Source organism: Urocitellus parryii, chromosome 3 (genome assembly GCF_045843805.1).
Source record: "Urocitellus parryii isolate mUroPar1 chromosome 3, mUroPar1.hap1, whole genome shotgun sequence".
In the NCBI taxonomy this organism is placed as follows: domain Eukaryota; kingdom Metazoa; phylum Chordata; class Mammalia; order Rodentia; family Sciuridae; genus Urocitellus; species Urocitellus parryii.
Window position 1 is genome coordinate 15,965,435 of NC_135533.1, and position 121,896 is coordinate 16,087,330.

General features: G+C 44.6%; 1 protein-coding gene across 4 annotated transcripts; it reads left to right on the plus strand.

The window, feature by feature from the left end:
- Positions 1-10,140: 10,140 nt before the first annotated feature.
- On the plus strand, positions 10,141-121,029 carry Creb3l2 (cAMP responsive element binding protein 3 like 2). Of its 4 annotated transcripts, none has more exons than XR_003301675.2 (13): positions 10,141-10,601; positions 73,066-73,291; positions 87,284-87,459; positions 89,031-89,118; positions 92,518-92,702; positions 94,493-94,639; positions 95,419-95,477; positions 96,782-96,850; positions 110,963-111,062; positions 111,356-111,482; positions 113,535-113,748; positions 115,676-119,173; positions 120,341-121,029. XR_003301675.2 is itself a non-coding variant. In XM_026398563.2 (12 exons), exons 1-12 carry the CDS (start codon positions 10,500-10,502, stop codon positions 115,749-115,751), a joined length of 1,569 nt encoding a protein of 522 aa, XP_026254348.2. In that variant the 5' UTR covers positions 10,141-10,499; the 3' UTR covers positions 115,752-121,029. The 4 variants fall into 4 exon arrangements, 2 of the variants coding, with proteins under 2 accessions (XP_026254348.2, XP_077652061.1); XR_003301674.2 differs by having other exon boundaries at positions 115,676-117,703; positions 118,480-121,029; XM_026398563.2 differs by having other exon boundaries at positions 115,676-121,029.
- Positions 121,030-121,896: the final 867 nt, after the last annotated feature.

Here is a 121,896-nt window from a genome sequence, read left to right on the forward strand (position 1 = left end):
CTTGAGGTTAAAGGTCAGATCCAATTCCAGGAAAGCCATCTTCATGCAGTGGGGTTCCATATTCCACACTTGAACTGAACATGGTCTTTTTTCTCCCTAAAGCACCAGTCTAGAAAAAGGTGAATGAAAGAGCCCCATTTATTTTTTAAGAGTCTTTTTACAGAAAAAATGTGACTAAAATGATGTCTGGAATTTCCCAGGTACTTAACAAACTTTGTGGATAAAATGAAAACTGGTCTATTAAAAGGGAAATATCAATGGTTTGATAGCTGTTGACTGGTCAAATGCAAAGCCTGCTGATGAATGGGGCCACATCAGTTTGGAAAGTGGTTTCTATTTTCATGACTGAGAGATTGGCCAAGGGCCCAATTCTGAACACAATTTATCTTTATAATTGAGATGAAGGTATATAAAGCAAGAAGAACAAATTTGTTAAAAAAAAAAAAAGTTGGTGCATGAAAAGAAAGGAAATGATACCAGGAGACAAAATAAGAAATATATCTTGTCAGTTCATATATCCGATTTTGATTTGGGAAAGTATGATGTCTAATCATGCAGATGCCATTCATTAATAATAGAGAAGGGAACAAATGCAGTTACTCCCTTCCTCCCTCCCTTTCTCCCTCCCTCCCTTCCCTGTACTGGGGCTTGAACCCAGGGGTGCTTTACCGCTGAGCTATATCCCTAGCCCTTTTGACTTTTTATTTTGAAACAAAGTCATGCTAAGTTGCTCAGTTGGCTTTGGACTTGCCATCCTCCTGCCTTTGCCTCACAAGCCATGGTGCCCAGCTGTCAGTATCCCTTAAAGGTTGCCAGACAGAATGGAGAAAGAGTCCACTAAATTGCTAAGTCCTACTAAAAATAGGGGAGGGGGAAATCAGGAAAATGGGCTGGCTAGAAGTCTTGAGCACATTTAGCAGGTGAAGGATACACAAGACAAAGGAGGCTGAAAATACTGTTAGAGATCATGATGTTATTAGAGGACAGATGTACTTAACCATGTCACTTAGAGTGACAGTGATTATGTCACCTACTGTACAAAGGAAGACCTCAGTGGCATAAGACACCATACATGGATTATTTCAGTGCCTGCAGGGGAAGAATCTGTGCGTGGCTTAGCTTGGTGCTCTGGTTTCACAAGGCTACAGGCATCTCAAGACTCACCCTGGCTCTACTTCTACGTCCACTTGTGTGGTTATTAGCTAAGTTTGGTTGCTCAGCGTTTGCTGGACCAAGGGTTTCAGTTCCTTGCTGACTCATGGTAGAACCCTTCCTCAGTTCTTTGCTACAGTGGCCTCTGTATAGGGAGCTTACAACATGGTGGCTGGCTTTCTCCAGAGCAAGCAAGAAAGAGAGGAAGAGAGAACAAGCATGTCAGGAGTCAGAATCTTTGAGATGTCTCCTCAGTTTTGCCATTTTCTGTTAGAAGGAAGTCTGCCGCAGTCTGGCTGGGCACAATTCAGGAGCCACTTGTCAAAAGAAACAAACTTTATTTTTAGAACCACACACGCCAAACAAAACAGCTCCTCAGGAAAAACCCTCAGAGCCCAACTGCCACCACCGGCTTCCCACAAGCCTCTCTCACCACCACAAGCCTCTCCACCTCCCACAATCCTCCTGCTCTTGAGGCCGATTGGCTGGGTCATGTGGGTGGAGCCAAAAAAGTCCCCCAATGAGCAGTTCCGTGGTCTGAAAGGGCAGGGAAACAGCCTAATGAGCATTACCACAGAGGAGCCAATCAGCTAGATGTTGCTGGGGCCGCTGTGAGCCAATCATCAGCTGGCAGTCTGAAAGGGTGGGGAAACAGCCCAATGAGCATCACTGCAGAGGAGCCAATCAGCTAGATGTTGCTGGGGCTGCTGTGAGCCAATCATCAGCTGGCAGTCTGAAAGTTTGCTGGGGCCCCTTTGGCTGTGGCTCTCAACATCTCCCCCTCTCTGTTTAAACAAAAAGCATGTGGCTTAGGGACCGTGCCTGCCTTAGGTTGTCCAATACTACATATGGTCCTTACCCGTTATTGGATGAGCTGACTTTAAGGTGTCAGCCTCCTGTCTTAGGTTGGTACCATTGCAATTGGATCTTACCCATCACTGACTACCGGTCCAGTATACAGCCACACCTGTGGAGAGGTCTTTGTACCAGCAGGGGGTGGGGGGTGAGGTTCTTTGCCTCACCTCTGTTGGCCCCCAAATTTTAGCTGAATGATCATGACAAGCAGAAGGGAGGAAGATACACCAAGCCAGTTGATGGCTCCTTTTGGAAAAATTGTACCACTGATGACACCATCAGCAAAAATACCCCAACACTACCACAAGTTGCTGCACCAACAGATAGTTCACAATGCATATAGGTGAGTTCACAATGCATACAAGTGATACATAGTCCAGGCAAGTTCTGCAAGCAGTTCAGTGATGGCTATTGCAGAAGCTGTAGATTGGTTTTATCTTTGTCTTCACCGGTACTGGGATGAAGATAGGAATTCTGGCAATAATGGCTAAAGAAAAAATTATGTAACATTCCAGAAGGCACTAAAAGAAAACAATTTTCTCAACAATTTACATTATCTTGAAAAGAATTATTAAATATAATAAAAAGGAAAAGTGAAAGTAAACAAACAGATCTGTTACCCGCCTTTTTTGTTCACATATTAAAACAATCCTCAATAGCTGTTTACCCAATTTAAATTAAACCATTTAAATCATGTGAATAAAAAAATATTTGGATCCATTTTTTCATGAGTGCTCATCATATATGATATAAGGACATATGTACATACAAACATACAACATAAAACACAAGTGTGCACACATAATATAATACATACAACACATAACATAATAGTAAAGGCCTTATAACTTTTTACAGGTGAAATCTCCATTGCAATGTTTAAAAACTCTATAGTCAAAAAATAGAACTGATCAGCAAAACATTAACCTAGGTCTGTATGAGCTCAAAAAACAAAATAGAACTTCATGATGTGGGAAAGGGCAATAATAAAATAGATATTGAAAAAAGCATCCTGGTTCTGTCACAGATGTAAGGGTAGCCAAACTGGAGTTCTGGATATCAGCTGTTATGGATTTGAGCCAAATCATCTTCTTTTTGGTCTGTAGAAATCGCTTTAGTTAATCTTTCTGGAATCCAAATCGGCTGCTGTTCTCCCTGTGGAAACACACAAACAGACCCCCGACTCCAGACAATCACTGGGTCAGGGCTTTAGTTAATCTCTCTGGAATCCAAATCGGCTGCTGTTCTTCCTGTGGAAACACACAAACAGACCCCCGACTCCAGACAATCACTGGGTCAGGACCTTTCCATTGTCCTGTTAGAATATCTTTCCAAAGTACCTTGTGCTTATGTACATTTTTTGGACACATATGCCTTTCCGCAGCACTAAGTCCTGATGAATCCAAATTTAAAAAGTTTAGAGTAAAAAGGGTTATTTTAAGTTTATCTTTGGGGAATATATACCCCTTCCCAATTCCGTCTTTTTGCTTTAATAAGTACATTTTAATAGTTTGATGAGCTCTTTCGACTATTCCTTGTCCCTGTGGATTGTATGGGATTCCTGTTATATGAGTAATGCCAAATGATGAGCAAAATTGTTTAAAAGAGGTAGAAGTATAACCAGGGGCATTATCTGTTTTTAACTATTTTGGAATGCCCACGGTGGCAAAATTTTGTAAGCAATGAGCTATAACATCTTTAGTTTTTTCTCCGGCATGAAGGGAGCCCATCAAAAACCCAGAAGAAGTATCAACTGTATCATGCAAATATTTTAATTTTCCAAATTCTGGCAAGTGTGTGACGTCCATCTGCCAAATATGGTTAGGTATCAATCCTCTAGGATTGACTCCAAGATTAACTTGTGGTAAAAAGGTCACACAATTTTGACATTGTTTTATTATTTGTCTAGCTTGTTCCTTAGTTATTTTAAAATGCTTTTGTAAAGTATTAGCATTGACAAGGGACTTTTTATGAAAATTTATAGCTTCTTCTAGTGTAGAGAAAATATGTATGTCATGTGTAGTTTTATCTGCTAAATCATTGCCCAAACTAAGGGCTCCAGGCAATCCTGTATGTGCCCTGATATGTCCTATAAAGAATGGATCTTTTCTGTCCCAGATTAGACTTTGTATAGTGGAAAGCAAAGAGAAAACAGTAGAGGAAGGGGAAATCCTACCAGCATCTTCAAGGGATACTATAGCATTAACTATATACTGACTATCGGAAAATAAATTAAATACAGAATTTTTAAACATCACAAAAGCTTGTAATACTGCATTAAGCTCTACCTTTTGAGCTGATTGTTTGGGTACTAAAAATGTAAAAGTTTGATCAGGTGTAACTATTGCTGCTGTACCATTATTTGACCCATCAGTGAATATATTTGGAGCATTCATGATAGGTGTTTTTCTTGTCATTTTTGGAAAAAATTACAGGATGCGATGACCAAAAAGACAATAAAGGATTAGATGGTAAGTGGTTATCAAATGAAACATTAGATTTGCACATGATTATTGCCCAAGTATTTAACTCGTTAGCTAATTCATCAATTTGATTCATAGTATATGGAGTAATAATTTTATTGGGAGAAATTCCAAACACTCCCTTTGCTGCATTTATTCCTTTGAGTATTAATTGTCCTACAGCCTCAGGATACCTAGTAAGAATAGTGTTAGAAGAATAAGATAAATGTATCCATAATAATGGACCTTCTTGCCAAAATACTCCTGCAGGAATATTTTTTGTTGGTAGTACAATAAATAATAAAGGCAAACTTATATCAATTCTATCCAAATGCATATTTTCCATATATGTTTCAATGATTTTTAATGCCTTTCTTGCTTTAGGCATTAACATTCGGGGTGAATTTGGATCTGATGGACCTTTTAGGATATCAAATAAAGGTCCCAACTCTCCTGTTGGTATACCTAGATAAGGCCTTATCCAATTTATGTCTCCTAATTACTTTTGAAAGTCATTAAGTGATTTGAGTTGATCTACTCGTATTTGAATTTTTGGTGGATAGACCATGGTTGAGGATAATAGAACTCCTAAATAATTAATTGGAAAATTTAATTGTACTTTATCTATTGCTATCTCTAGATTATAATTTTTTAATAAGTTTGTAAGTGTGGCATAACATTCTAGCAATGTGTTTTTAGCTTTGTGTGCTAATAATACATCATCCATATAGTGAAATATTTGTAGTTCAGGATTTTGATTTCTAAGTGGCTGGATTACTTTGTTAACATAAATTTGACACGTAGTTGGGCTGTTAGCCATCCCTTGAGGGAGTACTTTCCATTCATATCTCTGATCAGGACCTTCATGATTCAGTGCAGGGATAGTAAATGCAAAACGTGGACTATCCTCAGGATGAATTGGAATTGAATAAAAACAATCTTTAATATCTATAACTAAAACATACCAAGTTTTTGGCAAAGCAGACAATTGAGGAATCCCCGATTGAGCAGGTCCCATAATAACCATCTCATTATTAATGGTTCTTAAATCTTGCAATAATCTCCATTTACCAGATTTCTTTTTGATGACAAAAATGGGAGTATTATGGGGAGATACAGAAGGTTGTATATGTCCTTCCGCTAATTGTTGTTTGACCAGGTCATGGGCTGCTTGTATCTTTGCTTTAGTCAGGGGCCACTGAGGAACCCATACTGGTCTTTCTGATTTCCAAGTAATTTTTATTGTCTCAGTGGCCCTTTCTGAAAATCCAACCCATGTCTGTCTGTTCCTTGATCTATTTGTATTGATGCTGCTATACCTTGTTCTTGTTTTTCTAATCTTTTTCCTTTCCTAAAACCTTGTCTAGCCATAATAGTGGGTGCATTTTGATTGATGTTATTTGTTAATGTCAAACCTAATTGATCTACGACATCTCGTCCCCATAAATTTATGGGAAGATGATCCAATACATATGGCTGTATAGTTCCCTCACATCCTTCAGGATCCTTCCAATCTAATACCATTGCACTTCTATGGGGATTAGTAGCCACTCCTAGGCCTGGAAGCATTTGAGTGGATTGTTGTAATGGCCAATGTTTTGGCCATTCTTGACGAGAGATGATGCTAAGGTCTGCACCTGTATCCAGTAGCCCATTAAATTCATGTCCCTGAATATTTAGTTTTAGCATGGAGTGAGAATCTAAATTTAAAGAAAGCGTAGCCCAATCTACACCTGTGGAGCCTAATCCCCTGGAACCTCTTTCTACAGTACGACTGGAAAATTTATCATATAGGCTGGGTATTATTAGTAACTGTGCTATTCTATCTCCTGGTGAAATTACTGCTATACCCCTTGGAGAACTGGCTATAATTTTTATTTCACCTTCATAATCGGGATCAATTACCCCAGGACTTATCATAAGTCCTTTTAGAGTAGAAGAACCTCTTCCCAAAAATAAGCCTACTGTTCCTTGGGGAAGAGGCCCCTTTACCCCTGTGGGAATGATTTGAACTCCCATCTCTGGAGTTAGTACTGCTCTGGCAGAGGCACAGATGTCCAATCCTGCGCTTCCTCTGGTTTGTCTAGTGAGGGATCTAATGGATAATGTGTCCTGGGCACTACCCTGATGGTGTTGCTGGGTTCCTCCAGTGCCACGTATAATTGTGGTCATGGGCCCCCCTGTCCGTTTTTTGGCAATGGAACCCGATGCCTTTCTCCATGATATCGTGGGTACAGTGCATGCTAATCTTTGAGGTCCTGTCTCAGGATCCCATCTCTCAACTATGGGGGTTGGGGGCCTCCTAGCATATGGAGGTGGAGCTGTTGGTTGGACACTTATGCCCTCTGGTGATAGAAAGGTGTTAGTAGAAATCTCCTGTTGTAACTTTTCCCCTGATGGCTTTTTCTGCTCTAAATTTTCTTCCTCTGTCTGACTAGCTGGAGAGACCTTCTCTTTTACTTGATTTTTTTTCCTCTGTCTGACTAGCTAGAGAGACTTTCTTTTTTAGTTGAATTTTTTCCTCTGTCTGACTAGCTCGAGAGAACTTCTCTTTTACTTGAATTTTTTCCTCTGTCTGACTAGCTCGAGAGACCTTCTTTTTTACTTGAATTTTTTCCTCTGTCTGACTAGCTCGAGAGACTTTCTTTTTTAGTTGAATTTTTTCCTCTGTCTGACTAGCTCGAGAGAACTTCTCTTTTACTTGAATTTTTTCCTCTGTCTGACTAGCTTGAGAGACCTTCTCTTTTACTTGAATCTTTTCCTCTGTCTGACTAAGTTGAGAGACCTTCTCTTTTACTTGAATCAATATGTCTTCTCCTTCCTCTACCTTTGTCTGAACTGAAGGCTTTGGACTAAGCAAACAAGATACCAACGTCCACAATGGCAATGTACCAACTGGCAGAGTCCCTGGGCTTTTCTTTTCTATTCTTTTTAAATCTTCACCATGATGGTTCCATTGTGATATATTTAACAACTCCTCCTTAAAAAGCCATGGGCTACATTTTTGTATTGTATCAACGTATGCCCTGACTGTTCTTGATTTTACTGGGATGCCTCCTTCCTCTAACAATTTACTTAACACTCTTTCGGTTTGTTTTTTACTAATTTCTGATCCCGTATTTCTACTATAATACAACCCAGCAAGATAACACCAAACAAAACCGAGACAGAATGAAATAAAAAGGGAACAATAAAAAATCATTATAGCCTTTCTATCCTCCTGATATGTGCATCCGTCCTTTCTCCCTATCTGTTCCTCAGACGTAAATAGTTTTTCCTCAGATGTGAGTGGTTTTCCTTCCGTCTCACTCATCTCCAGGGACAGGCAACTTAAAACAAAAGTGAAGCAAAACAAAAGAGGAATCTTAAAATGGCTACCCATCCTCTCGCCCTGCCCTCAGGGGCGAGCAGTTTACCTTATCACTTACCCTCAGTCGCTCCCCGTGTGAGCCACCAAATGCCGCAGTCTGGCTGGGCACAATTCAGGAGCCACTTGTCAAGCAGAAACAAACTTTATTTCTAGAACCACACGCGCCAAACAAAATAGCTCCTCAGGAAAAACCCTCAGAGCCCAACTGCCACCACCGGCTTCCCACAGGCCTCTCTCACCACCACAAGCCTCTCCACCTCCCACAATCCTCCTGCTCTTGAGGCCGATTGGCTGGGTCATGTGGGTGGAGCCAAAAAAGTCCCCCAATGAGCAGTTCCGTGGTCTGAAAGGACAGGGAAACAGCCTAATGAGCATTACCACAGAGGAGCCAATCAGCTAGATGTTGCTGGGGCCGCTGTGAGCCAATCATCAGCTGGCAGTCTGAAAGGGTGGGGAAACAGCCCAATGAGCATCACTGCAGAGGAGCCAATCAGCTAGATATTTCTGGGGCTGCTGTGAGTCAATCATCAGCTGGCAGTCTGAAAGTTTGCTGGGGCCCCTTTGGCTGTGGCTCTCAACAGAAGTCTCTAGGTCTAGCTCACACTCAAGTGGGGTGCTTATGCACCGCTGCTGATTCCAGGACTTGGGATCACTGGAAGCCTTCTGAGAAGCTGCCTGCCACAAGGGGCATAACCAGGATCAGAGTTTGTCAAAAAAGAAATGTCTGGCAGATAAAACACCTGCATAAAGAGAATGTATGTTTCTAATTTCACTTGTTCATGTTGAACACTACGTTAAAAACGCAGGTCTTTAAAAGTTGAAAAGGTGATCTATGAAAAAGACATGGTGAAGGAGGCTAATAGGTTGGAAAAGAAAAAACGAGGACCCAAGAGAAAACAATTATATAAGGAAGGTCTGTGCCCATAAACTACACCTTTTATTTAAACATTTGAATGATTTCAAAAGACTCCAAGAGATAGTTCCAGAAAAATAGAGTAGATAAACTGTTGCTTAAAGACAACATAAAGTTCTAAGACATTTGACTGTCTCCACCCACCAATAAATATTTGTAAAGGGGACAAAGCAATACCTGATGTCTGAATGTACTATTGCAAGAAACACCTACCAAGAAACACTATTGCAAGGCTCCTTTATATTTAAGATGGGCAAATTATATTTTCAAGGACTGTTTCTTTAAAAGGAGGAATCAAAAGGAGGAAGAAAAATCACAATGCTGGGGGTAATTTCTTTAGGAAAAACCATCTCTAATCTAGACAGGTGGGGTGATCTGGCTCCTATCCATCTGTCAGGTCTTTCTTCCCCCACTGACGGCTAGGTGCACCTACTCCTCCCTAAATTAATTTCATTCAGATGCTACTCAAATGTCACTCCACCCAGAAAGACTTCCCTGACCAACATCTGAAATAACATCCACTTACCCCACCCTCTTACCCTGTTTTAATTTTTCTTTATAGCAAGTATCACATTCCAAAATTATAATATGCCTTCATTTCTTTAGCTTTTTATTAATCTGACTCCACGGGGAGTAAGCTTGAAGAACTTTAGCTCACAGCTGTGGGACCTGGAAAAACAGTCACTGACTCCTATCAATGTCTGTTGAGTGAAAGCAAAAACAGTGAAGCTCATAAAAAAGAAAAAAAAAATCTGATAAACAGTAACAGAGAATGGGAGAAAATGTGAAGAACAATGACAGTTTGGTAGAAATGTACCAATACAATCTTTGCTTAAGGGAATATTTATATTTGTGCGTAATGAATTTAAAAAAAAATCCCTACTCAAATGTATTTGCAACATTTTGGACAGCACTTAAGTGTGGCCCATTTTTCTAATTCTGTCGCGCAGCAACTCTCATTTCTCAGTGAGATGGCTAATTTCTGGGGATCCTCAGGAAGGGGACAGGGTTCGGCCCCCCTTTTTTATAAAAATGTATTCTTGTCGCTATTTGACTGGCTGTGCCTCCCTGATTCCTCTCTGTTATTGGTCCGTCTCCCTGTCCATCACTTCCGGATCCAAGCACTCTATTGGTCCGCTATTGCAGACCGCCGGCAGCTGGCTCCGCTCAGGCAGGAGGAGTTCCCCGGTGACGTCAAGGGCGCTCCCCGCCCACATTCCAAGGCATGGGCGGAGACTTCTCATGGCTCTGCCTTTGTGGGCGGTACAAGGCGGAGAGAAAGACTTCTGATTGGGCCCAGCGGTGAGCCGAACATCCTATTGGTCCCTGGCCTGGAAGGAGGTGGGGTCGCAGCTGGATCCTGAAGCTAAGCTGAGAACCCCAGGGGACTCTGAAAGTTTGTGTCTGGAGCGGTAGTGGGAAGTGGGCTTACTGCGAAGGGATTTTCTTGGGAAGTGAGCTGACTTCATTTTGAATGCACATCCCACATTAACCCCTGCAGCCTCCGGTCCGAGCCGTGGACGGCTGACGTCCTCTGGGGATTCTCGGATCTCCGAGAACACTGGACGGGAGCCCGGGGCGGTTCTCTCTCAGGCAGGGAAGCAGACGTTTTCCTGTCTAAGAACACAAACGACTCGTAGACGCGCACACGCACCACACGCGAGAAAGGAATCTCGCTGCTTCCAGGCGGCTCCTCCCGGTCCCCTCCTGCCCTCAGCTTCCTCGGCCCAGCGCGGATCCGACCACCATGGAGGTGCTGGAGAGCGGGGAGCAGAGCGTCCTGCAGTGGGACCGCAAGCTGAGCGAGCTGTCAGAGCCCGGGGAGACCGAGGCCCTCATGTACCACACGGTGAGGACTCGGGCGGGGGCAGGGTGGCTTTTCAAGGGGGAGGTGATGTTATCCGAGGAACAGCTGGAGACCTGCGAAGTGGGAAAACAATGTCTGGGAAAGGGCATGGCCAGAATAAAGAAGTCTGGAGAGAGGAGTAGTTTATCTGTTCTTACAGCTAAAGGGTGCACACAGGGCCCTTTAAAACTCTCCTAAGAATAATGACACTTTGTATTCCGTTAGCTATCTGTACTTTTCTCCTGCGGCCTTTTCATATCCGTAATACTATTTCCTATTGCTAACGATACTGTGGGAGGAGGGGGATGTGTTTTGAGAATATCATGCCACCACCTAGTTTGCTATTGATTTTTGTGGGAAGGTTTTTTTTTTTTTTTTTTTAAACGGGACAAGCTAAAGTAGCATTTTCTTTCCATCTGTCTCATATTCTCCCTCCCTCCCTCCCTCCCTCTCATCCTTTATTTGCATTTTAAAAAGTACACGTGTGCACATGGATGTGTTGGAAAGCCTCCTCTCCATTAGGAGGAAGGCTGCTTGCTTTATTTGGCTTTTTAGACTGTACTGCCAAGAAATCTGCTTCCTCCCTCTTTAGAGGAAAGATCAGTATGGAAAATCTGAGGCAGTTACATATTTCAGAAGGACTTTGAGGAAGGTGGGATAGCTCACCTTCCCTGTATGCCTCAGAGACTAAGCTGTCACAGAGCAAGCACATTTCTTTTAATGTTTCAATTTCAACTTTTTTGATATTAAATTTGCAAATTGGAATTTTGTTTCTGATAGCCAGCACTGATCATATGCCTTTGTTGGAGATATCTTTATCTCTTTGTTTCTTTTGTAGACATGTAGAAGTTTGTAATGAGAGAGGGAAAGCAAACACTAATGAGAAAAGGAGAGACTTGGCTGCTTTCCCTCTACGGTTCTTTTAATGGGGTCAGTGCTACGATATTTGAAACTTTTGTAAAATGGCCTGCAGGCTCCACCTCTTTGGCCTTTGCCTCTGACTGACGTTATTTTGGGAAAAGGGTTGAGGGCCTCCCTGCTGATTCCCACCAAAGTGGTTGAGGTAGCTGAGAAGGGCTTGTTTTAAAAACCCAGAATGTAGGGCTGAGAGGGAGTGGTAGTTCATGCTGGGGCAAAAGCCAGATGTTCAGTGTGATCTGGGCTTTGCTCATTGAGCCTGTCCCAAGGAGACCATGTGGGCTGTATTTGGAATGGAGCTCAGATGTGTTTCCTGACCTCCATAAAGAACTTGGATTTTGGCCCTCAACTATCTTCTGAGTCTTGGGTGCTCCAGATGTTCATACTGACATGAGCTACATTTTAACCATGTATGGAATGGAAGCTATTCTCTTTTGTTCTCCTACATACTGTTCTATTACCAGGAAAATGTCTCATCTAGCTGCTATAATGCACAGATTTGGGGTTGTTTTTTAGCTGGTGGGACCCTGTGGCTTGCATTGTGAGATCACAGGTCAGGGTTTGAGATGGTGCCTGTGACTGTGGCGTTAACTTCAGGACCAGACTAACAGCTTGGACTGACTCTAATGTCTTTCTGCACAGTTTTGGGGGTAGAGAGCTTACATTCCTTTTGATATGAATAGCTCAGGTTTTCTCTGTCATGGTGGTAAAGCAGTAATGTGGGATGATTTTTCTACTAATCCTTTTTAAAATGACTCTTTACGTTCTCTACTTAGATAAGCGTCTCCCTTCTGAACAGCTCACACATGAAATGCTGCTCATTGCTGCAAGTGATTGCAACTAGCTGTGTATACATGAGTCAGTGTTGAAAGAGGCATTGGATTTATTAGCATAGACCATTGGATTACAGTCCTTTGAACTAAGAGATATTTGGTAGAGATTTGAAAGTATATAACGTTCCCATTTGTTTCTTGAACTCTTTTTGGGTATCCAGTTATTATTGCCATTTATCTGTAACATGGGGTGACCTGACCTCCAGCTGAATCTACATGTGGAAAAAAGATGGCCTGATGTGATTACATGTGTATTCACAGGTATATTTATTCTTTAAATTAATATTTATTGAATATCTTATATGTGCCAGACACTATTCTAAGCACCTGGGATACATCAGTGAACAAAAGCAGACAAAAATCCTGACCTTGAGTAGCTTACATTCTAGTATGTGTGTGTGTGCATGTGCGTATGTGCATATATGGGTGTGCACACATGTGTTCATGCTCATATGTGCAAACTTAGGAAAGAATAAATAATAAATGATAAACAGAGAAGCAAAAAGTATGTTAAACAATATAAGTGCTATGGAAAAAGTAAAAGTAGAACAGGATAATGGAGATAGAGAGTTCAAGAGAGAGGAATGGCAAAACATGGTATGGAAATAAGTCAGCACAATGAGCCTTTTGCACAAAGATTTGAGACAGGTAAGAGTGTTGTCTTGACAGGATGAAAAACCAGGCAAAGGCCCGAAGGTGAAAGCACATCTGGTATGAGCTGATAGCAACATCCTCTAATGTTTTAGATTTCCCCATTTTGGTGAGTTCTGTTCCTTGAAAATACAGGTTACTTCTAAGACACCAGTGCCTGTTTTGGCAATGACCCAGCAAAACTTTCCAAATTCAGTGGATTGGGCCTGGTACAGGGAGAGGAGAGCCTGCAGTGAGCAGACAGGTGTAAGCTGGGAAAGTGTTCAGAGGTGGTGATGGCCACCATCTGTGGAGTGCCACTCTCCCTAGGGGGAGGGATGCCTGCACACACCTGCTCATTCTCCAGCCCCCCAGGTCTCCACTCTTGGTTGGATGCTCTGATTTATTTTGCCATCTTGAAATTCTGACTCAGTTTTGAACAGGGGATTCACGTTTTCATTTTGCGCTGGTTCCCTAAATTATGTTGCTGGTCCTGCTAAAAGACATTATGTTTAGTGCTTTATGTCATTTATCCCTCTCCATGACTCAGCGAGAGAGCCATCTTTATTCTCATTTTACATATAAGAAAACCAAGGTTTAATGAGTTTAAGCAACTTGGCTCAGGCCCCACAGCTAATCAGTGACACAACCAGGATTCAAAACCAGGTTTCCCTGCCTCCAAAGCCCAAGTTCTTGCCCATCATGCTGTAGGAATGAGGAATCCTGACCTAAAGATAAGTATCTGAATAAGAGATTGGGAGAGAATGACTGGGATACACAAACTGCTGAGCTCGAAAGCAGCTAATGTTTAACCAGGGCTGACGATGGCAGCCACCAAACCTTAGTATGATCCCTCTCACTGTTCTAAAGAGGGGTTTGGTTACCACATACATGATTGCTAAAGCTCTGTTTTAGCAAACCTGTCACATACCTGATCTCAAAAATGTTCAAGTCGCCCAAGGCTGGGATTATAACGTTTCTCAGGTGCCTTCTGTGAGCCATCAAGAGCAATGTTTTTTTCATTTGGTTAGTTATGAAGTCTTTTGGTTCACAAGGACAAAGGCTTAGAGGAAACAGATTGAAAGTCTACAAAATAACAAAGCACACGAATGGGGTAAAAACGGACTTGCTCACCAGACCCTGAATTTCTAAAGCTGGGCTACTTCTTAAAGCTTAAAGAAGTTCTCAGGGCTGGAGTAGCTTGGTGATAGGGCATGTGCTTAGCAACCTGGAGGCCCGGGTTCAGTCTCTAGCAAAACACACACACACACACACACACACACACACACACACACACAGCAGGTTCAGAAAAGAGATTTGAAAACGAGGAGCATCTTAAAATTTGATATCATTGTGAGATACCTTGCCTCTTTTTCCAAGGGTGTTGGGAATTTTTAACATTCATGTTGTGTTCCTGTAAGATCTGTGCAAATTTCATTTCTGGGAATTCTCTGTGGACCTTTGCAGTTTAAAAAGCAATATAATCTGTACATTTTATCTGTGTGTATATAATTTTTATATTTATTTTTTGGTTGTAGTTGGACACAATAACTTTATTTAATTTATTTATTTATATGTGGTGCTGAGGATCGAACCCAGGGCCTCTCATGCGCTAGGCGAGTGCTCCACCGCTGAGCCACAACCCCAGCCCCATTATCTGTATATATTATATATGCACAGACTATGTCTGGAAGGATGCTCAAGAAGTGGATAACTGATTGTTTCTGGGAAGGTGATTTGGGGAACTGGAGGTCAGGAGAGGGAGGGAGGGAGGAGGCTCAGCTATACATTATGCCCTTTGATACTGTTCAATCTTGATCTCCCAGATGTGTTTAGAAAGTGAAGAAATTATAATTTACAGGCTGAAACTGGACTGGAGAAAATTTTAATCTGACTCTCCTTGGGAGAAAAGGGACTTTAGTGCTGTATTAAAACTCAACGCTACTCAAGTTTCTGGAGCCCTTGGATAGAGAGCAGGGGAAGTGGGAATGCTTGGTAGAAAGAGGCCCTCTGGGTGGTAGTTGACAGGGGGCTTGTGTTGGATAAATCTCATTAACTTGATGTTTTAGCCAGCTTTTTGCTGCTGTGACCAAAAGACCTGACAAGAATGATAAGAGGAGGAGCACTTTATTTTGAGGCTCACCGTTTCAGAGGTCTGAGTCCATAGAAGGCTGGCTCCATTCCTTGGGGCTCAAGGTGAGGCAGAGCATCCTGATGGGTGGGTATGGCAGAGGAAAGCAAGTCAGGACATGGACACCAAGAAGCAGAGAGAGCAAGAAAGACTTCACTTGCCAGATACAAAATATATACCCTAAAGGCGCGTCCCCAATGACCCACCTCCTCCAGCCACACCCCACCTGCCTACAGTTAACACTATACACTAATCCCTATCAGAGGATTAAATCAGTGACTGGGTTAAGGCTCTCATAACCCACTCATTTCTCTACATTTTCTTGCATTATTGCACACATGAGCATTTAGAGGATACCTCATATCTAAACCATCACACTTGGCAACTTTCTTTTTTTATATTCCTATTTAAGCATCAGGAAAATAAAGATTTTGTCATTTTTTGTAATGATTATATCACATACTTCTTGAAAAGTATGTAATAGAAAATACTGAGTCTTTGCAAAGATAACAACAGAAGTTCTGCTTGTTTTAAATGCAAAACATATTAAAGCCAGTTATTTGTGAAATTATTTGGTGGTTAGGCTACTCACGTTTTATAGCTGGCCAGTTTGTAAAGTGAAAGGTCTGAACCCAGACAGTAATAGGTAGTGAATGTTCAACCTGCTGCTGGTGTCCATGTGGAAAGCATCCAGCTCCCTCATTGTGCACTGGTTGCTGAGAAGAAGTTGGCTGATCTCACAGGCTGGGTGGTTTCCTCTTCCTGCCACTGGGCACAGGGACTGATATGGTTCCAATGGGATATTGAAGTTTTGGGTTTCTGATCCAGCTTGAGCTCATCTCCTACTATTGACTCCTGGCCAAATTCTTAAGGGGACCCAAAATCTTAAGGGGATCTGAGTACTGCTTGGCTCAGAATGCTATCACTTCTGGTCACCTGTCCTCTACCAGCTGAATAGGCATAGAATTCTAGCAGGATACAAAATTCTAAAGTGAGTATAATCTGTCTTCAAGGCCCTCTTTGAGCCTTTCTATACCTTTGCCTCTTTCCTTCTCTTCTTAGGTCATAAGGGATTATTGGAAAGTGTTCTCTTTTTAGTCCTCTCTTTTCTAATTTCATGTACAGGAACAATTTGATAGAATTAAGCTAAAATTTTAAATGTTAGTAAGGCTAAATGTATTACCCCTAAATGGACATTTACATTCAACTAGAATTATTTTGGGTCAAGAGGGTGAATCTCTAAGTGGAGAACTTAGGACAGTAGGCAGATGGTAGGGGAGGAATACTTGGGAAATAGGAGGTGAACTTCCCCATTGTTCCATACATGAACCCTGTAAGGCAGCCTTTGGTTCATGTGTTGCTAATTTACCTACGTTTTAAAGGATTTCCATTGGCTCAGCAAAAAAATCTTTAACCCACTATTTTAGTATCTCTGAAATTGTTCTTGTGGTATTACTATTGGTTGAGGGAAGGTAGATATGGGCAAGACCCTAAAAGTTGAGTGGGAAGTATAGTTTTTGCATTTGCCCTCCTTCTCAAAAGGTCTCTGAGTTATAATGTTCTGTGGAAACAGCTCTGCTGTGCTGTTGTTCTTGAAGGAGAAATGAAGCACTGCAACTTGATTAATAGTTGAATTAATCATAATGCTTGCTGCTGCAAGTATCCAAAAGACATTTCAATTTGGCTTCTACAAGCAAATTATTATCTCTTAGTGCAAGAGGCCTGGGAACATAGCTTCCTTTTTTGATGATTCAGTAGCTCCTCTGTGTTCCCATGGACCTTGGCTCCATCCATCATGTTGGAGACATGATGGACATAGGAGCTGCAGATGTTGCATTCAGACGGTATGGAGAGGAAGAAATGTCATCACTTCCTTATGTCCCTTTTTTAGAATGGAAGAGATTTTTCTTAGTAGTCCACCACCTGATTTTTTTTAGAGCTTTCTTGGTAAGGATTGGGCCACAAGATCATTTCTAAACCAATGTACAGAAAGAAGCATGGGATTTATATGATGGATTTAGATTAATCATTTAGAGATGAAAGAGATATCGGGAGCTGGCTTGACCCTTAGTGCAATAATCTGAGTTGACAGTTCTTTCCTTAGCCAAAAGGTGTCTTTGTTTAAAAAAGGTGTACTTGTTTGCTCAGAAAGGTGGGCTGGCAACTATAAAATGCTTTAAAATTCACAGTAATTTGCCCTGAGAGCAAATGAGCAAAACCATGATACTTGCAAAGTTCTGAGAACATTATTTAGCTCTGCCCCTAATGCCCAATGAAGGAAAACTAAGAGGCAGATTGGGCCTCTCTGGAGTGCATGCAAAGGCTGTTCACGGTGGGGGTGGGGGGTGCTATGTCCTGGCTCACTTAACTAGGACACATAGAATCAACTATATTATCTGGACTCCCAGCAGCAGGGTCATGCCAGGGCTGGAGGTATCTAGCTGAGCCTGAAATCTTGCTTGACATGTAAGACAAGAATGACTTGCTCTGTTCAAGGTCCTCAGCGGGTGGAAAGCTGAATGCCGTCTTTCAAAGGAGCAACTTTTCCTGTTGCATATGGCTATTCAAATACTGATGCTGCTGCGTGTGAGTGTTTGCAGTTTGAACAGACTGCCACAGCTCGGTATGGCTCTAACCTGTCTTCTGACTCTCTTGGGACAAATGACCCTAGTTTTTTGCCAGGCATTCGATATGGTTGAGGCCTATAACTGCAGGTCATTTGAAATATCCACATGTGATCCCATAAGTGAAGGGGTAATGTTTATGTTCCCTGCTCCTGCAAGATCCAGAATTAAAAGGAAGTTATGATACTCCCCTTCTTTGAGCTTATTCCTTCTTCCTGCTCATCAGTTGCTTGCTGGCTCTACAAAATAAATTTCTATGTGACCTTGATTTTTCTCCCCTGCATTGAATTGTTTAGGACATATATAAGGAGCATAGAATGTTACAGGCCATTTTTCCTATGGAGAATCTGAAACTTGGAGCGGTAGAGATTTGCCCAGATGAAACAGAAGCTCCTTGAGGACAGGAGACATAGTTATGTCTTCTCTATGCCCCCAGGATGCTTAAGTCAAGAGCAGGGTGCGCAAAGTTACATAATAACTGCTTGTTCCTGACACAGTGGAGCAGGGCATCCTGGAGAATGAATAAGCCAAGTGGCCTGGGCCTCTTTTGTTAGTGTATTTTTTTTTTAAGAACTCTGAATTCTTCTGAATGTTTCTGCAAATGTAGACATTTATTATGTCAGTAACCTGGGTAATTCAGTGTCAGCATCTATTTTTGTTTTGTTTAGAGAAGGTAATAAGGGTAGAGTGACTAACAGTCCCAGTTTCCCTGGGAGTGGAGGTGAAGGCAGTGCTGTGGAAAAGGGAGGGGCTTGCATCCAGGCAGATTTGGTCTGGACAGCCATTGGTTCCCTGGTGACTTTAGGCAAATTATTTGGATCTGGATTTCTCTTCATACCATTTCCTGGCTTGTAGTAGATGCATTTTTCCACCTTGCTATCTAAGTCAAATGTCTTTTCTTTGAGGACGAAATGTCCCAACCTTAGGAGTCTGACATCATTCAAAAGCAGATGGGGTCTGTAATTATTCTTTTTTGTGCATCTGTATTTTCTCTCTTCCCATCTCCTACCTTCTGCTGTAAACACAGGTCTCTGCCTTGCACACATGCTTGCCAGATGCCCCTTCTTACTCATTCTTCCTGTCTTGTTTATGGCTAGATTTTCTCAAACAAGCGGTCAACAGCTGCGTCCTCCATTTCCTCACTTGCCAATCCTGTGCAGACCTTGGCTCTAGTTCTGATGATGATCACAGGTCCTTCGACCTTCCCGTAACTGCAGAGTCCAAGAATCTCTTCTCTGTCCTTATCTGCTGGGCTTCATGGAAATATCTGGCAGTATCGACCACAGGGCCCTCTTCTAACTCATTTTTGCTTGGGTTTCATGGCACTCTGGGGGGCTTAGTTTTTCCTCCTCTCCTTCCCACCTTTCAGATATGAGCACTTAGTGTTTAGCCTTCTTCTTCTCTCTTTCCCTTCCCTGTCTGTCCCCTCTGTCGTCTTCAGTGCAGATGGCTCTTAGATCTTTGTGTCTGTTGTTTGCTGATGGAAAGCAGGGGATCTTTGGAGTATGACCCAGGAGTCTTCTGGGTTCACTTTGGCTTCAGAACAACTCTGGCTGGTCAACCGTTGAATCTTCGTGATGTGTTACTCTGACTAAGAAGAGCTGGGGACACTTTGATCTCCCTTATCACAGCGCTCTGTTTATGTCAGGGAAGGTTTAGTGACCCAGCTCTCCTGCAGTGTAAGCCCAGGAGGAGCTCAGGAGTCATTCCGGAGTCACAGATGCTTCTAGAATCCATGTCACCCCTTAGGTGCAGGCTGTTTTGATTAGACTTTTGCTTACACTCTGGCTTAGTAAACCTTTTGGATTTTGGTGGGCATATAATTTTTTTCTACTGCTTGGAATATTAATGCAAAGGAGAGACAGAGCCTCTCAGATCATGTCCTCTGGTTTGTAAGCAGTAGTTAGACTCAGTTATAGTCCACTCATGTTAGAGTTTTACATTGTTCTCTACTGGTATCATTTGTTTATCTGACCTTTGCTGATGTTTACTGAAGAATGTTGATTTTTTTTTCAGTTGAGCTAGGTTATACTGAACCACCCAAATATTCATGTCTGTTTTTTGTTAGACATATCAATGTTAGCTCTTAGAAGACAGTTTTTCTTTGGGAAATAAAGCATTTTGACCTGTGAATGCATTGTAATGCATTTTGCTTCACACCCTGTTAAATGATGCATTTGTGTTACATGGTCCTGAAGTCCTGTTTGTATTTCATGTATTGCACTTCTACCATTGAATGTCTGCTGTCTAAAAAAAATGGGTTATTAACACAACAGCAACGTTCATTTGATAGCATATTTCACTTGGGCAACTCAATTGGCAAGGGTAGTTTTGCATTTTATAGCCTCTGCTTTCTGACTTAAAACCTTGCTTCAGTAAAACCCAGACAAAATAAAGAATGGAAAAAAAGCACAGAGGTAGGAGACACTTTTTTAACATTAAAAAGAAGTCTTCCTTAGACTTCTTGGCATATATAAGAGGAGTCTGGGGAAAAAAAAATCCACAAATAGTTTCCCAGTTGTCTGAGTGGAAAGTCCTGGTTTTTAATATTTCATATCTTGGAAATGACTGAATAGTTTTTGTGTAAAGGGAAATTCCTTTTGGCTGAGAAAGAGCTTGCAGGATTCAAACTGATAGGGCCATGCTTTTAGAAAACTTGGAGGAAATAGGATTTGTGATGAAAATTCTTTTTCACTGGCCAATTGTGTTAAATAGAAATGTAACCCAAGGTTACCAGTGGGGGTGTGTTTAAAGGTTCCGCCATTAACTCCTTGCTTCCCTTTGCTTCCTGTCTGCACATCCTGGGGAAACATCTCTCACAGCGGGTTGTTGTGCTGATTGAGGAACTTTCTGAACTGCTTTTCTAAGTCCGCACATGTTGCAGGCAAGGGGCTCTCCCAGTAGCATAGGAAGGAAGGTCGGTAAGCAAGTCTTGGAATTACAAGTCAATAACCTGATGTAGGTATTTCACTAGAGCTGTGCTCAGAGAATTTCTGTAACAGAGAGGATGGAATGATAAGTCTGAAGGGGATGAAGAGCTGAGGAACACTTCACAGAACAGGTGATGTTTACAGCGGATGTTGAGATATAAATAGGAGTTCTCCAGGCTTTGGGAACAACAGGAAGAAATGTATACATAGTCATGGTTGATCCTGGGAATCCCAAGTAGGTTTTTTTGTTTTGGTTTGAGAATAGAGTACTCTGTGGAGAGTGTTGGACAATATGTCAAGATCATAGAAGGTTTGCATGTTTTGGTGGCCAATTGGGTATTCTTTTGTATGCAGGAGGGTGGGAGGCTTTTAACCAGAGAGAAACAGAAAGAAACCCTAGTGGTATAAAGGATGCATTGGAAGGAAGAAGGGATGGTGCCAAGATAATCTGCTGGGTGGCTTTTCCAGAGAGGAGCAAATTAATGTGGGGGACTAAGAAACTAGACTAGGAGATTTGATGGTGGGGCAGGGAGGGAGAGTGGGTGCAGGAGACATCCTGATTTATGGCTTGGCAGAGAATGGCAGTATTTGGAGAGCAAATGAGTTTGGTGGGGAAGATGACAAGTCCAGTTTCAGACGTGGTGACTAATGTGTTGCAGAATACCCAGGAGCCTAGGAGGCATTTGGAAACTGGTAGACTTCTGGAGAGAGGCCTGGACTGGAGATGTCGATTTGGGTGTTATGCGTCTCATAGTGGGGTGGTGGCGAAGCCAAGAGTCCATATCAAATAATTCAGAGACCAGAGTGAGAGGAAGGAGTGGAGCATGGAACTCGGGCGGGCACCTGACACCTTGGCAGGTGAAGCAGGTCTGCAGGTGAAAGGCAGAAGGAATTGGCAGACAAAGAGAAAGCCAGGAAAATTCCATCACAGCATCCAAAGGAGAGGGAGTTGCTAGAGAGAGGTCAAGATAAAGACGCTGCCTGTGCTCTTGAGTTGACTGCCAAGAACCCTGAGGACTGCTTTGCGGGTAGCCCAGATTGGTATCTGTGTGTCAGCAGCCATAGGTCTTCGCTGGAGTCAGACCCTGGGCATGGCCTGCAGTGTCTGCCTAGGAGGAAGACGCATGTCCAGGCAACAGCACAGACTGCAGAAAGGTAGCAACTGAGAGTAAATGCACTGCACAACACACAGCACTGCTTTGCTTTCAGACCAAAATTAATGTCAAGCTTCTAATCTGACCCTGAAGACATCACTGGCGCCTCTGTGACTTTATTAGGGTCTTTTCTTCCTCCTTCTCTCCAGATTGAGTCCATCTATTTCTGGATGTCCTTCCTGTTGGCAAGGAGGTGTTTGTCCTTGTGTGTGTGTGTGTCATCTGTTTTCCTCAGGCTTCAGGGTGTGTGAATAGGTGGCCTGAGGTACCTGACAATTACTAAGTGGGAGACTTTTCCTTTCTGTGTTTCTTCTGAGTCTTTCACTGAGAAAGTATGGGATCTACTGAATGCTGAGGATGACTTTAGCCCAGAGGCATTGGCAGTATTGAGGTGGTAGAAAAACAGAGACGACCCCCACCCCCAAACTAACTGGTGCCGTTTTTGTATGAAATAATAACAAGAGCAGGTGATGACAAAATACTTTGCAGTTAGAATTGGACCTGTAGAAAGGACATTAAGATAAACAATAGTGGCTTCAAAGAACATGTCAAGCTACAAGCAAGCTCTCGTTCCAGGACCTTTAGGGAGCTGTGGCAAGGCACATCCCTGCTCCCCTCCTGAGCCCTCTTTGTGCTGCTTCTGGATTCTGCCCTGACTCTCAACTTTACCGTGTTCCTTCCCTGGCTCCCAGGCCTCCTGGGGACATGAGAGACAGGGATGGGAGGACAAGGTCTTCCTTTGGGCCTGAGGCCAGGCACATGAGAGCTGGGCAGTAAGGAAAGTTCTGCTTCCACCAGTTGGAGCAGCACAGGCTTCTTCAAGGAGTTTAGGGTTCACTCCCTGGTCCAGCAGCCTGGGGACCCGGTGGAGATGGGGTGATGAGATGACTCTCATGTTCTTTCCATGAGAAAATGCCTTGTGAGTTTGAAGCACCCATGCTAAACACCTTTTATAAGAAACAGGTTTGTTTTTTAGATTTGGCTGTTAGAGCACTTTTAGGTACATAGCAAAACTGAACAAAAATATACAAAGAGTTCCAAGAGACCCTGCCCCCCAGCACCTGCAGCCTGGCCTACCATCAACATCCTGCTGTGACAGACCTGTGGAATGTGGATTCCTGGGCTGGGGTTACCTGTGGCAGCTTTTGATTTTAACTTTGTTTTTTCACATTAGCTGCAGATAAGCTTTCCTTTGTACCCAGTAAGAAGACAAATTGGCCTATTGAGAGCCTCAAATGTTATGTGTGTGCGCGTGTGCGCTGTTTTTATTTTGTGTTAACAAAAACATAGTCAAACACCCAGGTGCGGAGCTATAGATTTCAGTTTCAGTAGAATACCATTGAAAAACTGCTTTCATCCCTCTTTCTATTTACAGATGACTTGGTCATTAGACACTGTACTTTGCAAAGGGACAAGGAGCCAGTGGGGAATTTTTTTTTTTTTAACCAAAGACCCTGAGGCTGGTCTTTGAAGGTGTGACTTTTAACTCCCTGCCCTGAGATGGCACTCAGTTCTGAGGTGTTGCCGGGGGTGGTTTTTCTGGTTCTGCTGTGGGTTTGCAAGTTTTCTTTCCAGGTCTTCCCGGTAGCCAATGGCCCACATTTGGGAGCTTCCAGAAAGTCTGGGACTCTGGGCTGAGGCCAAGACCAAACGTAGATGGAGAAAGACCTGCCCCCCCCTTGGGTTGGAGGGCATCATGTTCTACCTATAGGTACCCAGTGACCCTGGCACTTAGGAGCATTAATTTATTTTTCTCCACTTTTCCATGATTTCAGAGAAGCTCAGGAAGAAAACTTCAGCTAAAATCTGAACTTTATGGGAAAAATTAGTACATAAAATATGGCCTTTGTATTGGGTCCTACTTGTGGAAAGACATTTAGGGAAAAAGAACCTACATGTTCTTTTGGCTCCTACCTGAATCCCTGAAGGCTCAAGGCCTGGTATTGATTTGCACGACTAAATTCACACTTTGTTGATATTTCATCATCTGCTTCTAAAGAACTGAAATTCTCTGTAGGTTTTGGGTGGGGGAAGGGTTGGCAGCAGGTGTTGGTATTCTTTGCTCTAAGAGGGGAGACGAGAATGCCAGGCTGTGTCTCGGTCTCCTGAAACAGCCATCTGTTCCCGGACATTGAGATCATCTGCATTGCTTTTTCTAATATAAATAACTTTTCAGGGGCTAATTGTGATAAATTTAGAAATCTGTGAACACGAGGAGATAGACAAGGAACTAGAAGTGTGGCCTTGAGCAGCCCCAGCAGGGCTGCTGCCCACAGCCTCCGGGAGAAGCTAGTGGCTGCTTCATCTGAGTGACACTGCTGACCCCTGCAGCTTCCCAGCAGAGCAACTTTGGATTGCTATCCTGAGCCACACGCTCTCCCTCTGGCCTGTGGCCTGACTGCTTCTGGCCTTGGGATTTCCAAAGCAGTCCAGAGAAGCAGAGCTTTCTTGGGAAGCAGGATTCTCAGCTGGTCCTCTGAGCCTTTCTTTCTGGACCAAATCAGCCTTTTATCTAACAGAAGTCCCTTGGAGATTCTAGCACATGAATGGATCTCTTTCCATCGTATCTTGTTACTTTGGCAATTTCAGTAGTATTCTGGGAGGAAGGATCTGTGCCTTAAACGTCATTAAAGCAAAAATATTGTTGCTGATAATGGGGTTGAATGTGAAAGAAAGCAAAGGCTTGGTCTCAGAGACTGACAAGTTTTAACAAATTACCTGATGGTTCTTCTCTCCCGAGCTTCATTACTTCAAAACAGTTGGCAGTTTGGAGACTTTTTGATGTCTTTGGTCTTTTGTGAAATGAAGACGCCTTTCATGGAAAAGTCTGTTCTTTGGATTTGCCAACTGAAAGAAAAATATCCTGGTAGGTATTTTTTCCCCCCTCATTGCTCTTTTTAGAAACTATCATCAGAGCCAAATTTGCTTTTAGAAAAACAAGACCAAAAGCAACAATAGCATCAAAAACAAGAAAAAAAAAAGTACAAAATCACAAGCATATGTGTTCCTTGGCTGGAAAATACAGTAATTTAAACATGTAGGGACTTACTTATGTCATGAACCAAGAAGTCCTGGGGTAAGCCTACCAGGCTGCTGTAGGATTTGGCCAACTCCAATGGGGCCCTGAATTTTCCCACCCATTCTTTAGCAGATAGACTTTTGTCCTCGTGACTACAAGATGGCAGCTGCACCTCCAGCCTCCATGGTGGAGGGAAGTGAGGGATGAAGCAGGAAGGGGTAGTACCTGTATCTGAAAAGTCATGGCTTCCTCTTGAGATCTCCAGCAGAATTCCTCTTAAATTTCACTGGCCACCCCTACCTGCAAGAGAGGCCAGGAAGGTGCATGTTTTATAGCTGGTTATTTTCCTACCCCAAACAAAATTGGTCTGTCTGATAGTGAGAAGGAGGGGCAGGGTGAGTATTGAGTAGCCAGACAGCAGGGTCTGCCACATCACAGGATGACATGTCCCCAGACTTACATGGTCGTTGATCTGGTGGGGATTTGCGAGCTGCCTGAGCACAGCCCCTTCATCTCACAGATAAGGGAACTACTTTCTTTTTTTATTGGCTTCTGCACCATGGGCCATAAACCTCCATTGCATTTCTTAGCACTCCTGAGCCAGGATGCTCATGCCCTGATCTGTAAACTGTGGCCGGAATGTGAGTGGGCTGTGAAGTCCCTTTCGCTGGAGAGGAGAGTGGCAGGGAACAGGCAGTGTGTGTACGGGAATCAAAAGACCCGATTATGCTTTCTCAGGAAAAGCAACTGGCCAACAATAATCACTGGGCTGCCTTTGAGTGCAGAGCCTGGAATCCGGCCCCCTGGAATGATCACAAAGGCCACAGTAGACTTGGCCTGCCCTGGAGGACCGACAGTGGCACGGGAGAGACAAAGCAGAGGTAAAAGCCAGCAGTGAAGGACATCCATGGCGATCTCAGTGCCAGGAAGGTGGCTTGCAGGAGCTGGCTTGACTCGGGATTTATAGTCTGTTATTTGGGATATAAAAGTACTGACTGGGGAGTGAGCAGCTTTGCAGGGTTGGAGCAGCTTAATAATAGACCTGCAGGTTGGTGTGATTTTAGAATAGCACCAAGAGTCAGCTGTGCTGAGGGATTCCTCGTGCCATCCAGAGGGGTAGTAAGGTGGCCAGATTTGTTTGGGACAGGTCGAAAGGAGCACTGGCTCAGCACCAGCCTTCTCTGCAAATTTTCAATTTCAGTCCTCTTCTTCCTTCCCCTCCTGTGGTAGGAACAGTAGTCCTGGCATTTTGTTTCTGCCCTGGCTTCTCCTGTTTACCCTTCCCTCTCCTGGGTCCTGCACCCAGGTGCTGGACAATGCTCTAGGGGACATTCTCTGACTTTGCCTTAGGGTCTACGTGGTAGACAACGCAAAAATGAGGGCCCTAGCATCTTGGAGCTCCTGTGCTCCTCAGTGGACCAGGTGAACTGTGCTTGTCATCAAGATGTATTCATCTGCTCACGCTACTGTAACAAAACACCAGAGAATTTACTCAGAGTTCCAGACACTGTGAAATCCAGGATCAAGATGCCAGCCGATTCTCTTCCTGGTGAGGACTCTTCCTGGCTTGTAAGTGGCTGCCTTCTATGTCCTCACATGATAGAAGGTGATTTCTCTTCCTTCCTGCTGTGTCCTCCTCTTATAAAGCTACTGAAACCATCAGGAGGGTGAGACCCTCATGATCTCATTGACCCCTAATTACCTTCCTCAGGTGTCATCTCCAGATACCCTCACATTGGGGGCGAGAGTTCAGTATGTGAATTTATAGGGGACACAGTTCAGTCTATGGCACTGGGGACTCATTGGAATTTCGTGATACTCCCCAGTGACGGTGCTGGTAACCAGGGCAGTGTGCCTGCTATTGGAAGAAACCCGTGAAGGTTGAAAATGTTCCCTGTGGGGTTCTTGAACTAAGTTCCTGAACTCATGTGGGACTGGGACACTCTGGAATTGCTCTCCAGGATGTTGGAGGTGCAGGATATTGAATGCTCCTGCAGAGCATTCCAGAGAAACCCATTCCAGAGAAGAGGGAACACTCTTGCTGCTAGGCCCTGATGAGACCCTCATGGCTGGCAGGTAAGCTTACCATCCAAGAACTAAAGAGCCCTTCACCAGCAATCTGTGCTGTGTTTGTATGGCTGTACCTGAAACCTAACCTCAGCCCTTCACACTTTTTGGAGAAAACATTGTTTTTTGGAGAATAAATGAAATGAGTGGCCGTCATACATCATAAGCCAGAAAAATCAATTGCTTTTACATTTCATAGTATTCTCAAGATTCCAACTCAGAGAAGATAGAGGTTGAAATCTGACCATAGGGGCTCTCACCACATGTTCATTCTTACCTTCCTGAGCTCACCTGTTGCTGTCCCGGAGAACCTGGCTGGGTGGCTCTTCTAGGCTAACTGATTGGAAGGCAAGGGTGGGGCTTCTGGGTACACCTTCTTGGTCTATGATGTTTGTCTTCCTAATTGATTTCTGTGGAGACGAGTACTTTCCAGCCCCACTCTTGCTGCTGCTTCTTTTTCCTCCTTCTCTACTTCCTGGTCCTTCCACATGGAGAATCCTTCTGAATCCATTTTGGGTTTTATTTGACCTTGTGTTATATGTTTCCCTGGAGTCTCTTACATTTTCCTTTTTAGAAATCTGGAAAACGTGAATGAATTTAGAGCACAATGTCTTAGGGTCTGGGTTTACCTGAGGGCTGTGCTCCTCACACCCGCCCTGTGTTGGCAGAGGCTGAAGGCATTTGCCCGTGTCCTGCCCCCTCCCCGACCTGGCCTTCCTTGTGGCCTCCTCTTTCTGTCCTTGTCTTTGCATCTTTGTATCCTTTGCTTCCCTCTCTCTTCCCCTAAGGCCTTTCCCCTCTTCTCAGGGTTCTGACTTTGCAGCTGTTCCTAGTGCTTTATGCAGCCCTGAATTCAGGGTTTAGAACCTGTTCTCACATTGTCCTGCAGCTGATGGCATCCTGAAGGGTGTCACCTAAGTGGTGTGCATCATTGAGGGTGTGTGTGTGTGTGTGTGTGTGTGTGTGTATGTGTGTGTGTATGGGGGGGGTTCTACAGCATTTGGAAACTGTAGAATTGACTTTCCAGATATATGCAATAGCTGGTGACAAAGGAGGGGTCACGTTGTGAGATACCAGGGGCTGACCTTTTATTTATAAATAAGAGCAGTGAAGAGAGGAGCTCATCACTTTGAGTGGTCAGTGAGGGCTTTCATGGGTGGCAGTGGAAAATTTGTTTCTTATTTTGCCTTTCCTGGTCCCCACTGCCCAGAGTCGAGATACTGAGCCTGTAGCTTTACCTGTTTTTGGAACCTACAATGAGAAATCCAAGCCCTGCCTTTTAGCAGTTTGGGGAAATGTGAAACTAACCTTGCTATTTATAAGTGTCTGTAACTCTTGGGTAAGCCCTGGGCACCAGCAGCTCTTCCCTCCTGGCTCCTGGTTGTGTTTGTCCAGGCAGAGGGGGTGCTTTCCACTGGTGTAGGACCTTCTCAGCTGGGGCCTCTGGTCACTTCCTTGGCAGCTCCACCTCTGAGCTGCTTCAGCCAAAGGAACCCTCTGGAACCTCTGGCCATCCCCACTGTATACAGCAGTGATTCTCAGTCTTGGCTACATGTCATACTTACCTGGGAGCTTAAAAAGTCTGGATGCTTGAGTCCCAGCCTGAGATTCTGATTTGATTGGTTCGGGGATGAGGTCCAGGCTTAGGGAATTTTGAAAGCATTCTTGTACTTGTAAAGTGAAACCAAGGTGACGATCCAATCCATGGCTTGAAACATTGCTGCTCAAGGAGTGGTCTACGGACAGATAGCATCTACATCCCTGGGAATTTATCACCAATGCAGACTCTCAGGCCCTATTCCCAACATTCCGAGTCATACTCTGAGTATCATCAGGTCCCCAGATGATTCCTTTGCCTGTTAAGTTGGAGAACCATTGTCTAGAGTGTCTTGTGTTCCCTCACATGAGGACAATTGGACACCCAACCCTTTGCAGTGTGCTAAGTACTGAGGTCCCCTCAAACTGGATGGAGCCAAAGGAAGTGACTGGGCTCCCAGGAACCCACTTTGGGGTCACATCTAGATTGGGCTCCCTGTCCCCTGCATTCCTGACAAATTCCTTATATACCCGTCCACTCAGAAGTTTCAGCTTGTTTCAAGACATGGATATGGGCGGTGCTCTTATTTTGAGATTAGGGTGTGGTTGGGTTGTTTATAGACTGTGCTTTTTGATATGTTGACCTGGCTGTGTTTTGCTGGGTCAGCGTGGTTCAGTTTGCCCTGCCCTGACCCGGGAGGTGGAAGCAGGAATCTAAGGCCAGAAAGAAGCTTCAGGAGAGAAAATGAGTAAAGTGTGCTAGTGCTAGGAGGGATGCACATGGTGCTGACAGGTGCATACACTGGCATGTCTCCTTCCCTCCTGCAGGTGCCTCTGTGAACACAGCTCCTCCCAGTGAGCTCAGACTTGACTCTCATTTCTCTAGGTTCTCACTCCATAGGGCTCTGCAGGGAGACACGGCCAGTTGTTTGGATTTTGCACTGAAGATACAACTATTTTGAGTTTTTGTTTTCTCCGAGGAGAGTCATTAATTGCTCACATGGTGACGCTTGGGTTTGGTGACACATCTTTGAGTTCTCAGTTACCTCTGAGCTGCCTTCTAACCTTTGCCTCTCTCATCCATCCATCCATCCTATATCTCTAGGCCCTCCTGGGCAGTTGCTTTTTCCTTGGAGATTTTCTTTCCTGACTCTTCCACAAATATCCTTGAGCAGCACATGGTGCACAGTGCTGCCAACCAGGTTGGTGAGGACCCAGCCACCTGCTTCATCTGCATCGCCAGCTGCCCAGCCGCAGTGGATCTCAGTACCTCCGTTCCTCACCCCTCAGTGTGAATAACAGTGGATGGGTCACACTGCTTCTTGACCCCCAGTGGCACTCCGTGGCCATTTGTTTTCTATGCACCATTTTTGGAAAACAAAGTGATTTGACTTGCTGTTATATTGCGGTAGCATTGACTGTTACCATCTTCCTGGACACTGTTTGCTTTGTTGATTGAGTTCAAGAGCCAGACAGTGAAAGAGTGAAGCTGGCCAGGAGCTCAGAGGGACAGAGAGCTTGGGACCTGTTTAAAGAAAGCAGCAGCCCAAAGACCAGGGCCATCCAGGTTTTTGGATCCAGTGTTGCCACTGGATCTGGGTTCTAAAGAAACCAGAAGAATCATTTTTCAGGGTGTAAAATCTCTTGCTTTTAGAAGCTGCCCTCCTAATCCTCTGCCACAAACTAAAGGAAAAAAAAAAACAACAACAACAACAACGTGAAGTAGATGTAGGTGCTCAGAGACAAATAGTGGATTCTCAAGAAATTCACAGAAATGTAACAAATACTTAAGTTGAGATCACCTAGGCTAGACCTGAACTGTAGTTTCATCTGTGTTCATAAAAAGACAGGTTTGTGCAATTATCTGAAATACTTCTGGAATTAGAACCAGAAATGAAATCAGGATATTTTTATTTGCTTTGTATGTAACTGATTTTCAGGCTCATTTTTTTTCCCCTGTTGTCAAGTCTTTTTAGAGTGGCTGCAGTACCTGACCTTGACTTCAGTTTTCCTATAAAGTGCTTTGAGGTTAGTAGAAGGTGGCCAGACTCAGGACATTTTCATTTTGGGGGTTGTTGAAAGAGTCTCTGGTTCAATTTTATTTATCTTGGCTTTATTTGCTTCATTTCTAATATGAAATTATAATTTTGATTTTGGTTTCATGAAGTTGGTGTGGAGACTGAGGCTACTTAGGTGGAGTCACTTCAGAAAAGGTTATGGGATGCGCCCCCAGTTATCAAGTTCAAATCATAAGGCATTGCTGGAAACAGCTTCTGAGCATAAAAAACAAAACAAGGTTCCATATTGCTTTATCGGATGATTACCTATCTACTATCTATATGGCTCCCTATCATTCTATCCTGTCTATCCATCTATCTCTTCTACCATTTAATATCTTCAATGTGAAATTAGTTTTCCAGTCTTCCTAAATCTGCTGCTTACTATATTCGGATAAATGCCCACTGGCTTCTAGAAGATTCTTCCAGAATCTCTATTTTTTCACCCTTTTCCTGAGCCCCCAAAAGTGTTTCCTGTCTCTACAGTGTCACCCGTAATCCCTGTGTCATTGTGTCACATTTCATGTGTGTGCTCCGGGTCTCTGGGTCTCCAAGAGGGCAGGAACAGGGATGTGACTGCTTCCGTAATTCTGCTGCCTGAGTTTTTGGTTTTGGATCCTCGTTGCAGATTCAGCTTCTCCCTCTGGATGCATTTTGATCCCTGCATCCCCACTCCCTGCAGCCTTCCTCTGAGGGGGGCAGGCTGTGTAGGGGTAGAATTAAACTGACAGGGAGCAAAGGAGGTGGCAAGGCAGGGACTAGGTTCAAGGCTGGTAGCTCAGAAAGTGTCTGTCTGTAGACTCCATCTTCCAGAATTAAGGGACGTCTCCCTCTGCTGCTCCAGCCCCACATCCCCGTCTGTTTGTAGGTGGCTGGCTGCGTGTGTGGGTGGTACAGCCCAGATGCCCAGGCACTGCAGGCTGCTCAGCTGTCCAGCTCCAGAAGTCCCCAGCACCCACCTCTCCTACTCCCAGGAAGGCCTCGTGGGAAGCAGAGCCCTTCTTACCTCTTTGGCTGTACATTTGAATTACTTGAGAAGGTTTTTAAAAATACTAGGGCCTGAATCCTACCCAAGACTAACTCCAGATTTCAGGAGCTAGAGAGAAGAATTTTTTCACCAATCTTCAGATTGGCTATGTATGTAAACTGAGGTCTGCAGGACATGAGAAGCCTTACAGATGAAGTGGAGTGGTGAAGCTGTCAGTGGGTAGGTTTATGATCAGCAAGTGTGGTGAGATGCTGTTGTGGCATTTAGGTGGCAGGCAGACAGTACCTGTTTTAAAACACCTTTGCTGTGATTTACATGTTTCCTGAGAGACTGTTGGGGACCTTTCCAAGGGAGTGTTGTATGCAGCCAAGTTTGAGAACACTGGACTCGAGGATAAAATCCTGAGTGACCCTTGCAAGAAGTTGCTTAGGGCAGGAAATGTGGGGCTGATGGCCAGCAGGCTAAGATGAGTGAGAAGAGACCACATCTGTCCTGTGGGGCAAGGTCAGCAGGCCTCAGCACATGGCCAGTGGTGGCCATATACTTAGCAAAATAGACCCCGGAGAGAAAGTGGGTAAGAGCAAACTCTTGGCTCATAAAATATCCACATTGAACCCCACACTTGGTCAGCCAGAGTTCTATAGGGCTGTCAATTCACTTAGTAGTAGAGAAAGTGGATGTTTTTGAAAGATACTGAATCCTTAATTAGAGAATGTGGCTGCAGAACATCTGGTTCTGCCATGTGGGAGTAGAATCACAGAGCAGGAGAAACCACTGAGGGTCATCTGGCCCAGCCTGTCCCTCAGTGTCCCTCCCAGGGGCCTGAGCTGAATTGCGCTTGATTCATGCAGCTGGGCGGGATGATTCTAAGGTCACTGTTGAGAAACCACTTTTAACTCCAGCAAATGAATACTGTTTAAAACAGTTTTCCTAAGAGAAAAAAAATGCAAAGCTGTCTTATACAAAGCTTGATTGCCTCCCTCTTTCCTGCTTTTAAAATTTGCGTGTCCAGGTGCTGGGAGAGGAACAGCATCTCTAGCAGAAGCATGTGGAGGCCACTTCCTTGTGTCCAGGGTCCTGGCCCTCCCTGAAATGTGACGAATAAAGTCTCCTTCCAACTTTCCGGCTCCCCAGACTTGGTTCTGCTTTTACAGAGTACAGAAGCAAAGGCCCTTCTGTCCTGCCTGGGGACTGAGGAACAAGTGACAAAGGCCCTTTAAAGGAGGGAGAAGGGGCCAGAGTCCTGCAGATGTGAGGTTACAGTGTGTCAGCCCGGCCCAGGAGCTGCAGCCAACTTGCTGCAGAGGCTAAGTATGGGGCTCATTTGTGGGTTCTGGAAAAGAAATAGCCTGCTGATTATGAGTAATTCTAAGCCCCCTTCCAAGAGCCTCTTGGGAGCGCATAGAGAACTCCGACAGTTTGTTCTCCTGGACTTTTTGGAGCTTAAATATGAATGAAACTCATTACTAAGTTCTCTACAAGTGATGGCCTTGTTGAGCTTGATCTATACCTTTCTTTATCAGTGTCTACACTTGTAAAATACTGAAAAATATTAATCTCTAAGCCTTTCAGCTTTTGGTGTAACTGATTTTTTTTTAATGCCTTACAGTTTTTTTAATATTTGTTTTTTTAATTGTAGGTGGGCACAATAACCTTCATTTTATTTTTATGTGGTGCCGAGGATTGAACCCAGTGCCTCACGGGTACTAGGCAAGCACTCTACCACTGAGCCACAACCCCAGCCCATAATGCTTTACAGTTTATAAAACACATTCGTGGACATTTCTCATTGGATTCATACAACCTTCTAAAAGGTCGGGTATCTCAAAGCTCCATGCTAACCTGTTGCTTCTTCTCTCTCTGTAACCTTCCTGGGGCAACTTCTGTGGCTTCAGTGGCCATCTGTATTATGATGGGCACCGAATGTGTATCTTTATCCTGGATCGCTAAGATCTGATTATCCAGATGCCAGCTGTCTCTCCACAGGGCTATCACTACGGCTCCTCAGCCAAGTCTGCTGAGCCTGGATTTATGTTTCTGCCACCCAGGCTGTGTCCCACACCTGTTTCCATCTTGTCCATCCACTCGTGCAGGCTGTGAGCAAGCCGTGAGCCCAGCACACATCCTCGACACCAGCCTGTCCATATCACCTTGTATCCAGTCGGTTGCTCAGTCTTAAGGATCTTCCTCTCAAATGCCTGGACTCCATTCATTTCTTCCCAATCTCCTTGGCCCACCTCATTAGAGCCAAGTTATCCCTATCTTTTACCAGGACTGGAATAGCCTGTTAACGGTCATCTTCACAAGTATTCCATCATCTCTCTCTTTCCTGACTCCCTCAAATGTAGAAGAAATCTTTCCAAAATATAGATCTGATTATGTCGTAGTCATCCCTAGACCCTTCAATGGCATTATATTGTTATGGTAAAAAAGCAGTTCCTGATAAGGACTACAGCTCCCTCTATGGTTTGATCTCTTTATAGCTCATCCTGGCAATCTGTACTCCAGCCACAAGAGCCCCCTTTAAGTATATTTTTTCCTGACAGAACCTTTGCACACACCATTCCTTTTCTGGAATTCTCTTCCTCCTCTCTTCCCTTTCCCCATTTAACTGATACTTAGCCTGCAGAACCAGCTAAACCCATAAGCAGACTCTCTGCTCTTAGGGATCTGGGTTCCTTTATTTCAGAGGGTTTATAACATGCCATGTTCCTTGTGGGGAAAGTGCATGGAGTACTGCATGCATGGCAGACGTGAAGGGTGTCTGAGGGGCAGGCCCCTCCCCTCGTGCTAGGCGCGTGAGTGGCAGGCTGCTTACCCTGTAGGCATGGCCCTGGGTGTGAGGCCATGTGTTGCAGTCCTTGTGCTTGCTCCATGGCCTCAATTGGTTGCTGCAAGGACAGTTAGTAGAAATTGCATTGGCGGCTGCCTGTAATCTGCTTAGCTACTGCCTGAGTATATATACATGGTAAGTGTGCAATAAAATCAGACCTGCTTCTTGCTTGGTCTCTGGAGGCCTTGATTAGTGACTCCGCAGCCACACTCTCCTCCACCCTGTTCTGTGGGCCTCCTCACTGGATGAGGGAAAGTCCATGCAGTTTCTGGCTCATTATTTTGATGATCTGACTGACATCGTTTCTCACATTGGTTTAAGTTTCAACAGAGCAAGGATTTGTTTGTTTTGCATGGTCATTGTATCCCATCTCTCAGAAATTTTGTTGAATAATTGAAAGGTAGGCAGGACAAATATTTTTATTTTTTTTTCACAAGAAGATTTTTTTAAAGCAGATGTTTAGCATTGTTTCTTTTTATGTCTAATTTTATAATATAGATATTTCTTTCTCTAATAAGTTTTTTTCCATCATTTCTCATTCCCAGCCGGTCCCTGCTTTAACCCAGCACAAGTTAGTGATACCAATCAGTAGGTTGGAGCTTCTCTTCAGAATGTGCAATTCCAACTCATAAAATGTTTTCAAATTGCTGTAAGTCTGATGAAAACTTCCATAGTAATCTCTTGGAGAATTTAATTATGAATATGGATGGAGGAGTCATTAATTAGAAGCTGTGTATAGATAATTAAACAACGCAAGCAGGTTTTTAAGAGGAGTATTTGAAGTTCTAGTCATGCAGGGATGGCTAAGATCCCTCATTGCCTTCCTGTTAGGCTCTGGGGTCTCGGATCTATTATAGTATCTGGACATAATTTATTTATCTGGTGCAGATGGGTCCTGTGCTGCTACTGTCTCGACTTCTGGGCATCTCTGGTTATCTTAGGCTGACTGCTCCCTCTGAGGACCACAGCTGACTCTAACTTTTTTTAGGAAGCTTTCTTCTGGCTCCCAAGGGCATGTGGACTTCCACTGTGTTCCAACAGCGTAGGTCCAGTGAATCGTCCTCCAGGAAGCTCTGCGTGCCTTGCTCCCGTCCTGAACCCGTTTCTCCAGGGTTCATCAGCTCTTCCTGAGCGTCTGGATTTCCCGTAGGATGCAAGGGTTCTGGACGAGGCAAATAAGCTGGAATAGGATCTCCAGTCCTCAGGCTGTCATTAATTGAGGGATTCAAACCCTTTTAGTTTTTCATACTAGCCTAGTTTTAAAAAATTTTCCGGTGTGGCTTTTGGAGAAAGAAAAAGTTTTCTGTCATGTATAAATATATGCCATGTATGCAGAAGCTCCCTCCCCACTTTGTGATTTCCAAAACAGACAGGGGGATTCCCTTACCAGAGTGTCCATCTGGGTACTTGCTGGTATGAAAACCCCTCTCCGTGTTAATCCACAACGTATTCATCTGCAAATTTTACACAATCCTTGGTGTTTGTTCCTTTAGATGTGTATAGAATTCAAATTTGAAAAATCTGTTCTTTTTCTAGGTTTGTTGTTGTCTTTTTCTTATCAAGACATAACCGTGTTATTATTGTTCATCACAAAAATAGTATTACCTCATTACAAAACTGAAAAAAAAATGCATCTTTCAAAAACTCATTACGTGCTTCTCCCATCTGCTATTAATTTCTGTTGCATTAGTAGGTAGACATTTTTCCAGGATTCTTTCTTGGACATAGCTGTGATTTATAATCTTCATGTAGCTATTATGTCGTACTCCTTTGTATTCAGCAATGGACATTTTTCCTATTTCAGTTCTCATCCATCACTTTTTAACAGCTATTTGTTAGTGATTATGAATACATTTGGGAGTTTCTTAACTCATATTCAATAATTTAATTTTAGGTTTTCCATTTTTCCTCTTTCAACTATGTTGTTTTATTTTTTGATTAATAATCTACTTAATAATTTTATTATTATTATTGTAATAATAATAAAGTGAAAAGAGATTATCCATTGGAACATTCTGTGGCTTTCTATGACTATCCAGAGAGGTCCGGGATGAAGGTAAGGACTTGGAAAGCATCAAGGGGTTAGGACAGTGAGGACTTGACACTGACATATCACAGTACTGTCACACAGCGGGTCCTACCTAGCCACTTACCTGTCCTCCAAAATTTTTTTTTTTTTTTTTAGTGTCACTCAAACTGTGAGTGGGCAGCTTTAAGCTCTCTGTAGATTTCATTATTTTCTCTTAAATTGGAGTCTAGCTTTCAGAATTCACACTGACCTGATCTAGGGACTGGGTTCATCTGAGGTTGGCAGCATGCCATCCTGCAGGCTTTCGAGCAAGTGTGGCCATTCTCAGCCCTCACAGGGAGGCCCACAGGCACCAGGTGACCGGGACAGGCGTGTGTCGGCCGTGCTAACGGTTCTGTGCACACTGGAGGAGTGGCCGCGGAGAAAGCCGTTCTTAGAACAAGGCCCGTGCTGTTGGTTCCAGACATTCTTTCTTGCTGGAGGACACAGAAGTGGTGTTTAACGGCTGCTGGCCCCTCGCCCACCCTCCAGCCCTGTGGAATGTGCTCGTCTGGGCTGCTCCCCAGGCCTCCAGACACTTACTGCGGGGAGGGCAGAGGCCCTCCCCAGACCCTTGGCCTGAGTGTCTCCTGCCAAAGAAGGAATCTGTTTTGAAGACTCTGGGTTTCCCACCTCGTCTCTGCCCTTCATTGCACAACTGTCCTCTGTGAGAGGGAGGCTCGTTTTTCTTTCTTACAAGTTGCTGTTTCTTCATTGAAAGTGCTTCACCCTGCATGTCAAGTTAAGAAACAGTTTATAAGAAGCTGCTCTCCCCTGAAAAGATGTATGGATCAACTCCAGTTTCTGTGGTTTGGGGCACATATTCTCTTTCTGAAATTGCTTCTCTATTTTTCATTTAGGAGAAGATAGAAAAAGAATTTTCTAAAACAAAAGTCAGTTTCTTCTTTAGGATTATATTTGGGAAATTTAAAGAGGGGTTCTATTATATATTCTGTTCTATTTCAGTAAATAGTAACTTTTGTGAATGATTTCATGCACCATCAGCCCTTTGAGTTAAGTACTGTTTTTGGCCTCGTTTCATAGACGTGGAGACTGAGGCTTGAAGCAGGTAAGGAGTTTGTTCCTTGGGTGATGTCCTAATGCACCCAGAGTAGTGCCTTCAAGGTCAGTATGAGGAACGGATTGGGCAAATGAAAATACCTTGAGCTCTGTGGAAGCACTGGCTTCTTTGGGGTTAATTTGTAATTTCTTCTTTCAGCTCTTTATTTTGAAAAATTTCAAATCTGAGAAAAGTCATTAGAATAGTATATTGAAGACATGTGTCCTTTAAATCCACGCATCGTAGCTAATCTTTTATCATATTAGCTTGTCTTTCTGTCATTCTGAATGCATGTGAGGTTCTTTCTTTTTTTTCTTGATGACCCTTGGAAAGCTGACACATTATGACATTTCACATCTAAATGCTTCAGCAGGAATCTTTGAAGAACACAGAAATATTCCCCAATAACCTCAATGAAAGTTATAATGCTTAAAATTTTTTATATTGATACACTGCTTTGATAAATCTGTGTTCAGATTTCTCCAGTTGTCCCCAAAATGTCCTTTAGAGCTCCTACTTGTTTTGATCACATATCCAAAGATCAAACATTGCTTTTATGCTGTGCAATCTAGATACCATGCACTGTCTTTCCAGACTAGGAACCGTTTGCTTTGGCTGAACTAAGACTGTGGATCTTGTCCCTCCCCACTGAGCAGCGCCATGGTGTCCTTACTTGACACCTGTTGTTTCACGTCTTCTTTCCTCTCTCTCTTCTGCTTTCCTTTTTTTCTTGACCATTTTCTTATTTTCGTGTCCTCCCCTTTCTTACTCCCTTTCTCTGATCCATCATGACACACGTGAGACTTACATGTGACTTGTGTGTTCTTACGTGCTGTCTGTCACTGCTTGAGGCCACAAATTGGATAGAGGAGCAGGTGGGATTCACCAGACTGTATTCACATGCAGGTTGCAACAGAAACCCAGGGTGGGGGGTGTGGGGGACCGATCTAGCTGTAGACCCTGTTGGAGGAGACTCCAGCGGCTTTATACGACACGAGGCTGAGAGGGTGTAAGAAGAGCCAGCTCCCTTCCTGGGAAACGTTAGCAAAGAAGGACAGGAAGGGACATGGGATGCCCTGGAGTAGAAATGGCACTGTGGTGTCTTGGAAAGACTGTGGGCTCTCAGGTCAGGCAGGTGGTTTATCAACTGGCTGTCTGGTGTGATCTTGGGAAAGTGACTGAGCTCTCTAACTCTTGTGCTCTTCACCCGCAGATGAAAGAGTAATAACAACCTTGCAGCCTTGGGTTGAGGATTAGGGAGAATGCATATTAAAACAAAGATGCTGGCATATAATTGGTCCTAGTGTCCCATCAAGTGTGTGGAGCCTCACAGATGGGGGATCCCAGGTAGGCGACAGTTGGAAGTTCATGCAGGCAGCCAACTTGAGGCTGTTTTGGGGGGTTGGAGCTCAGGATAGGACTCCTGTTAGGTCCAGCAATCAGGAGAGGCTGAGGCAAAACTGTTAGAAGGCATGGGGATCAGCACCTGGAACAGAATCCAAGAGCCAGAACCCACTGTCCCATCAGGTTCAAGTGAACAGCACAGGTGAATCGCCGCTGAGCCACCAGCGACGTATCTTGTTTTTTGAGTTCACATTAGGGACGACCTGGGGTGAGAGAGCAGCTGTGTGTGTGGGGGGGGGGATCTGGGGCTCAAAATAAGCCTGGCGTACCTTCCCATTTTAGATCTGTGGTGTGAAGACCCTGATCATACAGACACCAGAGGTGCTCTTCTTTCCTGAAGTTAGGATAGTTGTCACTAGGTGGGTGATGGTACCTTCACTATGAGCTCAGAGCCCAAGCTGTGCTGATCTCACCCCTCCCCTTCTGTCTCCATGTGCTCAGGCTGCCGTAACAAAGTACCACGGACCAGGTGGCTCGAACAGCAGCCGGAGGCTGAAGGACAGAGGTCCCGATGCCAGCAAGGCAGGGTTCTGACCACTCAAAGGTACCCTCACTTTGGTGGTTAGGGCTTAGTACATGGGTTCTGGTTCTATCTGAGTCTCCACAGACATTCAGTCCATAGCCTCCTCCTTCTGTGCCCTCACCCCCTGATGCTGGGAATCCGTGTGATGCAGATGTTCCCTTGAGGTGTGTCCTGCTTCCATGCGTTAGTGGAGGTAGAGACCCCATCTGGAGCCCCCTTCCTAGCAGTCGATAAGACTTTTCAAGGGACTCTCACGAGCTCCCAGTTCCCCTGTGACACATGCCTTTCCTGTCTCCCTCTAACTTTGTTTTTATTCTGTGGTGCTGAGTTTGAACTCACAGGTGCTCTGCTACTGGACTGTACCTCCAGCCATTTTTATTTTTAGTCTTGAGACACAGGGTCTTACTAAGTTGCTCAGTTCGGCCTTGACTCGGGATCCTGCTCTGGCAGCCTACCAGTTCGCTGGGATTACAGGCATGTGCCACTGTGCTTGACTCACTGTCTCTATTTATAATTTCCTTATTATTTGTTAATTTTTATCCTAGAGGGATAAAATGGAGGCAAAATATGTTATTGTTTATGTCTGCAAATAAATTTTTTTTAAAAGAGAGAGAGAGAGAGAGAGAGAGAATTTTTTAATATTTATTTTTTAGTTTTCGGCGGACACAACATCTTTGTTGGTATGTGGTCCTGAGGATCGAACCCGGGCCACACACATGCCAGGCGAAGCGCGCTACCGCTTGAGCCACATCCCCAGCCCCTGCAAATAAAATTTTCCGTAGCCCAAAGTGAGGCCGCCTTCTTCTTCTCTCCAAAAGATTCACTTGTTCCCTTTTCTCTCTGACCCCTGACTACTGTCAACATGTGCTTCTTAAATATCCACATTCAACATCAAGGAGGGAGCCCTGCCTTTGCCCTGAGCCCTGGTGTGCCTGGTGTGTTTCCAGTTTCCGTTGTTGACTGAATTTGCTTTTCTTTTACCTGCTTTCGGAAAGAACATCACGTTACCATCCACCCTTATGAGGGCATCGTTTGTTTTTTTAGGTATTTAAGCATCTGCATAATCGGAATAACATCTAATCTATTTTGCAAATTATATAGTCACATGCATTGGGATGTACGAAGATGCAAACCAGCCTTGTCTTCTCACTTTCTAGAAGAATTTCATGACTATTCATATTTGTGCTTCTTTCCTCTGGTCTCTGTCTTGGGCTCACCTCTCTTGGTACCCCTCCCAAACCCTGCTCTCCTAAGTTCCCAATCCCGTCAGTGAACACCACACTCCCTTGTTGGTGACCAGTGGGTCTTTACAGGTGCTCCATGAACCAGCACTGTCATCTGAGGGCTTGTTAGAAAGTCCTTTTCCTGGGCCCTGGGACAGACAACTGAATTAGGAACTCTAGGGGTGAGATACAACTTCTGTGAAACTCTCCCAGTGATTCTGACGTAACCCGGTTTAAGAATTTCCATACCAGATGAGGAGGCTAGACTCCATGCATTTATCTCCCTGTTGCCCATTTTGTTATAAATAAATAAAAAAAAATGTTTTGTTCCTCCCTTAGATATAGCATGAACCCACTTTAAGTGGAGTGAGATTTTAAGTGGAAATCACCCTGGTCAATTCACTTAACAATAGATTAGAGCTTGTGATATGCACCAAAACTTTGTGGATAGTTAGGATATTCAGGGCTTCCTTGTCCTGGCTCCTTGTTCATGAAGGGGGAAGGTGGGTCCTGTCACTTCTCTAAAATAGCTTAATCACTGCTTTCTGCAGGTAAGGTGGTACAGGGAAATACCCCAGGAGAACTAATAATAGCATTGGCCTAATCACCTCTGGGCTCTCTTAACATTTTAATATTAGTATTCTATATTTAGATGTAGGTTCCAAAGCCTCCAAATCAAGGAATTTTTGCCATTGATTTGCTTTAGTTATTTGAGGGTGAAAAAAATCAAATGCCTAAATTAGCAAAATTCCATATATTTTATTTTTGGCTCCCCACCGCCTTCCTACATATCCTGTGGGTTTGAAAGACAAATACCGATTGGATTTCAGTTTATTGGAAAATTGTCAGCTGCAGGAACAGTGACCAGTTGTGGGGCCCATTCCCAGTCATGTCCCTGGATCTCACTCCAGTTTGGAGGTACACTTCAGCACCATCACACTGGCGCTTGCCTCCTCTGTCTCATTTTCCAACTGGATCATCTCTGTGTAAAGCTAGATTAGTGTAGTCACTGCCATAACCTGAAAAAAGGTAGAATTTGAGGAATTTGGAAGCAGTGTCCTGATAATTCAGTATCTGACTTCCTTGCATTTGGCACCTGCTTCTCCCCACCTGCCTTTTGTTGGGCTGCAGAGGGTAAAAAGACAGCTTTTACCTGAATGCCCTGGTTTTTCCCAGCTTAAAACTCTTGGATTTGCTGAGTTGGTGGCCTCAGGGTGTGTGATGAGTGTGCAGGACACACCTTCCCCTGTCGACTTATGACTTACATGTCTGGCGAGTGAGAGTGTTCTGGGAGCAGGAGGTTCCTGGTGGATTCCGTGAGGACTTCTTTACCATGGAGATTTTAGGGATAGGAGGTCCTATCTAGGCCTTCTGTGGATTTACTACTGCTGAAAACAGATTGCCCTGCATTTTTGCTTTGATATGACCATCACTTAGTGATTCTTACTGTTTCTTTCTTTGTTGAATGGATTGGCCAAATGTTTCCTCAGCAGTGAACAAAAAGTAAGGTTTTGTAAAAAAAAAAAAACACCAAAACAAAGGGTTAATGACCATTTCTGCTTTAAGTTTATAAAAACAAATCAAGTAGTGCCTGGACACAATTACTCTGTGCCAGAAATTTAAGGAGGAGGATTTCAAGAGGATCGGGGGAGAAATTGGACAAACTCCATATTATAAACATAGTTCATGAAGGATGAAGTTAGAAGAACATTTAATTTCAGCCTATTAAAAAAAATACATGAACAATAAAACAAAGACGGTGGCGGGTGGTGGTGGTGGTGGTAATGACACCAAGAATTAACTGGAGGGATTTCTGATAAGATCAGGATTCAAAATAGTGTATCCAGAAGGTGGGAGGATTGATGTCTCTCTTTAGTGCAGCTATGAACGTAGTACGGATTGTTAGAAACCAGTCTGTCATGGGGTGGTAGGTTGGGATCAGAAAGGGAAATGAGGTTGTGAGCTGGTGTTCGTGGGTTAGAGGAGGAAGGACATGTCTTTAAGAGGCGCAGAGGACCAAGTGCTGAGAGGCACTGCCAGAGGCCAGAATCCATATTCAGAATTGCCTTGCTGGTAGGAAACCTGGTGTGCTGGCCAGAGGGAGGAGGCGTGTGTGTGTGTGTGTATGTGTGTGTGTGTGTGTGTGTGTGTGTGTGTGTGAGAGAGAGAGAGAGAGAGAGAGAGAGAGAGAGAGAGAGAGAGAGAGAGATGGGGGCTGGTGAGGGTGGAAGAGGTAGGAATTCATCTCTTGGGTAAATATTTATGCAGGACCTGCTTTGTGCCAGGTTCTCTATGCTGAGTGCTGGGGTTAGGGCAATGAATCAAACAGACAAAGCTTCAGCCCCCACGGAGCCAACATGTCGTGAGGGAGCTAGGAAACTATCTAGAGGGACTTAGGAGGTGTTCATAGCACGGAGGACAGTGAATCGGGACCAGGTGGGAGAAGGCTGGCATCGTGGGGTGGTGTGTTTACACAGGTGGAGGATGTGGGATGGCCTCCGGTGTTGAGGCTGGTGAAGATGCAGTCATGCTGGTGGCTGGCAGAGTGTTCCTGAGGGAGGGTGGGTATGAGGGCCTGTGGAGGCCAAGTGGCACAGCACCCCAGAGCAGGGGGAGCAGGGGTGGGGCAGGGAGCTGGGGCTGGGAGAAGACTCCAGGGTGAAAAGGCAGAGGCAGGAGAACCCAGAAATCAACTGTTCACCCCACAGCACGTCGGGATTTTAAGTCAAGGAGGGACAAGATCTGAGAAGAAGCATTCAGAGTCCTTCTGTGTGACTCTCTTTAAATATATAAAGGAAGTCAGAGCTGCATGACCATCCAGCAAGAAATGAGACCGCCCTGATCTCTAAGGGACAACGGCTGTAGAAGTCAAGTTGCTCAGCAGTGTTCTAAGCTACTTAGTGAGTTTAAGTTCCTGGTTTTTTGTTTTTGTTTTGTTTTGAGAGGGTCTTGCTGAGTGGCTGACTCTGGCCTGGAATTTACAGTCCTCCTGCCTCAGTCTCCAGAGTTGCCGAGATGACAGGTGTGAGCCTCTGGGTTCCTGTTCCTGTTTGGTGTTTAGAAACCTCAAGGCCCTCTCACTCTGGGCCTGACTTTGGGAGGGGAGGGGGAGAGTGGGCAAGCAGGGGAAGGGAGGCCTGGAGTGCACGGGTTTTGGAGCTAATGGAGTCCCAGGGAAACAGGGTTCCTAGGAGGGGAACCCCGTGGTTCAGACAAGATAAAGGTAAGCCTCAGGGACACTGAGCAGAGGAGGGCTGGCTCACAAGGTCGGGAGAGAGACCCTGCCAATGTACTGGGGGTCTAGGGGTCTTTCAGGAAGCAACAGAAGATGAGCCTGAGAATGTCCAAGGACAGAGCATAGACAGGACCAAGTGGCCAAGGTGATGGACCAGAGGCTCAGGTGTGGTCCTGGGAAAGAGAAGAAAAAGCTTCAAGGGGCCCCGGGGGGTGCCACACAGTGGTTAAGCACTTGTGCAAGGCCCTGGGTTCCATTCCCAGCACCCCTCAAAAAGAAACATATAGAAAATCTCCCAAAGATTCAAACTGGACACAGGGGAATGCCTATAGTCTTAGCTCCTGGGGGGCTGAGGCAGGAAGTCTCCCCTGAGACCAGGAATTCCAGACCAGCCTGGGCAAAATGCAAGACCTTGTCTCCTAAAGGAAGAACCAGAAACCCAAAATGAGGCTTCACTTCCCAGGGACAACAGGCTCCTGAGAGAAAGGGAGAGGAACGCCAAGGGTGGGAAGGGTAGTGATGCCATGGGAGCCTGGAGAGTTCCAAGTGTGTCCTGGGAGGGGGGGAAAGAAGGGTCCTTCCAGGTCCCTCGGGTGCAGGAGTGATGGCTGGCTCAAGCTCAAGGGTCTGACTCAGCCTGGGCTTGGGCTTTGGCAGGTGTGGGTCCCATGGTGTTTCTTCCCTGGTTCTAATTCAAAGTACTTACGTACTTTCCCCCACATGCTGCATAATTATGTGCTGGCCTGATCTCAAGGAACTGAGCTAATTTAATTTAAATGGAGAAGATGAGGGCCAAATGAAAACATTTAAAATCCTCATCTATCCAATTTATGATTTAGAGGAAGGAAATGGATTTGGTACAGAATACAAATGTTTAATTAACAATATGTTTCTTACCAAACAATAGATTTATTTTTGAAGCCCATCCTTCTTTTGGAGTAAAAGAAGTAATCTCTTATGCTAAGTGAAGCTAGCCAATCCCTAAAAAACAAATGCAGAATGTCTTCTTTGATATAAGGGGAGCTACTCAAAACAGAGCGGGGAGGAAGAGCATGAGAAGAAGATCACCATTAAATAGGGATGAGAGGTGCGTGGGAATGGGAGAGGGAAGGGGAATTGCACGGAAGATGGTAGGAGACCCTCATGGTTATGCAAAATTACATATAAGATGGTGTGAGGGGGAAGAAAAAAGAGAGAGAAACGTGTCACAGTAGATTGGGTAGAAAGAGGTGATGGGAGGGGAGGGGAGGGGAGGGGGGATAGGAAGGGCAGCACAATACAATAGTCACTAGTATGGCCCTATGCATAAACGTGGCTGTATAACTAATGTGATCCTGCAATCTGTACAGGTACTGATTACGTACCCCATTTGAATCAAATGTATGATATGTCAAGATCATTGTAATGTTTTGAGCAACTAATAAAAAAATTTAAAAAAAGAAGTAATCTCCTTTTAAGTTTAAAAAATTGAGGAGTACTTATAAATATTATATTTATTAATTTAAATAAAACAGATGCTTTTCCTAGCAGTGGTTGTATTATGGTGAAGCTGTTCACAAATATGCACGCTTGGGCTGAATTCAGATGCTTCCTCTCTTGATGCCTTCACAGGTGTGAACTTTAGGTCCAGAGGTAATTGATCCAATGATGTCTCTTAATAGATACTTCCAGGCTAATGTATCTTCAGTCCTGACTTGTAGATTCCTGGTTCTCTTTGTCTTTGTTGCTAAGTCTTAGAAAGTCTTTAGCCAGAGTCAATAAAATTCCAACGCTTGGCAGAATCTCAGTTTGCAGTTTCTTCTTTCTTTTTTATTCTCTTCCCACCCACATGTGTGTGTGTGTGTGTATATATATACACACACACATATATGTGTGTCTGTTTTTGCATTTATTTGTAGTCACCCTATTTTCAGCTTGCGTTCTCATGAAAAGTCTATGTTATGAGCTCAGCACTTATTGTTCCTTAGAGGCAGTGTTACATAATGGAAAATTCATGAACTGTGTAAGCAGACAGATGGTGGTTTAAATTCTGGCTCTGGCACATTCAAACCACATGACCTTGGCAAGATACTTAACCTCTGTGCTTCTCAGTTTACTGCCCTATAAAATGGGTCTAATCATATTTATCTAATGGGGCATGTGTGAGAATTCATGATGTAATTTGAACTATACATTTTAGTAGATGTTAAAAGCATCTAGTAAAATGCTCCCACAAGTGGAAGTTGCTGTGGATACTGTTGTTTTTGTTAGAGACTTGCAATGGGAACAGGAAGTAATGAGAACTATAAAAACTAGGGAAGGGATACGTGGGAGAGAAATCGAAGGAGAGTGAACATGATAAGTTATATGGGTGAGTATTTATCATTCACTTTTCTATTTTACTAGTAACCAGTAGTAAAAGTACTTTAAATTTTCCGACTGTTATACCTACTTTCCTCACTGGATGGCAGAGAATTCAGTTTATCTAGGATCATTTTTTGGTCTCTATCACTTTGCTTTTCATCCTCATTTCCTTCACCACAGTTTGTGGACTATTTGAGAAATTATTGATCTGGTTCCCTGTCTTCAAAGAGTTGAAGGCCATATGACCATGTCTTTTTCTTTTTTAAGTTTTTTTTAATATTTATTTTTTAGAAGTAGTTGAACATAATACCTTTATTTTACTTATTTTTAAGTGGTGCTGAGGATAGAACCCAGGGCCTCGCATGTGCTAGACGAGTGCTCTACCGCTGAGCCACAACCCCAGCTCCTGACCATCTCTTTTCTTCTGAAAAAATTTTGGAAGGTACCATGTGACTTTTTTTGCTGTGTGACATATTATAATAGAACTAAGTGGCTTAAAATAACAGCAGTTCATTCAGCCCACAATTCTGTGGACCGACAGTTTGGACAGGCCCAGATGGACAGCCTCTACTGGTCTCACGTAGGCTTACACATGTATCTGTGGTCAGCTGCCAGGAAGCGGTCTGCTCCGCTTCTAGGGGACGGCTGGTGGTCAGCTGGGGTGACAGAGGAGGGAAGATGGGGAGCTCACCCCTTGGGTTCTCACCATTGAACAGAGTAGCCCTGGCTAGTTCCAGTGGCAGCTCAGGCTTCCAAGAGAGACTGGAAATGCTGGGGACTTTTGAGGTCCGTTTTAGAACCTGGATGGTGTCACTTCTACCATTCTTTTGGCCAGAGCAACTCAAGCCCATCCCAGAATCAAAGAGCAGAGTAGACCTCTTAATGGGAGGAACTGCAAAGCATTAGGGCCATTTTGCAATCCTTCCCATATGGGGATTCTACAGCCTGCAATGACAAGTCACTTCTGGCCCTTTAGTATCCATAATTTGTTTGTCCCTCAAGTCCACAGTAGTCTTTTCCACTTTTTTTTTTCCCCCAGGACTTGGTGTTGTGGTTTAGATCTTAAATGACCCCCAAGGACCATGTGAGAAAAAGGCTTAGTCACCAGCCTGTGGAGCAACTGGGAGGTGGGGGCCAGTGGAGGGAAGCTAGGTCACAGGGACATCCCTGCTGGGTGTATTGGGACCTTGCACCCTTTATATCCCTCCTTTTGCTTCCTGGCCATCATAAGGTGAGTGTTTCCTCTGCCACGTGCTTCTGCCATGATGTCCTGCTTTGTCACAGGTCCCAAAGCCACAGGGCCAAGTAGCCATGGATGGATATCTCGGAAACCATAAGCTGAAATGAATCTTCCTCCTCATAAGTTATTACAGGATTTTTTTTTTTCTTTCTCACAGCCAGGGAAGGCTGACTAACACACTTGGCATCCTGAAGGCCAAAAAAGATGCTTAGGTTCTCACATCCCTTCTGCTGCAGCCAGATCTCAAGTTTGTAAAGTGCCAATGCCAGAGGATTGACTCTGAGCCCACTGACCTCCCCTGGATTCCATCCCTGACCAAATTTACTCACCCTTCTCCAGGCAGCGGCCGGGCAGCGTGGGGGAATGTCAGCTTGGTGACCTCAAGGTGGAAGGTGGCTCAAGTGCAAGGTGAAGGCGGCTCAGGTGGCTCTGACCCAGGGGCAGCTTATTCATTGCCTTTGATTCAGAAGGACTGACATAAGCATAAGGGGTCCTCCCTCCCTCACTTGGCCCTTGGGACATTTGCACCTTGCGTTGCAGCAGATCCTGAGTCCCTGAAATACGACTATTTTATCTATCAGATGATCTCAAGCTACGGGGCGTGTTGGAAGGAGCTAAGGGTTTATTTTCTGATCATTTTGAGGGAATAGAAATTCCATCAGTTCCTCCAGACACTGGATTTAGGATCTCAGTGTTTTCTTTAAGTCTCAAACTCAACAGGGTTTATTTTTAACATGAATTTTATCTCAGAGTGATAATTTGTGTTAGACCATTAAGTCTGTTACTCATATACCTCTGGTAACACAAAACTCCCTGGTTATCCTTGGGCCTGTAAACTTTACTCTGTTCCTATTGAGGCTTCACCCCAGGGAAGTGCTTGAACAAAGAAGGGAGAGCAGAGGTCAGGAATCTGCCTGTTTCCCCCAAGGACATGGAGTTTAGGTGTAGTGATGACCTAGATTTAAGAGAAAACTGTGAAGTGACTAATTCAGTTTAAGGGCTTTTCAAGCCTTCAGTGGGTCAGCTATGCCAGACATGATCTTCCTGCCTTCTGGGAGGGGGTTCTGTTTATGGGCCCCATTCCCTTAGGACCAAACAGTCTTCTACCCTGTGTTGCAGCAGGAATTAGGAAGAACTCATCCAAAGTGTTCTTGCTCATTGATCAATTAATCCCTTGGCGGAGGAAAGAGATCAACTGCTCTGCATTTACCGTGTCTCATAACCAGACATCTTTCTTACAGGTGTGTCCTTTGAAAACAACTTTTAAAGCACCTAAACCAATGGAGGGAGTAGGAATAATTTGGGGTATGAGACTAGTCTTCATTTTCTTAAGATAAAGAAACATTGTCCATCTTCTCTTGAGCTTAAGGGTTCTTTACTACTTAAGTTGTTTGGGTTACAGTTCTTTTTATTTTCTGGTGGTAAGTCGTCAGGGCCAAATAGAGACAAGTGACAGATTTGACAGGTGACTCCAAGATGGCATCACTCAGCAGCTCTGTGGATGGTTAGGCAGGGAGAGCAATAGGCTCGTGTCACTAGTCAACTTATCATTTATGTGGTTTCTGCCATGTCTAAGCATTGTGTTAGATCTCCTGTGGTCACAGCTTTAAAAAGAGGGAAATAGGTAAAAAAAAAAAAAAAAAATCTACCAAGTAACAGCCGTAGTTAGAGAACTGAAGGTAAGAGTCTGTAGGTGGACTTTGGGTGCACTGGGACATGATTGCCTGAGTGAGTGGAGAGAATGGGGTGTGACATCGGAGTGGGGTAGGGGTGAGGGAAATGGTTCCAGGCTGTAGGGATCTTGTGTCCAAGGAGGGAAATGTGGTTAGCACTGTCTGTTCTGGGAACTCCCGTCTTGACATCTGGTTGGACCAGAGTAGAGTGGAGGGGCAGGAAGAAATGCAGACAGAACAGTTGAGGGGATTGTGATGTACGTCAGGAGGGAAAGGGGGTAAAAGCCAAGCACCCTGCTTTTAGAACAGCCCGAGTTTGACAAAAATGAAACGCTGTTCATCTCTAAGCTCCGCTCTTCTACCCTGGCTTCATTGAATTGTGCCACTTCCCTGAAAGTGGAACATCTTTTCTTCCAGATTCATCTAGCCCCATGGGAAGTGTTCCAGTGTCTGAACAGTCGAACTCTGTGTGAGGCCTTGTGCTGTATGTCAGTGATCACAGGGCTTCATCCAACTCAAAGGATCCAGGACCTGGGTCATGAAATACAAATGGAAATGAAACGGTTATTTTGTGGTGTTTGGATATGGCGTACCTGGGCCGTGGTTTCTGTGTATGGATTGGCAGGGCCAGAAGTGTGGAAAACAGAGATGGGGAGCAGAAAGTGGGGAGGCATCAGGTGGCTGAGGGAGGGTGGAGGAGAAGGAGAAAGGGCCAGGTTGGGATTTAGAGGACATCTTCTGTGAAGCCAGGTCCATTACTGGAGGACTGCACGGGGAGGGGGTCTCAGCAGGACACAGTTGACACCGGAAGTGGAAGGGATGACGATTATTCGAAAACTGTTTTATAATGAAAACAAACATTCAGTTGTGTTGAAATTGTACTCCACCAGTCGGGTCTTCCTCATTTCACACAGTCATTGCTTTCTAACTTTATTTCCACGTATCAGTGGGAAACAGCTGTTTAGAAATCATTATAAAGCCTCTTGGGCCTTCTCCCATTCAGACTCTTTGTCTTGCCACCAAATACCTGGCGTGGAGTGGCAGCAAAATCTGAGTCCCGAAATCTAGTGCCTTGCTTAATGTTTTAAGCATCAAATTAGGAGTTATTTCAAGTGAATTAAAAGCATCCAGTGAGAGAAGAGAAATTCTACCTGCAGTAAGGAAGATAAGGATTTGAATGTGTCCAGTGGAGGTCCCCAGGGTCCTGGAGGAAGCCATTTGATCTTTCTGACCTGCCTCTCTGAGGGGGTTCTAGTTTCATCCGTTATACTAAGTTCTTTTTTAGAAACGTGAGGCCAAGATAGCAGGTATTCATTTCATAAGTCTGGGTGGTGGGTTTCAGGGGTGTTACTGGAAAGAATCACTCTTTATTTCACATTATTTCCCAAGTAGAACAAATTTTAATCACATATCAGAAGTAAAAGTGCCAGGTGCACCCACTCTTATTTCCAGGCTCCATGAGTGCTTTTGAACCTTGTGTCTGTTGGACCGGCAGGGCTCAAGGGGACATGAAGGAGGTGGCAGTGCTCAGGAACTCATCACACTCTCCCTGTCCTTTGGCACTCAGCAAATCAGGATGCCACTGTCTTCCATCTCCCCGGCCTTGGCTGCTTGAAGTAAATATGGACACATGCTTTTTCTGTGCCTGCTTGATGGCTTCTTGCTATGCTCTGTGAAGACAGAAAAGGGACAGGACCTTCTAGAGGGAGTCTTACACTTACAAAAGGTTGGTGGGAATGAGAGGTCAGGAGAGCGTTGGTTTGTCCTGGCCATTGATTATTTACCTTTCATTATAAATTTGGAAGGTCAGGAGACTGCTGCCCTTTAGAATTTTATTTGATGCTAAATAAGAACTCAGACTCCCAGTGGAGGGACCGAGTGGAGCCACGGCACATCGGCACATTGCCACAGGCACTGGCAGGCAGCAGCTGAGGGGCAGGGACACCCTGCAGCAGGGTGTCATGGGTCTGGGCCCTCCTTGGATGTGGAGTGCTGAGTGACTCATGATTCCTGCGCTGAGGCAACGTCTGCAGTCTTCTTTCTCCTCCTTTGTTGAGTTGTGCCCTTTGTCTGGGACTGTAGGGTATCCCCGGATCTGGAACGTCCAGTGCTTGGAACCAGGAAAGTCTGGGGCAAACTGGGGCAGTTGGTCACCCTGATTTCTAGTTTTCCTGCCTCTCTCCTTTCTCTCCTGGTCAAGCAAGACAGGGAGAATCCCAAGCTCCTTTGTTCACCATTACAGATACACTTCACCCATGGCTTGACGGAGTAAAATGATATTTAAAAAAAGAATAGGGCTGCTCATTGGTAGTATGAACAGAATTGTGAGCTGCCTATGGAGAAGGTGAGCATCTTGCAGTGCTGCAGACTATTCTTTTGTAGCCCTCTTAATTTATCTCTTTAGAATCTTCTTGTTGTTGTTGTACTGGGAACTTAACCCAGCGATGCTCTGCCATGGAGCTACATTGCCAGCCTTTAATTTAAAAAAAAAAAAATTTATTTTGAGATGGGGGTCTTGCTAAGTTGCCCAGGCTGGCCTTGAACTTGTGATCTCCCTACTTCAGTCTCCCAAGTTGCTGAGATTATAGGAATGTGCCCCCACTTTTCCTTTGGCTGAAAGTTTTCTGGCATTAGAGTGCCGAGGCCACTGCAGTTCGTTAGAGCCAGGGAGGAAACAGGCATGAGGGAGATGACCCCAAGCCTGCAGCCCCTTCCTGGGTCCACTCCCACTTCTGGGTTGCTGTTTACTATGCCCATTTGGAAAGGGCAGGGGTATTTATAAGCTGTAGATTATGTCCTGTAGACACCTAAGGAGTCTTACCAGAAAAAATAATAGTCAGTTGGAAGAAAATGTAAGTAAGCCCCCCAATCCTACACTTATTTTCCCCAGTTGTCAATAACTGCAGGGGGTCATTTCACAATTTGAATTGCTAGTTTGGTTCTCCTTCATGCACAAGTAGAAGAGACAAGTGGCAGACCTCCAGGTAGGCCATGGACCTTCAAAATACCCGACAGAAGCCCATGCAGAGGCCTCTCAAGATTCTGATCTCTATAGGAACAGGGACAGGTTTTCTCTCTCCCTGTGACTCATCAGAAAGGTTCTGTTTACTTTTCTGGGTCTGCAGCTCCCAAACCCACTGTTCTTTGTCCTGCTGGTGAGGTTGCACACCTGTGTGATATTACTGACTGGTGTGAAAACCCTTCCATGATATCTGTCCCTGTAGAAAGTCCTCTTTGTTTGGCTGCCTCTTTTGGAGTCCCTCCTTGGCTTAGTTATCTAATCTAACTGCCAGCTGTTTGCATCAACTATTGCCTAGAAACTAACTGGCTTGAAAACAGGATTAGGCAGAGCATTTTTTTCTATTTCTGCTTTCTGATTAAGGCCCTTCACTAGAAATAGCTTATGCAGACCCCTCCTTCTTTAGAGACCCTTCATGGAAGTGAAGCAAAGATTGTTCCACAGAGATGAAGGGATTTCTCCATGGTTGTGTTCTGAAATGGTCATGGCTGAGCCAAACCCGTCTCCTCCCTACCCCTGTGTCACCTTCCTTTTCTGGAAGGTCCCATGTTGGGATCATTGTCCCTTTGTAAGAACATTAACATCAATGAGTGGCAAATCTCAAACACTGTTATTCATCCATCAATTCCTTGGACCTTAGCCAGACTGGAGGGTGTGCAGGGCAGCGAGAGGTTGTTGCTGTAGTTTGGTCATGAAGAAGGAATGTGTGATGTGGAGTGGCCACTCATCAGCTAAGCGATAAGTAGGTGATCAGCAGAATACCACCAGCGGTGAATCCCATTCTAAATCAACAAGAGCCACGCAGAGGGAACAGACTCTGACCCCGAGCCCTACTGTCTCCCAAGAAATAAATCCGGATGGAGTCGAGAGACCTTAAGAAGCACACATTCAAAGGTCTCATTAAATGAAGTATTCTTAAACTCTTGGAATAAGATAGATGAATAAATTATCATGGCTGGACTTGTGCTCAAAGGAAAAAGGAAAACCAGAGAGTTGGGTACTCAGCAAATATTTGTGGAGCACCTCCTACGTGCAGGGTTGCCCTTCCAGGTGTGCTGGGTGGGGAGGAGGCTGTCAAACAGCAACAGGGGGCAGCCTCTAGATAACCGAGTGGGGGTAGGGCAGGGTCAGGTAATAAAAGACAGAACAGGTAATAAATAGGCTAGTTTCAGATAATGGCCAAAACAATGAAGATGGTAGAATAGGTCCTTGAGGACAGTGGGAGGCTGGGCTCCACGTTTCTGAGCGGGCATTTCAGTTGGGAGGCTGGGAATCTGAGGGCCTGGGAGGGAGGTCAGATCAGCAGCCGGGAGGTTGGGAAGCAGGCCGAGTTGGTGGTCGAGTTGGTTAGTGGAAATCAATGCACCAAGAGAGACGTTGGTATTCTTAGATGACAAATCAGCTCCATATTAGGAAGATCCTTTCCAAGTTTCTCAGATGGTTTTAATTGCCTTTATGGGGGGGGTGGCTAACATGGAATTAGTCATAGAAATGACAATGAAGGACTTTAGGTTTTTCTCACAGTTATTAGTGGATGGGAGCTATTTTGCTATTTGGAAGTTTATTTTTAAACTATGAAAATAACATATTACCAAAGTTAGAGGAATGAGTAAAGAAAAATCTCCTGTGGTCCCATTATCCTAACAGCAATGTTGTATGTGTATGTTTTTCAGTCCTTTTCATGATATGATATTAGATAGTTAATATGTAGCCTGTTAAATGGATGACAGGCCTTTCCCCGTACTTTCTCAGAGTTATAATCCATGCTTGCAAACTTAATCACTAAGTGCAGTCAATTCTTGTTATTCTCAGTGGTCATGCTCTAGAATGTCACTGCAAACACTGGATTAGCAAATAATGGATGAGGGAAAATACAGAGTTAGATTCCTGGGAGCCTGTGATGATAGCATGTTTATCCATTAGTCAATACATAACCTTCATCTATGGGTGACTCAGTTTAAACATATATGAAGCATGGTTATTTAATATATATTGTTGATTTATTGACATTGAACTGTGGCTAGGAGCACCATAGCTCCTGCCTGGACAGAGTTTATCTAACACTTGGAGGTTTTCTCTGAGCACATTGCAGTCTTCTTATGTTCTCAGACACAATACTTCAGGATTGTGCCCAGGGGGCTGGTTCTGAACAGTAAAATCACCAGTGAAAAGCACAAAAGATGTGAAAAACGTGACACTAAATAGACCATGAAAAGAACACTTGTTTACAGTATGAGCACTGGAACAAGGCAGAGAGTCTGGAATGTGCACACCACATGACTCAGATTTCTCACTGCTTTCTGCAGATTCATGGATGTCTGTGAAAGTGCCACAACTTTGATTCAAACGTGGTAACAAATAGAGTTTAGCGATGAGTTAACAAATATGGAATCTGTAAATACCAAGGATCATTATACTTTCCTGAAGGCTGGCGATACACAACTGAGTCATCCGGAGCTCACTCTGGAAGTGCACACAGATAACAGTCAAATTCTGCTATTTGTGGATCGGTCACTGTTCTTCCTCAGTTGCCTACAAACAAACCACATCTCGAAGAAAGCACTGCCAGGGGAGGAGCCCTGAAGCAGGGTGGGCGAGAACCTTGCCCTCTGTGTCTCCGAGGAGGATGATGCTCATCACCTTAGCATTTGTGAACTTCTTTGAGGTGGTTTAATTTTCCTAGTAAAAGACACAAAAGTGAATTTACGATAACTATATCTGACTTCACTTGAAGTGACTCTCAGGTGCTTTGCTCTGCCCAGAAGCCCAGAGAGTGAGTCCGATTGTTGTTTTGGCCAGTGCCTGCTTGGTGTGAGACAAGATATCCCATTGGAAAAGACAGTACATCTCATGTACTGACAGTGTCCACCCACATTTTCACCGTGGAGGATCCCTGTGTAGTGGGAATCGGGTAGCTTTTCCAATCAGGGGAACTGGTTTTGATTTCCTGGTTCTGCTTCTCGCTTAGCTATGCAACTTCGGATAAGTTGTAGAACCTCTCTAGACTTGCATTTTCTCATTGGTAAAATGAGTGTAATAATTCCCTAACTCATACATCTCTTGTAAGGATTTCATGAAATAGTATATTTAGCCACCGTGCTCATTGTCCCTCTGATGATAAGACCTATGTTGACACAGAACTTATTGATGGACTTTTAGAGAAAATCAGCAAGCAATCTTGTTTCCCAGCAGTTAACCCCCAGCAGCACATTATTGAGTAACCAGTGTACTTTGGCATTTGCATGAGTGAGTATCTAAGCTAATATCACTGGTTACTATAACTCTTCCTTCTAAAACACATTGTTTGTCCCTGGTGTGAGAAACACAAATGCTCCAAAGTAAATTTTAATGAAAACTCCTTTAGATTTGTTTTCTGACCTTGAGTTGGATGCTGTGCAGCTTTGTGTCTGTATTAGCTGTTGAATGAGATGGGGGAAGAGGTGTGCTGGGTACAGCACACCTTACCGGATCAGTAAGCACTATGAGAAAAGCTGGTGTAACATCGGTGCCCATCTCATCAGTGGGGAAAGTGGACTACAGGGATTGGCCCAGAAGCATCCTGAAACCTGAAAAAGCTTTCCTAGATCTTTGACATGCTGAAATAGAGGCACAAATGGATTCCCTCTCTCTTGATAATTGTGCATTTAAATGAGAATATATGGTCTTTTGTAAAATGTCCATTTTGAGATTTAGCTTACACCTAACAATGAAATGAACTCCGGAATTTTTTCTTTTTTCAAACTTCTTGTGAAGTTAGCAGGTGAAACCCAACCGTTGGAGTGCTGTTGATATGGTCACTGTAAAACTCACAGTGGCAAAGATGATGGGGTCATCAATCTTGATGCTAAACTCCAGGTCCAAGTGGCTATTTCTCTCTGAACTTTGATAGCTGGAATCTACCTGAGAGAAAAGGATATTTGTGCTGGCTTGGCCTTTGAGATTACCCTGAGTTCATGATCTCTGGACCCTGATATGAGCTATAGACTCATTGTTTCTCAACTAGGGAGAGGGTCACTTTCATGTGTATTGTGTTTGGGACTATTTTCCATTCTTGTCTGAATGTCTCATTACAGTTATCATTTTATTGTGTGTCCCATTATATTTCACACTCATAGGTGTGATTCAGCAACATACAGCCATCCCTAAGCATGGGACAGAGACACTTAATGGATGCCAGCTATGCCCAGTGATGCTGCTGGTTTTCATAGTCAACTCTAAAACCTGCTTGAATGGCCATTTGCTCATTATGTTGTGCAGGCCACAAAACAAAGATGACAAAATGCAACTGATTTGGAAGCTTGCAATATAAGACAATTCATGGGTAGGGATGGCCAGGTTATTTTCATGAGGTGTTTTCAATGGGGTTCTACTATTCATATTGTCAGTGCAGTAGGAAGAGTCAAATTAGGGAATTCTTGTGTTGAGCCCAGCACACTTTGGAATCACCAAGAGAAATGTCTTATTAAAGGTTAAATTGAGTTGGTATCCTGTTTCCTTCTGTTATTTTCAATGATGTTGTAAGTGAACATTCTCATTGTGAGAAGTCTAGTGGAGAGATCAAAGTTAGATACTGAAATTCTAATGAATTAGTCTTATTCCATCTTTCAAGTTGGAGATAGAGAAGCTACAGGTAAGTTTGGGTCCTTGCTTTGATATCTCTCTAGCTGTTAGAAAGCTAGAACTTAGGCACTAGCTAAGAAAAATAATTGGATCCTGAATCTTGTTTTGACAAAATGAAGCACCAACCTCCATAGTGGATGAGCAGGGATGTTTTAGATAGATAGTTCTTGTGGGCCTTGAGCGGCAAGACAGCATCCCAGACCTCTAGAACTTAACACGGTTGCCTGACGCATAGTAAATTCTCCATACGGCCTAGCTGAATTGAAGCCGGAGTGGCTAGAGAACAAGGTGAGACACACAGCATGGAGGGCTAATGACCATGTGTAGAGCAAGAGAGTGGTCTTGTCAGGTCCCCGGGTTAGGTGTGGAAGAGGTAGTGTTGAGGTCGGGCAGGGAAGCACCTGGCTCTGCCACGGAGCCAGAGCCAGAGCGGAAGATTCTGGAGGAGTGGCTGTAGGGAGGAAAGGCTGGGAAGCCTTAGGACTGGTAAGGGAGCCAACTCAAACTGGCCACAGGGAGACTGGCACACTTAGAAACCTCCTGCAAAGACAGGGCAGAAAGAGGAAGCGGATGTGGAGATGAATATTCTAGAAGAATCTTCCAGCCAAACCAGGATGTGAGTTGTCCTGAGTTACAGCACAAAATGCATCTTATATAAACATGTCAACTTTTACTATTTCAAAAACTTTCTCCTCCTTCCTTCCCTCAATTTTCTTTAAAAAAAAAATCAACTTATTCTTGGCCTAGACCATTAGGAAAAAAGATTTTCCCAAACCTAGGCCAGCAGGGGCACATCAGACCTGTAGTCTTGGAGGCCAGGGATGGAGTCACAGCTGTCATCTCACATCATACCCGACTTCTCAGAAGATAGGCAGTGGGAGAGGAGGCAGACATCAGATTTGAGAAACCTGTCCAGGAGGGAGAAGGCCCTCTTCCTGGCTTTTAGATGGCTGCCTTCTCATTTGTCATCAGAGACAGATAGACAGGGACAGAAGTATTTCTCCTCTTGAGAGCACCAATCCCATAATGAGGTCCCTCCCTTGTGACCTCATCTAAACCTAATTACCTCCTGAAGGCCATTGTCTAAGATACCATCCAAAACACAGTGGGAGGCTAGGATTTCAAAAATACATATTTTTTGGCACTGCATAACAAAGCAGCACAGACATAGTGGCTTAAAACACCATTTCCTATTGAATTTCCCATGGGCCAAAAGTCTAGGCTCTCTGTTCAGGTCACGGGTCTCACCAGCCTGCAGTCAGGTGTCAGCTGGGGCTACAATCTTGTCTGAGGCTCAAGGTCCTCTTTCTGGCTCACAGGGTCATCAGCAGAACTGGGTTCTGGACCTACTTTTAAAGGGGTCTCCTGCTTAGGTCAGTCCCACTCAGGATAATCTCCCTTTTGATGAACTCAAGGTCAACTGGACTGAGGCCTCACACCTCCATTTACGCCTTCATCATAGTGTAACCTGGCCCTCACAGGGGCACCATCTGCCACACTCATATGTTGCACAGGCCATTTAAAGGGCAGGGGACTGCCCCAGGCATGTATAGCAGGGGACAGGAATCTCAGGGTCATCCTAAAATTCAGCCTGCTATAGAGGTAAGAGAGAGTCAGTGGCCAGTGTGTATCTCTTCTCTGCCAAAGAGCAGATGGATTTGGCAGGCTGTAACAGTGACAGGGTGTTTAGATAGCAGGATCAAAAATATTATTTTAAGTATTTATGGCTGGTGGCCACAAGTTAGATGACAACAGAAACTACCACTCAATATAGTCTAAAGAGGAAAGTTCAAATTCAGCAGCTCAAAGTGGAAATTTAGATTTATGTGCGAAATGGGTTACCATAGGGCAGTTGTTCCAGCTATTTCAGAGCCTGTCCTAGTCAGGAGGTTGAGGAGGGGGTGAAGGAAGAGGAGCTCATTTCTAGGGCTGGAGTTCCTATTGTATACAGTTTCCCACCTTTACCTGTAGGAGCCATACTTGTTGGAAAAGGCCCAGTTGTTATAAATCCTAATCCCCTTTAACATGCAGGGAAAAAATTAGAGAGATTTCTGTCCAAGTAATATTTAAAGTGCCAGAGAGAGAGAAAAACAAAAAAAAAACACTGGTGACTTGGGGTATTATTGTCCTGTAGAATGGTCTGAGTATTTAGCCTGTGCCTTCCAGTGAGTATTTATTTAAATAACAGGAAAGGAGTATCGAATCTCTCTCTTCTGGGCAGAAAATGTTGCCTGTAGAAAGTTGCCCTCACTGTCCTTTGTTCCATGAAGACTTTTTAAACCAGGTCTCACTTATATTTGATTAAATGAAGTCTGTTTTAAAGAACAAATGCTTTTTAAAATCCTATTATAAGCTCAGGGGTTTTCATCGTAGAAAACATAAATAAGAAGAATAAAAATACATAATTGTTGTGCCGTGTAGAAGTCCTGTCCACATTTTCACCATGGATCTGTCTATACCTTTCCACACTTCAGCATTTTATAGACACTTTCTATTTTATCATTGAAACTGTAGTGAATTCAGTTTTTGCAACTTAGGTATATAATGTGAACATTTTTATTATGTTTAACAAATGACTTTTTGCAGTACCTTTTTTAATAGCTGCTTAGTTTCCACAGTTTGTTCTAACAGTATTTTATAGACCATTTCAGATTTCATATAGGTGGATGGGTAACATTTCAGGGTTATCCCTCTGGCTTTGACCGGTACTCAGCTCTTCCTGATTGTGATGCTGTGCCTTCATCCAATGCTCATTGATCCAGTGCTTGCTGCTTGCAAAGGCCAAACTTGTGCTTTATGTTTACTTTTTCCTTGGTCGGTTCCCAAGGTTACTTGTAGAGTTTTTAAATACCTCTTTTGTGAGCTAGCAGCCCCAATAAACAAACCACTTTGTTGAGACTGGGAGTATTAGCATGGCACAGTTTCCCAGTTTTACTGCGAGGTGGCCCAGCTGCACCTTAGCTCTACACAGACTCTGTGTGAAGCTTTGTGAAGTGCTGTTTTTCTTTCCCTTTCCCTTCTAAATGGGCTGCTGGTGACAAAAATCTGTTTAAACAAAGGTGAGCACAGAATCAGTTTAAAGCCTAAACTCTGGAAGTTAGTTTGAGGTTTGACTTATTAGAAACCAACTCTGCAAATGTGAAGAGTCCAGTGTCAGGATCCACAAGGAGAGCGGCGCTTGGATATTGGCGCAGCATCTGGCAGTGAAGAACATACAGTTTTGTGACTGAGACAGTCATCTGGATATCTTTTTGGCACCATGCTCTATCTCATAGAAATAATAACAGCAGACCACCTCCAACATTCCCTGGCAGAAAGAACTCAGATTAACATATCCATCCCTTGTGATCCCGCCTTGGTCTGCATTTTGAAAATTCTCTTTTTTTTTGGCCTTTGAAAGTGTATGGTGGCATTGTGGGTTGTCCTCATGATGCAGAAGGAAATGCTGTTAGCATTTCGTGCTCAGGGTTTAGTACTGTATATATAATCCTGATTGGTGAAGAATCATCTTATTAAAATACCCACCTGGTGTGGTTGAACATCTCTAGCCACTTCAGAGTGTTTTGGTTTCTTCTGAGGAGTGGAGCAGACACTATGACTAGATGGCCCTAAAGATTTCTGGGGCTTCCTAGAAATTGTCTAGTCCTGACTCCTAATTTTCCATAGAGGGTCTGCCTAGCTGAGGCAAGAAGGATCTGGGTCCACCTTTGGGGATGAGTTTAAGGGGACAGCAGTACAGGATATACTTGGCCTGCCCCAGTTGAGTCCTTTTTTTCCTGATAAAGGCTGTCGGGTTATTTGTCTCTTGGACCAGCTGTGGGAAGTGTGGAAAACCTCCAGTACTATCCAGCTGTTAGCTCAGCCATGCTCAGGGGAACCCATGCTTTGCCAAAAGTGTCTTGGAAGAGGCCAGCGAGGGCGTTGCGGGGAAACACTGACTCAGGCTCAAGTTGTGCTTTCAAGCCGTGTTATTCCCCTTGGATGTGAGTGGCCCCAGAGGCCACTGTCCTCTGAATGTAAGAGCTGCAGGGGGTTGGGAGACTAGTCAGTCTCACCCTTTTATATTATATTCTAAGAAAAGAGACCCAAAGGGAGCCATTGGCTGGGGTCACTGAGCCAGGGAGCGGCAGAACTAGGTGTGGAAGCCAACCCTTTCCATTCCCAGTGGGGCGTCCTTTCCGCAGTTCTGGCCGACTCCTTAGGTTGTGTATTAGTGCGACTTTGCCGGCTTTCTTTCCAAAACATTCTCCCATTCCCACCAAGGCATCGTGCCCTTTTAACATTTGAACCTTATGTACATTCTAAGGCTGTCGGCTTCTTGGATAAGGGAAAATAATTTTTTTTTTATGACCATAAAGCAAATGTTCACCATTATTCAATCATGAAAAGAAAAATCAGAAGCATTGCTTTAAATTGTCTTTTGGGAGAAAAGTACTCAAAAAAGCTATTTGATAAACAAGTTTTAACATGTGGTAGTTGTGTTTTCTAGAGAGACTCTGCTGAGCATCTTCTTCTGCCACCTTCTCAGAACAACCTCCTCAGATCACTAGATTCCATTTATGGTCTTTCTTAGACAATGTCATGGCCTCTTTTTTTCACTTTCCTTAGACATTCTCCACTCTCTCAAGGTCACACCAAGAGGAATGGTAGGACTTGTAGTTAGATGGTAGGGAATTTCCACCTAACAGCAAAAGTGCTTAAAGGATACCTTTCAGAGTACTTGGGCTATAATTCCAGAGAAAAAGTTAAGAACCAGAAAATATCCATCCATTGGGAATGATGTGGCTACTGCTGCCCGGACTCTAGATAAAGAGCTTCCGAGCTCGTCCAAGGTCTTTCTCAGCCTCGTTCCTCTGTCTGACTCGCTTGTGCTGGTCTCTGTTGGGACTGTCAGTACCCAGAGGCCGATGATCTCATCCTTCATTCTGGTTACTTTGGGTCTTCCAGGCCAGTTTTGTCAGTGGTTCCACCAAAGGAGGAACTTAGTAATACAGTTTAGCTCCAGACGGTTCCCTCATAAAGTTTGGGTGAGAGGTTTGCATAAAAATTATAATTGCTTGTTAAAACAAAAGCACTCAAATAATCATATGGATATAATTAAAGTCAATGATTTGTGGAGGAATCATGAGAGAGATGCTTTAAGTTTGCAGATAAGAGCCTGGTTTACAAAAGGTGAAAGGAAGATTTATCAGTTATAAATGGATGGACTGAACACTGAGGCCCGTGGGAAGGAAATGGGCAAACTAGAAGCTGGTGTGAGCTTGCTATGAAATGACAATGGTATTTGATGAGTTTTATCATTTTTTATAGTGTTGACAGACTGAGAGGTCAGAGAAGTGCTACTATCTTGTGCCAATTTTAGCATTTGTTTTAGTAAAAACAACAAAACAACTAACATTTATGAAACACTATGTGAAAGGAAATTCTCTACATGAATAAATCAAAGTCTGCTTCTTTTAGAGAGTGTTGGTAGGGTACCTAACTTTGGCTTCTTCATTTAAAATGATGGAGTTTGCCTTTCCCATCTCTCTCATTCTGGCTTAGCTTGAGACTGACAGTGCAGGGTAATAGAGCAAACAGATGGCTTTAAACTACCCATTGCTTCAGGATATTCTGTCCTGAACAGGCTATTCAGCTTTTGGGTTCTGGGAGCATTTGGAGGTTGAAGAGAGTTCCTGACCTCAGCTGGTTGAGTTTCTTAAGTAGGAACATGGAAGAGTAGACAGACAGTGGCCGTCACTAACTGGCAGGCCAAGATGCAGGTAACAACCTTATGGAATAACCATGAAGTAGCTTTCATGTTCTTAGCCCACATGGGTTTCTCAGCCAAATTTTCATTTATCATAGCAGCATGTCATATCTGGAGTAGACTATCCCTGAATTCATTTTATCTTCACTGCAGTTTTGAAAGGCATATTGTATTTCTGATTTTCAGATGGGGTATAAAGCATGAATGATTTGATCAAGGTTATTGCTAATAAGTAGAGCTGATTTAGAATACAGTCCTCCAATAACATTCACAGGCGACTGGTACCAGGATGCCCTATGATCACCAAAATCTGCAGATGCTTAAATCCCTTAAATAAAATGGCTTAATATTTGCATGTAAACCACAGAAATCTCCCCATATACCCTAAACCTTTTGTAGATAATTTACAATATAAATACTATGTGAATAGTTGTTCTACTCCATTGTTTAGGAATGATGACAAGGAAAAAAGTCCATATATGTTCAGTACAGAACCTCACAACTAATCGTATTGTCTGATTCATGCATCCAGTCAGTAAAACACTGCGTCACTTGGCCAAGGTCCCTGATATGTTGCAGCATACTATCATTCTGGAGAGGTGGGACACACACGTGAGGTCCCACAGCAAGCCCTGTAAGCCAGAACCTGCTTGGGTCTCCTGGTCCAGTGACCTGTGGGATTCCTGTTGCTCTTATCTGGGGTGAAGGGCACTCCTGGCTGTGAGTCACTCCCGTGCATGGTACCTTGTACTTTGGAAGTCTCCTCCCCAACCCCCACCCAGGATGAGACTATTTCAGTAATGCTTCTCACATATTTGACTCATGATTAAAGCATAGATTTCTAGGATGCATGTGTGCCATTTTTTCCCCTTCAAATGTTACGACCTCTTTAGTTTTTGGTTCCTGGAATCTTTGGCACTGGGTCTTAACTAAGAGGCAGAATTTCTCTTATAAAATGTACTTATTCAGAGAAGTCCATGGGGTTGTCTGGGGAAGCCCGTTCAGTCACTCATTTGGGGAGCCTCATGTTTAGTCGCTATTTCTCTGTTGGGGTAAAGAGTCCAGCCCTCAACTCTTGGATTTCATGTACCTCTTTGGATTCTCAGTTTTTTCAAATTAAAATATCCAGGTCAGCCCAGAAGATTTCTAAATTTTGTCAAGCTTCACTCGTTAGTTAGTTATTTAGTGACTGTTGCCATAATCCAAAGTGTTTCTGGAATGGCAAACACTAGATTTCAGTTATTCAAGGGTGGGAGCTAAGAGTTGCAAGTAGGGAATGTCTTAGATTGTGTCTTCCCTGAAGGGTGTGAGGGAGTGTCCTGGCCTGGTGGGGTAAAGACCAAATGCTGATAATGCAAGGTATGTGCTTTGGGAGAGGGAATGGGGACACTTTATGTTTAAGAGGGTGGAATGAATCAGAAAGATTCAGAGAAAAATCAGAAAGCTACAGAGAGCGTGGGAGATGGTGTTAGAAGAGAGTGACCCAAAAGCTTCCATATTTACTTATATAGTGAGAATGTACCAGGGCAAAAACTACAAATTGAAGGATAAAAGACAGAAGGGATATCTACATGGGATAAAACACCAACCAGAAGGATCTGCTTTAAGGAATTAAACTGGAAGAGAGTAAATAAGAAATTTAAATTAATTTTACTCCTCCTGTGGGGTGTTTGGATTTAGATTTAATTAAGTTGGAGGCTCTTAAGTGTGGGAGGGCTAAAAACAGATGTGCTGTTGGGTGTGTATGATAGTGGGGTGTAGGGTGAACAGGTGAACAGCCCTGCTGTGTTGCCAGCACACCCATCTGAGAGTCTGCAGATATAGCTCGACAGGGCCATGAAAGGGGACGGGGCATTTATGAAGGTGGCTGCTGCTCCCCATTCCAGGTCTAGGTTTCTGTTGCTCCCTCACTGGGGACAGAGAGGATGGAATGGCAGATTCTGTTGAGTGGCTGGGCCAGTCATGAGGTTTGAAGGGCTTTTCATTTGTTTGTGAGTTCAATTACCTGTTGTGGCACAAGGGAGAAGCAAGAGAAGGACTCAAGGGATGGTTTGGGTTTCTCAGAACAGATTAAAGAGGACTCCAGGGTTTCTGGCCAGCTCTGCCGACTCTAAAAGGATCCTAGGAAGTTTCTCCATCTGTATGAGGAGCTTGCCTTGCTCTTGGGCCTAACATAAAATCCACAAGGCGTTTCTTTTCAACCATTAGGAATCTGAGCTCTGAGCTCTCTATGATGATGGGCAGAGAGGGATGTGTACATGGAAAGGGGGACCAGAATCCAGGAATCCTGCCCTATTCCTCTCTATCCCACCACCCTGGGATATCCTCTGGATAATTCTCAGTCTGTGAAGACCAGTGACAGCAATGGTGTTGAAGTGTTTGTCCTCTGTGAAGCACTATGTGTTGACCACAGAGGATGATATATCACTCTATTTTCTTATCATTATTTTTATTTCTGAGGAGGCTGGTTGGATACCCTTGGGCCATGGAAGGAGAGGCCCTCTCCCCAGCTAGAGACTAGTTTGGGTTTAGAAAGAACTAAGAAGCCCATTTTGGAGATATCTGCAACTATAGGTATCAATGAGCCAAGAAGCAGGCAGATGGATGTGTTTGTGCTAACTAAATGAATCTCTTGGCACCTTGGCCAGCAGGAGCCACCTATGGGGAATCTTTCCCTTAATCTCATTAACTGAGCTGTTTATATTGCAAGTAGACATTCTTTAAAAAAAATAGGGTTTTTCTGTTTATTTTTTTCTTTTCACTTCCAGTTCTAAGAAGAACCAGTACAAGCCATTCAGGATACGATTGCATTTGGAGAAAGTGCATCATTGCTCGTTTTAATGATGAAAAGATTTAGTATTGGTGCATGATCCTTGAAGCAAATATCATATGTAAAAATTCATATTTACATGATAAATAAATTGAGGTTCATTTTAAACAATTTTTTAAGAGCAATTTGAGGTTCACAGCAAAATCCAGCAGAAACTGATAGAGATTGTCACATCAGTATGACCCAAAAGTCCATAGTTCCCTTTAGGTTTCACTCTTGGTGTTCTACCTCCTATGGGTTGAAGCAGATATGTATTAACATATTTTCACATTATAGAGTCACACAGAAGAGTTTCACTGCCCTAAAAATCCTCTGTGCTGCCAGAGATGCATGTCTGTAATCGAAGCTACTCAGGATACTGAGGCTAGAGGGTTATGAGTTCAAGGCCAGCCTCAACAATTTAGAGAGACCCTGTCTCAAAACAAAAAAGTTAAAAATAGCTGGGGGTGTAAATCAGTGGTAGAGGGCCCCTGAGTTTAATCCTCAGTACTAAAAAAAAAAAAAAAAAACCCAAACAAAAAAACCCTGTGTGCTACACCTATTTATTTATACCTCCCCTTCCCCCCTGCCCCAGGGTGATTCCTTTTACAAAACATAGAATATACCCTCCCAGTGGGTTTATAACAGGATTCTTTTAAATAGTACCCCCCCCATGCCTTTATAATTTGATTATTTTTTTTCTTTTTCTTTTTTTTTTATTACACAAAGAAAGGTGTATCTGTTTACTACCAACTAAAGTGTGTGTGTTTTGGGAATGTGCTCTTTTTAAAAAAAAAAAAAAACACAGTTTTTATTGCTGCTTGTGAAATTTCAATAAAATGAACTATAACTTTACCAAAACTAACAAAATCTAGGAAACAACCCCTCCCGCCAAAGAAGCTCTTTCGTAATAAAAAGAGCCCCAAGGCTCAGCTTTCAGTAATTTTAGCTTAGGGAAATACACAGTGTGCCTAAATCAGGCCTGCTTCAAGTTTCCTCCTAATGGGGTTTGACCCACCCCACCGGCCGGTTTTTTTCCTGGTGACTCCTGACAAGGTTTCCTTATTCCTCCTGTTTGCGCTGGCTGTGTGCAGGGCCCAGAGAGCCTCTGAGGCCCCAAGTCCTGGGGGCCCACCTCTCTCCCTGGTGGCCTCCAGAGCCTGGCGGCTCCTCCCACCCAGTTTCCCTGGAGGGAGGCCTTGGTTTCCAGGGTGAAGTTGAGGCGTGTCCTGAATGGTTCCTTGTCAGCTTGCCCCACCGCATTCCCCGCTTCTGTGGCTCCAGTCTCTGGGGCTTTCTGTGCTCCTTGGAGACTCCTCACTGTGACTTTTGATTTTTTCACATTAAGTCTTCTTCCCCTGACTGACTGGGGGCAATCTTCTGAGCCACAAGGCGCACAGCACAGGCCTTGCCATTCCCATTTTCCAGACAGCAGGATGGGAAAACAGGACATTGGGGAGGGCAGATGTGGCTTGCTGCTGGCTGCTGAGTTCCCACCCCCGAACCCCACCATCCACAGCACCTCCTTCACTGTCCCAGGGCAGGGGCCACACGGGCAAATGGAAGCAACCCATGAAGGAGAAAGACGGCATTTTCCCTCCTTCTCCCAAGTGGGAAAGATTTGTAGCTCCATTTTAGGTTGCCTGAAACATTTTAGAAAATTATAGGGTGTTGTAACTGAATACTTGTTAGCAATGACCTATAAATATTCCTGTGTGATTACTACTATCTCTGCTGGCGGTGCTTAACCTCTAATCCATGGAACACACCCCTCCACCTCCAACTCTGCAGCAGATCTGAGGGGTGGGCGGCCTGGGAGCAGGGCCTGTGTGTTTGTGGCTGTGGGTTTGGGGCAGGCCAGTCCAAAGCATTGCGAGGTTCTCCAGAGGGACCATGAATCAAAGAAAGGTGATCAAGTCTCAAATCCACTTCACGGGCCTCTGCAGCAGTTAACACTGCATGTGCATGTGCATGCGTACGCATCCATGTGCATGTGTGTACACACACACACACACACACAAAAGGAAACAGAGTCCAGAAGAGGCCACTGACAGCCAGTGGAGCTGGGAGTAGAATTTGCATTCTTACTTAGTCCAGTCCTTCTTCTTCCACCAGAGAGGCCTTTCGGACTGACCACATACTATCAACCCTGCCCTGGAACATTAGAATGTGCTTGATGAGTGCTTCCCGTGGGGACCCAGGACATGTGGTCCAGATAACTCATTTTTTGGTTCAAGATGGCCCTCTCTTTGTTTGGCCTTTTTCCATTTTTCTGCCACCTCTCACCCAGCACAGAGCCTTGCCCTGATGAGTGGCCATCAGGGTGTGGACTATAAGGAAGCAGCCAAGTAGCTCTGTAGGTCAGTTAGTTGAACTCAGAGTTACGAATCCTTCATTTTTTTCTTACTTTGTTCCCCTTTCCTCACGCCATGACTCTCAGTCTTGGGTCAGTTTAGTAGCAGCAGATCGTAAAACACTCCCCCTCAAAGGCTACCTTGAGAGCTCATTAGTGACCTGCAGACACAAACATAAATGTTTTCAGGCCTTGGTAATTTTTTTAATACAATAAGCAATTATTACAGTTAGCAATTTCTACTAGTTTATCTGACTTTTAAACTTGGATATACGTTTTAAACATTTAACAGCACTAAACTTTAGTTGCTGGAGATGCCTAGGCTTTAATTCAGATCTCTTCTCTGTTTCACTTAAGTATTGTGGAATGATCAGTGGATCCAGTTGAGACAGGTGTTGGCTGCTCAGAGGGGAGGGTGGAAAGGCTTGCATCTGGGTCATAGGGATGGTAAAGTATTTAAGGTAGGTAGAGACAAAAGGAAGGTCAAAGAAAAGTCATAGTGTGTCCAATTATGAGATGCTTGTTCTCAGGACAGAGGATGTTCAGGGAAAGACCAATTCAAGCTGTGTCTGTCTACAATGACTTTAAAAAAGAAATAGATTTTTTTTTTTCATTTTAGGTAGTTTCCTGATGGGTAAAGAGGAAAATGAAAGAATACCCTAAAAATAGTGTGAGAAGTCTGTATGCAAGCAGAATGTGCCTAACTCTTACTGTTTTAATTATGTTACTTTTAAAAAAGAACTTCAAAGATTGCTAGCCAGTGAAGAGTGAGGTATATTATATGCATTATTCATTGAACCTTCATGACAGTAGGCTGGTAGGATTATGAACCTCATGTTACAAGGAGAAGAAACCAAACTTAGACCGTGTAAGTGTCCTGCTCATCTTTGCACAGCTGGGAACCAGGATTCAAATTGAGAGCTGTCTGGCTTGTAGCTGTATTGCTCCAGGGTCATTCAGTTTAGAATGAAAGTATCATCCATAAGAATAAAAGGAGACTAGACTTTACAATTTGTTTGGGGCTAGATTGGAGGATATTAAATGCAGGGTCTTTAGGTAATGGGGAGATAATTCTTAAATTCTTAGAGGAGGTTGCCCAATGTCTTCAGAGTTGGCGAAGAACATTCATGATGTGAAGTAGAGGGTTCAGTCCTGTCAGCAGATTTCTTCCAACCGAGAGCTTCTGTGATGTCACTTTGAACTCTTTGGCAGAAACTTGCATTAAGAGCAAATAAGTATCTCCGTCCTTACTGCTGATGGACCACAGAAAGTGATGCCAGGAATCTCTCCACCTCACACCCCCTGGCACGTTTCCATGCCACGAATGTGGAAGATCACTTATTCGCAGTGGCTGGACCACGTGTGCGTTTATAGCAAGCAGATTGCATGTGTATTGGGAGGACTGTGAGTTTGCCTTTGTCTGGCTTTGTGGACCGACTTTATGAAGGTAGCATGCTGTAATAGAAAGCACCTGGGATCTGGAACCCCCTGCTCTTGGTATGGAATATCACTTGCACCTTTCATCAACAGTGTAGTCCCAACCCCACAGGATTCTTGTAATCACAGAGCAAGGAAAAGACTATTCAAATCCTCTGTGAACCTATGAAGCTTGATTAAAGTACTTAGGCAGGATAGCAAAATGTTACCGTGTCATTGTGTTTGAAGGAATGACACTGAATTTTTATAGCCCTTGAGTACTTTGTGAAAGTTCTAGCAGGATCCAGAAGGGATCCTCTTTGAGGCTTGCTTTGTTCCTTTCTCTGTGTTGACAAGTGATACCTCTCTCTATTAATGCCATAGGCTGGCATCAATCATGGGCTGACTCTGGCCTGAGCCCTGTACCAGCAGTGAGATGTTGACATGTCTGCTGAGACCCGGAGCCCACAGCTGCCAAGGAGACCCAAGTGGTACCATTTGGCTGGCCTGAGTCACAGCGTCTGGTTGGCACTTGCTGGGTTAATCTTTTAATTCACTAGTCTTTCCCCTGAACTGATTCAGTTGCTTACCTTTGCTGAGTTCCTTCGTGTGGGCGGCTGGTTAGGTGCAGTTGGTCCTTGTTCTGGGGAGGTTCTTTTCTCCAGAGAGGAAAGTTTGATAACAACTTTGGATGTTTCAGGACCGTCTATTATTAGGACTAAATTGTTTCATAACGTGATAATTACTGTATCATCCAAAGTAGGGGAGACTCTGGGAAGGTTAGCAGAGCTAGAGAAGTTTATTATTGGTTATCCAGGGGATGTTCATGAAAACATTCATTAGGGCTGCGCAGGACAAAGAAAAAAGAATGTCAGCAGAGTAACCCCACCTGGGCAGCTTCGCCTTCCTCCGGGTGGAATGGGATCCCAGAAGTTTAGCAGAGTCAGCGTAATTGGCCAGGGTTGACGCTTCTTTTCAGGGGACAGAATTGTGGCTCAGACATGGGGGCCCTGTGAGTTCATCTTTTGCTTTTTCATTTTCTGTTCTGTGTTATGTGTTTCTCTTTTTGTTACTTTAATTTGGCTCTTAAAAGAAACATCGTCAAACACTGGCAGAATATGCACCATCAGTCAAACATAAATGTCTTTGGGGAGCTCCTTAGGGAACCAGAGGCTGGCTTCAGGTTATTGTATCATCAAGAGATCTGGTTCTAATCTTAGCCTTGCTGTGGTTCTGCTCCTTGTGACTCACAGAGGGGTCTGGATTTGCAGCGTGACCTGGAGCTTTTAGAATGAAGGACTTGGGCCCTGCCTAGACAGACCTGTGTCAGAATCTGTGTCTTAAGATGCCCAGGTAAGGGGCTGGAGATGTGGCTCAGCGGTAGCGCGCTCGCCTGGCATGCGTGCGGCCCGGGTTCGATCCCCAGCACCACATACCAACAAAGATGTTATGTCCGCCGAGAACTGAAAAATAAATATTAAAAAAAAAATTCTCTCTCTCTCTCTCTCTCTCCCCTCTCTCACTGTCTCTTTAAAAAAAAATAAATAAAAAAAAGAATAAAAAAAAATAAAAAAAAATAAACTGTTTAAAAAAAAAAAAAAGATGCCCAGGTAATTCATATGCACTATCCTGAATGGTAAAGCTCAGGGACAGCGTTTGGCAGCTGAAAAATCTATGATTTTTCCTTTGACCTTGGGCATATCTGAACTTCTGGGAACTTCCTGCTGGTGGAGGAAGAAGGGTGGTGAGTGGAAGCAAAGTCAGCCTTCAGTGGTCAAAAATGAAGTGACTGCAGAATCACAGGTGGTCGTGGTGGTTTCAATATGCAGATGCCTTTGACATCTAATTTAAAATCTCCGAGGGTGGCTCATAGAATGTGAATATCTTTTAAAAATTCCCTTGATGTTCAAGCATATTTATTACAATGTTGCACATAATAAAAAATACCTTTAAATGTTCCTCAAGAGGAATGAGTAAATGCAATGGAATATAGTCTGGAAGTTTGATGAATGAAGTAGAGCTAGATGTATAAATGTGGCTAAATCTAAACACTGTTTTTGAAGGAAAAAAGTTGCAGGGAGATGTTTGAAGCATGGCACTATTCATTTAAAGCTTAAAGATAACATATAAAAACCTGTATAGGGATGATACCCTCAAGGTCAGGTTAGTAGTTAGTTCTGAGAACGAGGAAATGAAGTGGGTGGGAGCTTCCACAGTCCCTTCATATATTCTGTCTCTTAAAAATGAAGGTGTGAGGGAGGGAGAAAGGAAGAAGGGAGGAAAGAGCAGAGAAGAAAAGGTGGCAGAAGCAAACATGGAAAGTAAGATTCTTTTAAAGGAATGAGTACGTACTTGTTGGGGATACTGCTACCTGTAATTTTTCTGAATGCTCGAGGTGTTTCATTATAGAACGACAGCACTCAACTCCCCTGGGAACTGGGCGGCAGGCAGTTGGAAGGGTTGCTGAGCACTCCTAATGACCTCCCATTTCTGAACGTGTGTGTGCCCAGAGGAGTCCCCACCCCCTCTCGTCTTCACAGATACCCTGCCCAGGGCCTGCAGCACCCCTGCGTTCTGTGCTGATGAGATGCAGCCTTTGCTGCACTTGTGATGCCAGGAAGCCCACCCTGGAAACCCTGGAGGGACCCCGCCCACCTCAAGGGCCTCCTGTCTGCGGTCCACTCTCTCCTTCAGTAAGAGGCTGTGTCCTGACCTTAGAGCAGGAGCTCCAGGGTCAAGTCCCACCTTCCCTTCCTGCATTCATTTTCACATCTTCTCTTGTTCCATTCCATGGTGGGACTTCGTTGTTCATGTGAACCCCAAGGATTTTCATTGCTTACCCCCAGTGTCACTGTTAGCAGTTAGTTCTCGGACTGCTGTATCTGCTTTCTTGACTTTCTTTCCATACCAGAGGTGTTCCTAAAGTTTAATCATTAAGAATGTCACATGCTGGTCTGTGACTCAGGAAATGTTAAGGAAGGCAGAAGTGTCTAAACCCGCTGGTGCCCAAGTGGACTTTTAAATTATTATTATTTTTAATATACATTATTGTGGTGATTCTAAATAGGGGTGATTTTCTGTCCCTTAGGACGGTCATTTGGCAGTGTCTGGAGACCTTTTGGGTTTCACCCTTGGGGGATGAAGTGAAGGCCAAAGAATCCTGCAGTACACAGAACCACCTCCCCCGTCCTCCCCTGCAAAGAATCATCCTGTCAAATGTGTCAGTAATGCCAAGGTCGAGACATCCTGCTCTGCAGGTCCCCATACCATGAATAAACCCCCACCACTGAGGCATTGGGAACCGGAGGTTGGCCTCAGGTTATTGTGTAATGAAGAGATCTGGTTCTCATCTTAGGGTGAAGTTGTTTCATCTCATTTAAGGTGGGACAGTAGAAAAAGGGATCTGGGAGTCCCCTGGATTGTCAACAGACGATTCCTGTGTCATGTCCATGGCATGGTGGAGGCCACAAAGATCATAGCATTGGAGGTGGAAAATGGCAGTGGTGCCCAGTGAATCGCGCCATCTTCCAGCCCATCATCTGCTGTGGTATTGTGCCACTCCTCTCCTCAAGGAGTGGAGTCTACTCTCCCATCCTGTGAGTCTGGGCTGGCTTTGTCACTTGCCTCAACCAGAACAATGTGGGGAGAGGGATACTGTGTGACTTCCAAGGCCATTCATCTTCTCCCTCATGTGAAGAAGCTCAGCCTGATTCAGCCTCCTTGGAAAGGACCCAGGGGTCTAGGGGTCCCAGCCCAGCAAAGCCTCTGCCAACGCTCCAGTCACTGAGGGTGTTACCGGGGAACCCAGTGAAATCAGCTCACCCCCCACCCCAAAACCCACCCAGCAGTGAGAAATACTAAATCATGGTTATTTTAAGCCACTAAGTATTGGGGTGGTTTGCTAGACAGAAATAGACAACTGGCCGTTGCGGGTATTAAGTGGCTTCACATGAAGCTCTGCTCCGTGTGTTTGCCTTGGAGTGTGTGCAAATACCCTCTTTGTTTCTTGCAGCACTTCTCAGAACTTCTGGATGAGTTTTCCCAGAACGTCTTGGGTCAGCTCCTGAACGACCCTTTCCTCACAGAGAAGAGCTCGTCCTCGTCGTCCATGGAGGTGGAGCCATCCCCGACGTCACCCGCGCCCCTCATCCAGGCTGAGCACAGCTACTCCCTGAGCGAGGAGCCCCGGGCCCAGTCACCCTTCACCCACGTGGCCACCAGTGACAGCTTCAACGATGGTAAGAACCCAGCCCAGGGAAGCACCTGCGATGCTGGCACCTTTGATCCTGAGCTCTTTAAGGGGGTGGGTGTGAGCTGTGTCACCCTTAGCACCCACTTTAGTCAAACAGCTGCTGCGGGCAGGGCCTAGTGCTTGGGCTGTGGGAAAACACCAAGAGGCACAGGGCATATTCCTCTACACTGTGTCCCTGAGAACTTGCTATAACTGAATAATTGCACGTTATTGTTAATGTGTCTGTCTGCGGCTTGTCTGGGCAGCTGAGCAGCCATTTGTAAATCAGATTGGCCCTCTGGTTGATCATTCCCTCCCATCCAGTAAGCTCATTGTGTCAATAAATGGTGCTGTTTTTCTGAGAAAGAATTTTTATCACTACTCTTCTTCTTAGAAGCTTCTTGGGCATCTCTTAACCCATTTCCAGCATGTTCCATTGACCCCCACTTGTCTGAGATCTTGGTGAGTATCCCCAGACTTTCCTATTGATATAGGAATACTAGATCAATCGATCACGCCAGTCAGCAGTACCATAAATACAGTATTTGTTTAAAGTCTAGTTTTTCTGGATTGAGAGGTGCTAAGATATTTTGACTGTTACTTTGTGGGCCTTTCATCGGTATATGTTGTATCTTTTAAACTCTCCAGGGCACGTGCACCTTTCTTATGATACTGTGTTTTGTTTTCCTAGAGGGATCACCAGCTATTTTAGTATTTGGAGTATGTTTTAAAAAGCTTATTCTCTGTTCTCAGCTCAGCATATGATATCTTCCTCAGAGGAGGGTGACTTGGGGTGACGGGGGCGGGGGAGTCACTAAGTTGACCGTCTTCAATTTGGCCTGAGCATTGTCCTCCCACTTTCTGTGCCGCTGTGTGCATAGCAGCACCTTTTACAGGTGGCTACCTCCAGAACTAGTTTCCTCGTGCCCCCCTATGGTTAAAGGCAGATGCTGTATCCACCTCTTGAATAAGGCAGAAGGAGGTGGAACTCCTTCTCCAGTGCGGTTCGTAGATCTGCTAAGAACCAACCCTGGTACCGATAAAACATCGTATCTTGGGACAGAGAATGTCGCGCGCGGGTGGTAAAACTTTCCATCTCAGATGCATTCTTCCTTTGAAGACAGCTATGCTGACCATCAGGCCAGGAAGTGTGGCCTTCTGTTCTCAGCGAAAGGCAGATCTGTTAGTGGGTTCTCTCTTGCTGGACCCTGCTGGAGGCTTAAGTATAAGCTCAGATCTACCCCTGACTCCCTGTAAGAGTTTAGATGCATGATTCTTTAAACTTTTTTTTCTCTATAGTTTGTCAATTTTTTTTTTTTTAACTTCAGATCAGGAGAACAGGGGAAGGGGAGGCCTCCTCCTTTTCCTCTTTCTTCTCCCCTTCTTCTCCCTCTCTTGCTGATCCCTTGCTTTCTTATTTAAATTGCTTTCAGGAATGATTTTGGTTGGTTCCTGCCGTCTGTCATAATTAAATACTGTTGCCCCCTTATCCTCATAGCATAGTCCCTTACTATAACAATATACCATAGCAAGTTATTTAAAACTCATGCATTGTTTATTTCTAGAATTTTCCATTTAGTGTTGTCAGACCATGATTGACCGTTGGTAACTGAAATGTGGAAAAGAAAACCATGGGTAAGGGGGAACTACCATGTTCCTCGTTCGTCACTGTGTGTAGGAGAGCTGTAGGAGGTCAGCCCTTTAGGGTTTCAGCTTAGATAAATTCAAACAATCTTAGTTTTGTTATTTTATAAGTGGATGTTAGCTTTTGATGAGTGGTCAGACTACTTGACCATTCCAGTTTATTCCAGTCTTTAGGTCCTCTGTGGAGATGTTTCTTTTTTTTTTTTTTTTTTTGAGATGGTTCTTTATAACAGCTGTATCCACCTTGGCTTACAGTTTCCCCCATGCTTTCTTCACTGCTTTGCCTACCTTATTCTACACTTTCTCTGATGCCTGTAATTCCAGTCCTACTTCCTTTGGGGAATTCATTCCATTTCTCTTATCTTGGTTATCTATTGCTGGGTAACAAATATTCTCCAAATTAATAGCTTAGAACAATAACAATCATTTATTCCGTCTTGTGATTTCTGTGGCAAGTACTCAGCATTGACTCTCCAGTGTGGTTTGGGTTTAGAATCTTTCTCGAGGCTTAAATCAGAGGCAGACTAAGGCTACCTTCAACTGATAACCTTCCCAGGGTAGAGGTCTGCTTCCAAGATGACTCCCTCACTACCCAGCTGGCGAGTCAGTGGGGTGAATTGGTTACTCTTTGTGTGGGTCTCTCCATGGGGCTGCTTGGAGGCGTCCATTGCAATGCCTTTTCTAACATCGCCAGGGAAGTTGTTCTGTTGGTCGCACAGGCAGGGCTGATTCACGGTGGTGGTGGTAGGGGATTGTAAAAGAATGTGACCACCAGGAGGCCAGGATCCCTGGAGCCATCTTGGCAGCTGACTGCCACACCTCTCCTCACAGTGACGTCTGGAAAGTGACCTTCTTCCCTGTCTGAACTCTTTGACCCCAATGCCTTACATTATTGCCATTCATTCACCAAGAAGTTCTTAAGATCTGATGTAAGGTACTGGAGGACAAACAAAGAAAAGAAATCGTTCTTTGCTCTCACACAACTTATCAAGTGGGGAGATTAGAAAGATACAGGACTGAGTGTACAGCTGTTAAGCACGTGCCGGCAGGTTTAAGGTTGTGTGCTCTGTAGTTACACCTGGTTTCCAATCCTACTTCTCCACTGGCTACTGGTGGGCAGATTTCTTATTTTTCCAAGCCACTCTTTCCTTACGGGTAAAACCAGGATAATAACAAACTCCTTCCTGTCTTCTTGTGAGGATTATGTGACATACTTCAGTGCCTAGCTCAGGACCTGACTGATAGGAAGGAGAATGTTTTCATCTGATGTTGCAATTGTGATTATTTAAAACCAAAAGCTGTGTTATGGTTTGGAAATGAGGTGTTCCCCCAAATCTCCTCTGTTACTGCAGGAATGTTCAGAGGTGAGATGACTGGATAGTGAGGGCTGTGTATAACCTATCTGTCCACCCTCGATTGAATGGACTGATTGGGTGTTAACTGAGGGCAGGTAGGTTGTGGCTGGAGACGGTGGGTCACTGGGTGTGTACCCTGGAGTGGTTCATCTTCCCTGCACCCCACTCCCATTTCCTGGCTGCCATGAGGGAAGTAGCTTCCCTCCACCATGCCTGTCCCCCATGATGCTCTGCTTCACCTTGGGCCCACAGCGATGGAGTCAGCCATCTATGGACTGAGACCTCTGATATCATGAGCCCAAATTGACTTATTCTTCTCTAAGTTGTATTTGGGTCATAGCAACTGCCAAAGATGCTACAACAAGCTGAAGAGGTCAAGAGGATCTTGGGTATTCCAGAAGGCTTTGTAGAGGATTTCAGAATTCATCAACCTGTGTTCTACAAAGAACTCCAATGGGTACTGAGCTGTCCACCTTATTAGTGGATTATTCTGTTTTCATTGGTCATTCTTTATAATCCTCTGGAGGGACAACCAGGTACACACCAGCAGGAGCTGATTCCTTAGGATCCGTGAATAGCAATGTTTCCTTAGAGAGTAACTAGGGTGTAGTCAGTACTCCAACATGTTCTGTGAAATGAAGATGTAAGATATTTCATGAAGATTGTTAGATATTCATTTTGGTTCATATTTTTCCCCCTCAAATCTTGAAACAGATTATCCTCTAGGATGAAGCTGACCTCATAACATGGCTCTTGAGAGTCTTTGTGGCCTGATCAATTGCCCTTTCCTACGCTATATCCTTCCACTCCCTGTCCACATGACTCTAGCCTTAGCTTTTCCACTGCGTGCCTTTATTGACACTCAATCCAGGGCCTTCTCCGACCCTCTGCTCCCACCCTCCTGCCTTTCAAGACTCATTACTCTTCCCAGTCAAGTGGCCCCTTTCATCACATTTCCATAAAGTTTTCTTGCCATTTCTGCAGAGATGATTCCATTTGTTCTTGTATTTTAGCCATCCATGTAGCTGTCAATTCTCTTCCATATTTTGAGATGACTGAGGTCAAGTACAATTCTGTGTCTCTGGTACCTTGCATTGTGCCAAGTAGAAGTTAAGTGTTTTATAAATGCTTTATGTTCATTTTAAAATGTTCACGGCTATTTTTAATTATCTACCTCATGCATGACAGAGTTACTGATACACAGAAAAATAAATCATAAAAAGGGATAGGAAGTTGGAGAAGAAAGAGTGTTAAAATTTGAATTAGGACAGACAGGGAAGACTTTACATTGAAGGTGACATTTGAGTAGAGATCAGCAGAAGCCTCTCACATAGAAGCTTCTAGACAGAGAAATTAGCAAGCTCAAAGGTCCTGTATCAGAATGTGAAGAGAATATGTTGGTACCCATATCGTATTAGGACAGTAACCTCTCAGGAGGAGTCAGCCATCCAGCAGCCTTGCCATTCTAGAACGTGAGGGTTGAAAGCAGCCTACACAAACGTGGCAGACTAACTTTGCCTTTATTGACACTCAGTTCCACATCTGATTGTTGAATGCCTTCTATGTATCAGGCACCGTTCTAGATACTTGTGGGACATAACGGTGAAACCTAGACCCTGCCTCTGAGAAGCTCAGAGTCCGGTGAAAGTGCCCTGTTATACAAACACCTTATAGTCAGAAGGGAGCAATGTCCCAAGAGGAAATTATTCTGTGTAAGTTCCCAGGAGAGAGACCACACCCATTGAAGATTACAGGAAAAGTTGCATGAATGGGGCAAAATTTCACTTGGGCCTTGGAGCACTGCCCAGACTTAGTCCCATGGAGATGGCTGGAAGGAAGCAGATGGGGAGTGGAGGGCTGGGGCAATGATTCTTTTGCAATAAGATCCCTAGTGAAAGACTGAAAATAAGCAGACTTCCAAAAGTTCAGGGTTCCTTTCTCTTTCATTGTTTTTTTTTTCACTTTTATTCTAATGAATTTAAATACAACATAAAGGAATTATGAGTACCACCTACACTAATGACTTAGAATGGGGATAAATAATTAGTGGATGTTTTTCAGGAAGCCTTTCTTATCATGAGGCCCAAGCACACACCATTTGCACCTTCCGTTTATAGGTCCTGTGCTGCAACAGATTGTGCTGATCATTTGCCGAGCACAGGCAAGGGACGTGAGATAGATTTTGCAGAGTTTCTGGTCTACAGTTCATTTTTGTTGAAGTTTCAATGTTTTCTCTAAGCAGATGCTATTTTCTGATAATAGCAAAGGCTTTTTTTTTTGTAAGTAAAAGATAACAAATATGGTTAGTAACTGATTGAGATATATAAAGTCAAAATTAGGCAATGTGGGTAGTTGGAGGGGGAACTGACCAGCTTAGCCTTGTCCAGATTTTTAGCTTCAGTGATTTTTCTGGGTTTTGATGATGGACAGATATTTTGGAACAGAATTCATTATTCATACAACTTAAGCCAAAGGGTGTGTATTAACAGGGGTGGGGGGTGGGAGGTGGAATAATCGTCCTCCAGTGCAAGTGCTTTATCAAAGCAGGTAATCAGCCTGATGGAGAAGTGCAGTTGCTCTTTAAGTAACACATAAATATGTAGCATTTAAGGCTAGCTGTTTGCATTTGGATCTAATATTCTTTATTTCTTGATAACAGTATAGGACAAACGAGGAGTGATTGCCTCTAGAGATAGAGAGTGAGCAAATTTTCATTATAATTGAGAAAGCCTGTGATTTAGTTCTGTGTCCAAGTTTACGTAAATACAATTCTTCTGTAATTGATTCTGATAAGATACACAGTTAGTAGAGGCTTAGTTTATTGGTTTTCCTTCCTCTTCCTCCCCATTTCTCTCTCCTCTTCTGCCTCTCACCGTAACCCTACTCTTTCCCCGCTCCTCCTTCTTTGCCCTCTTCCTCCTCTCTTTCCCTTCCCCTCCTCTCTCCCTGCCTAAACCCCAAGGCAGTCATATAGGGAAAATGTAGATCTTCTTATCCCATCACTCTATCATGGGCTGTGTTAGTCCCCTTTTAGTGCGGTGATCAAAATACCTGACAAGAATAACTCAGAGGAGGAAAATTTTATTTTAGTTCATGGTTTGAGAGGATGTGGTCCATCATGCGCCAACTCCAAGGCTGTAACGTCATGGTGGAAGAGTGTGGCCAAAGAGAGCTTCTCAGTGCATGGCAGCCAGGAAGCAGAGAGAAGATTTAAAGGAAGATATAGTCCTCAAGGGCATGCCCTCAGTGAACCACTTCCTCCAGCCATGCCCACCTGCCTATGGTTACCACCCAGGGTCCATTGGCATTGTTAATCAAATGGATTAATCCCTGATGAAGTTGCATCCCCACAATCCAGTCATTGCTTAAAAGCTCCCACACCTCTGGATCTTGATGCAGTGGGGACCTGGCTTCCAACACATGAGCTTTGGGGGGAACATTCCAGATCTAAACCAAAACATGGATCTCAGATGGACTGTGGATCCTTAAAACTGTCTGTAAAAGCTTGGCCTGTCTGCATTTGTTAACATTTCTGGTGAAAGCCTTTCTAATTTTTTTTTTTTTGAGTCTCAGAAGAGTCAAAGTTCAAGTGCTTTATCAAAGCAGGTAGTCACCCTTTATCAAAGCAGAAATAACCCAGTAAAATGTTGTGGATTTTTTTTTTTTTTTGAGTGTGTGTTTGTACTTCACAATATGGAGGATAGTGTTTCTAGTTCTAGATTTTAATGGTGTTCCTTTGTGTTTAAATTGAAATACTAGGCTTATTGCTCTGCTTTCCTAGGACTGTAACGAATATCTGAGATAGTCAACTTATACAAAGAAGAGTTTTATTTTAGCTCCCAGTTTTGGAGGTTTTAGTCATGACCAGTTGGCTCCATTGCTTTGGGCTTGTGGTGAGGCAGAAGCTCATAATGGGGCAAAACTGCTCACCTGATGGCCACACAGTGAAGGAGAGAAAGAGAAAATGGCACACCCCAGTGACCTAAAGTCTCCCGTTAGCCACGCCTCTCTAAGTTTCCACTGCCTCCTGAGAGCTGGGGACCAATCCTTCAACACTTGGGCCTTTGGGGGTTGTTTAAGATGTAGACTGTAGCACTAGTAAGCATTTTCTTTTTTCTGTAATTTCAATAATGTTCTTAAAGAAAAAATATAGTGCTGGGCTAAGTCCATTCTGAGAGAATTAGGCATATCCCTGTCCTCCAAGATGATATGCAACCCCAGTTAGAAATATAAGTAAATTATCAACAGATCTTAGCATTCAAATAGAAATACAGAAATGATCTAATACCATAGCTGTATCACACACAAATCTAGGTAGGTTCATATATGATGGGTTGAAAAACTGGAACCAGAGTGGTCCCAGGTCTACAGAGCGTGGTCTGGGAACATAAATAATAACCATCTCCCTTCTGATGAGTCTGTTTGGGTGTCTGGGGTTTGCAGGGTCCAGGAATGACAGGGTGGGACAACTTAGTATGGATACCCTAAATTTATAGAGCTGTTTTCATAGATGGGTGTGAAAACAGTCATCTGTGAGCTAAAGGTGAGCAGATGGTGCTGGTGTGAAGTCACATGGGGTAAATGGGACAGCCAGGGGAGGGCGAGGGCTCAGGGTTGCTCACTACGTGATGGGAAGCAGGACCTAAGCAAAGGTGGCTGTTTTTTTTCTTTTTTCTTTTTTCGAGATAAGAAGAGAAGAATAATGGCTCATGGTTGCTAATGTGAGAGCAGGAAAAGGTACACAGATCTAATTAAAGGTGAAGGTCTATCACATTGATGGCAGAGAAAGCATGGATTTTGAAATGATTAGAAAAGCTGGCAGCAGGATTAGCACAAGGTCGAGTGTGTTGGAAAAAGGGGTAGAGATGAGTCATAGGACACTAAGGTTCTGCTTTGCAGTGTTAGAGGGATCTGGATGTTGACGTGTTCCCAGGAAGTGGGGCCCGAGAGTAAGCCACAGAGATGAGACGAATAGCTGTATCTTCATCACATTCAGTATGAGCTGTGATAAGAGCATCAGTCTGAGTCATGTTGGAGGGGGTAGACTCAGGTGGGAAAGGAAGGTATGTTCGTCATCTAGGGGTGGGTTGAAGGAAGAAGATTGTGCTTGGGTAGGAACATAGACAACAAGATAATGGTGCTTTCTTTATTAAACAAGAAAAGAAAAGAATAAAAGTGAAATGACTCCTTTGTCTGCCTAGCCATTGAAAAGCTGCAGCAGTAAAAAAAAAAAAGCAATGCTTAGAGTTCTCTAGCAGTTAAAAATACTTTGGTTATTCCTGAATGAGAGCTCTGACTTCAGTGAAGAAAAATAAAAAAATACGTGGGAGTTTCATGTATGTGTGTGTATTAAATACATCTTTTGAAATCAATCACTTGTCTTACAGGTACTTATTTTGTTTTTACTTTAGACACATAACCTACAGTAGAACCTGAGATGCTAAATGCAGAACCCTGACTAAGTACAGTGTTGATTTCTAGAGTCAAATCGATTTGAATCTGTGCTCTGCCACCTAACTACTAGTGTGATGTATGATGGATTAGTTAGTTCTTATGTCTTTCTTTCCCGAGCTTTAAAATGGGAATAATAATAATAATACTTAACACATAACATTATTGTAGGGATGGAGTCAATACTTCCTGAACACTGAGAATAGTGCCTGCCAATTTTTAAGCCCTGAATAAATATGACCTGTTATTGTTATGGCCTTTGTGTGGATTATTGCATAATTAAATACATAATTTACCAAAGGCCATAATCAGAATAACAAGACCCAGGGAAAGAGCTTCTGTATCCACAGCATAGAAAGAACATGGGAAGAGTTTCTCTCAGAAACTGTGCTGACCACAGGTCATGATGGGTGCCTGCCGTATAATAACCACTCAGCCTTTTAGCTGTTATTAGATGGTTTTAAACTGGGATTCCTCCAGAAACATTGGATTCAGTCTGTTAGTTTTCTTGTCTGTAAGATGCGAGTAATGGTGTTACTTACTCCACGTAATTACTCTTAGGACTAAATTAATTAGTATCTGCAAAGCACTTAGAATAATTTCCAGCACATAGTAAATACGTAGTTACCAGTAAGTATCTGCTAGTTTTATTATTATCGATATTTCTTAACAATATTCAAGCTGAAAGTGACTTCAAGGTTAAGGTGCTTAAGAAGGGAACTTTGAGCATACGGGCCGCTTAACTTCTGCAGAGTGGCCTGTTGTTTCAATATAATTCTGATATTTTCTACTGAAGTCCTGACCTGCCCTCCCTAAGCTTCTAGAACCTGTTTTTTTTTTCTTTATGATATTTTTTGTGTAAAAAATTGTTGAAGATTTTTCAGCTCCTTTGAAAATACTCAAAGGGCAAACAAAGCAATTGGAGGATTTAGATGGGACGTGCAGGTTTAATTTATGAAATTTCCTCTTTGCTTTACAGATGTTATGTAAATAATAAATGGATTATATGTACATTTCCATCATATAAATGGTATTTGCCCCCTGTGAGTTCTCATTTTTAGGATGTATGGCCATTCTGTTTCTACATGGTGTGCGTGTGTGTGTGTGTGTGTGTGTGTGTGTGTGTTTATAAAGACGCTGCCAGTTCTCACTTGAGGATTTGATCTTTTGGTTGGTTCTGCAGGGATCAGAGCCCATTTGGTGCAGTTATCTTGGCAGGGTAAGTGGAAATGATTGAGGATCCCCATTTTGTTACCATTGTGTTGCCTTCAAGTTTCTGCCTTTTGTAAGCTTCCTGCCCACTCGATGCTCTGGGAGTCTTGGCGTCCAACGCCCTTGCATGTGGCTGCGGTCTTGCCCTTGATATGAAGGCCTGTTTCCCACTGCAGACAGTGGCTTGCTTCCTTTCCGTGCTGACAGATCAGGGCGATGCTAAGGAGATGTGCCATTTGAGTTTGACCTTTGTCAGGAGGCTGCTGGAATAAAATCAGATGATACGGGGTTGTTTTTCTTAAGCTCCATGGGATGCACTACTGAATTTACCAGGGGCGTTTTCCATCTGAAATGAAGCTTAAAATGTGTGTCAACACAATTCAGGAAAAATCTTTTTTTTTTCCCATTTATATCTGAACTTCAGGATTTAGAAATTATGGAATACAGTGTGTCCACTGACTCTTGCTTTTATAGTTTAGCCATCTACTCAAATAGCCAAGGGAAATTCTAGTTCTAAGCCTCCGTGGCCCTACTGATGTTTTTGCCAGTAAAAGTAGACTACAAAAATAAGGTCGTAGGGGAAAGTCATTGTTCCTTCGTCTCCTTCACTCCGTCCTTTGTTAACCCCCTCCCTCAAGGTTATATTTGTCATTTTATTTTCTCTGAGTTGATACTTATTTCTGTTGGGGACAGTATAATTCTACACCCAGTGGTTCAGAATGATGAACGCTCTTCTTTAGTTTCAACAAAACTGGAATGCGGTTCTTACCAACTACTTTCTGGCTGACTTTCTTAGTCTGAAATGGTTTATTTTTATGATGTAACTGGAAGTCTAATCAGCCAATTTATAAATTTTATTGATTTGATTCACAGTTAATGATTTAGAAGAATTATTTGGAAAATCAGTGCAGCTATTTTGTAATATACTTTGAAGTAATTGAATTTTTTCTTCAAACATTCAGCCATATTATATCAGCTAAGAAATCATCACAAACTTTAGTACTTAAAAAATATTTTTGCTATTATAGCTCATATGTCTGTTTCTTGCAGGGGACGTGGCTGATGTTTGTGGGGGTCAATGAGTGACACTACTTTCTCTCTCATCTCTAAGGCTAGCAAGGAGTTGGCTGCTCTTGGCTAAGCTCATGTGGAGACAGCTCTCATCTATGTGTCTGTCGCCTTTCTCCTGGATCAGTCGGTTTTCCTGCCACATCCTTTTCATAGTGGTGATAAAACACCAAGAAAAAAGTGCGGTTCAGAGCTAATGTGCCATTGGCTAAGTGACATCACATGTCCAAGTGCAGGGTACTGAAAATTACATGACGAAAGACATGGATAGAGAGAAAGAGAGAATGAAGACCTGAAGCCCCTAATGCATTTCTTACATACATTAAGGTGGCCGTCAACCTGTATGAGTCAAGGGCCGTTCAGGGTCCCTTGAGCCTTGTGGACTTCTCTGCAATAATTGCCATCCTGCAGCACACAGTAGAGCAGGCAGACGAGGCCATGCCCAGTTGTGATCACCCAGGGGCAGCAGTTTCCTAACACAGGCAATTTAGAAATGCATGACGCGTAACAGGTGAGAAGAAAATCACCCGAGTTCCGAATGATGAGCCAGACGTATGTTTACTATTGGGATATTTCCTTTGTCTCTTTTCTCTTAGTTCCTTCATTAATAGTATATTATTATACCCAGATTTTTTCCCTTTTAACATTACATTATAAACCTTTCCTTGGTCATTAACAAGGTTTTTAAATGCAACGTTAATGTCTGAATGAATATTCCATTGAACAGATGCACCGTAATTAATGTAACCTTTTCCTTATTCTTTAGTGTTCTGGTTATTCCCAGTGCTTTGTGATTATAAGCAATGACGCAACAAATGTGTTTATGCATGAATCTCTACCCACATGTTGAATTGTTTCCTTAATGGAGAGAATCCTGGCCAAACACAGCAATCTGGGTTCTGCCACTAATTTGCAGTATGATCAGGCCTAGAATGTCAGTTTCCTCTTCTATAAAATGACATCCTTGTGCTATATTGGTGGACTTAAACTTCTATCTCTAAAACTTTCAAGATTGCTGTATTGGAGTGAAACCATGAAGCAAATACCAATTGTCCTCAGCAAAGCTTGGGGGAGTAGAGGCGGCTTCCTGGGACTCCTCACGTGGAAGAGCTCTGTGCCCTTTGAGAGAAGAGGTTTCCTTTTGCAGCTCAGGTGTCATTGCTCACTCTCCCTGAGAGAGCAGCGATTATATTTATGTTTTTAAATAGGGCTATGGGACACGAGCATTAAGAACATAAACTGGCCAGGCACCATGTTACATGCCTGTAAACCCAGCAACTTGGGAGGCTGAGGCAGGAGAATCATGAGTTAAAAGCCAGCCTCAGCAAAAGTGAGGCGCTAAGCAAGTCAATGAGACCCTGCCTCTAAATAAAACACAAAATAGGGCTGGGGATGTGGCTCAGTGGTCGAGTGCCTCTGAGTTTAATCCCCGGTACCAAAAAAAACCCATCAACTGAGCTGGCTTAGTTTATGGCCATGTGCACACTTTGAGAATGGCTTCCCTGGATTGGAATAACTGACTTCGTCACCCGTCTTCATTCTGTCTTACAATTTTGCATTTACTTTTTTTCATTTATTTTTGCCTTCTGTTGCCTGGTGAATTCAGCTGGATCGCAGTCCCCTTCCCTGGCCTTCTCTCTGTTTCCTGGTGATTGTGTGAGATGGTTTTCCCAGGGATGCTTCCTGACTGTTCTTTTCAGTGTGCACCCAGGGCTGATTCTTGTCTTACTGTCTCTTCCAGCCTCTGCCAGGCACCAGCGTCGCTCGCGCTTGGTTTGGGTAGACTTCTAGTGTTGATTTCAGGAAGCAGAGGCCTCAGTGTCTCACCGCCAAGTGAAGAAAGCGCAGTCTGTTCTCCCGGCCCCTCCAGGCCTTCCCCGACGACTCTGTCCCAAGGGTGTCCTCTTGCGGTACACAATCTTCTAGTTCCTAAGCTCTTTTGGGAGAGGGGTTGGTCTTCTTTTGGCCCGTGGTCCAGAGGCTTCTCTAAGCTGAATTGGGATGCCTATCTGGCCAGCAGAATTCTGTGTAAAGTACAGTGTGGTCTCCTTCCTCTGGCTGCCATCAAAAGGCCCTTTGTCCCCTCCCGCCCCCTCCTTCGCCAGGATGTCGCCCACGCCCTACGAATGACGGAAGTCCCCCATGGCACCGCAGCACTCAGCAGCACATAGCCCTCGCTCAGAGAGCAAGAGATCACATTGTGAATGGGAACCTAACTTTTTCTGGAGTTGAAGGAAGCTGCTTCTGCAGTACAGTTTTAATCGTCGTGAACTTTAGCTCTCACCTGCTGCTTCCACCCTCCCCTCCAGCCCTGGCAGTTCTGAATGACGTTCACGCAACTTTTTGTAAGAAAACTGGAGTCAGGAATCCAGTTTCAATATATGAAAACTCTGTTCCCTGAAACAGTAGTGGGTCACCAAGCTTTAAACGTGTGGCTTTAAACGTGTCCATAAAGCAGACACTTATCTTTGCTTTATTTCTACCTTGTTTTAGTACAGGTTTTAGTCTTGGGGGGTGTGGACTTGGGGAAGCCCTGGCTTGTTTTTTCTTGCTCTGTGCCTGTTTGTAGACAGGGGCTTTCCTTTCCTTAACCTGCGGCTAAGGTGCTCTGTCCCCTCTGTCTTCTGCTGGGCTGTTATCTGTCCCCAGGCCTGGAGATAATCACCATGGCCTCTGTCATGAAACAAGACCCAGACTTGCCACTTACGTTTTAGCAAAGGGCAGATGTTTGTTGCATCTCTAAGAACCGAACAGAGGTTCTGGGGGTTGAGTTTAGATCCAAGGCACATGCAGAACCACAGGGAGAGCAGGAGACACAGACTAGGGAGTCGGAAGGAAAAAAAGGAGCCAGGAGAACAGTGACTGCCCCTGGGGAGAAGGAGAGGCCTGTCATCCTGAGACCTCAAGTGCCAACCATTGGCTTCTTTCCCCCTTATTTTCAGCTGTGCTTGTGTATTAATTTTTGAATAGATACCACCTTCACTTCCACTGCCCGGACCTGTCCTCTTCCTCGCTCGCTCTGCCTGGTTCTTTCTTTATGTGCAGCTCTCCCAGGGTTCTCCAGGCAGACGCACAGGTGGGCATGCACAGGACTGTCTTACTTTGCCATTAATCTCTTCACCCAGTTCTCTGCTCTCCCACACTCTTCCCTTCCCCTTCGTTCCCCTCCCAGGAACCCCTGGCGGGAGCTTTGTTCCGTCAGGAAGGTTGCGGTTGTGTGCATACTTGATGCTCTAACAAGGTCCCTGTTGCTTGTCTCCTTCCCACAGACGAGGTGGAGAGTGAGAAGTGGTACCTGTCCACAGACTTGCCTTCCACCACCATCAAGACAGAGCCAATTACGGAGGAGCCAACCCCGGGTCTTGTTCCTTCTGTCACCCTGACCATCACAGCCATTTCCACCCCTTTCAAAAAGGAGGAACCCCCTCTGGAGATGAACACGGGGGTATATTCAATTTTTTTACATATAAATAGGTTGGATCAAAAGATACGGACCTTCATTCTTCAATAAGGCCTTTATTCTAGTGGCTGTATCGACTTAAGGGCATATAACTGTGTATTTATGCATATGTGCAGGAAAATACCAAGAATATGTTGATTTGGTATCAAGCATGGATCATATCACAACTTTAAAGGAATTGTCCACAAAAATTAATACTAGAGTGGATTTCATTTTTTTCCCTTTGATTGCTATAACAAAATAAAAAAAATCCAGGGTACCCATGGTAAAGTAAATAAGTAAGTAAAAATCCCTATGACATTGACTTTGAAGCCAGTGGAAAGGGAGAGGTTTAGAGGATGTCTAACCCACACCTGACAGGGCCATGGCTGTTGGGAGGGAATGCCAGCCCCTGGGTAATATTTTACTTCCCCAGTACAGTGCTGAGCTGCCCTTACCTGCTCCATAAATCTCCTGCCTACTGATTCCTGTTGTTACCTGTGGCAAGTGTAAGAAACCAAGAATATTTTCCTGCTTGAATCCAGGTCTACAGCAAGTAGAGTTTAATTCTACTCTGCCTTCTCTCTGGGTATTTCCAGGGTCCAATAATGGACCAGCGTCATGTTCATGTATCTTCTTACAGACGTTGGAGCCGATCTTGACTTTCCTAAGTTCTACAGGTCAGGTTAGAAGCAATGACTCCCTTAGCATTCACTAAGTAAGATCTCCTGGGATCAGGATTCAGTGTCTCCATGTCCTGGAAGAGGTCATGATCAGGAGAGCCACCAACACACAGCTGCCTCCTCCTGCTGTGGAGGAAAGCCCTGCGCAGCTGCAGGCTAGGATCCCTTCCTCAGAGCTTCCTGAGCCTCTGTCAGGCGGGGCTCCTGAGATATGCAGACATCTCCTCATTCATGAGGTTTTTGTTCGGTTGATTTAAGAATAACATTGCTCAGGACCATCCTTTTGCTCCCTGAGAATGGGCCAGATATCTCTTCTCTTCCCTGCTGGGTATTTGGTGGTCAGATGTCGTCAGACATTAGGAAGCCTGGGGAGGAAGGATCTGATGCACACAGTCCCTGCTGTGGGACAGACAGGAAGCCTGTGGCCCTTTAAAAATTTACCAGAATGTTTTGTGATAAAATGCCTTTAGGTTACCGCAAAATAATAGAACTATGCACTGGTAAGTGAGCCTGGGGCTTTTCCTGTTAGAGTTCTAAGAGCCCCTGGGCTGTAACGCCAGGTTTGGCAGGGAGGAGGTGGGACGAGGGGGACGGTCAGAGAAGCAGCCTTCCCCTGCTATGCTCCAGAGATGGGGGTCGGCCCCCCAGGAAGACTCAGAGGACAGATAGCTCTCTCTGGTTCTTCAAGGCTGGCATTCGTTTTGAAAAAATCATGTTTGAGGGGCTGGGGGTGTGGCTCAGCGGTTGAGCGCTCTCCAAGCACGTGCAAGGCGCTGGGTTTGAGCCTCAGCACCACATAAAAATAAAGAAATAAAATAAAGGTATTGTGTCCAACTATTTTTTTAATATTTTAAAAAATTATTTTAAAAATTGTGTTTGAAATTCTTCTTCCAGGTCGATTCCTCCTGCCAGACAATTATTCCCAAGATTAAGCTGGAGCCTCATGAAGTGGATCAGTTCCTAAACTTCTCTTCTAAAGAAGGTGTGTCCCTTGTCCTGCGTTCCTTCAGTGCCCCTGTGTGTTCACACGGCCTAAAGAGAAGGGGGAACAGCAAGAGTGCTAGTTTAGTGGGTTCTGGGGAATAGCTCGCTTCTTAAAGAATCTGGATTCCACAGAAATATTTTGAAAGCTAAATATTCTTTTCCCCAAAGGCACATGCCTCATTTCCAGCCAAGTGTTAACTTCCCTTTTACTCCAAACCAGGGTTTGGAGTAAAACACCTTATAGACTACTACAATGTGGTCACAGGTGACCAGACCCGCTGTCCTGTGCCCTCTTGGTGTGAACCTTCTGTAGCTCCACAAGGGCACAGCCATCCACACAGGCACTTGCTTAGTCAAAACAAGTGATTCCACCCTCTGGAAAGAGAACTCCTCACTTAGCCACCTGGACAATGCAGGCTTTGTTTTGGTTTTTGGTGCCGGGGATTGAACCCCCATGGTGCTTAACCACTGAGCCACTCCCCACACCATTTTTATATTTTATTTAGAGACAGGGTCTCTTTGAGTTGTTTAGCACCTTGATAAGTTGCTGAGGCTGTCCTTGAACTTGTGATCCTCCTTCCTCAGCCTCCCCAGCCTTTGGGAGTGCATGCATGTGCCACGATGCTTGGCACAATGCAGTGTTCAGATAACATTTAACAGCAGTTGCAAGGAGCCCCGTTGCTTCAGGGCATTTGTGGCCTCTAGCAGTGTACCCCTTCTTGCCATCTGTGTAGAGCTAAGTAATGTCATCCTTGAGGTTGCTTCACTTGCTTCTTTCTTTCCCTGCTCTCTCTTGGGTTCTCCTGCAAAGCCCATAGCTGGGATCCTGGATGCGACCTCTGTGCCTCAGGAAACCTAGGGACAATCTATGTCTTGTTTGTACAGATGCAGATCCTGCTCCTCTCAGTTCCAGGCTGCTGTTCATGCTCTCACCTCCCTTTTTAATCTATCTTTTAAAAATTTTTATTAGTGCATAATAATGATAAATAATAACGGCATTGTATGTAATTGCCAGAGCACATAATGTAATTTGATCAATATGTGTTTAAAAATACAGTTCATCCTGTGGGCAACAAGCAAGAGATCAGCACGTATAATGGTTATAGAAAATGTGTTTGCACTGCAGTATATAAATGTGTGAAGGTTACCCCTGAGTCTTTCTCATGGACGTATAATCTGCCTCACTGCATGAGGGACTGACTCAGGATTTGTACTGTGACCACTGAATCAGCCTTGGCCCTTTCTTTACCTCCACTCTCGGAAAGAAAGGGTTAAAGTTCTTAAGTGATATTGACTGGAATCTATGTGGAGACTTTCCTCTTTGGCGATGAATGATACACATTGATGCTTTTCCACTTTATATGCAGTTTGAAGGTGGTTCCTTTGGTTTTTATGGCTCCGGTTGTGACTCTGCTCTTTTAATTTGTGTTGTAATATGGTTCAGAGAATGTCATCTCGGGAACAATGGATCCCATAGTGGCTTCAGAATGCAGGTCACTGGAGGAGAAATATTTCAAGACCCAAGGAAATAGCAGCCCTTCCTCATGATCCTGGGTGGAAAGATCAGGAAATTCAATATCCTTGAATGCATCACAGTTTCTGGGCAGAGTCGCTTGTTGTCCCCAGATCTTTCAGTAACCCAAGAGCGGCATTTCAAATGGGATTTAGAAATCAGATATTGGGGCACCTGTGGCCAGGCCAGCAGCTCTCCGTGGGTGGGAAAGATGAGATTGGAGTCCGCTTCCCTGGCTCTTCCTGTCGTCCTGTTTCTGTCTTCTGGGGGATACCCCCTGCTTGGAAAGGAGAAAACCATTAGAGTAAACTGTGCCAAGTGAGAGGGATGGGGTTGCTCTAGGCTCTCTGGCTAGCCCTTGGGAATGTAATAGCACAGTGTGGAGCCTCCAATAGGTTAGTCTGTGTCCTGTTTTCCTTTCTCTCTGATTATTTGTTTGTTTGTTTATCATAAAGTGCCGTAGTGTTCATTGGGAACGCTTGATGAACATTCATGGGACTCCTCCTTTCCCGCCAGGCACGTACGTGCATGTTTAGCACAACCTGTCCCCCTAACTGCCAGCAGGTTTTAGCAGGCTGGTTGGGAACAGAGTCTGTAGGATTGTTTGGGAATATTCTTTAGCTTTAAGAATACCCACAGGCACTCAAATGACCAGGGAGCTTCTAGTAAGACTTTGGAAGAGAAAAATAGACAGAAGCAGCACCTAGGTGCCCCTGCAGGCTGTCGGAGAGGGAGAGAGCTTGTGAACAAGAGAGGGAAGACAGAGAAGTGGGCTGGGCCTGTGGGGGAGGCAGCGTGGCCTAGACGAGTATTACCCACTGTGACCTGGCGTTCATGACTTGGGGTAGGACAGCCAGCAGTCCCAGGCAGCTCTGGTGGGGCCCATTTCCTCAGGTCAGTAGTTGTGGCTCGGAAAGGCTCTCCTGTCCCTGGGGCCTCGGGCCTCAGCATTTGAAGACAGGAACAGGAGCTGAAGGGCCCAGGCCTTGCCCGGCCTCAGCAGCCCCCGCCCAGGCTGAGCAGGCCCAGGTGTGTGGAAAGCCCCAGGCTCCCTGCCCAGTCCCCAGCTGCTGCACCAAGGGCTGTGTTGTCTGGGGCCCAGGAGCGGCTTGGGGTGCAGGGCTCAGGGAGGTTATCTCGCTTGGCCCAGGAACAGTGGCTGGCACAACAGAAATATCTGCTGTTCAGAAAAAAGAGGGAGGACCATCTCAGTGTGCTTGCCAGCCACGCAGGAGGTGCTACCTGACACCATTAGGCTCCGTGGGCCCTGGCAGAGTGTGGCACACCTCCTGAGGAAGGGCTTTGCGGGAGACGGTGCCCCTACACCCCTGTTTGTTTTTCCTGAGCCTGCTCATTTTTCTAAAGTGGATTTGGTGTTTTCTGAATGAATAATGCCAGGCATCTTTTTGTGGGCCCCGCTATGCACAGCCTTCCAGAATCAAATGTGTTTTTCTCTAAGCACCCCATGACCGAGCCTAGGTTTTGCTGTTAAGAATACTTTGGTTTAGAGTACGTGATGCATTATCACAGTGTACAAATCGAACACTCTAAACCGTCTGGAAAGGATACAGTGGGAAGACTTGTCAGCACCCTGTCACCGTCTACCCTAAGTTTGCCTGCTCTGGGCCATCTTGTGTGTACCACCAGTGTTTGTTTCTTTGTGCCAATGCAAGCAAATATGAGTCTGTCTTCTCTCCTTTGAACAAAAGGAAGACCACTGTATACATGGTTCTCTTCTGAACGTACCTAGGAGAGGCCTCCAGGTCAGCTCATGGAGAGTCCTCTTCCCAAGTTCCGCTGTGCGCATGTATGTGGTGGGCCCAAACCCCCAGGCCTGCTTTGCGGCTGCTCTGTGGGAGATTAAATGTGCTTTCTTTCCTCCAGCCTCCGTGGACCATCTGCACTTACCCCCAACCCCTCCCAGCAGCCACAGCAGTGACTCGGAGGGCAGCCTGAGTCCCAACCCATGCCTGCACCCCTTTGGTCTGCCTCAGACCCACAGTCCTGCCAGGGCCGTGCCCCGGGGCCCCTCTGCACTTTCCAGTTCCCCTCTTCTCACGGCTCCTCATGTAAGTATTTGGTGGGCCTTTCTGGGTAGACATGAACCCTCTCAGTTTGATTTTTGCTCTTGTAACGAAGTTTCTGTTCAGTGACTAATTGTCTTAGTCTGTTCTGTGTTGCTATAACAAAATACCCAAGACTGGGTAGGTTATAAAGAAAGAGGTTTATTTTGGCTTATAACCAGCTGTAAAGCAGGATGTTAACAACCTTAAAGAACATTTTTTAAAAACAACCCATCAATCTTACCTCGCTACCACACTTGTCTATCTTTCTATGGACACAGTTCCAGTTTTTAATTCAGGTGTTTATGGTACAGACCTGTAAGCATGAGAAATAAGAATCTTGTTCTTTTATCCTCAAAATTATACCATAAATATTTACTTAGAAGTCCCAAATCGTCGTTTGTGCCTCACAAACATAAAGACACTGTTTTCCAAATAAAAAGGAGGTAAAAGGACTTTGTTTTTCTAGAGAGTGAATTGGTATCTATGAAGTCTTCATAGTCAACTTTTTAAAATTTTATAATATCATGACGCAAATTGAAACAAAGCAAAATATTTAAAATGTCTTCACAAACCACCTATCCGTTCACATAATTTTCTCCCACAAGTTCTAGATCCATAGTAACTTATGTCCTTGTCACCATTATGGAATCACTGAGAGAGGGATCCACCCTGTCCACCCTTCCTTTCCCTTCTCCACTCGCACCTGAGTCTTCACTCTGGATCACCTGAGTAGCCTCCTCCTAGATCACCATGGGCCTCCCCACAGTCCATCCTCCACCTCTGTGGAGGACGTCTCACACACTTGCCCGGCAGCCACGCCGTTTCCCTGTCACCCCCTGGAGGCACGAGGCCCTGACATCCTGCTGCGGAGGAGGTAGCTGGCCTCTGTTGCTTCTCGAGCTCCCTGACCCCCTCCAGGAGCAGGCGTCTGGGTTGGGTCCCAGAACATGCCTTTTTCTAGGAATGCCCTTCTTTCCCTCATGTAGATCATCCCTCTCTGCAGGAGGCTCAGCTCAAGTGCCCTGACTTACCCCGAGCCTTCTCTTGTCGCATGATCACATAGGTACTCTCTTTCTCCGAATTCTTAATGCACCCACAGTTAATATTATAGTGCAGCATTTGATGACGTTCATCCTTCCACGGGCACCGACTCTGTCTCATAGCCTTGATCATAAGCCACCTGAGAGAGGGTGTGAGTCCCCGTGGCTCTGTGCCTGCAGCTCTATGCACGGGGGACTCTGTGACTAATGTGCACATGCTGTTCTGTTCTGGGCCAGATGAGATGAACTGCAGTTGCATCTTCATTGCTGGTGGAGTCTAGGAGTGTTGAAGCCAGACGCCCCTGGAGCGTGCCTGCAGGTGTACCTCTGGGACCTCCGGCCCCTGAGCTGTAGGTGGAGGCCAGGAGCAGCCCTGGTGTGTAGAGAGCCAGTGGCAAGAGGACATTTTCAGAAGGAGAACAAAACTCTTGCACAAAGTGAATCTGTCCTCACTCTGAGGCCTGGAAGTCTCCAGGGACATGGGCCATGAATTCTGTACCTTGACTTCCTGTGTGTTGGCTCCTGGGGCCCTTTCTGGGAAACGGTGGGTGGAGGCCTCTCATCCTCGCCTTGCATGGTCCTCCTAGGGCTAAAGCCCGCACACCAGCATCTCTTCTCCACCCGTGCTTCCATTTTAAAGGGCCTGCTTCCCACCCAGAGCTCACGGGTCCCTTTCCTCCTTGCCCGTCAGGAGGGTCTCGTCAGCATGTCCCACTTTCTTCCTTGACCTTTCCTGCTCCTTGATCTGCACAGAAGCTTCAGGGATCAGGTCCCCTGGTCCTGACCGAGGAGGAGAAGAGGACCCTGATGGCTGAGGGCTACCCCATTCCCACCAAACTGCCCCTAACCAAATCAGAGGAGAAGGCCCTGAAGAAGATCCGGAGGAAGATCAAGAACAAGGTGAGCCCTTCAGACCTAGGCCCTTCTGTGAACAGAGAGAGCCAGCAGAAACCCGCAGGCCCTGCCCCCTTCCCAAGGGCCAGGGCTGGCCTGCACCATGGGACCCAGGGTCAGCCCTTCCCTTAGCTGAGGAGAGTGCACCCAGCACCCACCCCGTCTTCCTTCATCCCTCTCCATCCGCTCTGGGCCGTGGACTCTCAATGCCATGTGAGTGCTCCTCGGTACCCAGCAGCACAGTCAGCAGCAGGGAAAGATATGATAACTTCCACGTAAATTTATACTTTAAAAATATCAGCCCTTTAATTTCACTTTTATGATGTATGCCACAGTTTTTCTCTAGCAGACAAGTATATCATTTATAAATAAATAAATACAATTCACTGAGGTGTTTACTTACTTTTTTCTTGATAGAGGTTTGTGATAGAGAATCTTGCAGTGGTTTGGTCTCTGGGCTCTGCCTTCTCCCAGTACTGGGCTCCTCCAGGGCTGGGCAAGGCTGGTGAGGCCCAGGGTCCTGACCAAGGCAGAGACAGCAGGAGGGAGGTGGAGAGGAGGAGGCAGGCAGGAGCGAGAGAGGTGGGCATTATCTTCATCCAGGTGGTGCAAGCTCAGCTGAAGCAGGGGACAAAGGTGGCCAGTGGGTGAGCTGCAGATTAGACAGGGCAGGTGGCCCCCAGGGGAAGCAGGGCTTCACACCTTAGCACCTGTCTTCCACTCATGCATAAATGGGTTAGTTATAGAGCTGGAAATTCATCTTTTCTCTCCCTCCTATTTCTCAGATTTCTGCCCAGGAAAGTAGGAGAAAGAAGAAAGAATACATGGACAGCCTGGAGAAGAAGTAAGCTGCTGTCCGCTGGTTGTGTTTATTGGGCAATGGTCACAGAGAGCGGGGAGCCTGCTGGCTCTGGAAGGCAGGCTGCCTTTGCACAGCCCTGGGCCCCTAGGCTGTTGCCTGCGTCTTGCCTGCCACCTAGTGGTTATGGGAGGGGCGTTTATAATGACCAAGAGGGAAAAGCATGCTCAGTCTTCGAGGGCATCCAAGGATCCCTGAGTCCTTCCTCAGAAGCCTCCTGACAAACAAGAAGCATTCTTCACCTTCCTGCACATTCCCAGATCTCCCCAGAGGAGGCACTGTAACTCATGCTGTGGGTGACTGGCTTTTTGTCACTTGAAGCCACACTTTCTTCTGAAAAGCCTAGAATATCAGGAGGGCTTTAAAAAAGTATGGATTAGCTGGGCGTGGCGGTGCACACCTGTAATCCCAGTGGCTCAGGAGGCTGAGGCAGGAGAATCACAAGTTGAAAGCCAGCCTCAGCAATTTAACGAGGCCCTAAGCAACTCAGCGAGACCCTGTCTCTAAATAAAATATAAAATGTGTTGGTGATGTGGCTCAGTGGTTGAGTGCCCTTGGGTTTAATCCTCAGTACAAAAAAAAAAGAGAAAGTATGAATTAAATTCAGTTTTTATTAGCCCTAGAAAATGTTCTCTAGCTGACAAGCTAATGCCAATTTTAATATAGGAAAGAGATCCCAGACCTAGAGATGAGTCTTTCTATACATCTGGAGGCAAGAATGGGTGGGGATGTTGACTAGTTCTAGAAGGTTCCATTGAAAGTTTTTATCACCTGTCTATCATCTGGTTTAGGAATTGGCCATTTAGCATTAAGGGGGTCCCATTCCATTCCATTGTTTCCTAAAGGCATCCAGGGTCAAGATATTTCATGGAATTTCTTCACTGCCCCTTTTGGGCAGGCAGGCCCAGCACCCAGATTCCTAGTCCTGGGTTCTCCCCTTCCTTTGCCCCCACCCAAGCCCCATGGTTTCATCCCAGTCCTTCTGGCCAGAAGAAGAGCCAGTGGCCCCACTTCTCTGTAGGACAGAGGAGAAGTGTGAGGATGTGGGGAGGATGGCGAGGAGGCAGGCTCGTGTCCACCTCCCAGTCCTGAGGCTCTCCTTCCTCAGTCCCTCCATTTCTCGTTGCCTCCTCCCTCCTCCCAACCCCAGCTGCCTCAGCTCTATCCCTCGCCTCACTGGAATAGCAGAGCCCCCTCTTCTTTTTCTGATCCCACCCGCCTTCATCCAAGCTCCTGTCTGAGTTTGCTCGGCACAGAATAACTGAGTTTCTTCTTTCTCTCCTCTGTAGAGTGGAGTCTTGTTCAACTGAGAACTTGGAACTTCGGAAGAAGGTGGAAGTTCTGGAGAACACCAACAGGTAAGTGTCCCCCAAGTGGGAACTGATGGGCTGCTGGGCAGAAGGCGGGGAAGACCTCGCAGAATCCAGGACCACAACGTGGAGGAGGGTCCAGTGAATGTGTGTGCGACCAGGACGCGCAGGATAGCCACTACATATGCACACACTCACATGTGCACGCGCATAGACATGCACACATAAAACATGCATACACACGTGTACTCTCACGCACACAGACAAACACACATGTTCTTTCCTTTTTCCTAAAAATTATAGAATCCATGGGGAGGCTGATCCTGACAAGCTATTATAAGGAAGTTAGAGTCTCAGAGAAAATAAAGTCCATAGGTCTAATTCTCCAGAAAAATGACACCAAACTTGAGAGGTAGACAGGGAGGCACTGGCCACCTGATTTTGGTAACACATGTGTTTATTGGTTTTAAAAAATACAGAAAATTATGTTTTTTAAAATCAGTCCATGAATTACGTCTCAAACCCATTTTGAAAAGCTAACGATGGGACTGAGTCAATGAATTCTTTTTGGCATTTGTGCCAGGCACACTTGTAAGCACTTCCCACATATTAACTCACTTAGCCCTTTGAGGAGATGGTGCTATTATTTTCTTCCTTAGGCAGAGGAGGTAACTGATACTCAAAAAAGTTAGGCAACTCTCTCAAGGTCATGCAGCACTGGTGCTAGGCCTGCATTTGCAGCTAGAGTGTGTCTCTGAAGCCTCAATATAGGAAGACCACATTAAGATTGAACTCTGGGTCACATGTAGGGTGTTTAGGGATAGGGGTAAGAAACTGGCTATGGGGGCGCTTCATCCAGAATGTGTGTTCATATGCATGCACAGTACACTCTTACCATGTCAAACAGAGAAAAATGGGTTTGGGGGAGGTAAGCCCATTTTAGGGCTCAGCATTAATGTCTAAAAACAATTTTGCAAAGGTTAAGGGATCAGGTTAAATCTTGTATATTTTGGACAATAACATTACATTTCCTGAATCTCCATGGTTTGTTGTTCAAACAGCAGGAAGTTAAAACTCCTGTAAGTGGGAGTATTGGACGTTGGGAGCCCACTGACTTTCCCTCTGCCTTTCTGGGAATGTGTGCCCATAGAGCAGGTCAAGAAGAGTTCACCTTCAGTGCTCTGCAGCAGACAGCCCCCTGGGGGGAGCACCACCAGCTCAGGATGGCACTGTGCTGATCTGATGGTTTCAGATGCCATGGTTTTGCCAGTCTCTCTAGGCTTAATCTCTCCCTTGTCTATCTGCACTCCCCAGGGGGTATTTCCTGAGTCCGCTGGTTCCCTGCTTCCTGCTCCCCCATCCAGAGTCCACAGCCATCCCTTTAGCATCCTGTGAAGATAGGAGTTCCCGGCACCTATCCTGACACTTGCTGCTGTGGAAGCAGCATGTCCACAAGTGGGACAGATTCTGACCACTTGAGTGAAGGGGAAGAGGAATTTATCAAAGATGAATTTGGAAACTCATCTTCTCTAGCGACTCTGGTGCCATGCCTTCCTTTGGCCACATGGGGGCAGCAGAGGCACAGCAGGTCTGGGACTGAGGCCACCTGGGTGTCTGTGAGGGAGAAGAACCTAAAGGCCACCTGGCCTGGGGAAGGGTCTCTCTTCCCCTCTACAGCTGATGGTGCTGTGTCTTGAGTATTTACTTATTCTTTAATCATCTCAAACATCATTTTTGCTTGTTGGTTTAAATCAGAATCCAGATTCCATATGTTCAAACTGGTTGATATGCCTGTTACATACCAATTTACCTTTCATCTATAGGCTCTACCTCCCTTTGCTTGTTTTGTAGTAAGGAACTGAGTCTGTCATCCTGTCATCTCCACTGTCTCAGTGTCCTGTGTCGCCATTTAACATGGTCCTGTGTTCACTATAGACCATACTTGGTTTTGTTTTTCAGTTTTGGTGCAAATTCTTCATAGTTTCTTCTCATTCTTCCATAAGGGGGTATATCATCCCATCCCTCCTGCTTTTCTGCTTATGAACAATTTCTAGTAATTGTCTCTATTAGGGGTTTGTAAATAGTTCTACTAAATTCAGTCATTTCTTCCGGTATTAGCAGAATGCTTGCTAAAGTAAAACTTTTCATCACTAATGATCACGAGAGCGCAGACACCTCTGCGAGGTGCTGACTTCACTTCCTTTGGGTTCATACCCAGCAGGGGCATTGCTGGGTCGTATCCCTTTTGGGGGGAACTTCAGTCACATTTTCCATAATGGTTATATTAGTTTCTATTCTAATCAACAGTGCACGAGGGTTCCCTTTCCTCCTCAACATGTGTTATGTCTTATCTTTTTGACAATAATCATCCTAACAGGTGTAAGGTGACATCTTGTGGCACTGATTTGCATTTTTGGATACATACATAGTGATGTCAAGTAGCTTTTCAAACCTTGGGAGACTGAGGCAGGAGGATCACAAGTTCAAGGCAGTCTCAGCAACTCAGTGAGAACTAGTCTGAAAAAAATAAGAATTTTTTTTAAAGGGGCTGGGATAGCCAGATGTGGTGGTGCATGCCTATAATCCCAGCAGCTCCAGAAGCTAAGACAGGAGGATCATGAGTTCAAAGCCAGCCTCAGCATTGGTGAGGCACTAAGCAACTCAGTAAGACCCTGTCTCTGAATAAAATACAAAATAGGGCTGGGGATGTGGCTCAGTGGCCATGTGCCCTTGAATTCAATCCTTGGTACCCCCACCCCCTAAAAAATGGCTGGGGATGTGGCTCAGTGGTTGAGTGTCCCTGAGTTCAACCCCAGGTACCCCCAACCCCCCAAAAGGGCTGGGTATGTGGCTCAGTTGTTAAACACCCCTGGGTTCATTCCCCAGTACCCCTTTCCCCAAAATGTCTTTGAGGTCCTTTGCCCTCCTTTAACTCGGTTTGCCCTTTTGTTATTGAGTTGTACGAGTTCCTTATTATTTTGGACATTAGCCCTAATGTTTCACAGGATTTGTGAATGTTTTCTACCCTACCATAGGCTGCCACTTCTTCTTTTCAATTGTTCTTTTGCTATGTGCACACTTTTTAATTTAAGAGTCCCTCTTGTTTTTCATATTTTTTAAACTTACAAGAAGATATACATGTATTATATGCTCATTGCAAAAGAACTTTTGAAAATATATTTTTTAAAAAATCCTGGTCCCTTTACTTAAATTGTCACATTCAGGGATATTTTATATGTATTTTTACTGGGCATATTCCTGTATTGGAAACTGTTTTCATTTAACAAAAATGCACTGGACATATGTTTCTATCACTATATTTCTACAGAATCCTTATTTGAACCTCCATTTAAAGAATCTCTGTCATGACGTGGGTATCTGAATGTGACCAGGGGTAGCGTAGGACATTCATTAGAGAAGGAAAATTTCTTTGTGGTTTTGTTTATTTTTAGCTTTCCTGAGGTACAATTCTTCATTTTTAAAGGGTGTGGTGTCATGGGTTGACATGTGTGTCCACTGAGAAATGACCGCAATCCAGTGAATCAACACACTCAGCGCCTCAGTTACCACATTTTTTAATTATTTTTTCCCCTCTTTTTGTTCTCTTTCTTCCTTTTTCTTTCTTTCTTCTTTCTCCTTTTCTTCTGTGCAGACGCCGAAGGCCTACCCTGTTAGCACATGCAGGGTCACACAGCAGTTACCTGCTGAATGTCAGGTCCCCAGAAGTTGCCCATTCTATAAATGGAAGTCTCTACACGGTGACCAGCGTCCCCTGTCACTGACCTCCTGGCCCCGGGCAGCCACTGTGCCGCTCTCCTCTTTCTGGGTTTGACTTTTTAAAAAATGTTCTACACATAAGTGACACCGTGCGGTATTTATCTTTCTCTGTCTGGGAATACTTGTCACCATGTCCCTTGACGGTTGTGAGCCTCTGTTACGGTTCCCACCAGTGGCTCTGTGTGTTCTCACTTTGCTTCCTCTTCAAATTTTCTCCTGGTGAACAGCCTTTGTGTGGCGGTTGTGGCTGACAATTAATTCCTCCCCGTAATCCTTTCACAGATAATTTTCTAGGGAGCTGCTAGGGCCATGATATCTGAGATCAGTGGGTTTTGGTGTATTTCAACTTGAGAGGGAAATAAACAAAAGCAGAGCTGCTGTTGAAACAGGGCCCATGACCTACAGTGCCACCTGCTCCTGTTCCCCACCCAGGACCTCCCCTTGCTCAGAGGACTTCAAATTAGCCAAAATGACTACAGTGCAAGCACCAGCAATCCCCTGCCCCAAGTCAGATGCAGGGAGCTGCCATTTGGGGCACATGGTAAGAGAAGACTTAGTCACATTATACCTTGTGGGTGACCTGGTGCTTGACCTAAGCCCAGGGCTGGACTGACTGAATGCACAGCTGTGTTTATGCTCCTGGTGGTGCTTCTTTCATTATTATCCTCTGGAGGCAGCAGGACAGAGGTAGAAATAACCGCAATACATGGACAGGATCCTGGGCCACCAGAAGTGAGTGGGAGACCTTGGTGCCATGGCGCCATCTCTCACGGTGTGGCATGACGTGGCAGGAGAATGTGCATGTGTCTCGTCATTAACCAAATGGAAGGAAAAGGATTCTTTATTACATTTTCCTGGTTTTAGGCTACAGGGACTTTTCCATCTCTCCAGATGAACCTTAGTGCTTGGATTATAAATCACTTGTGAATCTTTTTGTTTAAACTGAACTAAGCAGTAACCTCCAGTAACCAACCTGGTTGGTTTCCAGGGGGAAAGACCCTTTTATCTGAGCTCAGGACACTGAAAGGGGGCAGGGTCAGCAAGGAGAGAAGGACACTCTCTTCACCCTTCTCCAAGAACCTCTTGGGGCAGAGCTGACATGCTGTGGAAGCACCTCGGCACTTTCTTTGCTGAGACGATTCACTAATTGCACGCCATCAAGAAATGTGTGAGATGGAAGTGAGATGGTTTCCCCAGGGCTCTTCTTCATCGGGAAATACATTTTCACTTACCAGGCGGTGCCCATGTGTGTCTGCTAGAGAGTCCTCTCTGCTTCCCTAAGCTTGTCCTTGTTCTCTCTGATCTGCTAGCTCTCTGGATGGCCCCACCTTCTCTCCTTCTTGACACACACTGTCACTTCTGCTTACATCCTCTTCTTCCACATAAGTGATGCACATTTCCTACCCAGCACATCGGTTTCAGGTGTGCGTGTGGCTTGGTTTGCTCCATCTGGACTCATTTTATTCTTATCCTTCGACGGGGCTGTGAGCTACCGTCCCTCTCCTCTAGCTGTAATTTATGGGAGCATAGGGGCTTAGAAATACACTTTAGATGTCATCTTTTTTAACCGCTGATCACTTTATTTTACAGGAGGAGAGGCTGAGGTCCTGTGGGGTTAACACCATCCAAACATTTAGGAGTGGAGTAGGGTACAGGACTCAACTCCTTAACTTTTAACCAGGTTCTTGCCTTGTTTTCTCCTGCTGCTGGGCCTCTCTTTCTTCCCCCAGGATGGGACCAGTTTTAGATCTGGACAGGAGAGCCCCTGCGTGGGGTCCAGTGTTTTAGAGAGCCCTGCTCTGGCGGTCTTGCACCCGTTCCTTCTTCATGGGACGAGCAGTCAGCAGGACAAAGGGATGTGTCTACCAGAACTCTGCCCTGCCCCTTCTAGACCTGCCTGGTAGCTGCGGTCCTAGAATTCTCTGACCAAAGGGCCTCTGCCCATTTCCAGGGTCTGTGTGGTTTTGTCCTCTGAGTCTGCTCTTTGAAGAACAAACCAGGTGACCAGTGGGTACCCCTGAGGCCAGTGGAGTGGCCATCAACAGTTCTTTGTGGAGGCTGTGCATGGAATTTGAACTTAGGCAGGTGCACCCATGAAATCCTTCCCAGCGTATCAGGTCTGGGATTCAGTTTGACCTTACTTATAGAAGTCATGAGATTCCTGAGTCCAAGACAAAGGGCCGTGTCACCCAGCGCAGGAGGCAGTGTGAGCACCAGCAAATTTGCCTCAGTTCTCCTTGCCCTTGAGTCCAGGGGAGATCCAGGTGGGTGCTGCGCTCTCAATGGGTTTGTGGCCTGAGCTTGGAGAATCTCCTGCTTTTATAGCAAGTACTAAATAAGCCTGCCTTTGTGCCCAGAGGAAGCATTACTTCTTTTCTCCAGGTTACTTACCATCTTGATAATCATTCTTGAGAACTGGCCCATATAAGACAGGGCCTCTGGTCTGGCCGTCCCTAGCAGAACAGCTCCTGTGCTCCTCCAGTGTCTCTTCTGGGCATCATACGTCCTGGGTCTTCAGGACCATCTGACCCCTGTGGTAGACCAGGGATGGGAAGAGAAGCACAGCAGGGCTGCTGCCTGGCATGGCTCTGTGCATCCTAGTAACCTCCTGGGCCTCCCCTGGGGAGTCCAAGAATTCTAAATTCAGACGTAGCCTGGGAGGGCGCTGTGAGCAGCAGATGCTGAGAACCCCTCATGGACAGTTACTGGCCTGGTGTGGAGCTGGGTGAGGAGGAGCCTCAGGATGTGTGGCCTGCGGCTTCTGCTCTTCTCTTTCCCTAGACTCCACAGAAGGCGGAACATGCCGGTCTTGGCAGCCATCTCTATTATTTTTGTTCTTTGACCTTCCTTGTAGCTAGAGTTCTTCTCCCCAGCACCCCATTTCTTAATTCTTTAAGATCACTATGAGATTCCTGGATACGGTCTCTCCAGCCAAGTCTGGGCTCCCACTGCCCTCTGGCCCTCCTGGGCGGTTCGGTCTGCACAGCTGTGTTCCTTTGCACTGGTCACGCTCTTGCCCTCTTCTGTATGTGAGATCTTTGCACTTCCTTTAGACTAATGGTAGCTCCCTGCCACTCACAGAGAAGCCACACAGTCAGATGAACGGCCCGAGTTATTTTTCTGTGGACTTTTATCTTGGTCGAATTCACTTTTCATTTCTTCATTGCCTCCAAGTTCTTGTTGTGCGGAGAGTATTCTTTTTCTTCTCAAGTGGAAATATTTCAAACTTCCGAGCTGTTGGGGACTAAACCAAGTTCCCCAGAGGGATTAGAGGGACATTTTAGTGTAATTTAGTGTAAAGTTAGAAATTCTACCAACCAGGAGATATTCTAGAATCCATTTTTTTTATGTTCCTGGCCCAGTAGGTAATACAGTAATTTGGAACTGGTGTCTGGATTTTCTTTCTGATGGTGGTGGTGGTGGTGGGGGGGAATAAAACAACAAAACTAAACTACTGTAGCTTCTAAATATGGCCGGTGTCATTTATGCATGTTCTATGATTTCATGGAACTGTAGGATTCCAGCATCAAACTAATGTCACAATTGTCTTCTGATGTTCACTTGAATGTTGGAAGTTGATGGCTACATAAATTGAAGCATGTTTAAGTTCTAACCAATTATTAAGGCTTAGCTTTTGTCATTATCAAAAATGCACAAACATACGTTTGGCATAATGAATCTCACTACTATATATAATTATAATGCACCAATAAAAATGTAAAAACATAAAAAAAAAAAGAAAAGAAAGAAGAAAGACATGCTTTCTGGTCCCTGGGGGGTGGGTGGGACTTCCCGTAATGTAGAAATCACTCGGATAGAAAAAAGAGACGTTTTGTATTCTTTTTTTTTTCTTTTTAATTTTGGCCAGAACCTCATGAACACTCCTCATATTTAAGCCAGAGATGGTTATACAAATAGGCATTAATTCAAAGTTCAGGAGTTTTAGCTTATATAGTTGTCTTTCGTTATGTCACACTTGGTGTTCGGAGGTTTTGAGATAGCTCTTGATTGTCCTTAAGTATCTTCACGGAATGTGTAGACTGCTACTTGCCAACATCACATCCCTCCTCCTCCTCCCCCTTGGTATAGATGTTTCAGCTTTTGGACACTCCCTCCAGCCCTTGAACTTGCTGGACACTAGCTCTCCATGATGAGGCTGGGCCAGGAGGGGGATTATGGTTGGATTTTGCCTCAGAAGGACATCATGCTTTATCCCATCCTGAGGCCACCTGAGATTCACTGGCATATTTTGTGCATGTGCATATACTCTAGATTAATGACAGAATTTTTTGATTATGTAATCATTTTACATTTCATATAATAACATACCAGTCACGCCATACGAACACACACACACACATCATATAGCCAACTAATGATATAACTGACGTTATATAGAGATATGTACATGTGACTAACCTATACATACATAATCGTACAGTTAGTTAATGTGTATATTTCACCAATTAATATTTACATACTACCTACGATATCCTCTGATTCTGTGTATCCTGTTTAGTTCCATTTCATTAAAAAGATACACCAGTCACAACCCAAGTAATTTTGCCACTCAGTAGTGGTTCATAATTGGGAATTTGGAAATTACTGTTCTAGGTGCTCCCAGAAGGATGTAATAAATTTTCTTCATCTCTGAAGGGGGCTGATCAACCCAGAGAGTGTTTTAGATACACATGTGTGTGCACACACACCATTGCCTATTGATTTCCATTCCTAAGTAAGATGTGTTCCAAGATTGATGGGAAGTGTGTCTGCAGAGAGGTGCAGGTAGAAGCTCCCAACACAGCGAGTAATTGGGAACCACCAGTTCATTCTTCTTCCTGGGTCCGGGTTCTGACTCCAGTGGGAAACTAGGTACCTGAGTGTCCAAAGTCCCACCTGCAATAACTGTATGGTTATTCTCACTGTCTTTTGCTCTCTCTTGTAAATAAAGGAAATAGAAGGAAACAAATTAAATCAAATACAAAGATAACACATGAGGCTGCTGATTCGTTTCCCAGTTATTGTAAGATGGTGTCTCGCACTCTTGGGTACTTTTAAATGTTTTGCCCAATTTCCTCTGATATGCCTCACAAAATACAGGGGATGCTTTATTTTGGGCAAGTCTGCCAGCTGCTTTCGACTGCTCTTTTGGAAGGAACTATATGAGGATAGCCACTAAGTTTATTTTTACATCTCGCCATAGGACAAAATCCACATTTCCAATCAAGTGTTGGACACTCCAGTTTAACAAGTCGTGAAAAATCTGTTGGCCCAGATAAATGTATGCTAAGAGTATTCCTTTCTCTAAATTAAGACCTTGCTCCCAGAAGCCCAAGAATTCATTAAACCATAATTAGCCACAATCACTGATGATTTAAAATACAATAAGAAAGGGGAAGTTTATATTGAGCTTTGAAGGCACCATTGGGTGTGTCCTATGGATGACTTTTTTATAGCTTTAGTGTTAAAATAATTTTTCCATTTCATCTGAAGGCTGCCTTTTCTCCACCCAGCCCTTCAGTAATCAGGGTAGCAGCTGTCATCCAAGTCCTCAGTGCAACAACTGCCTAGTGGCATCTGTCCTGGTGGCACCAGAGAAAGTACCACATCAGTGCAGATCAGCATATCAGTTATAAGGTCACACAGGCTTGCCAGTAAAAAGGACATGCTTCATCTGTCTTCTGTGAACAGAGACAGCAAGTGCTCTTCAAAGGAGTTCAGCAAACCCAAAGTGCCCCAGGAGGGGTGATTCTCCCATTGTCCTATTAGCTGATGTGGTCAAGGAAATGATCTTTGATTAGCTGCATCGTCTCAGGACTATGTAACTGGATGAGAGGCACCTACTGAAACTCTACCTGTAGTTCTGAGGTGTATGCTCAGGTCTCCCTCCTTTCTGCTCTGTGTGTACCATTGAGCAATCCTAAAGCCATGCCATCTCTACTTGTTGGGTTTCTGATAAAGGGACAGGTCCTATCTTTTCCATTTGTCTAAATAAAGCCTTGACTTCCTGGGACTTCCTGGGACCTAAAGCAGGGTGAGGAATACCTTAGATTTTTTTTTTTCACCTGCATTTCATCTTTGGTTACATCTAACAGTGTACCACAGAATGTTTATTTGCCTTTGTGGTTTTTTATTTGTGCTGTTATCACTGAAGTTTTGCTAGTAAAACCATTGCCATTGGCCTGGGTTTTATTGTGGCTGTCCTTTCTGTGTGGCTTGGTCCTTTTTAATCACATTTTCATGTCCAATGGTGGACAAATCTCTTCATTGGGCTGTTGTCAATATGATGTTACTGTGATTGAATTTAAGAAAAATCTACTTAACTAAGCAGTATATCATAGTTGATTTTATTAGGTGACTGATTAGGCACTGTGCTCTACCATATTAGAAAGTACTCAAGCGGTGGGGTCAGACTGTTCTCAACATCTTAGTCTTCTACTTACTAGTTATATGAATTTAAGACAACTACTTAGTATTTTAGCATAAGCAATTCCTATAAGCAATTTCTAGAACCCAGTCACTGTTATTTTCTTAGGATGAAAATCAAGGGGGTTTTTGTTGTTTGGTATGAGTGTAGACGAATTTCCCAAAGTTTATTGGGTCCTAGGAACCTATGTAGCTGTCTGAGTTGGACGAGTTAATCCACTTTGCTCTGATTAAAATCTGCCAATTGTTGGTTCCTTTGCCGGGTTGTCATTTCTACCGTCAGACCGTATGAGGATAGCCACTAAGTTTATTTTTACCCACCTTCACCCACTGAGCAGGGGACAGCAGCACACAGCACAGAACCCATCCCTATGGCCTTCCACCAAAATTCCAGACTATAAAAATACGCATTTTAAACGGCATGTTTGCTCATCTTAAAGAGCTGGATTATAAACTGTTAGAAATCAGGGATCGTTGAACAACCATTTTCATCTGCAGTGGATTCAGCAGATAATCATCTTGGAGTTTGGAACGGATGCAGTATGAATGTCAAGTGAAGGGCCCTACAGTTGGTAAGCACAGAGCTTCCCACTTCCTCCAGCCAGACTTCAGTGGTCCTTCTTCCAAACTTGTAGCATTTTGCACCTGTAACTGGGTGGGGCCACCTTGAACCTTTGCTTTCTATCTGTGGGCTTTAGGTGGATCTGCCTGCTGGATGTCTGTTTTAGGAAGGACCAGGGTGCCTCCTACGAGACTCTTCCCAACCAGAAATCAGAGGGGAGGACAGATTCAGAGCACTGTGTGAGATTTGTTTTCTTAGCAGTTTATACTCTTAAGACCTGACAAGGAGCAAGGGATGGGCAGAGGGGAAGCAAGGAGTGTTTGCCAGTCAACAGGGACATTGGTAAAAAATAGAAATGGTAGTTTCATTTTCAAAAACCGTAAGATTCTGGAGCAGAAGTATTGGGGCCCTGTTTCCGTCTGGAAAGATCTATGTCACAGAAGGCTGGAAGGAGAGAACTCACTCACCCCTGCACAGAGCTCCACTAAGCCTCAGCACCTCAGTGCCAACCAGCACACAGGCACCAGGAGTGCCCAGGGCACAGCTGAGGTGCCCAGCAAAAGTGTCAGGCATCACTCAAGAAGACCAAGGAGGCAGGGGTCTCTGCTACAGTTCAGCAGGCAGCGAAGACCTTATAAATTGGTATCATAGAAGGTAGCCAGCATCCAAGAGGAAGGGGTTTGTGCTATGTGGTCTTGTCCCAGGGCTCACTAGTACATCTGCCTGCAAACTTCCAGAAACACCAGCCAGGAGAACCTAACAGGGACTTTGGGCTGGCTTTATAGGTGGTAGCTAATCCAACATGTGCTGTGACCAGCAGAATCTCAGCTCTGTGAGAATGGATGCTTGCTCAGGAAGCGGCTGGGCAGTGGATTACTCAGCTCGTGGTTTTGAAAAGGCAGCTGTGCTGATGGCCACAAGGGAGGTATTCTGGGGAAGGCCTGCGAGAAGAGAGAAGAGGTTTGATGAGGGAAAAAAGATGCCGCAGCAAAGGATCACTTAGTTATAAACTTTTTCTCTGAGTGGAATTTGCTTAATTTTAATTTATTTTTTGCACTGTTGGGAATCAAGCCCAGAGCCTTGCACACGGTAGGGAACCATTCTGCCACCTTGCTAGATACCCAACCCTTTAAGTGCTATTTAAAATAATCATGTGTCAGTATTTCTCAACATGCAGAATGCTTTTAAAGAATATATATAAACATAATCACGTCTAAACTGATTGTACTTTTACATAACCAGAAACAAAAAAAGTACAAATGCATGATTTAGTTTAAAAAAAAGACCTCCACATTAAATAGATTAAATTAATTTAATGATAAATTAATAAAATTAATAAATTAATTAATAAATTAAATTAATGATATCACTTAATGGGATGAATGATTTTCCTTGACTTATTAAAATTACACATTACTTCTGCTTTGTAATGTGCATGTAGGATCACACAGGCTTTTTGGGTGGGAGGGATATTGGGGATTGAAGTCAGTGACACTTAACCACTGAACCACATCCCCAGCCCTGTTTTGTATTTTATTTAGAGACAGGGTCTCACTGAGTTTCTTAGCACTGAAACTGGCTTTGAACTCGCAATTCTCCTGTCTCAGCCTCCCGAGCTGCTGGGATTTACAGGCGTGTGCCACTGCACGAAGCCACACAGGGCTTTTTGAGTTCAGAAAACTTCAGATACATATGCTCCTCAAATTCTTGCTTCCATTATCCATTTAAATTGCTGAAGCAAAACCATTCTTATGGCCAGCCTGCCCTGGATTTGCTTAATTTGGGAGAAGTTGTAAACCATGGAAAACCTTGCTTGTATGTCCAGCACCTGAAAGCTCTTCAGATGATAGACTGAGATGAGAAGCAAGGTGGCTATGAAAGCCCAGAATTCTGCAAACAAGTGGTTTGCTGATGTTTTCCAGTGAAACTGTGTGGCTCCAACAGTGCATCACTGCATGAATTTTCTGAAAATCTTCAAGACTCAAGAAAACACATCTGTGTATAAAAAGGTTTCCACTTTGCTATGTGCATGGAGTTGGGGAAAGAGACGAGAGCAAGGAGGGGCTTCAGCTCTTTCCTTACTCTCATGCAGAATTCACACAGATCCTCTAGTTCAGAAGGGTGTGCACTCAGCTCCCTGTCTATGCCTTGTCGTGTTCAGGATTTGCAGAGAGTTTTGCCATCTGCTCTTTCTGGGTCCCGATGTCACACAACCTGGAGCACAGACTGCTCTCTCATCCCAGACCTCTTTGAGGGAATGTGCAGTTGTCCACTTTTTATTTCTCTGCCCCTGTTCTGCCTTTCCCAGGAGGAAGAGGTGTGTGTATTGGAGGCTGATTTCTCAGATCCCTGGCTCTGAGCCTGAGGGTCTGGCTGAGCAGGCCGCTCTGCTCTTTGGTATTTTGGCTTAGTTTCTAGTGTGGAGCTGCTGTGAGCCTTTGAGAACCACTTCAGCTCTGAGGTGCAATGGCCCTTTGCCTCCTTGACCTTCCCTGGTTTTCATCCTTCTCTTTCCCCTTCAGTTTGCCATCCAGATGCCTGCTGCTCAGCGACACTGTGACCATTTTAAGTCATTGGCGCCACCTCAGGCCAGCCCTTCTGGTTTTCTCTGCTGGTCCTTGTCCTCTCTCTTAGCTGTTCTCCTTTCTTATGTCTTCATCAGTGTTTCTTATCTCTCAGTGAAGAGGGTTCTCCTCGTAATCACTGCCACACTAGGCCATTAAGGCTGCTGTGAACACACTATAAGCTGAGTGGCTTATAAACACAGATATTTATTGCTCACAGCCCTGGAGGCTGGAAACCCAGGTCAGGGTGCCTGGCAGACTTGTTTTCTGGTGAGGATGGGCTTCCCGGTTCTAAAAGCTGTCTTCTAGTTGTGTCCACACGTGGTGCCAAGGGAAGAATGCCAGTCTGTCCATCCCTCATAGAGGCAGTGATCCTACTCGAGGGCTCCACCCTCATGCCCTACTCAGAGGCCCCACTCTTCACGCCGTCATATTTGCCATATAATTTTTTTGCAGTGGGCAGTGGGGGGTGGGTGACAAACATTGAAACCATAGTGACCATCCAACAGCAGTGTTCGCTTTCCTTTGTTCTCAGCGTCTGGCAAGCAAGTCACATCTTAGCAGGGATCATTTGAGGGCTTTCTCTTGTTCAGAACAGAACAAGTGGTTAAGGTGTTGAGGTTGGTTCTGAGCTCCAGCAAGTTCTGGGGCAGTGGTACTAGCAGGTACTGGCATCCATATCTTCTCCCAGAAGAATCTGTCCCTCAGAACTCTGGTTAAATTTAGACCCAAGGCTGCAGCAACTTCCCTGGAACCTGGGTGGAGGGGCCCCCAAAATTCATCTCTCACCTCTCACGTCCCTTCCTGGCTCTTGTTTGTTGCCTTTGGCAGAACTCTTCTTCAGCAGCTCCAGAAGCTTCAGACTCTGGTGATGGGCAAGGTTTCTCGGACCTGCAAGTTAGCTGGCACGCAGACTGGCACCTGCCTCATGGTGAGTTTCCCAAAGGGACAGTGTAGGAACGACCCCTGGCCCTATGCTCTGTCCCCAGTGTCTCCCACCTTGTCAAGGCCAAGTGCTGTGCAGCTGGAGAGACCTTGAAGCCTGCTCCAAGCATGTTCCTCTGCATGTCATTACAGCAATGTGACCTGAGGATGAAGTTTGGCAGACTGCCCCTTGATGGAGAGGACAGTCCGTCTTCCCACTGTCCCAGGCATTGCAGATCTACAGGTTTGCTCTGTGGAGTCTGAAATCGACAGCTCCTGTGTTCTCTCTTCCCCTTCCAGGTCGTCGTGTTGTGCTTTGCTGTTGCGTTTGGCAGTTTCTTTCAGGGCTATGGGCCCTATCCTTCTGCCACCAAGATGGCGCTGCCCAGCCAGCATTCCATGCCAGAGCCGTACACAGCCTCCGTTGGTAAGAGAGCACTCAGCCCCTTGGGAAGTATCTTGTTTTGCTTCTGTGGAACTGGATTTCTCAGCTTTCTGAAAGGAACCTTATGTAAACTCCAATTTTTAGAAAGAGGTACTAAAAGTGGAGCTTCTCCATTTGCACACAGGGGGCTCTGGGGCTCAAGGTGCTGGTTCCCCTTGTGCCCCTCACCCACTGGGCACAGGCAGCCGTGGAAATTCTGTAGAGCTTGGGAAAGTTCAGCTTGCAAAATGCTGCTCCAGACTGTGTTCCTTGATGTGTTCTAGCATCCTCTTCTTGAGTTCTGATGAGAGAGTAGGATGTGGACTTTGAGAGGGGGCAAAGTAAGCTTTCTCTGACATTTTAAGAGAACTCCTGTGATTCTGCCTCCGCTGAGTGGAATTACATGTCACCATAGTCAGAGTTTGTGAAGCAAAGTTGAAGAATCAGTCTGCTTTTCCAAGTATTATGCCCAAGATTTACAGATTGTGGAGCTCAGGTGTTAGATAAGAGGATATGTTTATATCCATGAACTCTTCTAAATATGCAGGAGATAAAGGGGTAATGAGTAAGAAACACATATATGAATGCATACCTGTGCTAGTAAAAACAATCGTGCTGTTAGAAGGTACTGAATTTGGTATAGGGACAATTTTTGGGGAAAAGGCACACTCATACATTGCTGGTGGGACTGCAAATTGGTTCAGCCAATATGGAAAGCAGTATGGAGATTCCTTGAAAAAATGGGAATGGAACCACCATTTGACCCAGCTATCCCACTCCTTGGTTTATACCCAAGGACTTAAAAACAGCATACTACAGGAAGTACCTGGGCGTGCCCATGGTATATATTTATAGCAGCTCAGTTCATAATAGCTAAACTATGGAACCAACTAGATAGCCTTCAGTAGATGAATGGATAAAGAAAATGTGGTATGTATACACAATGGAATATTACTCAGCAATAAAAGAGAATAAAATCATGGCATTTGCAGGTAAATGGATGGGGTTGGAGAATATCATGCTAAGTGAAGTAAGCCAATCCCAAAGAACCAAATGCTGAATGTTTTCTCTGATATAAAGATGTGATTCATTATGGAGATGGTGGGGCAGCATGGGGGCACTAGATGAACTTTAGATAGGGCAAAGGGGTGGGAAGGAATGGGAGGGAGCATGAGGGTAGGAAAGACAGTGGAATGAGACAGACCTCATTACCCTAAGTACATATGAAAACAAGAATTGTATGACTCTACTTTTTTACAACCAGAGACATGAAAAATTGTGCTCTATTTGTGTAATGTGAATTGAATTGCATTCTGCTGTCATATATAACAAATTAAAATAAATAAAATTTTAAAAAATATTTGTGGTAATTACCAGATAGGTGTGTCTCTGCCAGGTATAGGACAGAAGCACGAGCCTTTCCAAATGAGTTCAGTGACCTATTGGGAAGTTTGTTTCCCCCAAAGGAATATTTCTTTAAATTTTGGGAGCCAATGGGAGCATAGCTTCTATGTCGAGGAAAATTGCTGCAGAGCCATCTAGCTATGTGGCTGTCCCATAAAACAAAGGATATTGTCTGCAGCCTCTGGTTTATGGCTTTGGCTTCGTATCCTCTCCCCATATTCTTGATGGAAATGCCTTTCTATCTTCCTTCCCTACAAGACCTGCTCAATGGGGACGCTGCTTGTTTTAGCTGAGTCTGGACATCTCCAAGTATTTGACTCCTACTTGCGTGAATGTTTTCCCTCGATAGTTATGGGTGGGTAAGGAGGGGAGTTTTATTTTCAAAGCACTGGGGGTGGTAGTGGCTTTGTGTTTGTTTTCTATTGTTCTTCCAGCACTGTATAATTGGTATAATTTTTCAGTGCACAAACTCTGAAGCCCTGAAGCCTTTATAGAAAGCCGAATCCAATTGGCATCCTAAGTCTTGGACAAGAACAGCACATCAATTTTCATCTGCCACTGGCCCTGGGCATTGGGAGGGAGGAAATATGTAGGACTCCAGGTTTTTTTTTTTTTTTTTTTTAACACCTAATTGTTTTTCTCTGTCCTTAGTGAGATCCAGGAACCTGCTGATCTATGAGGAACAATCTCCCCTGGAGGAGTCCTCCAGTCCAGCCTCACCTGGGGAGCTTGGGGGCTGGGAAAGATCCTCCCTGCTCAGGGCCTCAGGGCTGGAGTCCCTGCCAGATGTGGATCTTCCCCATTTCATTATCTCGAATGAGAGCGGCCTGGAGAAGTCTGTGCTTTTGGAGCTGCAGCAGCACCTGTGAGTCCTAGGACGGCTCTAGCCCCATGGTGTGCTGAGGATGGGGTCGGGGGAGCCACCTGTCAGGGGGCTAAGGACTCTCCTAGAGACCTGGGGTGGTTCCTTGGCTCTCCTGGACCTGTGTCCATGACCACTGGCAGTAGGGAGTGTCTGCCTCTCAGCCGTGGTTTCCCAGAGTGGGAAAAAGGCCTAGTGGAACTCCCTGATGTCCCCAGCATCAGTTGAGAGCAGGTAGCGGTGGCACCAGAGTGAGGGAAGGTCTGAATCCCCCTCAAAGCCGCATAACAGCAGTGTTGGCTATGCAATCCCTCAGACTGTTCTCTAGCTTCCTTCCAACCAGAGGGAAAATAAATGTTTTGTTGTATATCAATATACATTTATAGTTTCTGTGTCAATTCAGATGTATTAACTATAACTGTGGATTCAGTATGATTTACCTGCAATGCTTAGGGCTAGACATGCTTTGAATTGAGAATCATTTTTTATTTTGGAATATATTTGCATATGCTTAATGAGATATCTTGCTGCTGGAACCCAAGTCTAAAGGTGAAATTCATCTGTTTCACATATATCATAGACACATAACCCAAGGGTAATTTTATACAATATTTGTAGTGCTGCCTGCACTATAGTGTTGACTACAACCTTTCACATGAGGTCAGGTGAGGGATTTTCCACTTGTGGCATCCTGTTGGCCCTGAAAGTTTTAGATCATGGAGCATTTCAGAATTTGGATTTTTGGTTTAGGGATTTTCAACTTATATAAACTTATAATTACATATTTACATTGGAAATAATAAGTGTTTAGAGGCCCTGTGTGTGTATATTTTCCCATATTGCAAATACCTTGTATTGGGCTCTGATTCTCCCTGAGTTGTTCCTCTTAGATAGTTATGGGGAAAACATCCTTTTGAAAACATAAAGGCTGATAGGACCACAGGTATTGTTCCTGGGGGAAGTACCTGGGTGTGCCCATCAGCATACCTGGGTAGTACAGTTGGTGATTCAGCTGAGCTCTGCTCCTGGGCTTCCCAGCACTCAGGCTGTTACAGTATCAGTGGGAAAGATTGCATTTCACATTCTTCAGCCTTCTTCCCTTGACCCATTGAGGGAAGGTTCACAATTACATATATTTTATATGTATCATTATACATGTACATTTAACATTTACTAGTGCCAAATGTGTCAAGCACGTTACAAGTGTGCTGTCATATAAATCCCTTTAACTACCCGAAGAGGTAAGACATTATCTTTATTTCCATTGTAGAGAAAATCTGGAGCCACCCTGAAGCTCTGTTGGATAGAGCTACTGGATGATTTGGCTCATAACTCCAAAAGAGAGGACATCAAGCCTTCTCTCCTCTTTACTAAGCCTTTGAAAGTCCCATTCAAATTCCCCTTGTTTTGTGGTATCTCCTGGATAGCGAAGGCTTCTTAGCTCCTATCCAAATGCCTAGAGACTTCTAGGCTGTTACACAATTTGATAATGTCTTTATTTTCTGTTTTAGTATTGTTTCAAATTAATGCACTTTAAAAAATCCTTATCTGGATTATTAGGTCTTCAAGACCAGGGATTAGCCATTATCCTTTTATTTCTCCTTCCCAAAATTTAGCACCAGGCTCAATATCCTTAGTAAATACAGTCATCTAAAGCAATTTATAATAACCAGTGTACAGCCACCATGCTTATCCTGTGGGCTGGGATGCCTGGTCTTGGGTGGGGATAAAGGTAGGAATGTGGACAAGTGGGTAGCAGGGGGCATTGAGAGGAGAGAATTAACTAGGGAGTGAAAAAGACAAGCCTGGTTGTGCCCCCCCTCCACCGGGGTTGCAGCCATCCAGGGATCATGTGACACTGAGAAGCATGGGATTTGTAGCTAAAGGTAGTGGCTAATATTTTTTTTTTTTTTTTTTAATGCCTTTACAGGGTCAGCACTAAACTGGAGGGGAACGAAACACTAAAAGTTGTAGAACTCGACAGAAGAGTGAACACCACCTTCTAATGAGGCCGCCTCCACCCCCACCCACCCTGCTTCCCCTAACTCTGCTTCTCCATCCCCACTCCACCTTCACGAGGTTCCCTCTGGGCCGCTGGGTCTTGATGGAGACATGGATAGGCGTTAATGGTTGGGATGGGAGACCAGCCTGGGTTTTCCGTCTTCTTGCCCTGCTGCTCCCAAGCCCGAGGGAGCTGGCATCTCTCCTCCGTTTCTCTTACTGCCATAGGAAATTGTTTCAGGGGTGGGGTGAGGGTGGGACAAGCAGGCTTGTTTCCACCTTTAGTGCCAAAAAGATACTGCCTGATTCGCCCCTGTAAGGTGTGACCCCTGCCCCACCCAAAAAGAGATGACTGTTTCAGTTGAGACCCCAGACTCTAGCCACAAAAACAGCATGAGGCCTGTTGGGATTTGGAAAGCACTGACTTTTGTCCTCCCTTGCTCACACCTGGGCCTCCAGTGTGACAGCCCCATGAGCCCTGGGAGCTCCCGGGCATCCTGACAGTACCCTCTCTCCACTCTGCCCTTGGAGCCCTGCTGGACTGCCCCCCACTCTGGTGCAGGCAGACTAGGGCCCCCGTCATATTCTCAGGCCGCAAGTGCAATGCCTGAGGCATCAGGCTTTTCTCCTCCAGGCAAACCTGCCCACCCCGTGGCTTGTAGAACCTCCCCACAGCCTCTCTCCCTCCCCCATAGTTCTGCCTTCCCAGCTTCTCCTCCCCGTTTGTAAATAGTATTTATTAGCTTGCCAAGGCTTCCCACTGGCAACCATGCTGAAGAGATTCAGGGCCTCCCTTGAAGCTAGCAATATCTTCTGTTGGCCTTCGGACCTAAGAGGGCACTGGGATCCCCATTTTCGATATGATGTTTTATTTGCTTCCTTTTTTTTTTAATTGGAGGTCTGTAAAATAATGACTATGGAGAAATAATGTGTGTCCCCCTGTTGGATGAACTCAGACGGAATGTGGCCCTGTGGCCAAATGCTATCTCCAGTTCCCACACCTGAGAAGGGAAGCCCTGTCCCCAGCAGGCGTTTCCGAGGACCCTGCTCCTGCCCTCTACACCTGCCTCCCCCTCCCTCAGTCCCACTTTGCCCTCCCTTAACCATCTCAGCTGAGGGTGAGGGCGGATGGCGTCTGGGGTGCACATTCTTATCTTTTATGGTCAGGTTTGGCTACTTCGCAGCTCACCCAAAGAGATATAACCTAAGCCCCAACCCACTTTTATTATTATTTTTTAATGATTAAAAGTAACTTTTGTAGTTTAAAATTTTTTTTTCTCTTTCATACATATAAGAAATGGAAATTGCCTTTCTATTGTACAAGGTAGAAGACTCCCTTTAAATGTTTTGATGTTGTTTTTCCACCCCTAGCTTGTAAAAGATTTTGTGCAGGAAATGTGCTTGCATTGTGTACTTTAGTTTTTAGTAGCCGCTGAGGGCCTTTATCGCTGGCTGCCCTCCCTCTCCCTCTCCCTCTCCCTCTCTCGGTCTCTCTCACTCTCATTATCTACATGGCCAATGGAGCCTGTACCTAAGAGGGATCATGTCCACCTGGGCCTCCCATTACATATCAGATGTAGGATGTGGTGTCATGGGCATCTGCCATCATATTCCCTAAACAGCTCTCTGCTTTCTCTGCCTGGGTCCACTTGGGGTCACCAAGGAGAGTGACCCCTCTGTCTCCCTGCTGTGAGCGGAGGTTTGTGATGGGAGTTAGCTGGGCTTACCTCATAGTGTGTCAGAACATGGTGGCCCTGCTGTCTGTAGGGTGCTGGCTGTCCCTCTAGGGTGCTGGCTGCTGGTTCAGACATCTGGGCTGTGAGGAGGAGGGGCAGCAAGCGACTTCTGCTTCTGCTTTCCTTGGCTCCACCCTCTCAGGATTCTGATGCTTCTGGGCCTGGCTGGTGTCTGGAAACCACAGGCCTCAACACACACCATCCCTTTCTTTAAATGCCAGGTACTTATCACATGTAGGGGAACCTTTGGGGCCCTAACAGCAAAATCACAGAATTAACTCTAATAGGTGCTGAGAAAGGTACTCAAATGTAAGGACAGAAGAGAGATATGGGCCAGCGCATCTATGTGCTGCATCTGAACCCAAGGGGGTTTATAGGTAGCCAGGGTAGAAAACCCCACTCTTCTGAATAGACGAAAGAAGAGGAAGGAAACTTGTAGCCCTTAGTGCTTTGAGGATTTTATTTTCTCCCTATCTATCCTTGCTGAACATTGCTCTCTCCAAACAACAGGGCTTTTGCTGTGGGAAACAGAAATGGAGACATACCCTCCCATTTGAGGAATGTCCAGAACAGGGGACATCAACCAGAGAGCTCAAATGGCCTCTTAAAGAGGCTTCCAAGAGCCAGCCTTTCTGCTTGTTTGAAAAAGTCTCTGTCCATCACGGTTGGCTTGGGCAAACTAAACGGTGGTCCCTTCAGGAGGACAGAATGGGGTTGAAAGGACACAGAAGAGTGGGATCACACCAAATTGGTTCCAAATACTTAATGGATTTTTGCACAAGTCCTGTTCAAGGGTTGAGCTCAGAATATTAGTGGATTTGTTTTCCATAGCAAGAAAGTAGGCCCATAAATCAGTCAATAATTTGTGGTTAGCTCCAAGGATTTCAAATAGTGGCAGACATTGGCACCTGAACTTTAGTTTTGACAAATCTGAGACTGTTAGAGCAACCAGAAACCATAACAATAAATCTCATTACATTTTCCATCATGTAAACAGGTTTTCCCTCTTCTCTTTCATTGATTACACGAGTGAAAGAAATATCCTGCAAAGACTCAAGAGAACAAGTGATTTTTTACTGGATGAGAAGTGAGTGACCCAGGCCCCCCACCCCACCCCGTGTGGTTCTTTCTACAGCTCTCAACTTTGCACTTAGAAATGGACACTGTAAATGAGAAGGCTCAGCGCCAGCTCTAAGAAAGAATTTCTGGGAAGTGTCAGGACACTGGAGTCTCACTCACAGAAAGAGCGTTCTAGAAAAGTCTTGACAGCTGAACTAAGTTGCTCCATGTCACCAAGAGGTGGGGGTGGGATTTGATATCAATGCAGGCAAGATTAGATAACCTTTGGGTAACATAAACAATTTTGATTTGCAGATCTAGTTTGTAGACTGGGAAAGCAGCTGCCAGTTCACCTTATTTACAAATAACTATAAATTCAGATTTTTTTTTCCTTATTAATCTCTAGGTTCAGGTTGGATACCAAAAGGTGGTCTGAGCCTTATATGGAGCAGGGGTATTGAATTGATGCTTCTCTACTCAGGCACTGAGTCAGTGTCCAGTAGTTTTGTCACACGTGCTTTATTAAAATTCTTTTTCAGCATTTCATGTCCCCTCCTTTCCCTGTTCAGACACCAAGCAAAAGCAGAAGAGCAGAATCAGAGGCCCCTCTGGGCCAGCTCCTCTGAACACAGGTGTGTATGTGAGCACCACCCAGAAATGGAGACATACCCTCCCATTTGAGGAATGTCTATCCCTGCAACCTGGCCAAAATGGGGACCTGGAGGAGGAAGAGAAGGCTTGGCCACCCCCTTTGTCCACCATAGGTCACTATTTTGCTTCTGTTGAACCTAATCTTTGAGAAACCTGGATGCGAGACCTTGGCATTCCTGCTTGCAGGACTGGAAGGACCTAGGAAGCCATTTGCCCCAGGGGAGTCCCAGAGTGAGGGACCTCCCAATTGAAGGTTTTCAGCTGAGACAATTTGCACATGTAATAGGCTGAGCCTGCCTGAGAAGACAGGAGAGAGGAGGGGGCTGTGAGACGGGGACCCAGAAGGAGCCAGAGACGAATTCCAGATCAATCATTCATCCATCCATTTATTCAGCTACCCCTCAGACTTCAGTTTGCTAAGAGTGCTGCCTGCGGCCACAGGGAATGTTGGGGCATAAGAGAGACCGACCGAAGAAGCTTTATTTAGTAGCTATTCAAAAGACCCAAGTGCTAGGTGTCCCTCTGTCTCTCTTTCCCTCTGTGCGACACACACACACACACACACACACACACACACACACACACACATGCCTCCCTTATCTTTGATACTTACTTGTGCCTTAAATGTGCCTTATGTATGAACCCAGGACGACAGGAATCCCTTGTCCTGGGAGATGTTATATGTAGACTTATGAGATTGAAGTGAATGTGGGGAAAAGAACTTTTTCCAAAACCTCAAAAATGGTTTCCTAAAAGTAAGCCACTGTTTTTAGGTTCACCCATCAGGAGAAAGAAATAGGGTTATATCCATTAGGAAAATGCATTTTATAGAGGTGCAATCACATCAAAATAAATGGACAGCCAAGATTAAAGGTATTATAAATCCTCACTGCAAAGCATTTTCTGAGTGCAGAGGAACCTGGTCCATCTGAGGATTAATGCTCCATGCTTCTGTGGTCAGAGGGTCAGAACTCACAAGAGAGAGAGAGAGAGAGAGAGAAAGCCTAGGTGTTTCATTATTTGGGGCAACAAAATTCCGGAATGTTTTGTTTGTTGTGGTGTGGTTTCCATAGAGGAGGGAAATAATATTTGGTGGTTGTTGGCTGAGGTGTTGGATGTTGTGCTAAATAAGTTTGCATCTTTTGTAGATACAGAAAACAAAGGCAACTAGTTGATCACCGTGAGGTGGGAGAGAACCGAGTGAGATGGAGTAGGTTGAGCACATTCCTTTTGGAGGGCACTGTCGACGTCAGGCTGTGGCAGGGAAGAGTTTCTGCCAGTGTGGTGGCCCTGCTGCGCCTGCTCAGCTCTCCCTCTCCTGCAGAGTGTGCTCCAGATGTCTGTCTCCTCTCTTTCACATCCCATCCTCTGTGAGTTCCAGCTAGCAGCCTTTGCATTTGGGAAAAGGGAACCTAGGGGTTTCAGCTCTATTTCTCTGCTCTTATCCCTCGCTCACCAGCTGCGTGGAAAAATGAACTTTTTGCACTCGTGGTCTACACTGCTTAGAAAATCTCTCTTTTAGATAAAGTGCTTTATGAGTCTATGGAAAACACCAGCACTCTCTGCAAACTGTGAGTGACCCTTTTTGAACAATGGTGAGCAGCCCCTGGGCTGTCATCATCAGTGAGCTTTAATGTCTGTCCTCACAGCGGGCTTTCCTCTCTCTTGTAGCAGGTTATATAGATCAGCAGTGTTTAAGTCTAAACACATTGTAAGTCTATTATCGGTCCTGTTGCATTATTTTTATGGTCTTTTATTCCCTATCCTACTAAGTAAATACCAAAAAATTTAAAAAAAAAAGCTTTGTATTTAGTTTGAAAAAAATAAATTGAAATTGTAATGCATTTGTATTTCCATTTCTTGCAAATAAATATTTTTCTTAAATAGTAAAATGTTGTCCAGTCTTTAAAATCCTGGTAATGTGGTTTTAAAAGCATTTTGTCCTTTTCCAAAACACGGACTTATGCACGTACATCTAACCAATCTCTCCTGATTATCTGGTCAACGTGAAAGCAGCAGCTTATGTGGTGCTAAATCCAAGCCAAGAAATGTAATTGTTTTTTTCAGTCAGTGACAGGAAGAGAAATCATTTTCTCCAGAGATTTCACTAGCCTGACTGCTGTTTGCGTTGCCTCCTCCAGCTATCCCCTAACTAGACTCAAAGGTCTCTGGCTTTGATTTTGCTTTCCTGGTCTCTGGATGCCTGAGAATGAGACTTGGAACTTTGAGCCAGAAAGGAATGCTCCTTCTTCACGTGAACAGTTGAGGAGGAGGCCTAACACACGTTCATGCTCCAAAAACTCACATGAAATAGTTGATAAAGGTCAGTGCACTCGAGCAGAATAATCGTCATTCCATTGCACTCTCTGGATCCCAATGTAATTTTCTCTACTCAGAGAAAGTAGGGGCTTCGTTTAATCTCAGAGCAAGTGCTCCAGGATGTTAAAGTCCAAGGGTACGGACCATGTCCACCTGGGGCGGGGGGGAGACTCCCCCTACCTCTTTGCAGCATTCCTAGCCTTCTTTGGTCTTGGGGGTGTATTAATGCCCATGGCCTTTCCCTCTGAGCAACTTGACCTTCTCTTCTATTCCTACATGTGTGGTATATCCCTGCAGAAGAGCCTGTTATGGAAGCCCCTTGCTGGGCATGATCTTCCCAGTTGGGGGTGGAGGGAATAAACATGGATTTAAGAACACTGGGTGT

Coding starts and splice junctions, on each gene's coding strand:
- Creb3l2 (XM_026398563.2), top strand. CDS start 10,500: ATGGAGGTGCTGGAGAGCGGGGAGCAGAGCGTCCTGCAGTGGGACCGC. Junction 92,703..94,492: donor CTCTTCTCACGGCTCCTCAT/GTAAGTATTTGG, acceptor TGATCTGCACAG/AAGCTTCAGGGATCAGGTCC. Junction 96,851..110,962: donor GTTCTGGAGAACACCAACAG/GTAAGTGTCCCC, acceptor TGCCTTTGGCAG/AACTCTTCTTCAGCAGCTCC.